This window comes from Microchirus variegatus, assembly GCF_963457635.1.
Source record: "Microchirus variegatus genome assembly, chromosome: 7".
NCBI lineage: Eukaryota > Metazoa > Chordata > Actinopteri > Pleuronectiformes > Soleidae > Microchirus > Microchirus variegatus.
In genome coordinates this window covers 21,639,939-21,768,761 of record NC_139808.1, presented here as the reverse complement: position 1 = coordinate 21,768,761, position 128,823 = coordinate 21,639,939, and the positions used below count along the sequence as shown (strand labels likewise).

At 40.7% G+C, this 128,823-nt stretch overlaps 8 protein-coding genes across 10 annotated transcripts in view; 4 read left to right on the top strand and 4 right to left on the bottom strand.

The window, feature by feature from the left end:
• endou (endonuclease, polyU-specific) overlaps positions 1-1,710 on the top strand; it is a gene marked incomplete at both ends in the record, with an annotated part of 5,840 nt that extends 4,130 nt beyond the window's left edge. The window contains 4 exons of the mRNA XM_083891970.1: positions 990-1,103; positions 1,177-1,283; positions 1,360-1,502; positions 1,590-1,710. Coding sequence (XP_083748096.1) covers positions 990-1,103; positions 1,177-1,283; positions 1,360-1,502; positions 1,590-1,710 — 485 coding nt within the window. The remainder of the gene's footprint in view (positions 1-989; positions 1,104-1,176; positions 1,284-1,359; positions 1,503-1,589) is intronic.
• A 5,576-nt stretch (positions 1,711-7,286) lies between these two features.
• LOC310929482 (neurogenic differentiation factor 1-like) lies at positions 7,287-8,291 on the top strand (the record flags this gene model as incomplete). Its single annotated transcript, XM_083892253.1, has 1 exon — positions 7,287-8,291. One exon carries the CDS (start codon positions 7,287-7,289, stop codon positions 8,289-8,291), a length of 1,005 nt encoding a protein of 334 aa, XP_083748379.1.
• An 11,383-nt stretch (positions 8,292-19,674) lies between these two features.
• LOC310929649 (zinc finger protein 385A-like) lies at positions 19,675-61,462 on the top strand (the record flags this gene model as incomplete). The annotated part of the gene is made up of 8 exons (XM_083892466.1): positions 19,675-19,764; positions 33,460-33,605; positions 38,904-39,014; positions 46,519-46,678; positions 58,550-58,867; positions 59,626-59,813; positions 59,915-60,001; positions 61,229-61,462. Exons 1-8 carry the CDS (start codon positions 19,755-19,757, stop codon positions 61,460-61,462), a joined length of 1,254 nt encoding a protein of 417 aa, XP_083748592.1. The 5' UTR covers positions 19,675-19,754.
• A 6,473-nt stretch (positions 61,463-67,935) lies between these two features.
• gpr84 (G protein-coupled receptor 84) lies at positions 67,936-69,120 on the top strand (the record flags this gene model as incomplete). Its single annotated transcript, XM_083891969.1, is given in 4 exon segments — positions 67,936-68,190; positions 68,194-68,350; positions 68,353-68,906; positions 68,908-69,120. Coding segments are annotated over 4 exon segments (1,179 nt in total).
• A 233-nt stretch (positions 69,121-69,353) lies between these two features.
• Positions 69,354-82,782, bottom strand: stat2 (signal transducer and activator of transcription 2). Of its 2 annotated transcripts, XM_083892833.1 has the most exons (24): positions 82,693-82,782; positions 82,332-82,469; positions 77,942-78,086; positions 77,458-77,553; positions 77,084-77,176; positions 76,898-76,976; positions 76,675-76,745; positions 76,429-76,580; positions 76,012-76,170; positions 75,832-75,921; positions 75,633-75,692; positions 75,522-75,542; positions 75,337-75,430; positions 74,866-74,913; positions 74,675-74,758; positions 74,465-74,563; positions 74,238-74,373; positions 73,795-73,847; positions 73,465-73,550; positions 73,224-73,360; positions 72,926-73,114; positions 72,752-72,806; positions 72,261-72,352; positions 69,354-70,414 (listed from the first exon to the last, which is right to left on the bottom strand). In XM_083892833.1, the coding sequence occupies exons 2-24, from the start codon at positions 82,460-82,462 to the stop codon at positions 70,224-70,226; spliced, it is 2,361 nt and encodes a 786-aa protein (XP_083748959.1). In that variant the 5' UTR covers positions 82,463-82,469; positions 82,693-82,782; the 3' UTR covers positions 69,354-70,223. The 2 variants fall into 2 exon arrangements, with proteins under 2 accessions (XP_083748959.1, XP_083748960.1); XM_083892834.1 differs by lacking the exon at positions 72,261-72,352 and having other exon boundaries at positions 70,230-70,414.
• A 9,984-nt stretch (positions 82,783-92,766) lies between these two features.
• Positions 92,767-93,981, bottom strand: apof (apolipoprotein F; the record flags this gene model as incomplete). The annotated part of the gene is made up of 1 exon (XM_083891968.1): positions 92,767-93,981. One exon carries the CDS (start codon positions 93,979-93,981, stop codon positions 92,767-92,769), a length of 1,215 nt encoding a protein of 404 aa, XP_083748094.1.
• Positions 93,982-113,542: 19,561 nt separating this feature from the next.
• c1galt1lb (core 1 synthase, glycoprotein-N-acetylgalactosamine 3-beta-galactosyltransferase 1, like b) lies at positions 113,543-116,446 on the bottom strand. Its single transcript, XM_083892720.1, has 4 exons — positions 116,357-116,446; positions 115,954-116,217; positions 115,110-115,774; positions 113,543-113,942 (listed from the first exon to the last, which is right to left on the bottom strand). The coding sequence occupies exons 2-4, from the start codon at positions 116,168-116,170 to the stop codon at positions 113,643-113,645; spliced, it is 1,182 nt and encodes a 393-aa protein (XP_083748846.1). The 5' UTR covers positions 116,171-116,217; positions 116,357-116,446; the 3' UTR covers positions 113,543-113,642.
• Positions 116,447-119,038: 2,592 nt separating this feature from the next.
• os9 (OS9 endoplasmic reticulum lectin) overlaps positions 119,039-128,823 on the bottom strand; it is an 11,243-nt gene continuing 1,458 nt past the window's right edge. The window contains exons 5-15 of one of the 2 annotated variants that reach the window (XM_083892535.1): positions 126,720-126,818; positions 126,348-126,549; positions 125,981-126,136; positions 125,765-125,880; positions 123,938-123,992; positions 123,450-123,532; positions 123,179-123,376; positions 122,856-123,057; positions 121,918-122,085; positions 121,360-121,469; positions 119,039-120,547 (exon numbers count right to left, since the gene is read on the bottom strand). In XM_083892535.1, coding sequence (XP_083748661.1) covers positions 120,410-120,547; positions 121,360-121,469; positions 121,918-122,085; positions 122,856-123,057; positions 123,179-123,376; positions 123,450-123,532; positions 123,938-123,992; positions 125,765-125,880; positions 125,981-126,136; positions 126,348-126,549; positions 126,720-126,818 — 1,527 coding nt within the window. In that variant the 3' untranslated portion in view covers positions 119,039-120,409. The remainder of the gene's footprint in view (positions 120,548-121,359; positions 121,470-121,917; positions 122,086-122,855; positions 123,058-123,178; positions 123,377-123,449; positions 123,533-123,937; positions 123,993-125,764; positions 125,881-125,980; positions 126,137-126,347; positions 126,550-126,719; positions 126,819-128,823) is intronic. The other variant, XM_083892536.1, reaches the window with a different exon arrangement.

Genomic DNA, 128,823 nt, shown 5'->3' with positions numbered 1-128,823 from the left:
ACTGCCAGAAGGCAGGATGGCAAGCAGGATGTCTCCCAGTGGAGGTGGGATATAGAATGAGGAGAGCCATCCGCAGTTCCACCGAAGCGGCAGAGAGGGCCTCAAGATGACTATGGTTGAATAGAGGGGGGGTTCATTGAGTCATGATAGCTAGGCTGCTGTCCAGACACAGGCTGGGTTCTGATCAGTCAAAGTCGGGTCATCTGGAGGCGGGTGTATGATGTTGAAAGTCCCAAAACACCCGATAATTCTAGGCACATCATTGAAAATGTGTCCAGAAGCAACTGTAGATGTTCCAGATGTTGTGGCCCCCTTCAGACAAAAGATCACCCCACACACAAACCTCCACCATGTCACCAATAATTTTAAGTATAGACGTAGTCTTCCTGTTTCCACATATAGCCAACCGGGAAATAAAAATATATGAAATAGCCACTAGGGGGCATCTTCACTTGTTGCGAAAAGCACTCTCTGAATGGATGTCATTTTTAACATTAGTTAACATTTTCGTAAGGAGTTAATGTTCTCACTCGTCAATCCAGTATCTTCTTCAATAGTATACAATATGGGTTTGTTAAAGCACACCACGTATGAATGGACACCAGTGTGATGGACACCAGTGTAATGGACAGTTGGTGTCATCCAATAGGAGCCCGGTTGCAGGTGACATCTGTTTGCAAAACCTCAACATGGTGTTGGCAAAATGGCAAATCTTGGGGCTTCAAAACAGTAGTTCAGTAGGAGTTCATATTCCTATGGATGACGTCATGGATGAGTGCCACTTGGTTTAAAGTCAGATATAATAAAAATACTATATATTGATTGTTTACCTTTATGGGGGATAAATATGAATAAAGATGTACAGATAAATGTGGTACTAACGAAACCTTTTAAAAATGTGTGGCCGCCACAGTTTGCATACATCTGCTCTATTATGTTGTAAGTCAACAACGGACTATAAAGTGATCCCAATTATTCTTAATTTTAAGGTGTCTATGCATCAGAGGAAGAGTTCCTTCACGATCTGGAGATGATGTGGTTCGGTCTGTATTCCCGCAACAACAACAAAATGGATTCCAGTGGCTTTGAACACATCTTTGCAGGTTTGGACAGAGCAGATGTCTTTGAAAATAAATGTACATATGTTTTCATCAAGAAGAAAATTCTGTGTGGTAGGAGAGATCAAGGGGGGGAAGGTGTCCGGCTTTCACAACTGGATCCAGTTTTATCTTCTTGAAAAAAGAGGAGAGCTAAACTACTACAGCCACAGCTTCAATGGGCCTGTAAGCATCTACAGTGTGATATTATGTTGTGATATCTGAAGCACTTTATTCACGTTCTTCCATTTGTATCACTCAGTGGACAAACTACCCTGATGTGATGGGGATGCAGTTCAAATGGGATGGCTACTATAAGCAGGTTGGCTCTGCAGTGATGGGCTGCAGCCCTGAGTTTGACTTTGCACTGTACAGTCTGTGTTACATCACTCGCCCTGGAAAACAGTGAGTAAATCCAAATGTCCCACAGTGTTCCCCAGATGGTGAATGTTCCCCTCATTTATTTATTTTTCTATTGTCCATCATTCCCAGGTGTCGTCTTAGCCTGGGAGGAAAGGAGCTCATAATCCAAACCTATACCTGGGACAACAGCTTCTATGGTGATGGGAAGAAGTTCATCGGTTCTGCTTTTCCTGCAACTCCCAGGAGCTGAGACTGTAAAACAGTACGCAACTTAAAGAGTCATCCAAAAGACTTATAATATAAATGTTTTTAAAAACAATATTCCCTAGAGGAAACAATCTCAGAGAGAGGTGTTGAATAAATAAATATTAGCAAAATTTTTCAGTTTCAAATTTTTTGTTCTTCTGAAAGCTGTTCTTCTGAAACATGCCTGCTCAACTGCATAAATAAAACAGTGAACCAGACAGTCGATTCATCTGAGGTGAAACATTTCTGGGCAGCCTGACAGAGCATGAGAATGTTCTCTCCCAGGGGCACAATCGAAACGGTGCCTAATGGGCCAGAAAAAGAAAATAGCCGTTTACACGCTCTGAGCAACCACAATACTGACACCAACCCTTCAGTAGTGAGAGCAAGTGTGCATCTGACACAATTGTTTATTGTCTTGTTTAAATGCACAACAAAAAGACAACAAAATGCAGTCTTTTGCTGTATTAACTATAGAAACAAAAAGACATTAACAGATCCAGTTCTGGTTGACCTGCTTTGAACAGTAGCCACCAGTTAAACCTGTTCTTATCAGCTGTCCATAAAGCTGCATGTGTAACTCCCCATGTGGGGTTAAGTGTGTGTGTGTGTGTGTGTGTGTGTGTGTGTGTGTGTGTGTGTGTGTGTGTGTGTGTTTATGTGTGTTTGTGTGTGTGTGTCCAGCTGGGATGGGGGTTGATTTTACTCTTTCACTCATCTAGGGTGACTAACAGGATAAATTCTGGTCTGCCGACAGAACAGGGACACACACTCGCAGCCCTGTTTAAAGAAAGTATTACAGGAGATGGATCTGCCACTGATCCCATTGTCCACCAGTCTGTGTGCATTCATGCAAAACAAGAGCACAAGACCAGTCGGTTTAAAGGGAAATGCAATTCATCTGATTTTGGCCTCACATGCAGTCCTAAGTGTTGCAGTAACGTGACAATAAAGTTAGATCAGGGAAGAATTTGTCTTGCTGTGTTGTCAGACAAACGGTGCATTTTCAGAGCTGGTGACTCTGGAAATTAGAAGAGTAAATCTTCTCTCTTTTCATACCGACCTCTTTTTAAAGCCCCAAAGGAATCAAATTAAATCACAGTGGGGCAAATAAAAGAAAAAAAGATCCAATTGTTTCTTTTGTCGCTCACACAACTTCATAATCGAATTATAGCTGGCCACCCGCCAGCATGTCCTCGCATCTCCCCTAAATGGGCTTCTCCAGGCAGATCTCACAAGCCACCTGACTTTTGTTTTGTAATTATATTATCCCGCTCTCTTTTTTGGCGTGTTGTGGCTAATGGCTGCGCAGGCTAGCCCAGCTGCACATGCAGAAACAAAGCTGCTTATGGGGCCAGACAATAGACCCGTGGAAAAGGGACGCCTGAAGGTGGTCAGCCAATGAGCACGCACAACAGGGGGCCAGCAGAGGGTTTAGGGTAAGGTTAAGGGGGTTTAGGGGTTCAGGCAGAGAGGGGGGTGCCTGTTTTACTCAGTGCTGTGGTCCATCAATGAGATGGTTACCAGAGGGACACATGGTCAGCATCACCCCTGTCTCCCCAGGGTCGGTGCTGGGCTGGAGGGAGGTTCATGCTTGGCTTAGGTGCCGGCCATTTCTAAAGTTGATGGGGAACCATGAAACACAGGCCAACATTCATTCTCTGGCGTTTTTTTGTATAAAAACACCAGAGGACCAAACACTCTGATGACAGCATTGTCATTGGTGTTACAATGGTATCAATTCTGAAGTGGATACAGACATATGCAGTCTGGGGCTGTTGGACTGACCTTGTTGGACAATTACTGCAGTGAAAATACGTCCAAGGCTCATGAAGAAAATGTCATTTGATTGCTGTAGTTTACATGCATGTGAAAACACTCACAAACACTGACACACACAAACACACATATATATATATACACACACACAACATGCCCCTCATGCTGTGGCGTTGGCATCTCTCTGAGGACTTCCAACATGACAGATGGAAAAAGCATTTTTTTACCCCACTTTCACACACAGAAACACTGGGGAATCAGGAGAAGGTCATACTCGTGTGTGTACTGAAGTGAAGTTTTATCTGCCCTTGTTTTTTAAACTCCATTCCCATCTCACAAACATACCTCGAATGGGTGAGGGAAGAACTCTCCGCTGAGCATTGTGAAGATGCTGAGTGAGCTGAGCGGCCAGTGGAGAATAAATGAGCATCTGAGCCACAGAGTGTTAAAATAAGAGATGTGTTTAAAAGAAGACCATCTGCAGGACAGACTCATCATGTGTGGCCAGCACTGAGGGACCTGGGGACATTATAGCATACATACTGTACAGTTTTGCTTGAGCACCGCTTGTGGACCAAGAAGAACGAACGACGAGTAAGTGGGTCAAATAAGAATGATAAAGGTGCAAAAGAAGACCAGATTAGTCAGGATCAAACTGTTCCTGGGATCAAACCAATACCTTCAACACGTACATAAAAAGCTAAATAAAAAGCTAATTTTAGTGCCATTCAAAGTGCCATTATGAAGTTTGTTGTCTGTGTGTTTGCATATGCAATAGGAACACAAGGCATCAGCTATCGTATTCCCCTGATAATTCCACTCTGGGGAAGTGAGAGGCCCGGCTCTACTATTCCCATTTCAGGCTGCAGGTGTGGAATAGGACAGGCAGAAAACTTGGTGGGGGGGAGGGGTAATGTTGGGAATGAACCGGGGATAATGAACACATACAGTGGGTGGATTACGTCGAGTTAAATCTAAATCCTAATTCAGATACTGTATATTCTCTCGCTGCTCTTCAGAGTTTGGTATTTTAAGTACCACCCAGAGATAGCAAGCGAATCTCTCCCTGCAAACCTTCAAATGTGTCCTAAGCTCCTGTTGTGTGGCAAATTTGAGTTTGAAGCAGACATGAGACTTAATGGTGTAGATATAGGTGCTCAGTGCTGACTCCACTCTACAGCCTCTCTACTCAGCTTAACCACGCCGATGCTCACACCAGCTCCTCAGATTTGTTCATGTACCAAAGTTAAGCATAATGTTAACCCACCATTATCCTGCAGCCATGTGGACTTTGCAGGTTTATTCACATCTCTTTATTTACGTCAATGCAGGTTTATTTCTTTTTTTCAATTTGTAGCTTTTATATGTACTGTAAAAAAAATCAACCATCAAATGAATAATGAATAATATAATATAATATATAATAAGAAATTGTATTGTACGTATAATTGGATTTTAGTACTCGCCACAAGCCTCTGCATTGGCCTCTGTTGGTCATATTGGCAAGTGCAAGTACAAACAAACATCGGCCACTAAAAACATCACTCCTTAACTTCACTCCTACTCTGTGGGGTGAAGTGAAAATAGGATAAACTGGCCACATTTCATGGTACCCATACAGTAATCTGCAGAATGTTCCTATTTCCATACTATACATTACCTACAGCATACAAATAACTTTTGTGGGTATGATTTGTAGAATGTGCAGAAATGTGTAGAAAGTTTATTATAATAATAATAATAATAATAATAATAAAAAATAAAAATAAAAAAAATGGTAAGATTAGGGAATACATATTCACCATGAACTAGGTGCTTACTAACATAAACTAGCATACTAGCCCATTATTAGTACTCTTTAAGCACATATTAACACCTTATTCTATATTACCTTATTCTATCTCTATTAAGACATGAATTGAGATTTTTCCTACATGAGGTGTTAATACCTGCTTAATATTTACTAATAAAGGGCTAGTATATGCATGTTGGTAAGCACTACTGTACCTGTGTTCCCTGATCTAAACTTTTTGGGAACACATAGATTAGTTCTATTTTATTGTTATTTCCCTGAAGCATACAAAAATGTAGATTAGTGTTGACCAGACCTCAAAATGACCATGTCCTTAAATGCTTTGTGCACAACCCGAAATTAGTAATCGAGGAGCAAATATAGTCGAAAACATTCACATTTATGAAGCGGAAATCATGTTGTTGTTGTTGTTTTTTATGTTTGAATCCCCACTAATTGATATAACTGAACACCTCACGTGACTAAACTTGAACCTCTGGTCAGACATGATTCCCCAGGATGAAATGAACATGCAGCGTGTCACCTCAGTGTGGATCATGGATGAGTGGATCTATGGATGGATGGAGCGACCACCTGCTCGCATGCAACTTGAAGCTGTCACATACAGTTAGGCTCAGCCGTCAGAGCGCGTATCCCCTCCACTCCGCGCAAACGTGCCGCGGATTTGGCGAGCAACAAAGAGTCACACACACACACACACACACACACACACACACACACACACACACACACACACACACGCACGCACGCACGCACGCACGCACGCACGCACACACGCACACACACACGCACACACACACACACACACACGCACACACACAAGAGCCGGCCACGCGCGAGCTCCAGCGCGTCAGCAGACGCGTGGAGGAGGAGGAGCTTCTTTATTTTCGAGATTAAAGCCTGGAGTCCCCACAGAGTCCTGCACTGACTCCAAACTTCCTGTGTTGTGTGTGATGGACAGAGAGACCAGACAGTGATCAACAGAGGAAACATCATCATAACCATCATCATCATCAACAACAACAATATCCAACGAGCTTCTTAAGAAAGAAGAACTTCAACTCTGGTAAAGTTTACTGTGATTTTATACAAGTGATATTCATGCAGCTTTTACGCAGATGTGATTTATTTAATCTCCTTTTTTTATCCAGCTCCTTGAACCTTAGATTTATCTCTGCGGGTTTGTTTTCCAGTTTAAAAAAAGTCATCAGGAAATCGATATATTTAATGGAAACGAGGAACAAAAACATATCTTCATCATCCGACATTTAGTAAATGTCTGCTCAGGTACGAAATTTGTGGTGAGACATTAACATTTCGGTCTTTTCAAAAGTCTCTTTTAATACAATCGCTCGCTCGCGCTCTGTCAGTGATCGTGGGGGAAGTCGATCTTTCGTTTAATCCCATGGTCGTCGCTTCATCCGTGGAGCAAATCCTGTGATGCCCCAGATTGAAGTCCTATCAGTGACTTTATCCCGCAGAGGGGCATTACCATTTCACAAGGTGAACGGGGTTACTCAGAAAGAAAGAAAGAAAGAAGGAAAGAAAGAAAGAAGGATCAGTGAGTCAGGAGTGAGCTGTCTGGTGCTGAAATGGGTTCTTGATCTATCTATCTATCTATCTATCTATCTATCTATCTATCTATCTATCTATCTATCTATCTATCTATCTATCTATCTATCTATCTAACTATCTATCTATCTATCTATCTATCTATTAAAATAAATGTAATGATGATATTGATTACATCATATCCAATGAGAAATATTCTCTGTATTAGACATAGTTTTATACAATTCTAACCTAATATACTTTACTTCTTCACCTTTATTATCTCAAATCCCCCATAAGTTATAACACACAGGGTTCATGGGATTAACTGAAGTTTTAAATGAATACATGTTTATAGATGTATAGTTGAAAAAGGTAATTTTGGAGATTGTGCAGCACAGTGTGTTTGACACGTGTGTTCCTCCTCTTACAGTACCATGATGATTAAACCATTCATGAGACAAGGTGAGGGAGACGAGATGGTCAGCCCTCTGCAGTGGACAGATGAAGACATGAGCTCACCTGGTGGAGACGCCCCCGCCTCCTCACATCTCTGCAGAGCAACTGGAACAAATGAACTGGTCAGGGAGATGGGCAGTGAAGATGCTGAGGAGGAGGATGAAGAGGAGGAAGAGGAGGAAGGACGGGAGGATGAAAACAAGTCCAAACGACGAGGGCCTAAGAAAAAGCGCATTACCAAAGCACGACAGGAGCGTTTCCGAGCGAGGCGCGTGAAAGCTAACGCCAGGGAGCGCTCACGTATGCACGGCCTGAACGACGCCCTGGAGAACCTGCGCAGCATCATGCCATGTCAGTCCAAAACCCAGAAACTGTCCAAGATTGAGACGTTACGACTGGCCCGCAACTACATCTGTGCTCTGTCTGAGGCGCTGGAGGGAGGCTTGTCCACAGAGAGCAGGGTTTTCATGGAGACACTGTGTAAGGGACTCTCACAGCCCACCAGCAACATGGTGGCTGGCTGCCTGCAGCTGGGCCCTCCTCCCAGTGTTGGGATGAGGCCTGAGGACAGACAAAACGCTCAAGCACCATCTACTCCGCTTGGCGGCGTGGTGAGCTACTCCTCTCAAGGCTTGCCAAGTCCACCATATGGCACCTTTGACTCTCCTCACCTGCTTCACCTGAGGACGATTAAGGGAGGAGGGTTTGAGAACCACTCGCCACACGAATACAACAGTGGCGGTGTGGGGACGCCACCATATGACGGGCCCCCAACACCGCCGATGAGCATCAGCAGCAACCTGGGGCCCAAACAGGAGCTTTCACCACGTTACCCACCGCAACACCACTACTCCCCTTCTCCTGTGGACCAGGGCGTGTATCAGACTCAGAGCAGCTTTGATGGACACTCAGAGGGGTCGTATGACTCTTACCATCCACCACACATGCCCCCACAACATATAACCTCCATCTACAGAGACTGAAGTTGATCAGCAGTCGTCTCTTGGACTTAAAGACTAAAGCACTGATGTTTCTCAATAGAATACGATTTTCTGAAAAGTGATAACCAAAAAGTCTTCGAACATGGCCATTTTGACTAGATGTCCAGTTACTGTAATATCAGCACTTCTGAATTAGCTCTGGCTACGTCAGATATTCTACATAAATTAAAGTATTTTTTTATGTATTCCTTTATTTAACACCGTATATATGGACTATGTTTGTCTGTTTGTTTCATTTGTATAAATGTGTGGTCAAAGCCTCTTCTTTCTTTGTTACTTAGATGAATGGTTTGTTTGCTGTCGTGTTTTGTTATTATTTGTGTCCAGTTTTCTTAGCGAGGTCTTCTTATCTCAGTCGGGTGTAGCTTACAATGTGATAGACAGAGATATAGGTGAAGTAAAAAATGTTCTCAGGTTGTCTAATTTTCTATAGGTTTCGCATAGGATGTGATTTTTTTTATCATTATGATTTATCAGTTTCTTTGAAGAAAAGTTGATGTTAATAAAAAAAATAAAATAAATCTATCTGTCCATGGATTTTGTGTTTAATAGATAGATAGATAGATAGATAGATAGATAGATAGATAGATAGATAGATAGATAGATAGATAGATAGATAGATAGATAGATAGATAGATAGATACTGTTTACTTGCAACATTGGCTTATTTCTCCCTTGATCTCTGGGATTTAGCTTCACTAATCTGTGTCCAGTCTTTTAATGAAAGGGAGGATGTGCGAGTCAGGATCCTAAGATAAAGATTTATGATTAACATGGCTGCCAGGCCGACTTCAATGACACTGGGACTGCATAATCCCTGGTCTGGTATCTGCTCAGGCCATACTCACCAGTAACACATGGAATACATGCATGGCTGTCTGTTGACCTTTCAAAGAAACACATACATGTTCTGTATTGTCCCTAAAAAAGGTGTTAAACTTTCAGAGACGCTTGAGCTTCCCCCTTTTTTTGATTCAATAACAATAGTGAAGCAAATAAAAAAAAGAAATAGACAGCAAAGATATCTTTGGATATCTATAACCCTAACCCATGAAACCATTATCCGAACAACATATTTTTAAACAATGTGGGAGGAGCCATTTCAAGCTGATATTGAGCGAGAGGTCACCAGCATACAGACAACATACAGACACAAAACAACCATTTGTATAATACAGAAGATAAATGTATAGTAACAAATGTGCCACTTGTATATCAGTGGCTGTGGTTCAGTGATGACTGTGCTGGCAGTGTGTGAGTATAGGATTGATCGATCTGTGATGGAAAAAGTGCTGCTGCATATAGATGCACTGTATGAATGTGTGAGTGAATGGGTGTGAATTGGTGAATAGCAAAACTGGAGTGCAAAGCGCTTTGAGGGGTCATCAAGACTGAAAAAAGTGCTATAAATACAAGCCCTCTACCATTTACTTATTGTGATTCATGGTTCATGTTGGTCTGTGTGAAGGCCACCCACTGAGAGGTCAGTGTGCAGGGGTCACAAGGTCACACTGGGTCATGGCTCATTGGTGGGAATGGTCCAAGAGTCATGGTCACCAATGGCATTCTCGTTTTGTTGGTTAAGTTTACAAATCTGTACATTTCTGCACGGCCTCTCTTATCTGAGCGTTGGGTAAGTATAATGTTAGAGGTTGTATTATGGATAAAATGCTCATAATCCTGAAAAACATGCAGATGAATCCAGCATCTAGCGCTTGACCTGCAATGAGAAGTATATACAGCTTTGTTTTCAGTGGGATTAGCATAAGCTGATGTGTGTTTGCGGTGCATTTTCACTGCAAACTTCAAGCAACAGGATGAATAACACAAACAGGACACGTCCCTGCTCTTTAAAGACACTGATTATCCCCAGATCAGATCAGGCCTCAGAGAGTCGTGTTTGGGGGAGGGGGGGGGGAGACTTGGGGGGAGACTTGGGGGGGGACTTTTACACCCAATATAAAGAAGAGGCTGCATTTGCCCTTACCCTCTTTGACCCCTGACCCCTCTGATATCTGGATGAGCCTATGATGACAGCAGAGCTGCTATATATCTCATGTGCTGCTGTCTTAGCCAGCTCACTTATTATCATAGACTTTTAATCTCAGGTTTTTAGTCATTTCAATTCAAAACATAATTTATAATTTAATTCAATATTAACTTGAATTTAAAGCTGTACTGGGTAGCTTTTAAACATGAAAAATATGTGGGCCACACAGTGGAACGTGGGGCGAGCACTGTTGCCTCACGGCAAGAAGTTTGCTAGTTTGTGTCCCAATCCGGGCCTTACAGTGTGGAGTTTACATGTTCTGCCGTTGGCTTCTTGACTTTGACGTTGATGAAAAGATGAGCGACAGAAAAATGTGCAGTATGTGCTGTATGAATGGGTGAATAGCAAAAACTGTAGTGTAAAGCAGCTTTGAGTGGTCATCAAGGGTGAATTCCAATTCCTTGCTTAACCCTCAATCTTAACGCTCAATCTCAAAAATGCGCTCCCTCTACTGCAAGTGCTGTCCCGATTCTCAGAAAAATTAAGTTGAGGGCCAAGTTTAAGGGCTGTATCGCCCTCAATATTGAGATTTCCGAGACCACCCTCGGGAGCAAGGGCTACCCAGAATGCATCGCTTGATTTCACATAACAAAGATGCCGCCGAAAGCACGAGTACGTTACAAATTAAGTATTTTCTTTGTTAATAGAGATATAAAAATTATGAAAACCATTGTATTGTCTTAGTTTAGGCCCATATTATGGATTACTGACGTCATTGTTGCGTAACATTTATTTTTATTTTACGATCTTTTGTCAATAGCCGGCCAGTGCGCACACGCGATCGTTTGATAAGCCGTGGTGTGTGGTAACTGTCAGCTGAATATGTCCGTGGTTGTGGTATTTGTATGAGTATCATCTTATAACTAACTGACAACCTAATAACTTGACTGAAAAACGGATCATAATAAATAATCGTGACCTAAATGTGTTCTTCTTCTTCTTCTTTTTTGGAGTTGACAGACTGGACGCAGCTTTCGCGTTATAACCCTTAACACTTGGTTTTGAGGGCCAGTTAAAAAATCATTTAAGGGTTGAGCTTGAGGGTTAAGATTGAGGGTTAAAATTGAGGGTTAAGATAGGAATTGGAATTGGCCTGAAAAGCACAAAATAAATACACACATGTCCTAAAACATGCAAAGGTTAATTGAAGTGAGTGAGTGAGTGAGTGAGTGAGTGAGTGAGTGAGTGAGTGAGTGAGTGCCTCTGTGTTGACCCTGTGATGGACTGGCGACCTGTGGTAGAACTGTGGACAATGAATGAGTGAATGTAAGTTACAATCAAATTATTGTCAAATGGGTGAACACGATGCTGATTAAGTCTATAAGCTCTGCACGACTCTCTCTATGTCGCTCAGTATAGCGAGAGTTTAGATCACACGTCTCCTGGGACATTGACGTTTATGTCAAGACAGACACGCGGCAACATTGCCCTTGTGAAGTGAGTTTGACTGAAAAACACAATGAATGTACCTGTAACATTTCAGAAGTGAGTTCTAATACTACTCAACAGTTTAATGGGATTAATGCCTCTAGTCTGTCCTGTGCTGCTGCTGTACACACACAAGCGCTCTCTCAGTAAGGTTTGATCGTATTGCCTAACAGAGTCTAACTTCAGATGAAGGACACAACAATAAATGTTACATTGTTTCTGTTCATGGAGACCAAACAGGCAGAATAATAACAATATCATAGGTTATGCACTGCAGCTTTAAATATTGTGTCACTAAGTCTTTTAGTCACTGAACAGCGAGTGAGGCGAATGTGTAAAAAACATAACGTTTGTCTACTTGCACAGATATAATTCAATATGTGGATAATTTCTTACTAGGAATCACTATTTGAAATAGTCCAATTGACTGGATCTAATTTTTTTTTTATCATACTATTATCTGCAAGTGTGTGTATTAGTTATCATTGGGACATTGATAGGTTTATACGTGTGTGTGTGTGTGTGTGTTTTAAGAGTGCACGTTGTGTTATTTGGGATAAAACATTATTAAGCAGCTGATGGGAGCTCAGTGTCTGAACGGTTGCATTAACTCACTAATCCCGAGGGAAGAGGGGCAGTGAGGGCAGCAGCTCTCCGTCTGTGACACAAAAGCCTGCAGGTATTTGTGCTACACACTGCACTGTCAGACATTAAAAAAAACAAAAAAAAAACTATATAAATAAATAAAAATAAATAGAAAAATGTGAAATTTAAGTAAAGTAAGTAAGTATTAGTCCTATTAAATAAAAAAAGAAAAAAACCCCTAAAAGAAGTGATTTAGCTTTGTCAGCAACTAAATCTGCAAATAAGGAGAATACAATTGTACTGCCACCAAGTGGTTCAAGTGGTGAAATAAAATCTGTCTTTGGATGTAGGACAAGCATTTGACCACTAGGTGTCACCATAATACAACCTGCTGCAGATGTGTTGGTCTGACCATGGTTCTCCCTATATTGCTTGACAGTGCTGCAGATTGACCTTCAGTCATGTCTGTGAACAGTGAAAATCGAATATTGGTTTCTAATGTTGCATATGCATATAGAGAGTGTCAACACTTGAGTGAGTTGTCATCTACAAAGCATTGCATGCCAGCAGAGTGAGTGAAGAGTGGGAATAGAATTAACCTATTTACATGAAAACCGGTTAATGGAGAGTGTTTTGATGTGAATAATCAGGCTAATGAAGGTACCTGGGGACTCTGCTCTATCAGGAATCTGCATGCTGTCCTCTCTATCTCGCAGGCAATCGCATCAAACTCTGTAATTATTTAGCGTGAAAGTACATGAAAAGGGATTAATTAGGGGAAATCTGACTGATTAAATCTTCAAGAGAAGCGCTGGAATTAAAAGGTGTACAGGAAAAAGGATGAAGTTGGTGGGAAAAAGTAAGAACAACAAGGCTCCTCTCAGCAATGCTGGCTACACTGAGAACAGAATGGAGCCACAACAAACTATGTGTCTGATGAATCTAACTGAGGCAAATGATACATTTTGCATCCCCTCACTCATTTGTATAAGCTCCACAAGAACAGGAATGCATTGAATGATTATCTTTGGGCACAAAGTTTGCCAGGGATCAAATCTGTGAAACTGTGTGACAAAGCAACACCAAGAAACACCTGAAGGAACATCAGGACTGTTGTAAGACAAAAAGAATAATAAGGAAAAAGAGGGAGAAATGTATTCTATAGGTGATAGTAAAATGGATCCTTTACTTAAACAGAATAGGTTACAGTGGGGTCAGGATTGAACTATGAGATCAACTAAAATGTGTGGATAACAAATTCATTGACTGCCACTGAATTTTCTTAAGAAACCATTGGATTAAAAAAAACAAAGATCTAGAGTAAGCAATTGTGTATACATTTGCTTCATTTACATGAATTAATCAATTTTAAGGGAGACGCAAAGAAGTAAGTGTGTGTGACCACAGGATGCCCCATTACTTATGTTCTATTTTATGTTTTATTTGCATAGAGAAAATAAGCCGACACGTCTCAGTGGCCAGCAATGGCTTACAGTAATGTGCTGCTTGAGTGATTCTGCTCCACATGTCCAGATCAAAGGAGACGCACATAAACACATATGAACTGCAAATAGATCAGTCAGAGACTGTAATAATGTAATGGTGGGAAGACTTGTAAAAAAAAAAGTATATATTTAGAGAGAGAATGAGGGGATTGACCCTGAGACGGACGAGGGAAGAACTGTGAATGTGTGTGTGTGTATACTTACTAGACCTTTTCTGGCATAAACACTGACCTTGTCAGGACCAGTAGTATTCATGGAGATGAAAACCTAGTCCTATTGTGGCAGAACCTCATTTTGTTAGGTTATTCGGGTTAGACATTTAATAGTTATGGTTATGGTAATGTTTTGTTTAGTTTGTCCAAATGAATGGAAGTCAACGCAGTGTCCTAATAAAAATAGCCACACAAACCTGTGTGTGTGTTTGTAACTGTATCCTCCGGTGAAATATGCTTACTACTCAACTTTGGCGTCCTTCCCCACTGTCCCCAAACCTGACCCTTACATGGCACATTGCCAGAGGGTGTTAATGTGTATACGTGTCCATTTTATGCAAATGAAATGAAAGGGAAGGTTAAATTTAGTTTACACAGACATCTCCTGCTCAGGAATGTCAGAATGGGAGCGTGCTAAGCCGGACAGGACAGTGTCTCTGTTTTCACTGCTCACGTTTAACACTTGGTTTACTTTCGCATTTACAAAAGAGCTCTTCACACACCAGATGTCCGTAAACTGCTCATAACGTTGATGGACTACACTTAACCCTGCATTTGCACTCCATATTCCCAAAGTGACTTGTGGTGCAGGGGGTGTAGAGCCGAGGCTTTTGAGTGCATCAGAATAAGACCATGCGTCAGTCTCACCTCAGCCCTCTCCTCCAGCTCCTTCACCTAATACCGTCCTACCTCGCTGAAACAACACGTGCAAGCACATACGTGATATCTGATCTGAATGTACACCTTAAATGGCAGCAGTGAGGAATCGACCTGCAAGCATACGACATTCCCTCAGTATCACGTTTGTAAATGTTGTGTCACTATGTTTATTTCATAGCCATTCACATTTATCATCATCATCATCACAGTTAAACCAAGCACGTCTCCTGACCAGGAGGTAAACTGATGCACGGCATTTTTAAAGAAGGGTGCAACAGGATAACCCGACAAAGACATTGGGGAGCACAGTGACCAAACACACTTGGGAGGCAAAGACAAATTGAACACAGGTGACAACAGGGCAGGAAAAAATACAATTGAAATAAATAAAATGGAATCTATGACACAAGAAAAACAGAAACTAAATCCCAAGGTTAAGAAGACTGAAGGAACAACACAACAACAAACTGAATAAACGTCAGAACAAAAAGCGCCTGCAGTAAACCAGGAGTCATGACAGGTCTTGGTGTCCATGAATAGAGGACAACTGTTCCTGACAAGGTCACTGTTTATGTCACAAAATGTGCTACAAATGCAACAAATACAACACACACACACACACACACACACACACACACACACACACACACACACACACACACACACACACACACACACACACACACACACACACACACACACACACACACACACACACACACACACACACACACACACTGAGCCCCTCCCTCTTCTTACAATCTCCCCCCGCCTAAATCTCCCTCCTTCCACAGTTGTCGTCACATATTAGGTTCCCCCCTCCCAAGAAGCAGAATTAGCCCCTGGAATCTCGTGCACTTGTTTCCTTTGCTCTCATTAAAGAGTTGGCAGCATGAAGGGGAAACAGAGGGGAACCACAGAGGTGTCAAAGGGAATCTGAAAAGAGCAGGTCAAAGGGAGAGACAGTGATTGTGAGGAAGATGAAGAAGCAGAAAGTCAAGACACCTGCTGTGTGACGCAGCTACACTTGTGTCTGTCTGCACAGAGCATTTCGTGCTCCATCCTTCAGCTGACTGGTCTGAAGTCTGCACTCGCGTTGCTTGAAACAAATTCATCTGAAGAGGACTTGTATCTGTGTTGCTGTGTGCCGGCTGACCCGCTGCTCTCTGGAGTCTCTACTGGACAGAGGATCTGGATCACCTCGAGCTTTGAGAAGAACAGAGGTGACCAATGTGGGGCTCAGGTAAGATCGTAACAGACTGCTGAACAAAGTAACGCCGCCCACCACTGTGAGCGTTCTCCCTTTGATCACTTGAACATGCACAGAGAAGCTGGATCAGCCTGGATCTTCTCATTATTGCAATATTCAGAGCAGAAGAGTGAGTGATCGTCTCACATGAGGCTTTGAAGTTTTCTCTCTTTGATCAAAGGTAGTCTCTGCAAACATCAGCCCACAGTGTCGGACAAGATCCCTGGATTTAGACCTTGTCTGACCCTCAACCTAATGACATATATCAGGGGAACAGGGGAAAATAGAGAAAGAAAGATATACTTGGCTTCAAGAAATGAGGCTCTGTCAGACATTTCAGCACAGAGAAAGAGTGCACATCCACAAAACAAAATTCAACATTTTGAAAATGATTTTGCTACAGGACTTCTGGTTGGTTGAGTTCACTGTCATTAACAGGAGCTGTTGTTTTATTGTGAAGGTTTCTATTGCGTAACAAAGCTTGCATGCAAATTAATCCAAGGCTCGTCGTCGCCTCTAACATTCTGAACCCTCATCAGGTCATTTTTTGTGAAATTGTGAAATAACAGAACAAGAAACAAGCAATTCAGCCTCCACTCAACACCTGTCCCAACCCTCCGAGGTGCAGCTCATAACTCGTCTGCCTTTGGCCTGCACTGCTCTCACTTTAACACACTGTTTGTCAATACATTATATTGATTTACAACCAAAACACAGCCGGCTGCATCTCAGTTAGTAAGTTTGTGCCTCGGCTTCAGTCCACATCATCTCTGAACAACTGAAGTCATAAAACACAAACGACAGACATGATATACGCTGAGCAAAACATTAAGACGTCATATACTGTATACTGTATATCACAGCTGGTGCATGTAGTGTTTAGCACACAAGGGCCTTTCTGCATAAGTTTGCATGTTCTCCCCGTGTGTGCTAGGGTTTTCTCTGGTTTCCTCTCACAGTCCAAAGCAATATGTGAATGTGAGAGTGAAAGGTTGTTTGTCTCTATATGTGGTCCTGTGATGGACTGGCGAATTGTCCAGGGTTTACCCCACTGAGACAGCTCCCCTCGCGTCCCTCCTGCGGAGGAATTCATGTTGGTGAAAGAAAATGGATTGATGAATATATATGTGTATATAAATTATGCAGGTAAGAGAAGAGGTGAGATATGCAGGTGATTCTACACTATACATCGACAGCATTCACAATCAGTGAGCTGAACATGGCTTTGAGTGCAGAACTAGAATCTGTTTTTAGATGGATCAGAAGTAATAACCTGGTCCTACTTTCATCAAAGACATTATGTGTATCCATATTGGGTTAATTGGTCAAGTATGTGAGACCAAGCTGAATGAGAGAACAGATATAATGACTGTTAAGATGCCACTGAAAAAACCTTTAAAAGGTTCTCTGGATCAAAATCTAAAAGTGTATACAAAGCCTTAACATTTGGGTGTAGAATTTACTTTTTTCGAATAATCTTATTCCAAAAAACTGGAGAAGCAACTCTGCATGTCAAAAATCTCTGTTGTTTGTTGTTTACTGTCCTAAAGTTGTTTCAGATCACAGTCAAAGCGACAGCAAGACTCTTAACCCATATGAACCTCCACTGCCCCTTTTTGACCGCACTCTAGTATAAAACCACACTCTCAACTTCAGATTCCAGTCTATTCCAACTTAAAAATGTACTTAAAATACTTAATAATACTGAACGTTGTGTTACAAACTGAAGATTGTGCAGCATTCTTGTTTCAGAGACTTGCATCTGCTCTGTCACCTGTTTGTTGGCTGCGACAATGTTTAGAAAAACTCAACACTGGTTGGTGGTAAAACACATAATTGAGCTTATCCCCTCAAAGCCACAAATACTCTGTGTGAACCTGGGAATAGAACCCACCCTTCAGCGCTCTTTCTCTGAGAACCAGCGGAGACAGACACACACACACACATGCAGGATGGTATGTGTCACCTGAGTCCAAAGGTCCAGTTTCAGTTTTCCATGGTGACATCCATTAAAGTCATGCTGTGTCTGTCCTCCACCCTCAGACAGCCACATTAGCACCTGGCCCATTGACCACAACAATACACCTTGCTGCATTATTCAGCCCAACTCTACTAATGAGGAAACCTTATCTCTCTCCATCTCACTCTCACACACGCAAGCAAGCACGCACGCAAGCAAGCACGCAAGCACGCAAGCACGCACGCATGCACGCAAGCACGCACGCACGCACAGCTTTTCTTCTTAGCACTTTGCATCGACTTCCATTCATTTCAGCCTATACTTGCTTTATCCCTAACCTTAAAGTTAAAGCCGAACCTTCAACTTAATCAGAACTTAAATCTTAACCAGCTCCTCAGAAATGAGTTTCTGCCTCATTAGGACCAGGTTTTGGTCTCCATGAGAACTACTGGTCCTGACAGGTGTAGTGTTCATGCCAGAAAAGGTCACAAAAAATCACTTTCAATTGGTCAGGTGACATCATAGCCTGTTTTTTTTTTGGCAAAAAAAAGCATGATCCTCTAAAATGTTATCTTTACAGATGTGTATGTGCAGTAAGCTCAGTTCTTTTTTTGAGGTCATTCAGCTGCCTGTGGATATCCGTCAGCATCCACCTTCATCCTGCTGCTTCACCTAGTCTTCCACGCTGTCTCACCTTACACTTTCATCCCCAAGTCAGCCGACGTTAACCTCAATCTCCCTTTCCCCTCCCTCCAATGCTTCATCGAGTCTCTCAACCTGTCAGCCTCCATCTCTGTCCGTCTGCTTTCCTGTTCACACGGTTGTCTGGGAGGGCAACTACAGAGCTAACTCCGTCAGTGTTTCTTCTAAGTACACCACAGATCTTTGGGAAAACAGCCTGAAGGACAGGAAGAGAGAGAAAGACGACCAGAGGGGATTCACAGCCTCTGTGGGTTTTTTTTTTTTGCAAGGGCAAACATTAATGTACTCAGGTCATGTTTCAGATGCCGTCACTGTGGAGCGTGATGCAGAGAATTAAGTGAGAAAGAAAAGAAAGAAAGAGAGAGAGAGGGGGGGGAGAAAAAAAAAGGTTGTCAATAGTAAGCAGCAGAGGAGGGGGGTGACGGAGAGAAGTGGGGGGTAGAATTGACAGCAGCATTATCACCCTGCCTCCTGATTCAAATACCCCAAGAAAAACCTAAGCACTCTCTGCTCTCATTGGCCGAGCCTTCAACCAATCATGGCTTTGGACTGCAAGGTGCCTTTAAGTTATACCCAACCCCAAAATATGAGAGAGAGAGAGAGAGCGAGAGAGAGATGGTGGTGGTGGTGCAGAGATTCTTCCAGTGAGGGAAGCCTCTATCTCAGCTGTATCCTCTGGTGTTGCTCCTGCTGGAGTGAATACATAAGAGTGGATAAATCTCAGGCGTCCTTGCAGTAAACGGAGTGTTTGTTGTGTTGCAGTGCGTGCTGTTGCTGCTGCTGTTACTGCTGCTGTTACTGCTGCTGCTGCTGTACTCCTCCTCCTCCTCCTCCTCCTCCTCTCCACCTGGCTTAACAAGAGCCGCGTGTCTAGCTCTGAAGGACAAGAAGCATCTCATGTGCATGAGGCGAGCAGAGCAGAGCAGGAGAACAGGCACAGCACAGATGAATTGCAAAGTGATGGATGTCTTTTCCACGTTTGCTCTGAGTTTTAAGTTTTGAGGTTTGAGTCACCCGCAGTAGCTGATCAAAGAAGAAAAAGGAGTCCAGGAAGGAGATAACGTGCGGAGAAGTTGACAGTGGAAGGATACAGGATGATCTTGGGTAAGACAGTGCTGAAAAGCTTTCTGTCTTTTTGCAGTCAATTATTTTTCTTTTCTTTTTTTTTCTTTTTACAGTTAGGAAACATTCTCCTGTCAAGGTGATCATTCAAACTTTTAGCCGTGTGTGCTGCTTATCTCAGACGATCTGTTAACGCTGATATATAGTTCTTAATCAAAGGGTCGTCTTCTTTTGAAAATCTGTGGGGTTTTTTTGTTTTGTTTTTACTCTAGAGATTACAGAATGTACACTTTCATTTTTCGTGCATTTATTTATCCCTCCAGTCATTGCATTTTTCATATTATTCACAATATTAATACATAAGACAGTAAATACACAATGTCTAACACACATACACTTGCAGACACACAAGGACAGCAGCAATTTTAGTTCTCTTGAAAATGCGTTTTCTTCATTATTACTCACAAAGTGTGCCATAATTACACGGCACGCTTTGTAAATTTATAAGATATTAAGATAAGATAGAATGTCATTTCTAATGTTCCAACCTGACCCTAATTACTTTAAGACTGCTTACAATACAGTAAAATATGCATAAAACAATGCCTAAACAATGCATTTTTTGCAACAAAAATTAACACAGGGCACAGTTTAAAACAAATCTAAATGCAAATTCAGTTTTAACTGTGTTCAGTCAAAATGATTTTGTGCAATCAGCCAAAGCACAGGCCCCACAGTGCTGCTGAATTATTATTATGATTTATTTTTTTGGCTACAGACACACAGACTTTTTCATTTTCTCCTTTTCAATTTCAACGTTTCATTGTGCGAGTTTACAGATTATAACGCTAACCTCTATTGTGACAGAAAATGTGATTCACTACATGACCTTGTTCAGTGTTCACATGTGTGCTGACTCAGTATTTGACTATTTTTGTTTGCTTGCTCTTACCCCTCGCTTGAGAATTCATGTGATCTAATTGTAAGCTTGGGCTCGTGGTAATCCCTATCCTGGTGCAGAAGCTTTAACCCTGTGTACATTAGACACTGAAAACGCTGACATATGATCACCACAACTTGGGCTGATGGGGTTTTATACACTATATTGGTTTCCCTTCACTGAGACGGAGATGTAGCCCCAGAGACAGAAATAGTGTCCATGGAAGGTGATAACAGACCGTGTTGAGCAAATCGCTGGAAACTTTCCTCTCCTCTCTCTTTTCCTGCAGTGCATGACCAACAAAACCCTTTCTCTTCAGCCACAGCTGCAGCCACCGCCATCTAAACACTGTATTTTTTGGTCTTTTTGTCTAGAGGAAGAATTATAAATACGGCAACACAATCAGTGGTGGAGCATGAAAGAAATGTGCTAAAGCTGGCTCCTCTCCCTCAATGCAGAGCAGAGAGGAATGCAGTTTAGTAACTCGTGTGCGATTTTTATGATGAATATTTCAGACCCAGAGGTTTGAGGTCTTTATTTATTTAAAATCGAGCTGAGGCTTCCTCCAGCCTGATGCAAAGATCTCTCTCAGCACGAAGAAAAGTTAATGGCTTGCATCGTTGTTCAGTCAACCAGTAAAAAGTATATATAACATATATATATGTGTGTGTGTGTGTGTGCGTGCACATCAAAACACAAGGAAACCCCTCTTAATAATGAAGGACACAGAACCAGTTTGTTGTGACTTTCAAACCAAATGTGTAAAGAAGTGACATTTAAAAAGGAGGAATATCTAAATGACTGTATATTTTATAGTCTGTCCTCAAAAGGGGGGAAAAAACAACCTTGTTGTTGTTTAAATGCCAAAAAAAGAAGCTGTCACGGACATGATGGATTGATTTTAATCTCTCAAAAGTAATGGAAAATGTGGAGTGACCTTGAAAAGAGCAGAGGAGAAATTCTGGGATGATGTTTGAGCGAGCAAAGCATTTGTGACTTTAACAAATGACGCTGTTTTCTATTTAAGTACGACAATCATCGAAATTCTTCCCCTTTACACTAAGATCAGACCACATGATGTGAAGCTTGATGAGCCTGAGCTGACTGACGCGTATGTGATGCAGGGGGAAAATAAAAAACTGTGTCGTGGGTGAGACCGTTGACTTGTTTTTGGCAACCAGTATAGCAAGTGGGGCTCCTCGTGATGTCAAAACAAAAACAACAGTCAGCGTCCAACAACCAGCAAGGGCACAAACCACTTATTCAATCACAACAACAACACTCATGATAAAGGGTGATTAGTTCTGGTGAAGTTGAATTATTACTAATTAGTTTGCATGTCAAACAAGTTGCGAGAGATGCTAATCTACAGTTGGTGAGTGTAGGACTAGAGCAATAGTTACATCACAGTAAACACAAATGCTAAAGACCGTCTTGTTTTAGTAGTTATCTATTACTTATATATTTATAGATAACTTGATGAAATTAGATATTTCTGTGGACAAAAATATCTGTACCACATTTCTATGCTAAACTGCAGTAGAGACAACACTGCTTATGGAAAATCGCAGGTTAACAAAGGGATTATGACACACAAGGAGTCTGCTGCGTTGACCAAACTATAAAGATAGCACATGATATTGTGAAGTGTGACTGAAAAGACAGACTTCTATCACCCAATAATATATGTATTTTTGCAGTGAATCTCTGCTGTGATGATACTGTGATACTGTGAAGTTAAATCTCATAGTCGTTCTTGACAAATACACATTTGCTTTTCAGTTTGCACAACTCCTACACTCTTAGAAATACAAGTGCTAAGTAGAACCATATAAGGTTCTTCAGCTTCTCCTCATAGGAGAACCCTTTTTGGCTCCAGGTGGAACCTTTATAAAAAGGTTATAATCCTTTTGGAGGGTTCCACCAAGAACCCTTTTAAAACCCTTTATTCAGGAAAGGGGTTTTAAAAGGTTCTCTGAATCAAAATCTAAGAGTGTATACAAAGCCTTAACATTTGGGTGTAGAATTTACTTTTTTCGAATAATCTTATTCCAAAAAACTGGAGAAGCAACTCTGCATGTCAAAAATCTCTGTTTGTTGTTTACTGTCCTAAAGTTGTTTCAGACCACAGTCAAAGCGACAGCATGACTCTTAACCCATATAAACCATCACTGCCCCTTTATGACCGCACTATAGCATAAAACCACACTCTCAACTTCAGATTCCAGTCTATTCCAAAAATATAGCCTATCATTTCTGCCTAAGTGGAAAACATTATATGCTACATGCAGTACAGCTGAATAAATTCCCTTTTTGTTGACTTCTTTCCTTATTCTTTGACGTGGCGTGCTCTCTGCTGTATGAAAAGGTACAGAGATGCACCTGGCTTCCTATGTCTGATGCCATTGTTGTGGAAGTGTGTACTCCCGCTTTTGCCTTTGATTTTGTGTGTTTGCTTGCCTGCTTGTGTACTTTCCTGACTCGGGTTTCACTTCCTGCTGTTCTTCCAGATCCCTGCAGGTGTGTAAATTGATTTACGGACATATTAATAAAGTGGGACAGGGCTGGCTTTTATGTCCACATGGTGGATCTCTTGATGGCCCTCATCCTTGTGCTGTAGAGCTCTCTGTTTGCCTCCAACTGTGTGCATGACATGTTACATCGTGACCACATGTCCCTAAAGAGCTGGAGCATCAGAACAAGCAGATGTTCATATGTCTCTTTATGAGAGAAAAAGCCTATTAGTATCCAGCGTGTTTACATTAGTATAACCAGCCAGAACTCACAGTGCTATTAAAATTCATCTTTTATTTGGCTTTAAGGTCAATTTCAGTGTACTTTAATTTGGTCACTGATCGTCATAATATTTTCTATCATAACTATTAGGTATAATTAATTTTTAAATACAGCCTCAAGCAAATTAAGCATCACTGAAAATGAAGAGCTAAATCTCTACAGATTCAACGAGCAGTGCAGTTCAAATCTGCACGGTCATGTTTTTTTGGCCCGAACCTGTCTGATGGGATACCTAGCACAGTGGTCCTGCACCTAGTGGGTGGAGCTAGACACGATGGAGTCTGCTGATTGGTTAACAAAGAATTAGCAATAAAACAGGGTGACAACAGGAATGGAATGGAGGAAAACATGAATATATCCTGCATTATGACAGAGAGGCTATTTGTTTCATTTTTTTTAAACAAATAATATCATTATACAGCAGTGACGTGTCACGTTCTTCTTCTTCACTGAATTCATTGACTGACCACCAAACTGATGCATCCCCGGCCCAGAAGAAGCTTCACCTCCCATGGTGAAGATTTATGATTTGACTGGTGTCAGTTTTTGAAAATGGATATGAACAAATATCACCTTCAATCAAGAACATAATATGACCAGCTGTCAATCAGTCAGTGTCTACTAATCTATGTCAGACTTGAGCATTTATTTTCCTCACAAAGGAACAAAATTTACAATGTTCTAATGAAGACCTGGAACTACTGATTGATACCATTAACTCTAGGCGCCTAGAAAAATAGGCGCTCTGGTGATGAATTGCTCCTTCCATCCTTCTTAGGCTTCACTTTTCAAACTGGAAGGCTAGTCCAGTTTTAAACACAGACTGGCCAAGATCAACTTAATTAAAATGTATGAACATACAAACATAAAAAGCCACTGTGACACATTTTGTATGAGCTGAGTTCACTTCATTAATCCACAAAGGTGTGAGCAAAAACAGAGACATAAGATACACTAGTACTCCTAATGAAGCTTATCTACTGTGAAAATCTGCCCAATATCTGCCTGAGCAAAAACCTGAGTCCAACCACAGGTAAACACACAAAGAGCAGAGAAATCCACTTTCACCAGATATACTGCAGACAGACAAAATGTGTGTTTAATGTTCCATATAACAAATCCTCTTGTGTCAGGATTTGTGAGAATGCTAAAAAACAAGATATGACATGCTGACAGCCCGTGAGGGGAGCAGCAAAATCACCAAAGTTTGCTCAGGCATGAGTGATGTTTCCCATCTGACAGCTAAAGGTTAACCTGCAGGTTAACATGGCTCTTTACCTCCTCTGGTCACCTTGGACTCACCTCAAAACATGCGGCTCCCTCCCCCTCCTCTGGTGGTTTCCTACACCTCATCTCCCCTCCTTGTCCAGACCTCTTTTCCTCACTCAACTGACTCCATTCACTTAGCCCTAGTGCTATTATTTCTTCCCAAGCTGCTCTTTTCTTATCCTCTAACCAGACACTACAAAAAGATGGACGTGTTTGTTTGTTTTTTCATGGGGAATCAGGAGATAAAAAGTACAAACAAAGCAGTCATTAAATAATAATTATTTTAATGAGAGCAGTGCAAAAATCTCTTAGGAAGAACAAAAGTCTTCAATAATTACAAATACTGCATAAAATCAGAGAGTGAAGCTGCAGAAGGACTGGCTGATCTCAAGAGCACTGCAAACACACACACACACACACACACAGGTTTGCACAGCTATTCTTCTTAGGACACTGCGATGACCTCCATTTATTTGGACAGCCTGAACAAAGCCTGACCCCTAACCTTGACTATAACCAGTTAATGCCTAACCTTAACCTAACCACAATTCAAAACTTAACCAGCTCCTCAGAATATTAGGTTCTGCCTCATACTGTCGACATGAGGACTACTGGTCCTGACAAGGTCAGTGTTCATGCCAGAAAAGGTCCTCAAGGGGAACAAATACAAGTGCACACACACACACACACACACACACACACACACACACACACACACACACACACCCCCGCCCCCCCCCCCCCCCCCCCCCCCCCACACACACACACACACACACACACACACACACACACACACACACACACACACACGATTGAAGGAGGACTTCTGAGAGATGGGAGACGGCATTTAAGCCTGCATGGTCACTGAGGCGCAGAGCATCTATCATTAAAACAAAGTGTAGACTGAAATCAACTGTGTTCTCCTTCATCACTTCTCAGCTCTCTCCTCTTCACTATATCCTCTCCTCTGTGTCCAGATCCCACACAGTCCAACAGAACATTAAGCAGCATTGAGCCTTTAAGTTGCTCCTTTCAGAGCATTATAAATTCACATCACAAAGGTTTGCGTATGTGTGCGCGCATTGTGTGTGTGTGTATATATTGTCTGTCCCCCCGCTTGAAATAGCTGCCTGTGACTTGAGGGTAAGCTGAGCTGCAGTAAATTGGATTTCATGCTCAGTCCTTCACAGTAGCAGTATGCGACAGTTAGACACAGCTACCTTCCCCCTACAATTACGACAAAGTTAGTGCGGTTCCTTAGAGGTTAGACCCTCAGACGCAGTTGCGGTGCGTGCAAGTCACACAGGAGAGAACTTGGAGCAAATGATTTTCGTACAGTGTCAAGGAAAAACATTGGGAATTCCTGCCACACAACAAACAAACAAACAAACAAGAGGAGTGACAGATCAATTTGACTAATGATGATGAAGCCGTTGCTTGTTTAAACTGCCTGGTAACACTTTACATGACAATAAGTAACACAATTATAATAATGTAATGATAGGGAGGTCATTTATGGAAATGTAAATCTGTGGGAATAATTAGCTAATATTACATTAATACCATGTACCAAGTAATATCCAGGTCATAGCTGGATATATTGCATGCCAAAGTTTGTGAATCAAAATTAATCTATATAGAGTAACTATTACTATTACTTATGATTTATAGAGAAATAACATGGTATTATGAAGACATCCCTATTACACCTTATTTTAACTGGACTATAAAGTTTGACCAATTGACTTGAAGGTCCCATCAAAATCAAATTTTAATAATTTAAATCCTTATATTTGGAACTCTGGAGGCCCTATTAGCCGGTAAAAAGTGAAAAAAGATGACTTACTCATGTTTTTGTGGTCCTCCTCAGTCTAAGTACAGGTGATAAAATGCGTGATGTTGACTTCCGCGCTCATTGGGACGTCACAATGCGCTAAATTCCTGGAACTGTTGTGTCGCGGAGCTCCACTTTGTCCGTAAAACACGCAAGAGTGCTGACAAGGGCAACAGAATCCGAAAACCGGAAGTCCGAAAAAAAATTCTAGTTCGAGTTCGCTGATGCTATGGCTAGCGCAAGTCAATGATACATGTTAGCATGGCATTAAAAACACTCATACCGACTCCACAGTGCACCCGAGGCAAATCGATTGTAACGGCAGACTATCGATGTACATATCTGTGTTGATAGAATAATATTTGAAACAAAACTAACGCATCGCATGGATTTTTGAGGGACTACTTTCTCAGCACTATACTTCCGGCAGCGGAATTAGTCCGCCGCTGCCGGAAGTATGATGCGCTGCTGCTGAAACATAAATCCTTCAAATTGCAAGGTTGGTTTTATTTCAAACATTCTATCAACACAGATATGTACATCGATAGTCTGCCGTTACAATCAATTTGCCTCGGGTGCACTGTGGATTCGGTATGAGTGTTTTTAATGCCATGCTAACTTGTATCATTGACTTGCGCTAGCCATAGCATCAGCAAACTCGGCAACTAGAAGAACAGAATTAAATTTCTTGAAAACGTCTCCAGACGTCTCCATCACACCGGCTGAGTTGGAAAATAGGTATTATGTCCAAAATTCCGAACTATCACTTTAAGTTTTATTTTACTTTTTTACTGAACAGGGCTGTTTTGGCAGGGTGATTGAACTGCTGTGGTGCTTCATCCATATGCTATTTTGACCAAAGCATGTCACAGACATCATTTAGATGCAGATGTGAGGGGGCTGGCAGGCAGCGTGTGCCAAGTGTAGAGCCGAGCGGACTGCATCTAAAGGTGTCTGTATTCATTATTTCTTCTCAATGTATTTCTCTTTTTTGTTTGTTGTTGTTGATGATGTGGTGTTTCTGACCCCATCAGATTCCTTCTGTTCAACGGCATGTCACCCAGTCTCCTGTCCCCATCCCTCCTGCTCCCATCACACAGTACAAAGATGGAGGCAGGAGAAGAATAGTGAGCGGCTCCAGCGGCGTCACTGACATTGACATTACCTCTGTGATCATTGAGCCTAAATTGGCTAAATGAATTGCCAATTTGAGAGGCTTTAGTCACCGCATAGCGGTGTGTGCCTGTGTGTGCATGCACTGGAGATTGTGAAATCTACTGTGACGATAAGATTCTGTCCCTGGTCTCTCCTCCTGTCTCTTCATTTTTGTACAACTACCTCTCTCTCACACACACAATCTACACAAAAATTCAATAAGCCATTACACAGACATTGATCTTTTTCTCACCCAAACATTTGCATTAGAAAAAAAAGGCAGTTAGATGAAGGGGCTGGGTGAGACCGCGCTGTCTGTTCGTTTTCGAGGAGAGAGGGCGCAATGGACAGTGAGGCCTGGATTTATAGAGTTTGGCAGTGCTTTAACACTTTAACGCTCCTGAGAATGTGTCCAATCAATGCACTCCCTCCCAGTGCGTTCCCTTATCTGATGTCATTGTAAATCACTCAGGAGGAGGGTAGGTCAGGGGATCCTGCCGCTGCGCTCACACTGTATCGGGCTGCTGTGGGATGGTGCAGAATATGACACTGAAAACACTGTGTGCCGAATTTTAATACATGACAGAGGACTCGCTTTGACCTTTCCATTGTAATGTGGCGTATAATGAGCTGCAGTTTTAACAAAAGTGTGTCAGGAATATGCATCATTAACCAGAGATGAAACAATAATGATTCTTCTCATCTCTCTTATTCTTGTGAGACATTATTGCTCCACTATTTTACAGTTAACCTTATGCTTGAACAAATGTAGTGTAAAGGCCAAAACTAACAATGAATCAGTCCTTTCAACAGTATTGCATATAATCCTCTCATCTCTACTATTAAAAACACATCAGAAAAGACACGGACGTTGCCAGTGGCCACATCCAAAAAACACCAATTATTCCTGTTAGATTAATGCTTTGTAAAAACAACCATTTCCAGCTGTTTTAGTGAATGATGCAGGCATTTGGAGGATGTAGTTGCACCTCGCAGCAAGTTTGCAAATTCAACTATGGAAACCTTCAGAAAACATAAAATGCCTTCTCCTGAGTGAATGTTTGTCCATCCTGGGTTCCTGTAGGAACATGACCGTATAACTGGGGAGATTGTGATGTCTCATGTAGATATAAAGGGCTCATCATGCAAAAATACATGAAAACAGAAAATCTAAATATTAAATAAAATATTACAGCAGCTATAAGCCCCGCATCCACAAACCCCAGTGTCATTTTAGGCCCCGTTCACACGAGGACAACAAAATATTTTATCGGAAGTGCCTTTCGATTTAGACAGTGACGGCGTTTTGGGGCCTTAAAAACATCTGAAACCACCCTCCAGAGTGGAAAACTTGAATACATGCACCAGTACAGGGAAATAAACATGTCGGATTATATTACAAAATTCTTCTTATTACCAGTGGTAGCCATGTTTTGGTTTTCTCAGTGCAGATAAGAGAAGAAGGAAGATTCTACACATGCGCTCAGAAATGGCGGTGTTGTGTGATAGTGTATCACAGCACCACCTAGCTGCCTGGCATGAATACCCAATCAAATTCCACACACTTTTGCATGACGTTATGCACGCAGATTTCCTCCCGAAAAGGCGCACCTCAACGCGGGATAAACCGTGAAGACGCAACGCCGCTTCTGTTCAGACGGTCATCATGTAAATGTAGCCTTAGTTTAGTGTATTAAGATCCATTTTAAAGCATCTATTCTTCCTGGGTTCCACCAACAATCATACAATATATTCATATTTTACATCACATTTTGATCACAGAGAAGACTAAACATACACATTTTCTTGAGTGATATGTTATGCAGCTCTGTCTGTACATTATCATTCGTTTGAAAGAGTTTGTGCTTTAGGTGATATATGTACAGTCCTGCTCACCATTATTGGCACCCATGAAGTTTAAGTACATAATGTGGAATATCTCCTGAAAAAAATGAATCAAGTGAAACAACTTTTTTTCGATAGAGAATTTGTGTTTTATACAAAAGAGCAAATGATGAATGAAACAACAATTTAAAACAATAAACAATGGGGGGAAAAATAGGAAAACTTAAAGCTTGCTGTGTCACTGATATTGGCACCCTTTGCTGTAAATGAGTATGGAAACACATTATGACTCACCTGTGATAAATTGTCTGTGCTGTCCATGTGACATGAATTAGCTAATGGATGATGACTTCTGTGTTTTAAAAAGCCACCTGTTATTCCCAGTTCCTTTGTCACAATGGTGAAGACAAAGGAGCTGTCTGACATCAGAAGGGCTATTAGCAAACACAAGGCCTCCAAAGGGTATAAGGCCATCTACAAAGACCTTGGTGTCCCTGTTTCAACAGTGCGTAATTTTATTAAGAAGTTTGCTAAGCATGGTACTGTCAAGAACCTACCTGGACGTGGGGGGAAGAGAAAAATTGATGAGAAAAGTCTTCAAAGGTTTGTGCGAATGGTGGAAAAAACACCACTTCAAACATCCAAAGACCTGAAGGCCAACCTGGAACAGTCTGGGGTCATAGTTTCAACAAGTACCATACGCCGCACACTAAACCGAACAGGGCTTTATGGGCGAAGGCCAAGGAAGCTGAGCAAAAGACATAAAAGGGAACGGCTGATCTTTGCCAAAGAGTACCTGGACAAACCGCAATCCTTCTGGGAAAATGTTCTGTGGACAGATGAAACAAAAATAGAGCTTTTTGGCAATGCACATTGACAGTTTGTTTACAGACGGCACAATGAAGCCTACAAGGAAAAGAACACCCTACCAACAGTTAAGCATTGTGGAGGATCCATAATGCTGTGGGGCTGCTTTGCTGCATCTGGTACTGGAGACCTTGACTGTATCACAGGAATCATGAAATCAGAGAATTATCAAGCGATTTTAGAGCAAAATGTCCTATCCAGTGTAAGAAAACTTGGTTTGAGTCGAAGATCATGGGTCCTCCAGCAAGACAAAGACCCAAAGCACACATCCAAAAGCACACAGGAATGGTTGAAAAGGAAAAAATGGACTGTTTTAAAAAGGCCAGCAATGAGTCCTGATCTTAATCCGATTGAAAATCTTTGGGGTGAGCTGAAATCTGCTATTGGGAAAAAGAACCCTGCAAACATTCAAGAACTTGAACAGATTGCAAAGGAAGAGTGGGAGAAAATACCAGTTGAGAAGTGCAAGAACCTTATAGATGGCTACAAGAAACATTTGGAGGCTGTCATCACTGCCAAAGGGTGTCCAACCAAATATTAAAGAGGGGTGCCGTTATTGCTGCACATTATGTTTTTTCTGTTTCTTCTTTGAAATTACAATATGTAAGTTGAAAAAACTAATTTCTTTGTTAAATTACTTTGGACCTCCAATTAAAAGATCTTGGTGATATAAATGTGTTACATTTCCATTTATTTCTGAAGATATTGTACAGGTTATGCAAAAAATGAAGGGGTGCCAATAATGGTGAGCAGGACTGTATATATATATATATGACATTTCTGACAGAAGTACAGTCATCTGTTCTAACTGCACTCATTTGTTCTATGATCACAACATAATGCATGTGTGGCTCTGTTTTGCACAATATGCGCATTTTTTTTCATGGGGGCAGGTCAGCATGTGTGAGTGGGGGGGGGGGGGGGGGGGGCACAGCAAAATGAAGTGTGGGCACGGGTGACTGCAGGGGGGCCCCGGCCCACCATGGGGGGGCCCAGTTTTACCAACGGAGCAATCTGACTTATTACTATTGTTGTTATTATTTATTTATTTTATAACATTCCCAAATGTATTTTTATCTCTCTTGTGTGCATTCCCTCGTGATGTCCGGTGTTGAGTGTTCACTAGGTGTGAACCACGGTGTGTTGTTACCACAGTGGGTTTATTTTTTCTCCCCCCCTCTCTGTGCAGACCTGGCTGTGGTTGGTTTAGAGAGGTGATAATGGCTGTGGGATTCGTCTGAAGGACATTTAACCAGTGTGACCTCCAATTTTAAACGCTTTTTTTTTTTTCGCCTTCTCACTCTAAACTCTACACACACACACATTAATTAAATCCATTAATACCCTATGCATATAAGTTCTAAGACAAGTTAGAGTTTTTGTTCCTGCACATTTGATTCATGAACAGATCTATGTAAAAGTCAAAACGCATCGTGTTGCTCCTGACAGATATTGTACCTGCTATGCAATAAATAAACCACATAAATATATAACAGACAAGAGCTATAGTGGAGCTTCAGCTGCCTCCGCCGTCCAAGGACTGAGACCGTCTGAAGAGAAATGCAAAGAGAGACTTTCCCCTCCATCTATTTCTGTTCCTGACAACACATTCTTTACGTCTCCCTGCTGTCAGTGAATGAAGCCTCCGCCGCTGGAACCAAAATAGCCTTTTCTTCCCTCGTTTTAACAAACGACCAATTCTTCTTTTCACATGCAACAGAAACAACAACAAAATTGTTAAGTAAAGTGGAAGCAATAAAGGAAAGATTATACAGAATCTCTACGTAGTCAGATCGGGCCTGAAGCTCCCTGCTCGGTTTTTTTTTACGCTAAAGAGAACAACTTTGGGAAGCAGAAGTGGAATGGAGAGGGCGAAACTGAAAGAGGATGAGGAGAGGGAGGAACAAAGCAGTGAGGAGGACGTACATGAGTGATACAGAGGCAGGCCGACAAAATAAAGCACCATGAAATGGGGATGTAAGATGAGGCTTGGTGAGACAGAGAGAGAGAGAGAGAGAGAGAGAGAGAGGGTAAAAAACGATATCTGCAGCAAACCAGCTGTAAGGCTTAAGGAGCTTAGCTCTCCTGCCCATCACACAAGACTCCGCAAGTGCAGGCATTCACTGCTGCTGAGCTACTACTGAGGGAAGAGTCAGCAAGAGAAGCAGTGAGAGGAGGTGCGTAGGTGGATGGTGGAGCTCTACATGGGAAAATGGCGCAGCCGGGAGAAAAAACCCTGAGTATTTAATGTGTATGTTATACAGTAGTGAGAACATGTTATGAGAACCTGTCCTGATACGATGCTCTGACATTTAAACGTGCCTATACAAATCAAATATGAAACTGCACAGTGAATAGTGTGTTGCCTGCACGGACTCATTTAAAAAGACAACATTTTGATCACAGTAAGAGCTTTGACATGTCAGAGTCATAATCTTTTAGTGACGCTTCTTTGCAGCAAGGATGTGTGCGTTATTTTTCATCATCTGAAATGAATATGGTTTCTTTGCTCCAACAAATTTAATCATTAAAACTGAGTCATTTTGACATTTTCCATTTCTGGTAATTTGGTAAAAAAAAGATCGACATATTACAGATTAAACATGTACTCGATTAATCATGAAAATAATCACACCAGATTAATCAATTATGAAAAGAATCGTTAGATGCACCCCTAAATACTCAAATAGACTTGGAACACGCAGCATGTCAAACCTTGCAACAGATCGGTATCAGCACACACCTTGAGAATAGAAACGTTGGAATATGAGAAACGTTTCATTCTCTTCATTACTCTTGGTAAGACAGTAAATAAGCCGATTTCCCAAAAGGTCAAACTATTCCTTTAAGATAATGTTTCACTTGAGTCGTGGTATATATGTTTTAATATCACCCCTTTTGCAAAGAGATTTTGTTTTCAGTTACTGCCTCAATGAGGGCAACACTTGTGTGAGTGTATATCATTTATGAGGCTTTATGATTAAATCTTCATCAGTGTTTAATAATGTTCCTGTTTGTGTATCTTCCACAGGAAGTGTAAACCGACCGGGGCCGGTCCCTGCCTTCCTCAGGAGCCCGCCTGTCCTACCACCCCCACTGGATATGAAGACCTTCCTCCAGTTCCCCATGGAATCACCTCATCCAGCCAACATTGGCCTTTTCCATAACCTAACCACAGTGAGTGCTCACAGACTCTCCTGTACACAAGCCCATGAAAAAGGTGAACACTTGTGTGTCCATACACACAAGTGTTCACCTTTTTTTGCTCTTAAACAGAAGGCTGTATTCATGTGGGTGAAGAGCTGTGATAAGTGCGGTGGATATATACCGAGTAAACCAAAATGATAAGGTGACTGGCTGTTTACTTTTTCATACAGCTGAGTGAGTTTCAGGATAATTGAGAAAATGCCCGGGCAAGTGTTTTACTGCAATAAAATGAGTTACAGCTAATCAATTGTATAAGAAGCACAGGCTGTATTCTCCACAGTCAGCATTTTCTGTGGCTCCTTTTCATTTCTAGATTGGGTTTCATGTGAAGGTCAGCATGGTGACAAACAGACACACACACACGCACGCACGCACGCATGCACACACACACACACACACACACACACACACACACACACACACACACACACACACACACACACACACACACACACACACACACACACACACACATTACCATTCAGCTGATCTGCATGCACTCAGGCAGAATGACCCCTCCGCAAGTTTATACTTCATCCTGCTTTGTCAAGGATATTGAGTATGCACCACCGATACACTTACATTCAAATAATCACGTGTATGCACAGTAACATTTAAACAAGTCTGCCAGTGATGGATGACTAAGTCGGTGCTCAGCCTGCTCATCCAGAGGACACAGAGACAGACACCGTCTGACAGAAACACTCAATTATCTGTGGCAGCTGTGGCTTAATGTTGACTGAGTAGTGTTGATTGTTAATGTAAAGAGCTAATCAGCTAGGTTTTGTTTTTCTTTACAAACTGCGAGTCAGTCACCGAGTAGCATGACAGCAGACCTATTTAAAGGTCCAGTGTGCACCATTAAGGAGAGTTTACCGACAGGAGAGGGCAGGGATGTTACTGAGTTTGGGTATTGTTCAAGTTTCTTGGGGTGCCGGGGTGCCATATGTTGGATAATAACAAAATTAACTAGATAGGTTTTGTAGCATTTTGTAGCACTTTTATTTACGGCACAACCTAATGAACGTGTTCCAAGTTTCGTTCATGTACGTTAAATCCGATAGGAGATGACCTACTAGCACTTATTTGGAGTATAATATAAAGGCCCATTCCCTGATGTGCTGGGGTAAAGGCCCTGGGAGACTTCCAAAGTATGGGTGCGTGTGGACAGCGCGTGCCTAAAATGAATCTCCGCGGAGTATAAGCCCCACTCACCAAGCAGAAAAAACATTTTGACAACAGAAGTAGAACAAGGATAGTCTTCCGAGCCTCGACCTGGCGACCCTGGAACACCCTGACTCTACTGCCTAACAGGCCTTTCAGCTGTGAACCACTACAACAAGACATCCGAGGGAGCTGTAGCATTGTCCTCTTCTTCTTGCGACGTGCGAGTATACCAAGGTCCTTAAGGGAGGGGGTGAGAGGAGGAGTCCTACGTTTGTTGCAATCACTCTCATCATTTAAATCTGAAATAAAGTGTCATCTTAAAAATAAAATAAAATAAAAAAGCAATGGAGGAGAATGGGAACAGAACTGCAGGATCATGTACCTGATTAAAATCTCCCATCAATGCACTCAAATGCAAACACACACACAGGTAGTCACGTCTTCACCCTCACACGTTGGCACAGAAACACATGTACAGACGTAAACAGCTTTTGGTGGTTTCCTTTTTCGGGTTTCCACATGAAAAACACTCAACAAGGGAGATAGGAGTGGGGGAAAAAAAGGGAGACTTAAGTCTATAAATATTTCTAACAATTGAGTCAAGCAGGGTTTAAGTTTTCAGAGCAATTACACTATTCCCCCTGGTGCCTGGAGCCTGAGAGTGTAAACAGTCTCTCATTTGGCTGCAGACGTTCACAGTCTGAGCAGGGGATGAGAGGCTGAGTAAAACCACAGTGTACTTCTGGCTGCCTAATGAGGGCAACACCCAGCGCTGTGGTTGTTCCACTCTGCCAGTGGGTCAGAGAGCTCACACAAGTTCATTCTTGTCGTCTCATAATCGGGGAACAAACATGTCATTATATGGCTACGTGGTATAATTCGGTGCTTGATAAGAGAACAACAAGCTGGGTTCGATATTTTTGTAAACCAACATGGTTTTTGCAATTTGAATTGTTTTATTTCTTGAAATAAATGTATTGTTTTATTCATGTATTCATTGTCTTCTGCACATGAGGGTCACAGGGGGGCTGGAGCCAATCCCAGCTGACAGAGGGCGAAAGACAGGGCTTCTTATTGAGTCAGCATTTATTATTTCTTCCTAATATTCTTCATATTCTTTTTATGTTATGTTGTTATATACAGAATAAATGAATAAACTGAACAGGAATCTCTGCTCTTCTTCATCGGTCCTGTTTATATTTAACTGGGAAACACTTAACATTACAGTTCATTAACAACATGGTAATAGTCGAGTAGCAATTCTGTAATGGGTTAATATTCTGGTAATACTATCTCATCCTACATGTCTAATTTAATTTCCAAGTCATAGTTTGTATTAATAAGAGCACTGGTGTAATAAGGGGATAATGTTACAGTAACTAACACCTGATAAAAATAACTGACAGTAGAACTGGAGGCCAAGGTAATGGCATTTCTTAAGTTTCACATGTTATTCATATTCATGTTAGATCTCTGGATGAAAGCATAATATGTACATAGTGTTGATAGAACAGGTCAAGCATACAAAGGGAAACAAACAAGTACACAAATACACCATGAGAGAACAAAACAAAGCAAGCCACAGACACAAAAAAACAAAAAGAAAAGAAAACACGATCATTCATACACATGGAGAATGCAGCTATAATCACTGATTTCCAGGTAACACTTTAAATATAACATGAACACTATGACCTTGAAGCAAAGATTATGTGTAGGGCATTTAGGGGGAGGAGTTTCAAGGCTGAAGCTCAGTGATGATCTGGGCCCATATTTATCAAGCGTCTTAGAATTACTCCTAAGAACCCTGCTAAGAGTAGACTTATGAGTAAAAAAATTATTCGCTGAAATTTGCACTTAAAAGTTAGTTATCAAGCGTCTTACTCACACTTTCAATGAAGTTTAGGACTGAATCTTAAGTGTTACTCTCAGAGCTGAATTATGACAGTACTATGTGCAGTATATGGAATTTTAGGTTACGTCACTTCCGTGTCCATAGAAATTACCAATCACGGAAGGAAATCCCTTGTCTAAGAATAAAGAAATATCGAGATTCTCGAGCACTCGCATGTGCCAGACTATGCTTGTCATTGATTTATTAATGACCACTACCTATCAACGGGTTGCATTGTGATGTCAGAAAACCTATCTGCGGTCCACAAGGACCAAGGCTGAACCACCACAAGACATAACAACCTGGAACTAATAGTGCACCAGTTTGTAAGACGCACCACTACCAGAGGCAACACATTCCTCACCAAGAATTAAAAAGAATGGTGAGTGACAAAACAACAAATTAAATATTTGTTATAGGATGTGTCGGAATGGTTTTGAATTGTGGATTTGGTCCATGATTTGCTTTTATTTTAGCCATTTTGCTGTAGTTTTGGTGGTTATGATTATTTCTTTCCGTGTGTGTAGTTAGTAACACTTTAGATTTAACCTGCATTTGTCTCATTAAAGACAGTCGTGATCACTGACAGTATAATTAATATCAGGTTTTGATTAATTAATGAGTGAAGTTGCTGTTGAGTTGTAGGCTGTTATTACCTAAAAACTTATAGGCGTTACGGTAGCTATGCTGTTCAATCCAGGCTGTGGTGTTGGGTTGTAGATTTTTCTTTTTTCTTCTTCAGTCTTTTGCGTTAGGGTTGCATAATTGACATTAAAATCCTCGTGTGTAGACTGTGTTTGTGAAAGAGATCGTGTCCGTGTGAGTGCGTGCGTTCATTGCGGCCGCTGCTGTTAATTGATCTAATGTGTTTTACTCTGAGACGAATGTGCGCGTGTCAAAATAGCAACAATCATGCAAGCACGATGATGAGAACCCACCAGCAAAAACATAAATTGGCGCCCCTGTCGTTTGATCAGCTGCTCGTCATCTAACAAAGCCAGGACATCCTTCTCACCTCAGTGCCATCATCCCCTGCTGCTTACTCCTAACCACTTAAGACACCTCTGGAGGTCTCTTAAATATCTGGAAAAGTAGGAGTTATTCTTAGACTTAAGAAAGTTGATGAATAGCTTTTATTCTTAAGTTTGAGAGTAGGACTAAATTTCACAAATTCTCAGGACTTAAGTGTAAAACTGCACTCTAAGACACTTGATAAATACGGCCCTAGGTCTTCACAGTAGCAGCTCCCAAAATGTGGAATGGTTTGTTGCTTCAGAGCACGACAGGCCAGATCAATTTCTGTTTTTTTAAATTATTACCAAGCTATTACTTTGTGAATAACATGGATTTACAGTAATATTATGTCATCATTACCTCAATATGACAAAGTAGGGCTTGGATTGTAATAGAATAACACTATCATAAAGGTTTTATTATATCAATATAACACACATAACTGGAATGAATGTGTTGCCTCAGATTTGTGTTTTTTTTGTGTTTTTTTTTCAATTTCAAAGTTTAAAACCTCAACATTTCATTCTCTGATATTCCTGGTGATAATTTCGAGTGATGGGAGACTTATATTATATTAATATTATTATATTGCAAAAAGAAATAAGATGGCAGTCTTATAACATTGCCTTACTATTACAGGATGTATTACTATAACTAACACTTCAGTTAATCAGGAAGCTTGTTTGAATTGAACAAAAAAACATTTAATCTTTTATCAAAAGTACTGCACCAACAATAATTCTATTGTTTTATGCAACTCCGGGTTGTTGTTTTTTTTAGTTTCAAAAAGAGGAGTTTCTGTTGGAACCAAACATACAACATACAGTACAAATGTGTGGAAACAAGGAGTCTGTAATTAGGTCCTTCTAGCACCAGCATGATTTGAAGCGTTTGAACAGCACCCAAGAACTCAGGCACAGACAGCAGGACCAGCTGCTGCTGAGAAAAACACACACCCTCCTGTCCACATCAATCACCGCTGCCTTTTCAATTCACTCTTTCCCACTCTTTATTTAATCTCCCAGATTCCTCCCTCTTCACTGGCTCCCCCTCACCTTCACCTTCACCTGCACCTTCTTTTTTTATATTCTCGCCCACATTATGAAGCCAAATCTTTCAGGACACTGCAGTTAGGACAAACACTGAAACACTGCCTGAATCTTTGATGAGAGCTGTGCGTTGTCTCTCCTCAGATGGACCCCATCCAGAAGGCTGTGATGACGCACACCTTTGGGCCACCGATGGTCAAGACAAAACGGCCAGTCATCTCCTGCAATGTCTGTCAAATACGCTTCAACTCAGAGGTAGGAAATGCTTAAAAGGCTTAAAAGTGGGTTTTTCCTTTTCAAAGGCAATAGCCGAAGTGTTTGATAATCACCCAAACAGCAATAGTACAAAACTATCAGAGTATAACAAATTGGAAATTTGCTTTTGTGAGGTTTACACTTATTTAACCCGTTTTGCGTTTTCCATCCGGAGCTGTATCAACCAAATTCAACTTGTACATGCAGGTCTACACAGCCCACAAGACACATTAATCACAATTATTACTGTACAATTAGCAGATCTACGGTGTTGTGTTTCCTCAGTGTGTAAGTATAGTCTGTACATAATAATGGACGTACAGTCCTCCAGTTGTGAAACCTCAAGATTCACAATTTGACCAGCGATATTACAGCTTTTGTAGCTGCAACCAGAACCAGGCACTAACTGGTACTAATGATACCAGCTGTCAATCACACTGGTGTCCACTCATATGTGTTGTGAATTGTTATATTCCTCTAAATGGGAACTCCATTTTAAAAAACTGACATCATGTGCTATTGAACATGACCCGAAACTAGCAATTAAGGGCATTAACTCCTCAGGAACAGTGTTTATAAATCAAGCATGGAATGGCCTTCCATTCAACTTCTTGCAGCCAGTGGTTTTGCACTCTGGTGGCTCACTGCTCTGTTCATCCTACTCCCTCAGTAGGGCAAAAGGCAGGGTCACACACTAGAAAGGTCATCAGTCCAACACATCATACCAGTATGAAAAAGACTTCTAATAGTAGTAAAAGTACAGGCAAGGTTTTAACATCACTATACATGCCATAAATAATGTTTAACTGTACAGCTATTCAAATGAGAATATAATGAACACTTGAGGTCATAGTCATGTGGTGATAGACTTTTCAAATGGTGAATCCAAAAGTGTTCTATTCTTGAATGTAAAACCTTCCTACCTCTCTTGCAGGGAGAGACACATTTTCACTATCAATATACATGAGAGAGGAACTCCGATGTTTAAATGCAACAAGGTCTGCTGCTGCTGGATAGTTGTTCTTATTTTTGCATTGAATTGTTCTTCTGTGCTCTACAATTCGTGTTAAAAACACTTAGAGGTATATTTCCATGGCACCATTATTTTTATTGAAAACTTTGGTCGTTATACTCCACTAACTGAAAAACTGAACCTTGAACGTTTGACTGGCATAGCAACAGGGGCAGGGATTTATAAGCAGTCAGGGGTTGTTTAAAGAAAGTCTGGAGATGGGCCTTTTTAAACAGCGATATTTCGAGAGGTCCAGAGTCACATACTATTAATCTGCACATACTAAATCACGACCTAAAATGTTAGTCAGCTGGAACTAAAGTTAGTTGGTGATTGACTGTACAGCTGGAACAGGTGAAAATATGGTTCACAGATTCTCAGCTCCAATTATAGACTCTCCAGAGAGCAGAGTGTGGAGGGAGGAGGAGGAGGAGAGAAATCTTGCTTGTATACAAACAACTAAGAGTGTCGATGTGGCACTCTTGTATCAGTCGCTTGACAAAATGTCAAGAGTGACAGAAAGGAGCTGGACAGTTGGACTCTGTGCAGGGATTGGAAAACATATTCCTGGTGTTGACAACAAGCCTTTTGCAAGTGTTGAAGTCCCCTCTGATCAGTGTTGTTTTTGACAACCATCTTAGATTTAGTCTTAGTCTTAGTCTTTTGGCCGAAAATGCTTATTAGTTTTAGTCACATTTTAGTCACTTATATATGTGATAGTTTTAGTCCAGTTTTAGTCGATGAAAACTCAAAAGGGTTTTAGTCTAGTTTTTAGTCGACGAAAACTCAAAAAGGATTTAGTCTAGTTTTAGTCGAAAAAAGAAGTATAGTCTTTTAACAAATTTATTTAGGTCAATAAGTATTGGAGATTGTTGTTGGGCAGTGTCGCACATAAGTTGTGAAAATAGCAGCAGACCTATAAGTTCAACACACTGCAACACACTGTGAGCTTGCAGATTGGCTATTATAACACAAAGAGATGACCACACCGTCACTGAATGTAAACATGGCTAAACATGCTGCTAAAGAAACACACACATAATGAATTGACATTAGCGTAACAAAAGCTAACTTTAGCCACTACTACTAACTACTGTGTCCAGTTATTGTCATGTCCTGCTTTCTTTCTGCCGCTAAATAATCCATCTGTTTGTTGTTTGCTAACACGTTAGCATAAAGATCGCTAGCTTAAAATGCTAACGAGTCCACTTACATAAGTGTCGGGTTAGAAGAAGTACAGTCGCAGTTCAGTCCCTCTGTGGGATTCCTTATCCATCATCATTCAACGGTGAACACACACACATACACACATACACACATACACACACACACACTGCAGAAGCAGTAGCGGGCCGAAAAAAACGAAATGTCATGCGTTTCAAACGTCTGACAGACCACCCACTAACAGTTTTGTCAATTCTCGTCAACAAAAACTCACACAAGTCTTGTCATGTTTTCGTCATCAAAGAGTCATGTTTTCTCGTCACTGTCTCTTTATCGTCATGAAAAAAAGTGGCGTCAACGAAAAGATTTTGTCATCGTCATCGTTGACGAATACAACACTGCCTCTGATGAGATTATATCAGAGGGTTATGAGACGTGTAAGGGTGTAGCAGCAGGAACAAGTCCAACTAACACAAGCTTGTCCTTAGAGCTGCCTTAAAGCTGATCGAGCACATTTCCTGGACCTCAGCTGAGGTTTGAGTGTTCCCATTAAAGAGGGCACCATGTTAACCCAGGTTGGAAAACAAATAATAATGTGGATCCAAAACCCAGCTACTGGATGACATGATTGACGGGTTACGCGTGCAGGACTTGGCCTTGTATAGTGTTTGTGTTTGGAAGTGTGCAGAGTTTGGAGTTGCACACTTCCACAAGATGATCCAACACATGTCAGGAAAATGTGTGACTTCCCAAATCATCTCCAGGAGTTAGCTGTAGGCTACTGTGTTTGAGTTAGGTCTGAAGATGTTTCAGCTTGTGTTAGTTGGAGTTCTTCCTGCTGTTACACCCTGACATGTCTCATAACCCTCTAATAAAATATAATCGGAGCGCTTCTTGCAATATTCAAAAGGCTTCTTCGACACCGTCTCATCCTCTTGTCTATCGTCAAACCTTGCTCAAGCAAGTCCAGTTGCCTTTTTTTGCTACACACTAAAAAATCAAAGTATGAGATGCTGTCTCTCCAGTTTTACCCTATCAGAGTACAAGCACTGTACCTTTCTCAGTGTGTACAGGTACATTTTTGTCACTATGGTTGCAGAAATGTTTCAAACAAACAAGCAGGTACAAATTTTAAAGGTACAGTGCTTGTACTCTGATAGGGTACAACTGGAGGGATAAAGCATTTGTACCTTTTCAGGTACAGTCTCGTACTTTGATTTCTTAGTGTGTAACTCCTGAAGATGACTATGAGCTGGATGAATAAGAACCTACATAGAAACCTCACAAATCACTCCATAGCCTTGTGTTTATGACCTGTCACTGTAGCCACCAACGTAAATATGTGTAGAAATCAAATAAAAGTCAGATTCACTTATTTGGCTTAAGATGTAAATGTATCCCAGTGATGAAGCTCTAAATGCAGTGGTGTGTAAAGAACATTGGGAGTCATCAAGGACACTTAATTATATCCTCACTGCTCGGACCTTCATTTTTCACATGGTCTACACGAGTGTACATGTATTTACATTCATATCTACAGACCATGAATGTGCATATTTTTTAAAAGTGTCTCTCTGCCTCTCTGTCGTTGGAACGGGGTGTTAAAGACAGAGCCACCTGTTCGTCCAACTCGCGGCTTTACTTGTGACTCCGGGGCGTGCATCTGCTCTGCTGCAGCTCTACACCACTGTCCACAGTAACCTGAGAGACTGGGAGCCAAAAGCATGCAGGACATTCTTTAATAATGAAGGAATACTCTGCTTACAGTACAGCGCTTGGCTTACTCACACCAAGTCTCAGCTGTGCTGTAGTTTAAAGGCAGACAAACATGCATTCTTTTTCATCAGGCTCTCGCCACGTCCAAATCCACCAAACTCTACAAATAATGCCAATATTTTACTTTATATTAATGTTCACAAGTGTGCTGGCAGCTGCTGTTAAATAGGAACTCTCTGTGAAATACACCGATTGACTGATAGAGGCCATTCAGAAGCAGGTGCTCCTCACTGCTGCCACACTGTAGAGCCACATGTTGTAATTACAACATTGCAATTCCTTTCAGGCCACAGAGGACAGATTAGCTTGCCAGTGTTCAGCTCGACTCTGCTGCAAGGCTGACGTCACACCATGCTGCAATAGCCACCGTCACTACTGCAGTACCATATCCAACACCATATCGGACACCTCTCTCTCTCTCTCTCTCTCTCTCTTTTTTCCTTCTGATCAATCCCCCTCTTCTTCCACTTCTCAGACCAACACCATATCAGGTTTCATTCAGATCTTCTGTCTTGGCAGCTGAGTGTCCTCACATTTTCCTTGTCTGTTTTCATGCTTCTGTTTCTCCCTCTTCTGTATCATATGTCCCATGCCCCCCCTTCTCTCTCGACCACTCCAGCTTCTTCGCACCCCCTCTTCCTGATGCTGCCTGTTCCGTCGTATACTGTGGATGTGGCTGTCACACCAGCTCACTCTGCTTTCTGAGCCTTTGTCACTTCGTAGATAAAACATCAAAACACCTACTGGTTATAGACAAAGCGCATTTCAGGGACATTTGCTTGCTCTCATTTTCTCCCCCTTAAATCCCATCTCTGCTTCTTCGTTCATCTTAATCCTCCTTTTCACAGTCTCTGTCACAGCTTCTCTGAGTTCATTTCACCTACTATGTCAAAAATCATCTGTATTTCTATCATTATTCATCTTTCCTCTTCACATCCATGATAAGGTGCCTTGACCTCATTTACAGCCCATTGCCGCTGCTGCCTCCAAGACTGTCAAGCTTTTTAAGCTTGAACTGATGGAAGACGTCCATCGATTTCTTCAGACCTGACACTCAAGGTCACAGGGAGTAAAAGTATCAAAGCAACGCAAAAAAAGAGAGAGTTAGAGAAAGTGAGAGGGAAATTAGAAGGACAGCAGTATAAAGCAATGAGTGGACTGCAGTGACAAGAACGGACATAGAGTAGTTCATACTTTCGAGATCTCTGCTGTCATTTCTTCATTCATTTCCACATCTCCATGTCTAATTGCAGGACTTAGGGAGGCAGCTACCAGCGGAGTTGGGTTACACAGGCGATGCTGTATCTGCCTTTCTGTCATCACCAATCAGGATGAGAGCTATATGGGTGACTGTGATTGGCAGCCAATATCTTAGGCTTACAGAGGCATCCCTGACACGTCCCTGTGGTCCCTTTGCCTCCATGCAGGGCTGCACAGCCTTGTTATTGACATAAGGAAGACTAGTCTCATCTCAACAGGTCTCTGCATGTGCTTACACATGTTAATGCATTCACACGCATTCGGGAGAGTTTTGGGAACTATATATACACATCACACTTTACTTTGATTTCATCTGATGCTGACAAGCACATTATAGAGTATATTTGGGTACTGATATCACAGACCAGTACTCACAATTTAGTTCAGAAGGAGTAAGGGCATGGAGGTTGGAGTAGCACATACAGTATTGTCACATGCAGACTTAAATGGGATATTATGACCTACTTTATATTTTAAAAACATGTTTATGGCTTTAAGAATTTCTTATATTGTAATTTCTGCATGAGTTTGCTCTTTTAGTTTCTTGTGTCAGGGAGCTGCTTTTATGTGGAACCAAGGATATATTTTGCACATCATTACGATTATAGAGGAGACTGAGGTAATCAGTTGAATGAGTTATGCGTGTCCACAAGTGTGTGAGCATTTGGCAATGCTCAGTCAATGAGCTCACTCAATAGTCTGACTATCAAAGGCCCAGCGCAAGACATCATAGTGCTGCTGCCTTTTAATAACCATCACAATCCTTATAGTCCGAGTAAAGTGATGCAACAACTGGCTTTACTTTGCAGTGGCGTTGCATTTCATGTGTCATCATTTATTAAAAACGAAAATGCAACCCAAGGCACAACACAGAGAGCAATGACTTCACTGAAATGTCCCTGCATCTCATATTTCCTATTCCTGAATTTGAATGATCATTTTAAGGACAAGCAGGCAAACACACACACTCATGGATACAATCTCTTCTTGATTTGCTCAATTTTCTTTTTTCTTTAGAAGCGGACTATCAACTGTCACTGGTTGCCAACAGCCCTCCAGCCCATTTTAGATAATCCCACCACTCATTAGTCATCATCAGCGCAGCAGGCCAGTTCAGTGATTACACCAGTAGTGAAGGAGGACGAGAATATTCTAGAGGCTACTCTTCCCTGACAACCCCCTGCAGTGCGGCAGATCTGCGAACACTCAATGCCAAAATAGATTTTCAAAAATATCAGGGTTTGTTTTGTTTTACATATTTTAATGCCCGGAAGTCCACCTGTTTATAAACATCCCAACGGGTCCCTCAGACATTCAGTTTCTACGGCAGTATTCAGATCCCATGAGACGACACGGTACAACCAGGTTGCAGAAAGAAAACTGAGCTGATATGATTAAAAAAATTAAATGCTATGCTACGTTTAAAATTGAGGTAATTCGACAGTAGTAGATTTTACCCTGCACTTCCTAAGAACAAACATCCATCCATCTTCTCCTACTGTATCCTCGACATGAGGGTCACCAGGGTCACTGGTGCCAATCCCAGCTGACATAGACAGGTTATACCCTGGAAGAGGTCGCCAGTCCATCACAGGGCCACACAAAGACAACTACACACTCTAACATCTACACATACTAGTGTCCAATTTGCCTAATCCTCAAATCTACATGGGGGTTTTTTTGGACTGTGGGAGGAAACTAGAGAACCCAGAGAAAACCCACACACACAAGGAGAACATGCAAACTCCATCTTCTTGCTGATAAGGCAAGAGTAAGGCCAAAGATGAAAAAAAAATAGTTGTCATTCCTCAAACAGAACAATGTTTTATAAATGATGGCATTGATAAAGTTTTTCCCCAAAAAATATTACGTAATTAGTTAATTAGTGCATCTATTACCACCAGGTGGCAGCAGCAGAAAATGTTTGTTACGTGGACTGCAGTGGAAATTTACAATGGTCCTTGAATGCATCAACAACAAGCATTTGATTAGTAGAAATCTGCACCTTCAAACTCAAGCCGTGGATTAGCTGTGAGGATCTGTCCAACAGTTGTCTAATTATCAAGGGAAATCATGTATACAGTTGTCAAAAGTGATTTTTAAATGAACAAATCCTTTTTGCTGGGCATGATACCAGCCAACCATGCTGTGGAGGCTGTACAGTCATCAGCGACCTTCAGATCCAGGGTCCACTGATGCTGATAAGTTGTAAAAAAAAAAGTCCTATCTGAGGTGATTTATGAGCCAACCTCATGTACAGTACATCTCTGATGAGTGTTGTTCTTTTGCCAGAGCCAGGCAGAGGCCCACTATAAGGGGAACCGCCACGCACGAAGGGTGAAAGGGATCGAGACATCCAAGACGGGTCGTCTCCAAGATGGGGACAAACAGCTCCCTCCTCCCACTGCCTCCCCCTCTCCCCCAGGCCCTGAGCCCGATTCCAAAAAGCATGGTGAGCATCAACTGAGATATGTCTCACTCAACTATTCTACTTAGGTCACTGCATTGACCTCCTTCCTCCATTATAGATTTAAAACAAGAGGAGCTATAAAGACACGATAGAGAGATATACTAATATACCTTATGTCAAAATTTGATTGATGACCCCCATCCCTAACTGTTAGCCCCCCCTCACCCCTCTCTGTTTCCCCCTCACCCCTCCCCTCTCTGTTTCCCCCTCCTCACCCCTCCCCTCCCCTAAGCAACTGTGACGTCACCCCCTGCCCGCTAACCATGCCCCCACCCAATCCAAAACATGATGTCCAAATTTAATGGATGACCCCCTCCCTCTCTGTTAGCCAGCACTGACAACTTTTCTTTAGGCCCCATGCTTAAATACAGCTGCATTTTGGAGTTGGGAAGTGAAGAGACGATCAAAAAACAAAACACATGGCTCAAAATGTTTTGCATACTCCAGCCCGCATCAGCGAGACACCGATTAGCTTTAGCCATGCGTCCGGTATCACAAAGGCCCCAAAGAAGCACATAGCATTTCTGCGACACGTCCAGTCTCCGTCGGCTACATTGTCGCGTCAAGAATCGTCGCTGGAAGCCTACGGACAATCAGGCGTAATGGGGCTATGACTTCAAGTATGAAACGGGGGAACTCTGTTTCTTAGGGATCAAGGTAGAAACCATGGCTGAAGTGTCCACTCTGGACGGACAGAGGTGCAGTGAGACAGTGAACAGCATAAGCATCAGCCATGCATAGGGCAAAACAACACCCCCAAAGAGGATGTATGGAATGTCGGGTCCAGATGTCGTTATCAATCAAAAAAAGGGCCCCTCTCCTTCCAGCCATCATGTGAAGAAACAACTGCGAAAACCCAAGAAAAACACAATATTAGTGTCTGTAGCCCCACTCACTACTGATCACTCGGCAGACTTACACATTGAAATAACCCAAAGAAAACTATTTAATTATTCTCTAAAATTACTATTCACCTAAACAAATATACATTTTAAAATTGGCTGTATGTTGATAATAACTGATCTAAAGAATCCCATGTCTTGCTTGGCACATGGCAAGACTGGAATGAGCACTTTTAGACTGGCACAAGACAGGGGGAAGGAGAGACAGACATCAAACATCAAGTATTCTACAGATATACACCACCTATACCATTTTTTTTATTTTTTTTGTATTTTCCAGTAAAAGTCAGACTTTTATTCATCAAAAGAGTTGCAAAATGTATATATATATACATATATATGTGTAAATATAGTCAAGACATTGACAAGCTTAGAAATAATGATTTTTATTCAAATTAATAATTTTGTCCTTTGGTCAAAGAACCAGCAAAACTGTTTTCAGCTGTGCTAACATCATTGCACAAGGGTTTTCTAATGAAAAGTCCCATCACTACAACTATGATTTTACCTGTCAATTACAGATGAGTTGCGGTCAATAATATACCAGTGGAGGTAGTCTGACACAATTTCTTTCTTTGCTGTACTTTGCTAACAGTAGACACACATCTCAGACAACCTGCTGTCTGTAACATTGTGCTGTGTCTCATGGTACATTCTCGCAGCGTGTCATCTGAAGCAGTATTCTCGATCTAAAAAACATAAAAAGGAATATAACCACTCAAGTCAATAACTGTATGTACTGTGTTACGACCGACTCAAAGGCCATAACAAAAGTGGGAGATGCACCAACAATTATGTATAAATCAAGAGTAACATGTATCAAATAAATATGCAAACACAAAACAATGAGGTATGTAAGTCAGCATCAGTGGCGCATGGAGGTGTATGACTGTGATGAAGCATGTGTGGTGCATGTTGTCAGTGTAGAACTAAAGAAACAACAAAGCAAACAAAAGCTCATGCTGCTGGTGGTGCAGTCGAGGAGTTGAAGTCAGAGCTTGAACTGAAGGGCTGCTTGCATGAGGAGGTGGAGCTAAGTAAACTGGGAGGCCTGGCCAGATGCTCCCAGTTACCAATCAGTTCTGCCTGAGACCTGCAAGTAGAGGAGCAGAGCAGCAGTACCCCAGTAACAGGCTCTGGGCCTTCACAACCGTATCTTCTTGTCTGTTTTTATTATTCCAATTACAGTCAAACGTTAGGACAGTTTCTCATTTAAGTTTATGGTAAAATGTCCAAGCACGGTGTAATCTTGCATTATTACCAAACAATAAATTAAGCTAATTCTGTGTAAATGATTAAGGAAGGAAAATTAGTTTCAAAACACTGCAGAGACTATGTAGTACTCTGTACCACACTGCAGCCTTATGCTATTCTCACCTCTTGCAAATCTTTCACCATTTATTCATCATTTATTTAATTAACTGTTGCTTTGAATGAATGAAGATAATGTACAAGGTCTTCTTACAGGAAATGGGGTCCTGGACCTCCATGCACAATTGACACCACAATCATCTTTCGTGCCAGGTAGTACTCATCCTCTCTAACAGCTGTGAATGAAGTCATATTGCAAAATCAAAACATATACTGTATTATATACACTATAATGTATTAAGATGAAACTCTTCAAAAAACTTCAAGTTTTTGAAGAATAGTTATAGCAATAGAGTATATGTCATGTGATATATATGGTTATTGATCATTAACCATTAGTATAGCACACATCTAACCCTATGCATACCATTTGCATACAGGGCTGTGTATTTACTGATGGAAAATTCATTTGCACGTTAAAACATCATAACAATGTTTTTCTTTTCTGTGTAATCAACAAATTAAAATTAACTTAGTCACCATCATTTTTTATTTACCTGTAGCAAGTAGTCCTGACTGGATTTGTTTCATGTGGCTCCATATCCTCACTATCAGATATTACTATCTGAAAAAACAAATTAAAATGTCTAACCCAACACAACATTAAGAGCAAGAAACATGGCTGAAAACAGGCTATCACAGTCTGCCTTAATACCTGTCCAGGTTGAACTGTGCTTGAATTCCCAGGAGCATCTCCACACAATACAATTGATTACAATGATTACCTTTATGTATATATGGAGTTTTGAGAAACATTTAGAGATAGGGGAAGATTTATAAATAAGAGAATATTTGTTTATAAATCACATTACATGTATGATATTTTCTACTTCACGTTTTCTTTAGAGCAAATGCTCTCAGCTAATCACATCACACACAACGTAAAGATACATTACTTATTTTGTAAAAATTAGTACTTGCATCTTCAGGTTTGCATTTGGGTGTACTTTGGTTTTGTGGTTCAAACACCTGAGAGGAAAACCATTCAATTATCAACAATTTTAACCAGCTTCCATCATTGTTCCCTTACCACATACAGCATTATATCAATGATGAAAGATGGTGAGTCTTTCTGTAATGTTAACTTACAAGTAATCAAAACAAACCTTGGTTCTTCTAAAATACTCACCAGAACATGGATTTAATGCTTTAATGCTCAAATATATGCAATGAATAAATAAATACAAAAGGAATATATATATATATATATATCCAACACATTATAAATATTATGTATGCTAGAGTAGATTATGTAAATATGTAAAAAATATTGAATTATGAACTCCACAAACCTCCTTTAAAGTGTGTTTCCGTCATCCATGTCCTTGTTAAATGTTGTCATTTTCTGGACAGCGTGTTTCAGCAGATCAGGTGCTGCTACTTCTGGGTCTGTAAATAATGGGAGTGTTTTCCCTCTTACAGGTTTTACCTCAGTTCCATGTGGCAGTGGCACCATCAATTCTATGTTTATATAGTAAAACAACAGAAAGGTGTTATTATTCTCACACACATATAGCATTGCAAAACGGCTAAGGCAACTTACCTGGGCGTTTTCTCTTTTCTTGTTTATGTCTTTCTTTCGGCCCACAGTTAAAAGACTGTCGTTCTTTGGACTTGGTGCTTCTGTACTCCATGAACTGCTTATATGATGGGCATGGTTGTTCTGCTGGAATGAACAGAGTTCAGGTAGAAAGTTAGCAGCAGCAGCTCAAACAATCACCAATAACAAGGAGTGCATATTAACGAAACACACTGCCATTCTGTTATGGCTGGAATTAGATTGACTGTGTAGCGAAATAGACTGAAACGGTAACTGCACCTTTATTCACTGCACGTCTGACAATGGCTCCAGATAGCTAGCGCTAGGTTACACTTACTTTGTTTAGCATTTTCCGGCTGTTTAGATGTCCCCTGTGCGCTTGGTCCTTCTGTCTGGTTCGTGTCCTTTTAAAAACTCCAGAGACCGTCCACACGAAATGCAAAACCTCTGTAACAGACTCAAATGGTTTCCACAAAAACGGGGAAAACATCATGAACCTCCATACAAACCACACAACACTACTCACTCGGTACAGTTTTCTTCGGTACATTCCCTTTTCCGTTAGGATTTTGTCTTTGTAAAAGTGTTTCAGAGTTTGTACATTTGTTTCAGCATTTTTAAATTTGTTTCAGAGTTTTGTAAAAGTGTTTCAGAGTTTGTAAATTTGTTTCAGAGTTTGTAAAATTGTTTCAGCGTTTGTAATTTTGTTTCAGAGTTTGTAAAAAATGTTTCAGCATTTGTAAATTTGTTTCAGCATTTGAAAATTTGTTTCAGTCTGTAAAAATGTTTCAGCATTTGTACATTTGTTTCAGAGTTTGTAAAAGTGTTTCAGAGTTTGTTAATTTGTTACAGAGTTTGTTAATTTGTTTCAGCATTTGTACTTTTGTTTCAGAGTTTGTAAAAGTGTTTCAGAGTTTGTTAATTTGTTTCAGCATTTGTAAATTTGTTTCAGTCTGTAAAAATGTTTCAGCATTTGAACATTTGTTTCAGAGTTTGTAAAAGTGTTAAAGAGTTTGTTAATTTGTTACAGCATTTGTACTATTGTTTCAGCATTTGTACTTTTGTTTCAGAGTTTGTAAAAGTGTTTCAGAGTTTGTTAATTTGTTTCAGCATTTGTACTTTTGTTTCAGAGTTTGTTAATTTGTTTCAGCATTTGTAAATTTGTTCCAGAGTTTGTTAATTTGTTTCAGCATTTGTAAATTTGTTTCAGAGTTTGTAAAATTGATTCAGAGTTTGTTAATTTGTTTCAGCATTTTTAAATTTGTTTAAGAGTTTGTAAAATTGATTCAGAGTTTGTACATTTGTTTCAGCATTTTTAAATTTGTTTAAGAGTTTTGTAAAAGTGTTTCAGAGTTTGTTAATTTGTTACAGCATTTGTAAATTTGTTTCAGAGTTTGTAAAATTGATTCAGAGTTTGTACTTTTGTTTCAGCATTTGTACTTTTGTTTCAGAGTTTGTTAAAGTGTTTCAGAGTTTGTTAATTTGTTTCAGCATTTGTAAATTTGTTTCAGAGTTTGTAAAATTGATTCAGAGTTTGTACTTTTGTTTCAGCATTTGTACTTTTGTTTAAGAGTTTTGTAAAAGTGTTTCAGAGTTTGTTAATTTGTTACAGCATTTGTACTTTTGTTTCAGCATTTGTACTTTTGTTTCAGAGTTTGTTAAAGTGTTTCAGAGTTTGTTAATTTGTTTCAGCATTTGTAAATTTGTTTCAGAGTTTGTAAAATTGATTCAGAGTTTGTACATTTGTTTCAGCATTTTTAAATTTGTTTAAGAGTTTTGTAAAAGTGTTTCAGAGTTTGTTAATTTTTTTCAGCATTTGTAAATTTGTTTCAGTTTGTAAAAATGTTTCAGCATTTGTACATTTGTTTCGGAGTTTGTAAAAGTGTTTCAGAGTTTGTAAATTTGTTACAATTTGTTAATTTTTTTCAGCGTTTGTAAAATTGTTTCAGAGTTTGTAAAAGGGTTTCAGAGTTTGTAAATTTGTTTCAGAGTTTGCAATTTTGTTTCAGCATTTGTAAATTTGTTTCAGAGTTTGTAAAAGTGTTTCAGAGTTTGTTAATTTGTTTCAGAATTTGTAAATTTGTTACAGAGTTTGTAAAAGTGTTTCCCGAGTTTGTAAATTTGTTTCAGCATTTGTAAATTTGTTTTTGCACTTGGCAGCCACAGTACATTTCTATTCAACAGTCTGAACAGAGAAAACAGAAGCTTAAGAAGATTTTCCGATCTCAGTGAGGAAAGATCAGAGATCCTTTGGACGACATGGTATAGTATGACGTTGTAGTCAAATTTCGGACGATGTATGACAATGTTTTTCAAATTTTAGACCAAAATATGTTTTTCAAAACATTGTCATACATCGTCCGAAATTTGACAACGTCATACTATACCATGTGGTATTTACAAATGCTGAAACAAATTTACAAACTCGGAAACACTTTTACAAACTCTGTAACAAATTTACAAATGCTGAAACAAATTAACAAACTCTGAAACACTTTTACAAACTCTGAAACAAATTTACAAATGCTGAAACAAAATTGCAAACTCTGAAACAAATTTACAAACTCTGAAACCCTTTTACAAACTCTGAAATACTTTTATAAACTCCGAAACAAATGTACAAATGCTGAAACATTTTTACAAACTGAAACAAATTTACAAATGCTGAAACAAATTAACAAACTCTGAAACAAAGGTACAAACTCTGAAACACTTTTACAAAACTCTGAAACAAATTTAAAAATGCTGAAAAAAATGTACAAACTCTGAAACACTTTTACAAATTCTGAAACAAATTTAAAAATGCTGAAACAAATGTACAAACTCTGAAACAAATGTACAAATGCTGAAACAAATTAACAAACTCTGAAACAAATGTACAAACTCTGAAACACTTTTACAAACTCTGAAACAAATGTACAAATGCTGAAACATTTTTACAGACTGAAACAAATGTACAAATGCTTAAACAAATTAACAAACTCTGAAACACTTTTACAAACTCTGAAACAAAAGTACAAATGCTGAAACAAATTAACAAACTCTGTAACAAATTAACAAACTCTGAAACAAATGTACAAATGCTGAAACATTTTTACAGACTGAAACAAATTTACAAATGCTGAAACAAATTAACAAACTCTGAAACACTTTTACAAACTCTGAAACAAATTTACAAATGCTGAAACAAATTAACAAACTCTGAATAACTTTTACAAACTCTGAAACAAAAGTACAAATGCTGAAACATTTTTACAAACTCTGTAACAAATTAACAAACTCTGAAACACTTTTACAAACTCTGAAACAAATGTACAAATGCTGAAACATTTTTACAGACTGAAACAAATTTACAAATGCTGAAACAAATTTACAAATGCTGAAACATTTTTACAAATGCTGAAACATTTTTACAAACTCTGAAACAAAATTACAAACGCTGAAACAATTTTACAAACTCTGAAACAATTTTACAAACTCTGAAACACTTTTACAAAACTCTGAAACAAATTTAAAAATGCTGAAACAAATGTACAAACACTTTTACAAAGACAAAATCCTAACGGAAAAGGGAATGTACCGAAGAAAACTGTACCGAGTGAGTAGTGTTGTGTGGTTTGTATGGAGGTTCATGATGTTTTCCCCGTTTTTGTGGAAACCATTTGAGTCTGTTACAGAGGTTTTGCATTTCGTGTGGACGGTCTCTGGAGTTTTTAAAAGGACACGAACCAGACAGAAGGACCAAGCGCACAGGGGACATCTAAACAGCCGGAAAATGCTAAACAAAGTAAGTGTAACCTAGCGCTAGCTATCTGGAGCCATTGTCAGACGTGCAGTGAATAAAGGTGCAGTTACCGTTTCAGTCTATTTCGCTACACAGTCAATCTAATTCCAGCCATAACAGAATGGCAGTGTGTTTCGTTAATATGCACTCCTTGTTATTGGTGATTGTTTGAGCTGCTGCTGCTAACTTTCTACCTGAACTCTGTTCATTCCAGCAGAACAACCATGCCCATCATATAAGCAGTTCATGGAGTACAGAAGCACCAAGTCCAAAGAACGACAGTCTTTTAACTGTGGGCCGAAAGAAAGACATAAACAAGAAAAGAGAAAACGCCCAGGTAAGTTGCCTTAGCCGTTTTGCAATGCTATATGTGTGTGAGAATAATAACACCTTTCTGTTGTTTTACTATATAAACATAGAATTGATGGTGCCACTGCCACATGGAACTGAGGTAAAACCTGTAAGAGGGAAAACACTCCCATTATTTACAGACCCAGAAGTAGCAGCACCTGATCTGCTGAAACACGCTGTCCAGAAAATGACAACATTTAACAAGGACATGGATGACGGAAACACACTTTAAAGGAGGTTTGTGGAGTTCATAATTCAATATTTTTTACATATTTACATAATCTACTCTAGCATACATAATATTTATAATGTGTTGGATATATATATATATATATATTCCTTTTGTATTTATTTATTCATTGCATATATTTGAGCATTAAAGCATTAAATCCATGTTCTGGTGAGTATTTTAGAAGAACCAAGGTTTGTTTTGATTACTTGTAAGTTAACATTACAGAAAGACTCACCATCTTTCATCATTGATATAATGCTGTATGTGGTAAGGGAACAATGATGGAAGCTGGTTAAAATTGTTGATAATTGAATGGTTTTCCTCTCAGGTGTTTGAACCACAAAACCAAAGTACACCCAAATGCAAACCTGAAGATGCAAGTACTAATTTTTACAAAATAAGTAATGTATCTTTACGTTGTGTGTGATGTGATTAGCTGAGAGCATTTGCTCTAAAGAAAACGTGAAGTAGAAAATATCATACATGTAATGTGATTTATAAACAAATATTCTCTTATTTATAAATCTTCCCCTATCTCTAAATGTTTCTCAAAACTCCATATATACATAAAGGTAATCATTGTAATCAATTGTATTGTGTGGAGATGCTCCTGGGAATTCAAGCACAGTTCAACCTGGACAGGTATTAAGGCAGACTGTGATAGCCTGTTTTCAGCCATGTTTCTTGCTCTTAATGTTGTGTTGGGTTAGACATTTTAATTTGTTTTTTCAGATAGTAATATCTGATAGTGAGGATATGGAGCCACATGAAACAAATCCAGTCAGGACTACTTGCTACAGGTAAATAAAAAATGATGGTGACTAAGTTAATTTTAATTTGTTGATTACACAGAAAAGAAAAACATTGTTATGATGTTTTAACGTGCAAATGAATTTTCCATCAGTAAATACACAGCCCTGTATGCAAATGGTATGCATAGGGTTAGATGTGTGCTATACTAATGGTTAATGATCAATAACCATATATATCACATGACATATACTCTATTGCTATAACTATTCTTCAAAAACTTGAAGTTTTTTGAAGAGTTTCATCTTAATACATTATAGTGTATATAATACAGTATATGTTTTGATTTTGCAATATGACTTCATTCACAGCTGTTAGAGAGGATGAGTACTACCTGGCACGAAAGATGATTGTGGTGTCAATTGTGCATGGAGGTCCAGGACCCCATTTCCTGTAAGAAGACCTTGTACATTATCTTCATTCATTCAAAGCAACAGTTAATTAAATAAATGATGAATAAATGGTGAAAGATTTGCAAGAGGTGAGAATAGCATAAGGCTGCAGTGTGGTACAGAGTACTACATAGTCTCTGCAGTGTTTTGAAACTAATTTTCCTTCCTTAATCATTTACACAGAATTAGCTTAATTTATTGTTTGGTAATAATGCAAGATTACACCGTGCTTGGACATTTTACCATAAACTTAAATGAGAAACTGTCCTAACGTTTGACTGTAATTGGAATAATAAAAACAGACAAGAAGATACGGTTGTGAAGGCCCAGAGCCTGTTACTGGGGTACTGCTGCTCTGCTCCTCTACTTGCAGGTCTCAGGCAGAACTGATTGGTAACTGGGAGCATCTGGCCAGGCCTCCCAGTTTACTTAGCTCCACCTCCTCATGCAAGCAGCCCTTCAGTTCAAGCTCTGACTTCAACTCCTCGACTGCACCACCAGCAGCATGAGCTTTTGTTTGCTTTGTTGTTTCTTTAGTTCTACACTGACAACATGCACCACACATGCTTCATCACAGTCATACACCTCCATGCGCCACTGATGCTGACTTACATACCTCATTGTTTTGTGTTTGCATATTTATTTGATACATGTTACTCTTGATTTATACATAATTGTTGGTGCATCTCCCACTTTTGTTATGGCCTTTGAGTCGGTCGTAACACAGTCCATACAGTTATTGACTTGAGTGGTTATATTCCTTTTTATGTTTTTTAGATCGAGAATACTGCTTCAGATGACACGCTGCGAGAATGTACCATGAGACACAGCACAATGTTACAGACAGCAGGTTGTCTGAGATGTGTGTCTACTGTTAGCAAAGTACAGCAAAGAAAGAAATTGTGTCAGACTACCTCCACTGGTATATTATTGACCGCAACTCATCTGTAATTGACAGGTAAAATCATAGTTGTAGTGATGGGACTTTTCATTAGAAAACCCTTGTGCAATGATGTTAGCACAGCTGAAAACAGTTTTGCTGGTTCTTTGACCAAAGGACAAAATTATTAATTTGAATAAAAATCATTATTTCTAAGCTTGTCAATGTCTTGACTATATTTACACATATATATGTATATATATATACATTTTGCAACTCTTTTGATGAATAAAAGTCTGACTTTTACTGGAAAATACAAAAAAAATAAAAAAAATGGTATAGGTGGTGTATATCTGTAGAATACTTGATGTTTGATGTCTGTCTCTCCTTCCCCCTGTCTTGTGCCAGTCTAAAAGTGCTCATTCCAGTCGTGCCATGTGCCAAGCAAGACATGGGATTCTTTAGATCAGTTATGATCAACATACAGCCAATTTTAAAATGTATATTTGTTTAGGTGAATAGTAATTTTAGAGAATAATTAATAGTTTTCTTTGGGTAATTTCAATGTGTAAGTCTGCCGAGTGATCAGTAGTAAGTGGGGCTACAGACACTAATATATGTGTTTTTCTTGAGTATGCAAAACATTTTGAGCCATGTGTTTTGTTTTTTGATCGTCTCTTCACTTCCCAACTCCAAAATGCAGCTGTATTTAAGCATGGGGCCTAAAGAAAAGTTGTCAGTTTGGACATAATGTTTTGGATTGGGTGGGGGCATGGTTAGTGGGCAGGGGGTGACGTCACAGTTTCTTAGGGGAGGGGAGGGGTGAGGAGGGGGAAACAGAGAGGGGAGGGGTGAGGGCGGCTAACAGTTAGGGATGGGGGTCATCAATCAAATTTTGACATAAGGTATATTAGTATCTCTCTCTCACAGTAAAAATTTACCAGGATGAGAACAAGATATCCAGACTGTTGATCAGTGTTTCCTGAATCTTAAAGTTGAAAATGTCTTCATATGTTTGGTTTTGTCCACAAACCCCTGATATTAAGTTGAGCAAAGACAGAAAACATTGACATTCAAGAGGCTGAAATCACAGAAGTGGTTTTATTTGAAAGGAAAAAAAAGAGAGAAAACATTTGAGGTGATGAGTCTTCATCAAAATAGTGGGCAATAAATTTAGTAATCAATTTGTAATTAAAAGGCTAATCCAGGGAGCTTCTTAAGTATGCAGGCATTAATGCCAAATCTAACCATGTTTCCATTTGTTTAATTATGGAAAAAGTGTCCCTGACTGAGATAATAATTGTTGCAGAGCTAACAGACAAAATATAAATATTAAATTACAGTCTTTGTGATTAGCTAATTGTGTTTTGGTTTTTTTCTTCAGACTTAAATCGATAATTGTTCAGTCCTAGTTTGACCTTAGAGAGGCCAAAGGTGTTGGAATATCAGAGTCATTGTTTTCACATTTCACTATCATGATCAACAAGGTCAAAGGGGTTAATGTATGATGAATTCTCTCTGATTATATAGATTTTATTAATCAATAAAAGAAATTGAATCAACTAATCAATCATCTTTGTGCTGTTCACAGATGTCACCCAATCCTGTCCCAACTCTGAGGCATCTTTGACCGCTAACCCCCTCCCAACACCCACACTGAGCTCAACAGACGCAGAGTTTACACTCCTGCCTTCTGTCAGCTTGCCTTCGCCATCCTCTCCCTCCTCCAGTGCGGCCCTCAGTTCCCCACCTGCAGATCCAGTGGTGGCTGCTCCTCCTGACGCCCTGTCCCCAGTGCCCAGCTCGTCTTCAGCAGAGTCAGAGGAAGAGAAAGCCAAGAAGCTTCTTTACTGCGCCCTATGCAAAGTAGCTGTTAATTCGCTCTCACAACTTGAGGCCCATAACAAAGGTACCATTAAAAAACGCTTTGTCAGAGACTGTATTTTTAAGTACATCACACCGCACAGTACACACTTCCTTGAAAGGAATAAACCTGTTCAAGCAACAGCATTGTGGTTTTAGATTAAAGGGGATATATTTGAGATTACTCAAGCATTAATCATTTTTCTAATGCCAATGAATGAACACATCATAAATGAGACGTCCTCCAGATGATACAAATGCCTGTAGACTGACTTACATAAATCCAGTTGGGTTGGATTTTCTGTAAAGAAAAACTAAAAGATGTTGACGTTGTGCTTCAGGGTTGAACAGTCAGTAACAGTGGGCTGACTTGTGTGTAGTGAGTGAGTTGTATGTTTGTGTAGAAATGGAGTGAATTGCTACAACCAACGACCCGTTACCAGCACAACATAGACTCCAACAGAAACCCAGCAAACACATAGAAAGCAAAAGAAAGCTTTTATCAAATACAGCCTGTTGTTGCTCTCAGAAACATCTATTGATTACTGAGCGGGTGAGGGTCCCAAGCCCATGAGCAATGCAGCAATGAGTAACAGAATTACTTTGCTAGCAGCAACCACAGAATTCATTCAACACAGAATTGTAGATGACTCCTCACGCACTCGCTTAAAAGATGAGGTATAAAGTTCATTGTTGACCTTGGAAATAGCAGTTGCAAAAATTAGCTCACCACTAAATCAGTTTAGTCATCTTCAATATTACGATTGCTGCTATTGCTTAGGTCTTTCTATTCACCGTGTCCAGGTACCAAGCACAAAACCATTCTGGAGGCACGGAGTGGACTGGGACCTATTAAAGCATACCCACGCTTGGGTCCTAAACCCAGCCCAGAGCAGGGAGGGGAGCTGTCCTCTGACCCTGACGCTCAGGAACGCACCTTCCACTGTGAGATCTGCAATGTTCGAGTCAACTCTGAGCTGCAGCTCAAACAGGTGAGGAAACCCATGCACACAAAGACCCAGAGGGCTGTGAGAAAATGTTTTCTCAGCAAACTCAATATCCCATATCTATCCTTTTTCATTTCGTGCTGCAGCATATATCCAGCCGAAGGCATCGCGATGGAGTTGCAGGGAAACCCAATCCCCTTCTGAGTCGGCACAAGAAGCGCACAGACTATATGGTAGGAACTGCCTTTGGCTCACATTTATATTTGTCACTTTCCTCCCATAAAAACCAGACTACCTAAAAGTTGACGTGGTCTTTCGGTTGCAAATCAAACTCACTTTGCAGCCTCAATCCGTGTCAGCTTTTGAAACTGGACGTTCACAGATGTTCACTGCCACCAGGCACTGAACGATAAAAGCTTTCCACTCATACATCCTGTGTGTTATTGTCTATTTTCCTCTAAATGGGAACACAATTTGCTAAATTAATAAATCTGTAAGAAAAATGTTGACGATATTATGACTTCCATGCCATTCAAATTAAGTTATATTTAAGTTATAGCAGAGTCACCCCCTAGTGGCAAACTGCTACTACTGTCCTACTTCCTATAGGCTACACATGATACATGTGCAGGGTCAGTTATTTCTCTGATTGGGATGTCACGTGGAGTCTACCCTGGTGGGGAACTGCTACTTCCGTTCTTCATTTTCCAAGCTGTAATGTTACAGTATGTCTATTTTTACATACAGTCTATGATTAAAAACTAGGGAGCAGCTCAGGCCACATTCGTCCCAACCAGAATAGTAACCGAGACTGACCCTGTATCATATGCACCCATCATGAATCATAAGCTAAGAAAAACAACTTCTTGATATATAAAACTTTTGAATATAAACAAATGTTCGTTACATTCAAACCATTGTCAAATGAGTTCACACAACGCTGATACAGTCTATCAGATCCACAGCACATTTCCTCTGTATTTCTTAGTGGTGTTTAGATCTTGTGTTTCTCGCACTGCACACAGCAGGTGATTTGGTTTATGTCAATACAGACGGAGGCAACAAACAGCAACAATGAGCTCAGTAATTTTACTAAATAAATGCTTCTTCCCTCTGCATTGCAAATGCTTCCTCAGTCAGGTCTGATAGTATTGCTTAACGGGGCCTGTTTTCAGATGGAGGATGCAGCATACAAATAATGTTACATCTTTTCTGTGCCCAACAACTAAACAGAGGGAGACTAATGACATCAACAATCACCAACAGTTAAGCACTGTAGCTTTAAACAGCCACATGTTGCATTGTCACAGAAACAAACACCTGGACTGACAATTTTTTATTTATTTTTTTAATTCGAAAACCACTAACACAAACAACACTGATGTTTAAGGAAAACTCTTGTATGAATTACCAGCTTAAGATCGCATTTACACATTTACTTCCTTGATTTTTTTTTAAAGGAGCTTCCAAAAACTCTCGGGGCCGGACTTTTACCAAATCCCCTGGCCGTTGCTGCGGCGATGGCGGCCGCAGCATCCTCGAATCAGCTGGCGCTACGTCCTCATGGCCCGACCTCCCACCCACACCATCACCCTCACCACCACCTCCTACAGGGAACAACCCTCAGCCTGCTGAGGCCTGCCCCAGGCCCCATCCGCACCACGCACGGGCCAATCCTCTTCACTCCTTACTGATGAGAGAATAATGAGAAAACAGGAAGAAGCACACTGTGAAGTGGAGCCCTGCATCCATGTGCCATCACGAGTCAAATCAGCTGCTGTGGCCCGATGAACATAATTACGACTCTTCATGGTGCATAGCTGCAGTCAGACCACTGATAGATAGATAGATAGATAGATACTTTATTCATCGCACAGAGAAATTCACATCACTGCTGTTATGTTAACAAAGAGAAATAACAGACTGATCGCAGACATTTCAAAGAGGCTGTGCGTTCCCATCACCCCACCTCTTGCTTCATTACTTAAGTGTCTGTCAATCGTCAGACTGACGCTTCACATAGCTTGAAGAGGAACTTTCTGTCGAGCATGGGATTCTTTGAGCATCCACCAATCAGCAGCTGATTGAGCGTCCTCATCTACCACACCATTCTCTGTGTCTGACTCAAAACCCTACCTCTCTTGTTTGTAAATGTTCATCTCTGCAAGGATTCCTTACATAGCCAAAGCATCAATGTGATCAAAAACATGTGCTGGGTTAGATATAGTAGTTACCTCTAATGTTAGCCGGTATCATACTGTAGTTGTCACAGTGGAGAGTTTCACTGTACAGTTCTGTGTTGTGGCCTATAGAAAGGTCAGTTGTTTCTGCAGTTACTGACAAATGTTTGTGCTCAATTCAGCAGCTGCAGCACCACCGTGTTCTGGAGTTACTGTTGTGGGATACACACAGGAATGGAAAGAGGAAAGACAAAAAAGTAAAAAAATAATAAGAATGCCCATGTCTTAATATACTGTGCTGATCTACATATCACCAACATTAACGGTTTGGAGAAAGCAAAAGTAGCTGTTATTAGATATTTGTTCTCACAGTCTCTGTAAAATGTAAGATTTGACAAAAAAACGTTCTAACGTCTGCTCACTGGCCACTTATGTAGGTGCAACTGTTCAAAGGCTTGTTAATGCAAATATGTAATCAATCAATCACATGCTACAAGGTGATTTGATCGTCTTTAAACGTAGCATGTTTGAAAATAAATAAAAAATATTGAATGGCAGTTGATACCAGAGGTCACAAGAGACCTTGCATTTTTATTTTGAAGATGAGCATGAACGTAGAGCTGTAACTTACAATTATTTCCATAATAAATTAATCGAGTACTTGTTCAAATTAATTAAATTCAAATTAACTTTATTTATATAGCACCTTTCATACATATAAATATGTAGCACAAAGTGCTTTATGTTAAAAGAAAAGAAAATGAAAAACGTTTTCAAAAACATTCAAACGATGATGTCTAGTTTTGTCCACAAACCAACATTATTCCGTTTTAATGATTTCTTTGTTATATGGAGCAAAGAAACCAGAAAATATTCAAATTTTTAGAGCTTGTTTTAATAATTTAAAAAAATCACTGAATCTCAAAAAAGTTGATTAATTTAGTAATTGATTGATGGAACCGCAGCCCTACATTTATCTGGGGTTTTTTACTACTGAAAAGTGAATTTTGGCCGTTGGTTCATTCATTCATTATTTTAGTAAACACTTGCTTCTTCCACAAAGTGGCAGAATGTTGTGTTTTCCTCCTCTTGTCCACTGATCCTGCCTCTACTGCTCTTTCTCCAGGGGTAGAGACGCTTCTGTCAGGCGACATCTAAACGTTTCCATTGCACTCATTTGCTTCTACCTTTCATTGATAAACCAACTTTTCCATCTCTCTCTCACACATGAAAAAAAAAAAAAACTTTGATGCAATACTTCACGACTCTTTCAAATTTCCTTTGTTTCCATTTGGGCGTTTTTTTTATGAACAAATCAAAAATATGCATAAACACCGGTTGACACTCAATAACCAAATTAGGCAGGAGACCAGCTCTAAAAAGCACAACATGGAACCTGAAAGCAGCATCAGACCACACCGTCCACTTTATCAAGTCTCCTCCGTATCCAATCAAAGTGGCCAGTGAGTGGAGTTTCTCTGGTGAAAGTCAAAATGCAACTGTCTTATAAAGAACTAAAGTAGGTGACAATTCTATGTGTATATGGCTTAGATAGCGTTAAAAATAATGTTCTAGCAGTGGTTTTGTTTTTGTTCATATGAACCGGACTGCGTGAAACACAAAGGTTTAATTGTTATGATGGAATAGTTTCTAACACTGTGAGAACAGCATTGTGATTTATGACAGTCATTTGCATTTTGTGCACATTTATTTATAAAGAACACATCTTCGCACCAAAAAGAGTGTGGAAGCAGTGGGATGAAAGACACCAGCATTACGTCACAGAGGACTATGAAAAGGACCACACACATACTTCTTTGCAAAAAAAACCCCAACTATATGAATAATAATGAATAATAATAAACAATACAAAAAACACCCTCTTTGATAGGGTGGTATGTTCTGTAGTGGGATGAAAAAGTGTTTAGTTTGTCTTCTCTGCCTTGTGTACTTCAACCCTCCGTGACCCGACTATCCCAGTGAAGACTGTCATCACGGCGTGTGGCACACTAGAGGGAAGCTTTAGGAAGTGGAAACTGTCGCAATACTTCAAGCACTCCTGCTAACTTTTCATGTTAAATGCAATAAAAAGAAAAATGTATTCATTGTTACTTACAAGATGTGTACTGAAACTGTAAATGTAGATTATTCAAAAATGAGGAAAGGGAATATGTTGGGGCTTCCTGACGGAAAACATTAAACTTTATTGTCGTAAGCAACTTTGTTGGATGCGTTTATTTTATCACACCACAGGGTCCGGATCAGATCGCGACCAAGTTATTGTTAATCCAATAACAGTCGTCTCAAAGTGAATTAAGAACAGCTGCAGCATGATCAGCTCAGACAATGAAACATTGCAGAACAGATGCATCTTCACAGTAAAGCCAGCATTTTTTTTTTTACCTGCACTGACCTCAGAGACACCAGACAGGGACTATACAACATGTCAAAGGCTACCACTCATTGACTAGAAGCACCCAAATGAGTTGATGTGTCTTATCGATAGAAGCAGAAAGTAAGGGGGAGGAGGAAGAATCCTTAAGAATGCAGTAATGCAACATTATGGATGAGAACCACACAGTTACAGTCCTGTCACAGTCCTTCAGTCATCGGCTAAAGCTACGAGGATGTGCTGTAACCATCACTGTTACTGAGGGGAACATGATGACTACTCTGCACTTTACCTTAAACCCATGACAGAGAACTTCCTTCAATATGTCATCACCTTAGCCTCAGCTAATCTCCTGTACTGCTTCATACTGCAGCCCATCTCTGTTGACAGAGCTGGTGCAGCATCTTCAGCCTGCTCCTCTTCCTCTCCAACTCTGTCTTCACTATAACCAAGGCCTGGCCGGCTTAGGCCCACATTGGCCTGTTCTGTTTGTTTGCTCTACAGGTGTGAACTTACAGCTTCCATCGTACCAGGGTCATTTTTCTAACAAAGTTGTGGGCTGTGTCGGTGCATTTTACCTGCTCATTAGTGGACATGCTCTGCTTTGCTGCACCTGTCCAGGAAGAAACATCTCTTTTCAGGGAAAAAGGTCAGGTGGCAGTGGTGCACAGTACAGAGGCAGGATCCAACATGTGTATCTGTGAGAAGAGGTAAATATGGCACAAAATAAGGATAAGGTCACCTTCAAAAAGTCTCCCCAATCTACCCAAAGCCCAGCCACAGACTTAGGCCGCAGCCATACTGGATGTGTGTGCTGCACCGCTATGCACTGTTTTTGTTCACACAGGGAGTTTTGTCTGCTGCTGAGCGACTGCTGTGTCTTATAAAAGGGTTTGATTGGAAAATGATGAGAAAATATACTTAAATTCTCAAAATTGTAGTCAGCAACCTGTGGCCTATGGGCCAAAACTGGAACAGCTGCATTTATATCTAAACAGGCAGTTTAATTTAAAAATCTGATATTAGTTTTGACATATTAAAGTAGCTTCTCAGTCATGGGTTTAAGGTAAAGGGCAGAGTAGTCATCGTGTTCCCCTCAGTAACAGTGATGGTTACAGCACATCCTCGTACCTTTAGCCGATGACTGAAGGACTGTGACAGGACTGTAACTGTTTGGTTTCTGCACAAAAAAGATGCACTGAATCAAAGCACAGTTTAATGACACGAGTAACAGCCTTTGGAAAATTCAAGTTACATGCCATTTTTGTACAATAATTAATAGTTTAAATTAGGAGAAAGGGGGTTTGTAGGAAAAAAACAATGTTTTGACCCGGTATTCAGTTGCTTAGAAAAATATTGGACCTAGGCTAAATGTATTTGCCAGCCCCTGCTCTAAATCCTCCTCCATCCTATTAAACTTTTCAGTATGAAGCTGCACAATAAAATGTTGTGGAAATCAAAGCAATGTATTCAGGGAGCTGAACCACAAGAGTGTGTTTACTTTGAAAACCGGTACATATGCAAGGGTAAAGGTAAAAGCAGTGTGGCTGCTCTAATCAGTTTATCTCATCTGAATGGAAAAAAAGATGTTCTGCGACACAGACTCTCTGCTACTCACTCATTCATGGAATTCAGCTGCAGCCAACACTGTAGTAGCTTAATCCCACCCTGCAGCCTCAGAAGATAAGGAAATGAATCAAGTCCCATTCATGTTGTTCAACATAGCTGACAAACACAACAGGTGCTGCATCAAGCCTATGATGGTCTATGTTGTAATGAAGCAACAATCAACAGGCCCACTGTCACCAGCGTCTTGAGAGGGAAGTCAGCTTTGAGCTCCTAAAACTTGCAGAAAATCATTACATGAGTTCTGATATGAAAACCAAATGAGGGCCCAAGTCCTGCAGTTTGCATTGACACATCCACCACCATGCTAATCCCTGCTAAATGTAAACAGCAACACTCATCTGCTGCTACTCTACATGAACTCAGGTGGTCCCGTGTGCCAATATCTACACTGTACAGTCAACAACACTTTAAATGTTTACAGTCATGTCTTTAGTTGGTTTTGTTGTTAAATTGTACACACATTACATTTGCAGCTCTATCAAACATAAGTGTCCACAGCAGGGACAACAAGCAAAGCACACATGACAGTTTTACATGAGAGAGGTGCATAAATACACTGTTTATTTACTTGTTGTGATGTCATGATAGAAGATTTACACTGTTTTGTTATTGTTCCATAAAAAAAGGTGAATTGTGCCTCAACATGAGTCCAACAATTTTAGAAATCAAGCATGACATGATCTGCATCTAAAGTGGCTGTGTGGACTTTATTTCCCCAGCTGTCATCATTCCCTCGTTTGTTGTGATATCTCTTACGGTGTGTCTACTGATGGGTTCCTTTGTGTTCTTTGGCTTAGTTTGAATTTGATCTAGTTGCGTTTGCATGTCTGCAGGGAACGCCTGTCTGTTTACTCTGAATCTGCAGGTCCTGACGACCTCACCTCTGATCACAGACCAGCTGCTAAATCATTCCTAGTTCTTCTTTTGCAGTTTGAGGAACTAAAGAGTGAACATTACTGCCACTAAGTGGTGAGGAAGGGGAAAAGTAAATGAACACAACTCAACAGTCTCTTTTTTGTTGTTGTTTTTTTGCTGATAAGGAGGTGGAACTATATTTTTTTAATATTCTATGGTTCTTTAAAAATATGTTTATGCTTCCTCCTCTGCCATGTTCCCTTCATCACCCCATAATTATCTCTCAATGAGGTGAGGAACTAATACAGAGGCTTCTATCAAGTACAGATCTTGATTGACCAATATATAAACAAATAGACAAAACATATGATTCAGTGTCTGACTCAGTCCACTGCTTCTGTTTTAAGTGTTTTAAATGAAATATTGTATATCACCATCAATAAACTGCACTTATTTCTCATGCAATTTATATAGCAAAATTAGTTTGTATAGTGTATTTCTGTACAATTGCATGATCTCTTTCATGGACCCAAAATCTAACCCCCACCTCATGCCATATGATTGTAGAGAACTAAAGCGACACAGGTAATGCACCACACATTTAATATAAACAGGAAGTGAGCGAGTGAGAGAGTCAGACCACTGCAGAGAATAACAGCTGCTGCAATGATTGAAAAGACTGGCCAACATCTTCAGCTTACAGGTGAGAAAATAGGGATTTTATTTGGCTTTATGTTAAATAAATAAAAAAACAGAGCATTTGTTTGAAATCTCTTCTTTTAAAAAAAAATAAAAAATCATGTGTTGTCACTTGCTCATGCAATGAGTTATAAACTATAAAAAATCTGACTTGTTGCAGATAATACTTTACAAAAAGTGTTGCATTTATTGTTTTTTTAGGACTGATTTTTGATTTCTGGAAAATATACTTAATCAAACATAGCTTTGTGTGCAACAGGAAGTGTGAACTATAAACCCGTAACATCCTCTTTGCAAAGTGGGGTATGAGGCACTGTGAAGTGGCTTTCTCTTTGAACGTTCTAAATAACTTTCCATGTGCACGTTACTGAACAGTTCACCTGTTCTACTCTAATTCCTCTTAGGTGACAGAATGTTGATGAACCACACAAACCAAACAGAGGACGATCTCTTCTCCTGCTACAGTCCTTCAATCGTAGGCTACAGGTACTTTGCTGTGCTGTGGGGATGTGCTGTGACGGTCACTGGTACTTTGGGGAACATGATGACTATCCTGGCCTTCACCTTAGACCCACGACTGAGGACCCACTTTAATGTGCTGATCATCAACCTGGCTGTAGCGGATCTCCTGTACTGCCTCATACTGCAGCCCATGTCTGTTGACTCCTAGCTTCACCTCAGGTGGCGCAGTGGTCAGCTCTGGTGCAGCCTCTTCGGCTTGCTCCTGTTCCTCTCCAACTCTGTGTCCATTATCAGCCTTTGCCTGGTGGCAGGGAGCAGATATCTCCTGGTAGCAAAGCCGATGGTGTTTGATCGTGTGTACTCTGATCTGGTGTAATTTTACTCCTGTTCTCAACATGGGCCCTGGGGCTGGCCAGCTTTGGTCCACTCTGGTCTGTGTTTGTGTTTGTGCCACATGTGTGCACATGCAGCTTCCATCGCACTAGGGGACAACCCTACACCACAGTCCTGCTCTTTTTCTACTTTTTTGTTGGTCTGGGCTGTGTTGGTGCATTTCATGTGCGCACTTACAGACGTGTCCAGTTTTCCTCACAGGCTCTGCGTCACTACAGGAGGAAACCAGGTTTTTCAGGACAAGGGAAGGTTGACAGTGGTGTAGAGAGCGGCACGGTTAACACATGCAGCTGTGAGATGAGCAGCCAGGCAGATACAGCACAGAAGCAGAATGAGGTCACCTCAGAGAGACCCTCACAAATTACCCAGAGCCAAGGCACTGGCCTGAGTTCATCAGCAGCTGACGAGCATCACCCCGATACCACCTTTTCACCAACTTCGTCAACACCTGCAGCATCTGCTGGTCAGTCAGCGACCTCAGGAGATGATGGTGAATATAAGCGTGTAACCTGTATGTGCTTTACTGTGTTTCGTGTGCTGCTTCATCCCCTTCCTGTTGCTCAACATAGTTGACAAACACAACCGTGGCCCACAGGTACTGCACATGTTCTGTGCAAACCTCACCTGGGTCAACAGCTGTATCAACCCCATGCTCTATGCTGTCATGAACCGACAGTTTCGACAAGCCTATCATTTGCTGCTCATGCGGGCCGCTGCGCCCTTCACAGCTCTGAGATCCTGACTTCATTAAATTAAACACAGGCATAGACCTGATATAGGGCCACAAGGTTAGTTAGCACTGTTGCCTTTGCAACACCTCACCCCAGTTCTGGGTCACGGACGCAGTACGAAGGGCCTTTCTGCATTGACTTTAGGGTTAAATAAAGAAAGAAAAGACAGGCACACCTTAAATGGGCATTGTACTTGTCAAAAGAAAGTGACAGGAGAACGGTAGAAGGACCTGACACATGATAATAAAGTAAACAAGGGGTTATTTGATTAAAATGAATTATTAACTGCTCCATTAAAAGGTCCAGTGTGTAACATTTAGGAGGTTTTATTGATAAAAATGTAATATTACAGATAAGTATGTTTGCATAAGTGAATCATTGCTTTAGAATTAAAATCACCTTGCTTTCATAACCTTACAAAAAGCCCTTTATAAGTACATTAGATAAGCTTTGAGCTTTGGATCATGGTTCTTCAGCAGCCAGGACACAGTCTCACCATTGAATGTGACTAACTCTTACATTACTGGCATGTTTTACGTTGTTACTTGCTTGTTCAAGTACTTAATAAATTCTACTTTGCAATATACAACAATTTTTCAAGTCAATAACACAGTACATTTACTGGTCATTTTAATACACAATGTGTTTGAGGAGGAATTAACTAGTTTTACAACAAGCTGTTTTTGCAACATTGAAACCACAAGCAGAATCCAACGCATCAAGTAGTTGCTGTTTGCAAAAAATAAAGGTTTTTTGTTGTTTATATTTTTATTTTTGTTCAATTCCTCATCAATATCTATTGTGTAAGTGATTTTTTGCCTGATACCTGGGACACTAATGGGAGTGAATGAGTCCAACTCATTCAAATATTGTTTTCTGTCTTTAAATAGTCACAGAATCATTAAAAAAAATAAACACTGTAAAAAATAAATTATAAAGGTTAAAGCTATTCACTACAGTATGGTCAAAGGGGCCGTTTGTGTTGTGTTTGAAGCAAACTATTGTGTTAAGGGTCACGAAGCACACTGCAGAGCTGTGATAGATGTTATAATGTAAGTGCAGTTGTTAAGCGGACAGTGAGTGGTACAAGTAAAATACAGATGCTTCCACAGGGTTATGGGTTCAGACAAATCAATTCTTGAAGACTGAACCCCAGTTCATCTTCAAACATAGAGTCTTCCAAGAGGTTTGGGTTGTTGAGATACATCAGTAAATCCTCTGGTGGGGCTGCATCAGACATCTTGGGATCAAATTGATGGGTTTCCTGCACAAGACAGTCCGTGAGTTGAGGTTTGCCGTTTTGTTCTGAGAGGAAAGACAAAGAGAAAAGAAGAAAGGTTGGTGACTGTGCTGCCTTGGTTGTGTAGGTGGTATGGTAGCTTTCACGAGGGGAAATGAAAGTGAAAAAGGGTTAGTTTCCACAACCAAAAAAAGAAACCTTTGTTTGTTTAAGACCACACAAAACAGTAGAATGTGATTTTGATGTTTATATAATAATAATTAAATATTGTATAAATAGTATACAATTGGTTAGATTTTCATGCTCATGATTTATTTTCAGTTTGTTCAAATCATGCAATATTGTTAATAATTCCTACAGTAATACTGTGATGTTATGTAAATGTACATACATGCTTTATCAATTAGTAGAACAAAGTTAGATGATTAGCACAATACAACTCACAAATATGCAACAATCTGATTAGCTTAGCTGTTCCTGTAAGCGACTGTAAGCAGAGTCTGTAAAACGGTGACCAGAACTCATTCATGTTCATGACATAATAAACGAAAAGGCAAATTTGACTTTGATTCACATTACACTTTGCTGTCAGTAGATGCACCAAGCAACAGAAGGGAGAATCTGAAGAGGGCACTGTTGAACCAGATCACATTGACACCTGTTGTATTCAGCAGAGCAGACTGCAGTACATGTGCATGCAGCAGAAGCAGCCAGCAGCCCCATCAAGGTACAAGTTGAACTGTCTCCTAGAGAGTTGTCAACAGACTTAACACCAGAAGGACTTAATCCAATCACAGTATATAAAGATGAACGACTTGTGTTTTCCACTTCCTCACACTGTCCACCGCATACAGGTGCTGCTGCTCTCATCGCCTGACCAGTGGCAGAACATACTGTACGTATCTGTGTGACAAGCTACATCCGTCTTTTGGAAATACTGTGATTTCCAACATTTTGAGCTATGTCAGATGTCAAGATGCAGGGATTTATGACCTATACTGCAGCCAGCGAGCAGGGGGCGTGCAAGATGTTTCGGCTTCACTTTCGGGAAAACTGTCATGTCTAAGTGACACCCGATCGTGAACTTCACCCATGAAAACCTGAAATTAGCAATTGAGAGTGTTAGCTCCGAATGAAAATGTTTACCGATATTAACCCTTAGTGCTCACGTTTACCCATGGTAATTTGCAGAGGGAGTAATACACAACTCCTTATATGGACATCCTGGGGGTCTGTGTCACATATTCAGGCTTTTTTTTCAGTTTTTTTTTTATTTATTTATGTGTTGTTGAGTCAAATTTATCATTAATTTTATATTGCATTTTTAGTAGTGATATAAAGCAGCAATAATTGTACAGAAGTCACAAAATAAGAGTGTCTTTCTTTTCGTTCATAAAAACGACTCGAGTGAACTTTAAACTGTGAAGTATTTCCAAATTTCACAAATTCAATCCAATTGTAAACATTTTTAGTACTTTTTGCTCAGTTGTGTTTAATTAAAATAATTATCATTATCTTAAATCATATTGCCTAGGTTGTGCTGGAAAAAGGGATATAAGACACTCTATGTTGCACATTCTTATAGCCTCTGTATAAACTGTATGTTTAAACATAGTATTTAAAAAAAGCAGCAAGGGTTAAAATTCAAGCGAGAAGCAGGCTCATTGACTTTCATTCAGCGGAAACGCCCCCTGGTGGCTATTTCATATTTTCTCATTTCCTGGTTGTCCTTCACTGCAAACCAGAAGTCTACTTTTTGCGGTTTATGGTGGTGTCGTCCATGTTTACATACAGTCATTAGTGGTAAGAGAGATAGTGTGACACAGATGCTCTGTGATGAAGGGAGAGGAGTAATTTGTTTGACTGATGGTTTTTCAGCTGGATGGAACAGCGAGGGCAGCCATAACTCACCAGCTGCCTCTTCACACAGGCCATTGACTGGCTCCAGGCCTTCGCCCTGTGCCATGTCAGAGGACATGGATGGCCTGGCCTCCAGTGTGTTCCTACATGACCAATCACAAACAGTCATTACAACCAGTTGCTCATGACATACTGTAAAAAGGCCGTGGGTATGCCACCTAACTGAACTGAGCGCATTTTTGATGTAAGAATATAAATTAAACTTTTTAAAAATCCCCTGATTGAAGCAAGAGACTGAATGAATTATGGCCAATGAGCTCAGACCCAAAACACTCGTGCAACACACTCTCGGTCTCATGCAGACAGTCCACCGCTGTGAGGAGACACTGTCCAACAATGAGATGTGTTAGGATTCTATTCATTGTGTGTTCTCGAAAGTTGAAGTTGCACTTTCATTAAGCCTTATATAACATATGTGATAAACTCTCTGGAATCGTATGCTCTGATTAAAAAAAAGAAAAAAAAAGTTAGTTTATACTTACTCCTTTGAAACAAACATTAGTTTGGTTTTGATGTACTTGATGTAAGGACTAGCATCTGGAAGAGAAGGGTTTAGATTAGTGATTTAATCTCAATCTTTTCTCATCAATACTGTCAGTGGATTTAAATGAAACCTGCAAGTGTGCAAAAATGCATCTGCAAACTGAAACACGTACCTCCAGTCTTCTCAGAGTAGTATTTCCCAAAAGCATTGTCTTTAGGGGTGTTAGGGTAAAGATACAGCAGAGGATTTTCTGGGATATTTTCAGCTTCTAAGATCTGGAAATTTCTAATAATTTCATGGAAGGGAATCTGCATTAGGTCAACTCTGGTGAAAGGCTGGACTGTCTTTACGTCTGGCTGACCTGAGGTGGACAGAGAACAATCATTTAGTTAAGTTTGACTCACCAGATGCAACAGAATTGTTTGAACCATTTTTAAGGGAGTTCTAGAATTATAAAAAAATCATCTCACCTTTTTCAGTTGTTTCTACCCAAGAGAAAGTTATTCCTCCAATGACACTTTCACTGAAGCGCAACAGGAAAGTTCCTCTTTGTTTTTTCTTCAGAAGAGACTTCTCTTTGCCTTTGCTCACAAAACCCATGATGAGTCTACAACACATGTACAAATGTGTTTTTTATTTAAACAAGGAAGAATGTGAGAGTGTTCTATCATTTAACCCCAGGATTAATTGATCCATGTGTGACAAACATACCCATCCCTCCACAGGTCTTCAAGGTAGGTTTTCACCATCACCAGGATGCCATCAAACCACAACCAGAAGGTTTCAGGGCTATTATCCTGAACAGACAAGTAGAAAATACAATAATATACACCCACAAAATGTGAAAATAATGATTAAACAAACTGAAGTAAGACAGTGCTGGAGTTAAGGAGGTTGAGTAGATTAACTTTAGTGCTAAACACTCATGGAGTAAATATCAACAGATTCACAGGGTTTGGACGTGAACCAAGATGTGAAAAATAGATCGATATTTTAAATTGAGTGGTTGTGATTAAGGAAAATGCCTTGAACCATACTTACTTTGCTGAATTTCGACCAGGCCACTTTGCAGTTGTCATAGTTCAGCTGCTTTCCTGGAGGGTCAAAAAATCAAATCAAATACACTGAATGATAGATTTAATTTTCGACAAACGCTACAACAAAAGGATGCTGAAAAAACTGTGCAATCCTTTTCATAAACTGACAAATCAAAGTGAACTATGCATAATTCATGCTGGAGTTGTCAGATTGTAGTTTAAGCTTGACACTTGCACACCTACAAATCTGATTAACAAAAGAACTCATTGTTGACCACAATATGCTATAAACAACTATTTTCAGTTGAACTGAGCACAGCAGTGACTCTTCTGATACACATTTTACTACACTATTGTGTATATGTTTGTCTCACACATTAAGCCCCCCCCCCCCATTGATGAAGAAAACACCCACAAAAATAAACAGGAGAGTCGGCCAGAATTTACCAAATAGTTTGAAGGCAATCATTTCCCGCTGAGCGTCATTCAGACCACGTTTAGTGGCAGAGAGAAACTGCCAGCTCAGCATCTCTCCAAACTGTGGCCATGAGGCTGCAGGACTGTTGGCAAAGAACATGATGTCCTGGACAAAGAAAAGCACATGAATATATAGAAAATACACTTCTGACTACTTGATCTACTTGGTGCACACGTTATCGATCGCAACCTCTGACCTTTGTATCCTGACTGAGCATGTTGAACCAGAGGACAGACGCCCAGGCACTCTGCTGCTGGCTAGAGTTGGAGATGATAACAACTGGGAGGGAGGAGGCCTGAGTTTTGTACGATGAAAAAAAATTATTAAAATTGTGATAAAAGATTCTATGTTAGGTTAATGACTTTCCTTTATGAAATAAGCCTGATAACAAAAAAAGAAACTCCACCTGCAGCTCAACTGAGAAGCCTTTAAGCTCAAATGGAGTGTGGAAGTTAATGATGTGCAGCTCCTCTGTGACGGTGAGAGAAATCTGCATCAACACCCACCCAAAGAACAACAAAAAAAATCAGTTTTCCACATCTTTATAAAATCCAACTTTAATGCTGTAAACAAAGATGGAATCCTAAGTCCACTCACATCATTGACTCCTTTGCTGCTACCACCAGACTTCCGCTCCTTGAGAGTCTACAGACAAATAATATTTCACTGATTTAGTCAAAAATACTCAGTTAAAGAGGAACTACCAAAAAAATGACACCTGCTCAATTCGCTATTTATAGTAAGACCTTCGTCCAAGCCCTCTGAGGAAATGAACTTGAGGATGTCACAACAAATAGTTTTTGCTGACATAACATAAACATGCAGGGAAAAGTCAGTTTACAAAATATAAATATTAGCAAAAAACAAATCCTTTTTATATACCAGGAATCCCAGTAAAAAAGCACAGTACATTTCCACTCAACTTGAATTATAGCAATTCAATTTCACTACCATTCAAAAGTATTACCTGCAAGGGGTAATAGTTTGTTTTAGTGCAGGACAAACTATTACCTTGTTTAACATACAGTAATTATTATTACAAATTATTTTTAAATGATAATCTCTCACCAGATGTCTGAAGTCAGCCACCATGCCTCCACTCTGGCTCTCTGTCATGTTCAAGGCCTTGGTTGTGGTTCCCAGGACATTAAAGCGTCGATATCTACACCAATACCAGGTTCATCAAAAACACAATTCATGCCAAACACAGAGTGCCAGGAAATATCCTTTTATTTATAAAGTCAAATACTCACCCTTTGATCTGAGGAGTCTCACTGATTTCAAGTGGAAGAAAAACAGCAGAGTTAAACATCACACTCTTTTGATTTGAGCACAGTCATTTTCTGCGTGTCGTGAAATCTTACCTCTCCATGGATACAGTTACTTTCATGGAGTGGTTCAGCTCAGGAAACTTGATGAGAAGTCTGAAAATATTAATGTAAGTTGTGTTTAAAGCAGCAAAACTTTGAAAATATCAAGGTATTTATTTAACATTAAAATGACAAAAAAATTAGATAAAACAGAATAAGTAAATATAGGAGTTGTCTGGAGTAGCGGACTGACCTGGCTTTGACAGAGAACTGGATATTTGTACGCAGAACAAGGGGGCCTTTACCCTGAGGCATAGATGGCTGAGTCTCAACCACAAAGGAACTTTGAGAAATAGAAAAAAATCAGTGAGTTCAACAGGAAAACCACAGCAGAACAAAACAACATTACAAACTTTGTCTTCGAGAGAGAGACCTTTTGAGTAAATCTCTCAAGAGAGTGTCTGCTCTATTCTGCAATGCAGGTTTCCTGGCCTTCACGGGGTCATCTGCATAGGACACTTTTTCAACAAGCTCCTCCAGTTTACTAAGAAACTCCCGCACCTGGAACAAACACACTGCCACACACGTAAACCTGCGAAAGAAAAGGAGAAGAGCCAAAGAGACACAAGTCACGTTTAAATGTACACACTTCAAGTACATAACGGCAGTAAACAGCAAAGGGTTGGAATATGGCACAAATAAGACAAAAACGTAGACATACTGAACATCATGTAGACACCAGCAGTGTTTTCTTATGTGATTTTATCAAATTAAGATCAAGGTTGTTCTTCCACCCCTGTCATTAATACAACTTTGATTAAATCTGTAGTACAGGTAGACGTGAACATACCACTTCTCCAACTGATCCAGGCAAACATCGTCTGGAGCGCCAATGCAGGCTTTCTGCTGCCTCCTCTGCCATTCAACCAGCTCCTTTTTCACCAATATGTCAATCAGGTCTTCAGCTCTGTCCAGGAGCTTATTCAGGTCTGATAGTGTGCTCTAAAAAAAATAATAATAATAATAATAATAATAATATGTATAATTGGCCCGAGTCAATGACAGCAATGTTTGAATATGACTTCGATAACCATACCTTTCTGCAAACATTCAGTCTGTTGACAAGTGCCTGAAGAACTTGGATTTGAGCTTTCTTCACAGCCTCATCTGCCACAGCCGTATAAGTTTCCACAGCGAGATCAACGTTTCCATTCAAAGAGACCAAAACAAAGGAGAAATGAAACTGTGATTCAGACCACATTATTACTAGTCATCAGTGAACAATATGCAAATATAACCAGATATCGTTTAATGCTTACCTTCCATATTGTGGGTTTGATACTTAAAATCAAACTCATCTTGCTGCTCCTCCAAACATATCATTGTATGTTCCATGCACTATTTTGCAACAAAAAAAGAGAAAGAAAAGAAACAGAATTACTGAACTAACTTCAATCGAAGCACAAGATAACAAGATAAAAACAAAAACACAAAATTATCTGCACCTGTACGTCATTCCTCAGGCCTGCCATTTTACGTTCAAGGTCCTGCTGACTGTTGATCTCCATGATTTCTGGCTCTACTTGCAACAACTGGACCTGAGAGTGGGGAGTGAGAGGATCAGGTACAGAGTCAATGTCTTTCACATGAGAAGTTTGAGACAAGTGGCAGTTAAAAAAAAAACACTGTGTGCACTGGAAAATCTTTGCCTTTCTTAGCCCACACACTGAATAATGGATATTGTTTTCTGTACATGAGGTTGGTTACATGTGGTGTTATTATATTATGCTGTTTGCACTATAAATGCAATCCTTCTTTGGAAACAGGGAGTGTGTCATGTGTGAGATGTGACAATACAAAAGGAAATGTTGATGCAAACCTGTTCTGCCAGCTCAGCACTCTGCAGGATTTCTTTTTCCTTTTCCAAAAACCAGAGGATTGTTCTCGCGAGCTCACATGGGTCTTCAAGGTATCTCTGTCAGAGAAATAAATGCAAAGCATATATTGCCCTTAATTCTCCTTTCTGGTGTGAGGTTCAGTGTATTATACATGTGTATTCTATTTTGACAGGTTTAATAGCATTTTCAAATCCATGGACATAGGGTTAGCTAAGGCTACTGATTACCTAAGACTACTGAATTACTAATTCAGTTATAGCCTTGGGTGATCTATTGAACAGAAAAAAAGCTAAGCTTTGAAGCTGAGATTTCTTAAAGGAATATATATCTGAAACTCACTTCTTTGCATCCTGAATCACTCAACATTCAAAATAGTTATTGAACCGAGGTGGAAACCAGTCAACCAATGACTCAAAGGTGGTTTTGTTATTGCAGACGGACCCCATACATCTTATTCAGACAAACCTGAAAGTTCTGTTTATAGCGTCTAATGTTGTGCTGCATTAGAAATGACTCCTCCTGTACAAAGCGGCTGTGCTGGATGTCCAGATTCTCCAGCAGGACCTGTAACAGCACCACAGCCAGGTCATGTTCCCGCGCTGCTCGCACCCTGGAGCACAAAACAAAAACAAGATACAAGCTGTCAGTAAGAGTTTGCAGTGATTGATTATATACCTTCTGTCCAGATGGCATTTTCTGGCCATTTGAGTGAAGTGCCATAAAGAGACAACAGTGAATTCAATAAGCACTTGATATGACCCCACGTTTCCACTAGCTCGACTTGGCACAGCACCACACGGTTATTTTGCTTTTCCGTTAGCGATAGCACCTGGTACCTGCTCAGGCAAGGTTCCAAGCGAGGGTAGCTGATACTATGCGCGATGTCGTCATACTGCCAGCCACTGAGTGGTCAGAGTGCCGTCAGAGAGGCAAAAGAGGCAAAAGAATCAAAGCGAATGCTGAAGACTTAACAATCCTGAAAGTGTGGGTTAATCTCTAAAAATTAAGAAAAGGATATGTCTAAAATCTCAATATTCTGGTGTATTTAGCGGCAGCACTGGTAATATTGAGTGGCGAGTCACATCACAAACCGTGCCACAGTATTTCAGTTCAGTGACTGTGTCAGATGGAGTCTGTGCGCCGGTCATGGAGGAAGTACTGAACTAATCTTTTTTAATTAACTGATTCTAATGATTCAGTGCATCGAAAATAATTGCTACGTTACGGCAGTTAAATGCAGCCGAGCTGTAATGACTCTGCCCACGTTGAGCAGAAAGGAAACACAACCAAACCGTGTAGAGGCGAGGCAAGCCGAGGGGGTTTAATATAGTGTAATAAGGGGCTTTACGCCCATGGTATGAAGACGACCATATCTGAGAACATAACAAATCAAACCTTGAAGCAGTTGGACTTCAGCAACAGACGATTTACACTATGGACACTATGTTAGGTAAAAAATAATCCCTAAAGAAGTGGCAGATGAGTGTTTAACATTGTCAGTTACTTTTTGTATGACTCACTCCTTTTCCAAGGTCAAATTCAAGCACTTTGAGCCACAGCTGCCCTGCATTGGTTATAGTCGAAATCATTTTTTTATGTTTCTGTAATGGTTAATACACCAGTATGTCGAAGCTCTTCAACCAAAGTTATATTTGTAATAGGGCTGTCAAAATTAACACGTTAACGCAGGATGATTAATTTGTGGATTTAACGCGTTATTTTTTTTTTACCCGAGCCGATATGGGGGCTCCCGACACTCGGAGCCTAAATGCATCAGTGACCAGCTGCATCACCGTCTCCATTAAACAACAATGACATCGCAGTAGGAAACCTCCCTAAAGGGGCCCCACGTCTCCTCACGTTAACCTGTGTAAAGCTGAAGGAAAATGAAGAGGTGTTATCAATCAGGAAGTTAGAAGAGGAAGAAAAAAAGAGGATGAAGAAAAGAGAAAGAAAGACACACAGTTGTAAGTGGCGCTACTGGCGCAGATAATGATATAATCATAACATTAACAGTCACTGTCTAACTAACGGGGACACAGACAGCAGCTAACATTAGCGTCAGAATGCTAGCTGACGCTAACGCTAACTAGTAGAAGCAGTGCTTCAAGGTGCTGATGAGGATTTTCCTGCTGTGGGTTTAGTAAGAAAACTATTTAACTTCTATACTTTATATTTTCTTTATAATGCGAGTTATTTACAGTGCAATGTATAGGTTTTTTAAAGTTATTTACAGCATTTTATTTTTTCTATTTATTTATATTGTCTTATAATGTGTTTTTTTTTTTACAATGTAATGTTTATTTTTTACGAAGTTTGTATAGGTTTTTATAAGTTATTTATAGTATTTTATTGTTCTTTACATTTATATTTTCACATACTTTATGTATCTCTCCATTCCTACAACAATATAAAGAGAAAATTAGATTTTTTTTGGCATATTTACAAATTTTTCTATTTTGTAACTTCTGGGAGAAAAAGGCAGCTAGTCTAAGCTTTTATTTATGCATGTTATTTTTTGTACAGTAAGTAAGTTTTTATTTGTTTTGAATTAATAAATAAGTAAGTTAATTAAGTTTCCCTTTGTGTGATCACATTGTCTCATACAAACTGTATTGTTTTGATGCCATAATTTGCCTTAACACACTATGCATTGTATCAATTTTTGAATCGAGAATCTTATGAATCGAATCGTGACCCTAAACATTTGAATCAAATTGAATTGTGAGCCACCCAAATATTCACATTCTTAATGGTTAGACATGCATTTTCAAATGTACTCTTTGACAAAAAATCTGGGGAAGAAGAGTAAAGCACATTATTATTTGTTGATAAAAATGTAAAATTCTAGTCATTTACTTGCATTCCTAAATAGAAAAATTAGTTTTAGTGGTTGTATGTTTCACAGAGAAGCCCAGTGAGACGACTCTAAACCAGTTTTTGAAAGATATTTGAAGAATATTTATATCTTCTCATTTTTATGACAGCACTGTACATACAGTTGAGGCCAAAATTATTAGCCTCCCAGGAATTATGGTACATTTTCCTAAAATTCTTCAGTGTTTGCAGCATTGATAAAACTTGATATAATCAAACATTCACCAGTGCTATTTAGTAGCTTTTGGTACATTTTGGATATAAAAGAAATTTTTAGGCTTGCTTTGTATCAAATATAGTGAAAAATGGGGTGGACAAAAATATTAGCCCCCATGTGTATTTTTGTTTTCAAAACACATCTAATTAACCAATCAGGTTTCAAACCACACCTATGCAGTCAATTGGCTTCCGGACAACACCTAAGCATTCAATCAGCATAAAAGGACTCCAAGGAACAGGGCACCTGTGCACATTGAGAGGGATTACTTATACTCATCATGCCAAAGACAAAGGAAATCAGTCTTGAGCTCAGAAAGAAGATTGTGGAGGCTCATGAGAAGGGGGAAGGTTATACTGCCATTTCAAGTGTTTCACAGTGTCTAGAACCGCTTTACGTTGCATCATTGCCAAGTACACGGAGACAATTCAGGAAAACACAAACCTGGGCGTGGTCGTAAAACGCAAGATTTCAAGAACTCTGAATAGGAAAATCGTCAGAGATGTCGGCAAGAACCCCCGGACATCTGCCAATATGATTGTTGTTGACCTGGCCTCTTCTGGAGATGATGTTTCAAGGAACACAGTTGTGAGGGCTCTTCATCGTGGTGGGCTTCACGGCCATCGTCCGAGAAGAACCCCTTTACTCAAAGAGCAGCACATCACAGCAAGACTGAAGTTTGTCCGTGAACATTTGAAAGGTAAAGATGAGTTTTGGAAGTCTGTGCTTTGGTCTGATGAGACTAAACCGGAACTGTTTGGGCATATGGATGTGGCGTATGTTTTGCAAAGAAAGGTAGAGGCCTTCAACACAAAGAACACAGCTTCCACAGTAAAACATGGTGGTGGGAACATAATGCTGTGGGGCTGTATTGCAGCCTCGAGCACAGGGAGCCATGTTCAGGTCCATGACATCATGAAAAAAGAAAATGATGTTGAAATTTTGAGGAATAATACGCAGAAATCTGCTCGTAGTCTATCCTTAGATCGTCGCTGGGTCTTCCAACAAGATAATGACCCGAAGCACACATCGAAATTGGTCCAACAGTTCCTGAAGGATACCAAAACCAAGGTCCTGGAGTGGCCCGCACAGAGCCCAGACCTCAATTCTATTGAGAATCTGTGGTGGGTGCTCAAGATGAATATTGATGCTTGAAAACCACGCACTTTGGACCAGCTGGAATGGAAGAATGGGCCAAAATCCCTCAGGAGGCCTGTGCCAACCTAGTGAAGAACTAATCTTAGAGGTTGTTGTCAGTTGTGACTGAGGGGTACACTATTGACTATTAATGGGCAGGGGGCTAATCATTTTGGACGTCTCATTTTTGCCCTTTCTTGTTTCAATTCAGTGTATCAATAAAATATTCTAATCAAACTTAGTGGACATTTTGTCTTTGTTATTTTGGAAACAAATGCAATACAAATACTTGTTAATGGTCATTTCCAGAGAGAAATCAAGCGTTTTGTTTCATTTCACAAGGGGGGCTAATAATTTTGTCTTCAACTGTACATACTAAAGAGTATTATTCTTTTTTAATGAAAGTAAATGAAAACTATACAAACACTACTATCAGGTTTTATAATAGTCAAAGTCACACAAGCAAGCAAGGTCCAGAGGGAGCTTGCGAAATGTACAGTCATTACTTCAATCATTTTGCAAGAGCTTTATCCAAATTTCAAGCACTTTCAATGGCTTCAAGCACAAATACAGACCCTGAAGACCTATAACTATGACTAGAGGATTATACACATGCTGCCTCACCACTCCTGCTTCTCCATCCACACGGACAGGTAGTGCCGAACATCCATAGGTAAAGCATCCCGTTCATAGAGCTCGTCCAGCTGTTGTCGGTAAGCAGCAGGCAGCTGCCTCACTCTGTCCCACTGAGCCATCCTGAGTCTGATCACAGAAACACAGACAGAAATATAATATGAGCTTATATTACCACAACTGTTGGGTGTGTGTGTGTGATGGGTTTATACAAGTCAACCGCTGAGGGAGTAAAGTGCAGACTGTAAGTGCTCACCATTGCTTCATATCACAATCTGCTTTTGCGTTGACAACTCGGCAGAGACTGAACATTATGCTTAATAAAGTCAAATTGGCGTTCACATGTACTCACCTCACTGTATGCTGTCAGGCCTCGGCTAACGTCTCATTCACAACAGCGACATTACGAACACACAACAGTGTCGTGACAATATAAACGAGAATGGCGGAAAAACAAAACAGAGAAGCGAGAACAGGCGTGTTTATGTTATTTCCTTGGTCGACGTTGCATCCAGCTCTGTTTTATTGGGCATTTTATGTCCCGCCCAAATCGCTCGCTGCCAGCTCAGCGCAGATGCCATTTTGGCTATACGCAAGGCAGACGCTACTCGCCTAAGGAGCCGAAATGTCTGTGCAGCGAGATACAGTTTCCTCGTCAGCGCTGTGCTCACAGCTGATTGGTCACATGGGACTCAGAGGAACGCACGCTGTTGGTTCATTGCTCACGTCAATCTTCACTGGAGGGGCGGGGTTAGCAAAAACGAAACCTACGGCGCTGAGAGACAGACATTTCCCAAGAAATGACGCTGTGAAAGTGATAAAGCCTCTGGACTGTCACTGCAGTGCACACGGATAAACCACAGTGCCGCACCGGAGTGGTTCACTCTGTAGTGACGGGGACATGTCGTCAAAAGCCTGTGTATATATTATACAATACATGGCATAGGCTATTAATGTACGAATAACAACTGAAATTGTTTTCAAAGAGTATATTACATTTATAACGGTTAACAGTTAATGGTCCTTCCTTTCATTTGTATTATTTTTTTTATTATTAAGATTAGGGTTAAAAAATAAATAAATCCTTTTTACAAGAGGGTCCTAAAGCCTAGAATTCCTGTAACTTGGTTATGGACATAAGTAAGAAATTACAGTACAACATTTGCAGAATCATGAAATATCAAAAATATTAATTAAATATTCATAAAATACTTATACATAAATACAAGATGGAATAATATACATAGCAAAAAAGAAGGAAAATTACAACTTTCTGCCAAATTGCATTGTTACAAATTACACTTTTGATTTAAAACTGACTGACCTGGTTCAGAACCAGATAACATATGTTCAACAAATGATATAGAATATGTTTAGTCAGTGGGCAGTAGTGATGGGAATTCCGGCTCTTTTTAGAGAACCGACTCTTTCGGCTCGGCTCACTAAAAAGTTTTTGGCTCTTTCGGCTCCCAAGCGGCTCTTCAGGTTGTTTTATTGCTTTCATTAATTTATCAACAACAACATAAAATTATGCACAAAATTTAAATTACTAAGTAAAAAAACGTGCTTTTTATTCATATATATGTTATATATGATATATGTGTTTATTATATAAATATGCTTTTATTCATACACTCCACATAAAATGTAAAAAACAACTATTTACAATTCAACTTTTAACTATTTCAATTTTCAACTTTTTCCTTTTAAACAAATTTAAAGTGAAACAACACAAAACACTGCAAACCACAACATAATAAAATGTAGATTAAAATATGCAAAACAAAAAGAAAAAAAATGAACACCCAGATCTTTAATTAAGGTCGAGGTTGGCATTAAGAAATACCAAGTGCCTCAGCTGTGCAGGTTGTTTGTGGAGCCGGCTCTGTAGGATATTCTTTTCTTGCAGACTCTACACTCTGTCACTGTGTTGTCAACAAAATTGAAATGGTTCCAGATTTTGCTTCTTTTCCTGGTGTCACTCATTTTCTTACTATGGTAAAGGTATCTACTATACCTTTTCTAATGTGTCGATGTTGTCTCTTCTTTCTCTCTCCTGCTCTGTTCGTGTGTTACTGCTGCGAGTGTAACTACCGCCCCTCCCCCCGCTGCTCAGCGCAAACACAAGGCACACACGCATATTGACCAATCACGTGCGGTGCAAAGAGAAAAAAAAGTGAGAGAGAGAGAGAGAGAGAGAGAGAGAGAGAGAGAGAGAGAGAGAGAGAGAGAGTGAGTGACAACAAAAAAAACACGGCTCCCAAGAAAGAGCCGGCTCCCGTCGTTCACTTCAAAGAGCCGGCTCTAAGAGCCGGCTCTTTGAAGTTTCATTCGCGACCGTTTCATTCGCGACCGACCCATCACTAGTGGGCAGTTATCCGTGGGCCCTATAAACCCCAGATTTTCATGATGAATCAATGGTTCCATGGATTAAAATGTACTGTTGTGTCACCAGTATGGTGTGACAGCATATTTCACGATGAAACCACATCATGAGATCTTCACAAGAGTAATGCAGATTCAGCCCACATCATTTATTTTTTTAAGTGTGTTTCAGGCATTGCTTTCTAAATTGATTGCATTTAGATGGTGGTTTCTGTTTGTGTGCTGCTGTAAAAGAAAACAAATGAAACGATTAAAATTATCCGGCACTTTTGCAGGGGAGAAATGACTGAGGCTGAGTCAGGATGCATGTGACAGAGAATCTGAGAAGCTCTTGTTACACGAGTGACCTTCACTTCTACTGATATCTTAGTAGAGATGCTCCCAGTACTCCCTTCCTTTGACTCTGAACAATGTAAAAAAAAGTATTTCTTTTTCCCAATCGTCTGGTGCAATAATATATCTGCACTGATTTAGCAAATAAAACTCTAAACTCTAAAATAAAACAACAATTAAAGCCTCTCGCAGCCACCGCCCTGCCATCAGATGGCGATATGCCCTTAACTCATGCGTTGTTTTCTGGGTCTCTTATGTCACGTGTCAAGTTTTGAGCCAACTGGTCAATGTATTGCGAAGGTATAGGGCACTTCCTGTTTCGTGGCAAATGGTCGAAATTGGCCAAAATTCCGATGGTTGCTGTGGCCGCGCCATTTTGAATCTGCAAGAGCGTTTGATAACTTTCTGTCTTTGGTGTGTACAGTACAAACTGACATGTTGTGGGTTTTTTTCAAATGTTTGTATGATTATTGTGCTTTTGTGTGTGTGTGCTTGAGCACAGGGTGCGTGTGACGCGTCAGTGCAGTAGTAGTGCGTAGAAGTGCTTGTAGTTAGTGCATGTTGCATGTTGCATGTTGCATGTTGCATGTTGCATGTTGCTCCTGCTTGCTACTCTCTGCTTTCAGCTACTGCCACCGGCTAGCCCTCCTAATGGGGGTGAAAAGAGGAGCAGAGTGCGTAAGCCTCTTCCTGCCGGTACACAGCCTCTCCACCACCAAGACTCCTGCAGTGCCTCCTCGTGGCCACACACGGATACTGGGTTTCCGCAAGGTCCCAGGCCAATTCTGCAGGGGATCTCGGAGCATCAGTGGGCCCCAGAGGCACGACGTGCAGGCCCACCGGTGTGTGGACACGCCCTGGCGTCTGCCAACCACTATCCCAGCTAAGGGTCAAAATGCATGGGCAGATGGGGCTCATAGCCTTGAATGGCAACCTGTCTAGGAGAAGGTCACTCTGAACTAAAACCGGGACTGCGAGGAGTTGCGCCCCACAGTTCGCTATCAGCAAAGTAAAGCCAACCATGGAGAGTAAAGTCATCCCAAATCCTATACTTCCAGCGGCGGGAGTCCGCAGGAACATCGCGGCGGTCGGTGGTGCTGGTCATCCTTCGAGAGGACACCATGACGACAGGAACTCAAACCCTAGGATTGTCCCAGGGAGGGTCCTGTCCGATCACAGCCGTCCAATGTACTCATGCATTGTCGGAGGCCATTCATAATGGGAACCTTCAATGCATGCACAGCGAGAGAAGAAGCGAGGTTGATAGAATTAGCAAACTGTGCTGAGGAACGGGAGGGTGGAGATCCTGGGGATCCAGGAACACAGGAGAGTGCACACTGACGACTGGATCGTGTACCGCAGAGTGGAGAGATGCATGTTCATCTCTGCATCAGCGTGGCGAAACGAGGCCCAGGCCGCAATGCTGGGTTCTCGGGCGCATAAGGCTCTCCGTCTGGTTTACCACCACACCGACAGGATCCTGATCGCAGAGTTTTCGGGCAATCCAGTAACAACAGTGATAGACATGTACTCGCCCACCAACGTGGCACCACCTAAGGACGTGGAGGAGTTCTTTGAGGACCTTGTAACAGCGGTCCGAGACGTCCCAGCCCACAACTTCCTGGCAATCCTAGGGGACTTCAACGCAAGGCTTGGACCAGAGGACACACCCTTCCCTTACCACGACTCTACCAACCGCAATGGCGCCTACCTCACTGCCTTACTCACGGAACACGAGCTACTGGCAGCAAATACCATCTTCCGGAAGAGGACAGGAAAGAGGTGGACCTTCCGAGACAGAGCCACAGGTACGCTGAGACAGTTGGATTACATCCTAGTGAGGAAGAAGTGGAGGAACTCCATTATGAATACAGAACCATACTACACATTCAGTTCTGTGGGCTCAGACCACTGTGTGGTCTCGATGAAGGTGCGTCTGAGCCTCAGGGTCCCCAAACCAAGTCCCAGGATCCGTTTTGACTGGAAAGCTTTCTCTAGCGACCCTGGCCTCCAAACCAGGTATAAGGAGGAGGTGAGGAAGCGATTCCAGCAGCTGGATAAGGGAGCGGAGCCCAGTAGTGAATACAGGCGTTTCGTTGCTGCCAACGAGGAGGCGACCAAACTGTGTGTGCCCATGATGGAGAGAGTCAGAACCTCCCCGCGATCCAAACACCCAGAGGTGGTAGCGGCACGGGGGAAGATGGAGGAAGCCCGCCTCAACTTTGAGCAGGGGCCAACCGTGGAGAGACGTAGGGAGCTGAACGAGGCCAAACAGCTTCTCTTCAACACCTACGACGCCATCAAAGGGGAGGAGCTGATGGAGAGAGTGCAGAGGGTGCAGGCGGCGCAAGGTGAACAGCAATATGGGGAGGCCTGGAGGGTCATCAATGAAATGACGGGTCGGAAGAGGACTAAGGAGGGACAGGTGGAGGGACACAGCCCCGAGGAGAGGGTGACGACCTGGACCACCCACTTCCAAAGGCTGCTGGGAGCAACAGCAGATGCAGCTGAGGAAGAAGAGGTACCATCAGTCCTCCAAAACCTGAACATTAATTATGGTCCCTTCACGCTCGGTGAGCTCGCCAGAGCAAAAACCACGGTGAGAGTGGGGAAAAGCGCTGGTCCAGATGGCATACCCCCAGAGGTCCTGAAGAACTGTGATCTCGACGATATCATATTAGAGTTCTGTAACCTTGCTCTGCTGCACAATCGGCTGCCTGACATATGGTCTTTATCAAACATCGTCCCAGTGCCCAAATCCGGAGACCTCTCAAAGCCGGACAACTACCGAGGCATCAGCCTGACATGCATCACTCAAGCAATCAACCCTCACCTGAGGGAGAATAAGAGCGGCTTTCGAGAGGGGCGAACTACAACAGCCCAGATCTTGGCACTTAGGAGAATGATTGAGGAGGTGAAGAAGGACAACCTGACTGCAGTCCTATGCTTTATAGACTTCAAAAAGGAATTTGACTCGATCCACCGAGGCATGATGATGAAGATCCTGAAGGCATACGGTATTCCTCCCAACCTACTCCGAGCAATAGAGACCATGTACACAGGAACAAGGGCCAGGGTGGTGACCCCAGATGGCAACAGCGAGGAATTTGACATCCTGGCTGGGGTTATGCAAGGAGACACGCTGGCCCCCTTCCTCTTCACCATGGTCCTTGATTATGTGCTCAGGAAGGCAATCAGTGGGCGAGAGGAGGAACTTGGCTTTACGCTAACACCAAGGAGGTCGCGACGACATCCTGCAGTGGTCCTAACAGACCTCGACTGCTCTCCGACAACATGGAACAAGCACAAGAACTACTGAACAGGGTAGAGCTGGAGTCCGCCAAGGTTGGCCTTAGGCTAAACGCCAAGAAAACCGAGGTCATCACCTACAATGTTCCACCAGAACACCAACCTCTAACTACAGCAGGAGGCACTGTGCTGAAAGGAGTTGAGGACTTCAAGTACCTGGGCTCATGGGTCAACTCAACTGAGCAAGATCTGAAAGTGAGGAAGGCACTTGCATGGAGGTTCCTGAATGGCATGTCCAGTGTATGGAACTCCAATCTCCCCCATCAAATCAAACTCAGCTTCTTCTACACGACAGTTGAGTCTGTTCTCCTCTATGGCAGCGAATGCTGGACCCTGAATCCAACCCTGGAGAAGTCCCTGGATGGGTGCTATACCAGAATGTTGCGTGCAGTGCTTAACATCAACAAGTGTGCGCATGTAACAAACAGAAGCCTGTACGAAGGGTGAGCGAGAAGATTGCTGCAAGGAGAATGAGACTCGCAGGACATTGCCAAAGGCACCAGGAGCTGCCAGCCAGCAAATTGGTGCTGTGGGAACCAACGCACGGGCATCGGTCAAGAGGACTTACCACAATAACATACGTGGACATACTCAAGAAGGATGCAGGAGCTCAGAATACCAAGGCACTGGCCAAATGTATGTAGAATAGGGATGACTGGAGGCAACGATGGAGGGCTCGTCTGAGGACGACCTAGAGAGAGTGCTCAGACGAGTTTGTTCATTTACGAAGATGAATGCTAAATTCAAAATGGCCGACTTCCTGTTGCGCTGCGGCCATGGTCAAAATAGACTTTTTTGTTCTTGGGCTGTGACATGTTTCCACCAAGTGTGGGGGTTTGCCCTGTCACTGCTGTGCCATTTTGCAGCACTTTAACATGCTCCTTGTTTTCTAAAATGTTTTGCCAGTTCAGATTTTTGTGCTAATTTCCATCCATTTTCACCAATGTTTAGTAACTCAAAAATGATTTGGCCCTAATTAAAGTCTGATATGATCCATAAACCATTAATATCATGAGTGCTGCATGTCTACACACTGCGGTGATCATGACACGTGAGAATATTTGTTAGACAGTTGGAGCATTGTGTTTTTGATATGGCTGGGCTTCACCACAACTATGTTATTAACAGCTTATTCAATATATCCACGAGAAACGCGCGCAGATATTATGGAATCGGTCTCGCGCGTCCGTTAACGCGATAACTGGAAAGGCGTTTGAGATTAAATTTTTTTTTTTTTTTATGGGTCACATACCCCCTGTAGATGATCCCTATTGATTTTGAGCTGTCTACCATTATTATTAATTAGTTAATTAACTAATTAATTAATTATATAAAAACCATATTTTCGCCTGTATCTTCCAAAGTATTGCAGGTATTGGCTTCAAATTTTGCATGGGCATCACATACCACCTGTAGACGATCCCTATCTTTGTAGCTTTATTATTAATTAGCAAATTTATTTATTTATTATGCTAAAAACACATTTTCGGCTTTATCTTCCAGACTGATGGAGATATTGCCTTCTATTTTGTACAATGATTCATGTAACAACTATCTACAAGTACAATCATTATTACTTTGGCTGTGATTGGTAATAGTTACATAATAAGTTAACTGGTTAACTTATTAGTGAACACAGAAAAAATAGTTAAGGCATTTGTTCTTTATTATTGAGCTCATTTGGACACATTGAGGATATCATGGGTTTATTTAGCACTTATTCATAATATTTATTACATTATAATATACATTTATTAATTATCATATAAAAAATAGTTAAGCCTCCATTTCTTTATTAATGCACTGAATGGAAAGTTTGAACATATTGTATGCTTTTTCATGACATTTGGACACTTTGAAGATATGGCAGGTGTGGTTAGCATTTTAATATTCATAATATTTAACAAGGTATAATAGGTTAACTAGTTTTATTAAAAACTAGAGAGAAATTCAGGTATTCTGTGTTCAATATCAAGTTTATATGGATACTTTGAACATGTATAAAGTGTAGTCAGCATTATATCATAATATTTAACAGTTATTTTGTTGAATTTATTAAAAATTAATTAAAACAGTTAGTGGCAGGTGCGAGTGCGTATACTTTGGGTATATTGGAAAGTTGAGGATTGGACAAGTTCGCGGATATACCCCTTGCTGTCGGCCCCCGACAGCGTAGGCTAGTTTACATCTTCAATGAGCTATAAACAGTTTAGCTAACAGAGGAATCTAATTTCAAGACAAGGACAGAATTACCTTCAGGAATTCTCACCATTATTTTCACCACTCACATGTTTACAGTTTGTCCAATAGATGGCGGCAGGAGGCAGATTAATGATCGGCAAATGTTTTGTTTTTTGCTGCAGGATCACCGTTTTCACCAGATTAAGTTGTTGGTTCCTGAAGGTAACATAATGAATCAAGGTAAGACAAATAAAAAGTGTGCAAAATCATTTTAAGCATCAATATAAACTGACAACTTTAACCCAAATGTGTGTGTCTGTTGATGTTCAACTTTGGATTTCTCTCCAGAGTTGTTTGAATGTTTAATTTAAAAAAAATAAAAATAATAATAATAATAATATGCAGAGAAAGAACACCAAGATCATATGAATAAACATGTCTTCTCCTCCTGTTTTGATGTTTGTGATCATTGCATAGCTGAGACTCACACACATCATCTAGATTTACCTTTTATTTGTGTAATGAGAAAAGGGAAGGGTTACACAAGACTTTCTTCTTCCTGCTTCTTTTCAATCATGGAGTGTGCAGGGAAAAAATCTGACACTCATTTGTGATTTGTTTTGCATTGCATGATGGGAATGATGGGCTGTAGAAAAGAAACTACACATGGATAGTAGTGTTGAGGTTCGAGGGTTTAGTTTCCTGAGTCTGTTGTTTAATATGATCCATCTTTACCAATCCGACAATGGTACACACAGATATTTTTCCAAAAGCAACGATTTAAAGCTTATGGGGTTAGATTATTGACTGATTGCAATAGTTTGTCATTTTTGCGTAATATAATCCACTTCATTTTACTTTGTAGATTAGTTTATTTTCCTTCTCCCAAAAAAAAACAGATTAAGAGAAAATCACTGAAATTTTCCTCAATAAAGAATAATGTGGTGAAATTTGAATTTGTGAGCATCTTTTGAGATGCTGATATTCTACTGATTAGTAATACATTTACCTTGACTTCATTATATTCTAGATTAGTGTTTTTTAAAGTCTTTTTTTAATAGAGACCCTCTTTTTAAACTTGACAATTGTCACCCAGTGAACAGTATACACTGAACTCCAATTGAACAAATTTGAACGTATATGTTTCTGACAATTTCAATTTAATATTATTTCATATTTGTTATTTAATATATAATATATCTTAAAATTGCGGTGCATAACCTCTAAATATTGTGCCACTGTTTGGTTTGTGTGACAAGGGGCAGCCCATGGCCAAGTGGAAAGGGAACTTGTCTTTTAACTGGAGGGTTGCCGGGTACCCAACCCCCATTGCTCCCCCAGGCGCTGCTCAGTGGCTGCCTGCTGCTCCAAATTCTAGAAAGGTTTCTAGTCGAACAAGAAACCTTGGGTTAAATACAGAGAAGGAATTTCCCCTGTGGGACTGACTGAGGAAGCGTCTGTGAGCATACAGCAACAGTGTTGCTTTAAATTGCTGAACATGCAGGTTTTTGGAACAGAGGAATTCACTTCTGAAACATCGGCCTGGGGTGTTTCTTGGTGTTTTCAGTTCAACCTGTTTGCAGCTGTTTAACTTGATCAGCACAATGTTGCTGTTGTCTCCGCCTATCTTGACATCAAACCAATCACTTTCTGTTTGCAGCATTGGAATGTCACTGGGCAACACAAGGACTATACTGAGAAACGCAGGCCTCCTTTAGACCTGGCCTAACACCTGACCACTTGTAAGTATAGGTGTAAATACAACAGAGGACGGATTGTTTGCATTAGATCTGATGGAAGAAGACAACTTCCGTCCATGATTCTAAAAATAGAGGATTCCATACTATCTGATCAATATCCGATCACAGAAAACGCTAAATGCCATGTGTTAAAGGGGTCACAGGGTGTTAAAGGGGTCACAGGGTGCGGAGCTGATAGGCTTAATCAGCACAGTGTGAACTAATTTGACAATGTTTTGAAGCTAACATTTCTATATATTCAAATGTTATGCACTACAGCTTTTAGTCGGAAAGGATGGAAAAAAAATCAGAAAATATCTGCCGTGATGCATCTGTGGATCTCTGGGAATTAAATTTTTAATAAATCTAGTAAACTAATTTCAACCATGTCAACTAAATGGATCCTTGTCATTACTATTTTTTTTAGTTTTACTATGAACTACTTAAAACATCACAAGCTGATTAATTGATCATTCAGTCTACTGGCCCTCCTCCCAGCTGAACTGGTTCACCATTATGTCGTCTTCCTGTTTCATGGAGTTGAGGAGATACCTGACCCCTGCTTTCACACTGGTCTTCACCCCTGCACCCAGAGCATAACCTGCCACACCTGCAGTCCCACCTGTGGCAACCATGAGAGCATCTGTGCCCAGGTCGACAGCACTCAGGAGGGCTCTCTCTTTGGCTGTTTCAGAGCAGTTGACGGTGGCATAATACACTGCTGTGCCCAGGTTGTAGAGGGTGCTGACTGCAGGGATCCACTCTACCACATTGTACACACGCTGCTCATTTTCGTTTATACAGCTCCTCTCGGGGCTGCGCTTTAATCGCTGACCTGAAGCAGCAGGGATTGAACTAAACTCCTCTGCACTACATTGATGGATCCAACATTCAGAGCCTGGGGAGTCAGACAGCAGGATACGGCTGCCTTCCCTCAGCACTGCCTGGTACATGATGCCCGGACTGAGTGGCCCACTATTGGTCACGCCTGCACACAGGACTCCCAGTCTCTCACAGCTGTTCACTGCCTCCTCCAGTCCACCTGTGCTTCCCTCCACAGTTGTCCCCAGCAGCATTGTTCCATTGACCCTGGTCCAACCGTCACAGTGACTTTCCTGCTCGGTGGTGTCCTCGCCGGCTGTCACCAGCCGCTGGATGTTGAACATCACAGCTTCTATGTGGTGCCCTGCTCGATCCCTCTCTGAAAATGATGTTGCTGATAAAGATGCTGACTTACTCAGGCCCCTTTCTATTATAAGACTCTGCACCTCCATCAGGAGCTCCTCCGTATCCGTCACTCCCAGTAAGTCGTACAGCTTCAGCACCAGGGTATGTGCCTCCTTTGGGCATCCTGCCACCACCAACACTGGCACTAGAGAGAGGCCCAGCAGCTCTTGGGGGAACAAAGAGGACATAGGGTCCTCCACAGTACTGGCAGACAGAAGCTCCTCACAGCTGATGTTCCTGTGAATGTGGAGATGATCTTGAATCTGTCCCTGAAGCTTTGCCCTGAGGACTGATATCACATGTTGGGCAGACTGGACTCTCTTCTCTTCATCCACAACCACTGATACAGGGCCATGTTTTTTGGCAGTGGAGAGGCTGAGTTGAGAGCCAAGGAACGCCTGAGGATCCTGTTTGTCAGATTCCTCCACATCTCCATTGACATCAGTGTTCAAAACCAGACGATTCATCTGAGTGAGAGGAGGTGGGGCCCTGCACAAACCTTGTTCATTCAGTAGGAGCTGGATCACAATCATCCATTTTAACTTCGTGAACATCATTCCACCTTTGCTGGAGGTCTTTTTCAAAGCCAACACTAGAGTACAAAGAAACACACGCACACATTGCAAAATAAGTAATTGCATGTTACTTAAAACACAGCTCTTGTAATCTTCTAATCTCTTGTAATCTTGTAATAATTTACTGATTGTTGTCAATTTCTCCTGTAAACACTCAGAAAACACAAAATCATTTGTTTCAGAACATGTTGTAGTGACCTAATCATTAATAAATGTGAAACAGCTTCAAAATTAAAAAATATATTTTCAGCTTTCATAGAAGTATGTCTTGTGCACTTGAGGGAAGACCCCTGCTTTACTGAGACCACCATATTACATAATATGTAATATGGGTTAGGGTTAGGGTTAACCCTTAACCCTTAACCCTAACCCAAAAACCCAAATGGACAAACCAGCCATAGTCCATCCATCCATTTTCTACAGCTTTATTCTCCACGAGGGTTACAGGGGTGCTGAGTCAATCTCAGCTGACATAGTGCGATAGGCGGGTTACACCAGGACAGATCGCCAGTACCAGTGAGTCCTCAATTTGATACAATTTGCGGTCTTACCATTAGATGTCACTAATTTTCACACATCAAACCTGGTACAGGTACCTTCAGATCTCGACCAACAATATTCATAAACTATAGATGGAAAAAAAAAAGTGCAGCACTAATCCAATCCATTTAATGGAGAGAGGTAAAAAAAAAGAATTATTATTTTTATTTTATTTTTTTAACTCTGCAGGAAAGAGCAATGCAGCCCAGTGTGGAAAATTAGAAATGCTGTTCTATCTAGGTGTTTACATAATTGTATCTTGGGACAGCTATTTGTCATCACCTACCTTATAATAATCCGATGTTGAGTCCCTGAGCCCAGGGTGTCGAAGTGCAACCAAGATGTCTTTAGAATATAGTACAATTCTACGCCCCCCCCCACACACACACACACACACACACTTCTTGCACTAAAAACATGTATTGCGATCTTCTTTCTCTTTGCCTCCAATGAGAATCTCCTTTTTGAAATGACATCCCACAGCCCTCCCTCCGTCCTCTGTCTCATCTGCCTTTCAGCTGCCTCCTCGTGTTGGCCTCTCAGCTCAACAGAGAGATCAGGGCTTGAATATTGATTCACGTGGGGAAAGTCCATGTGTTCTCAAGCAGATTTGTTTGTCTGCCCTGCTACCCAAAGCACCCCCACATTCATCTATCTCTCTCTCACACACACACACAGCCTAACCAAAGCGTTATTCCTTAACTTGCACAACCTCAATTCAAATCTTAGCTCTAAACTTAACCAGGTCTCCATGAGGGCGACTGTTCCAAACAAAGCTGGTGTTGATGACAGGAAAATAATCTTTAAGAGGTAACAAAAACAAGTACACATGCACATAACCCTCACATATATGGGCAAAGTACGGCCCGGGGGGCGGATTTGGGCCACAAACCAGCTTTATCCGGCCCGTAACATCCTCACGGGTTATTTCAAGTGACAAATCAGCATTGTGATATTAGCAGCTGTGATGACAACTAGGGATGCAATAGTATTCTGTATTTTACCAAACCATTTGGTACACCCTGTTCGGTTCAATACGCAACGGCAAACAACAGTATTTCGGTACGTTTCAGTCCGTCAAAATGTATTAAAGGGCCCATATTGTGCAAAATCAACTTTTTAATCATTTTAGTACTTATATTTGGGACTCAGGGGGCCATACCAGTCCCCAAAATGTGAAAAAACAAGACTCAGTCATGTTTTAGTGGTTCCACTTAGTGTAAGTATAGGCGATAATACATGCAATGTTTAAACCTCTCGTGGAATTACAACATAGCGAGCATTTCACCGTGAATGTTGGCACCCCGCCAGGCAGAGTACTTCAGAGCTCCACCGTAGCTCCTCCTTGTCCCTGTGAAATATGAGAGTGCAGGCGAGGGAGGAAGAGTGGCTGCACAGCAGAGCACAGTGTTTTACACAAACTTCCAGCCTCAGAGGATTTGTGTGTCCAGTGGATATATTTTATTTATGAAAAAAATGTTCACAAGCTTCACAAGCCATTTGTTGTTGATCGTGTGTGTAAATTCCTATGCTAGAAAAACACCTTGAACGCACCAGTTACGTGCCTGCAGTTAGCGAGTGACGTGTGGATCAATAATATGAAGAGCACGCGTTTGAAAGCACTGCAGAAGATGTAGATGTTGTCCTACATTTCTTCTCAATCAAAGGCTGCCTTTCTGTCGTGTTTCCACGTTCTCTCCTCATTATTGATCCACACACGTCACATTCAGCTGCAGTAACACTGGTGCATTCAAGGTGTTTTTCTAGCATAGGAATTTACTTACACGCCGCACCGCGTGGCGCATTAAAAGTTTTTCTTCAATTCTAATGTTTTTATGATCGCGAGAAGCCAAAATCGTGGTCACTCTATGCATTACGGTGAAACGCAGTAACAACGGATAAACTGACATTACTATGGGGTATATGGAGCGGGGGTTGGGACGACGGTGCATGACAATAGGTGATAAGTGGCGACAGTATGGCTGTGGATAGTAAAGCCCAATTTATACTTCTGCGTAAAGTGCTCTGCGTAGGCTACGTAGAGACTCTGCGTCGACGCAGAGACTGTCGAAGAGCCTCTGCGTCGTCTCCGTCTGCACAAAATATTTTTTAAGTGTCCGTCACTCCGTCAAGGGACAACGGAGACGGCAAGAGCTGCGATTGGTCCTCAGGACAGGCCGAGCTAAGCTGCTCTGTGCCGGCTCTCAGTGCGCTCCGGGCGTCCTGACAGAGGCGGAGCTGATCCCCGCCGATAACACCGCTGCCGAACTATAAATACGTCATATCTTAACACACACAGCACATGTTTAGACCCTAAATGGCCAATTTCTCGCCTCAAATTATCTTAAAACTGCGTTCCGTCACACAGAAAAGTGAGAAACGGCCACTGTTTCAACAACAACAGTCTTTCTCTCTCTTTCTTTCTCGGACGCCATTGCTCACTGTAGCCAGAAGCACAACAACCTTGCGCAGCGACCCCTACTGATCGGGCGGGAAATGGCAGCGAGTGTCCGTCACCACGACGCAGAAGTATAAATGCTCGAGGCGTCTCCGTGGTGACGCAGACGGATAACGCATACGCAGTCGGAGAAGTATAATGTGGCCTTAAGTTAGAACGACACTCCCCTGGAAGCAGCGGATGTGTGTTTACCTGGGTCTCATTCACATGTAAATGACTAGGCACAAAACCGAGCATTCTGAAAAGGGCTGTTTTGGCAGGGTTATTGAACTGCTATTGTGCTTCATCCTTATGATATTTTGACTAAAGCATGACACAGACATGTTCATTAGGGCATAAGGAGTTTAACTTGGGGTAATAGGGTATAATATGGGTTCTTTAAAGTACACAATGCTGCGTGATTAGATCACTCAGGAGCAGAGACATGACTCAGCGCTGCTCTGCTCACGCCGCCTTCAGCGGAAAAAAGGAAGTTTGAAGCGGCACCATCTTCATTTAAGTCCGCTGTGTGAGATCATTTAGGATTCAGCGTAGACTACGATGAGAATGAGAGAATGAATGTCAACAAACAAACCACGGTGTGCATCTGTTATGCAGCGCAATGAAGTTGGTTTGAAATTGGATATTGGACAGACACTCGCTCGACAGCGCCACCCAGAGCAAGCGTCACCACCCGTCTCTTTGACTTGGAGCAGCATGGTGTATTTGTAGTTGCAGTTTCTGTGAGTGGGTTAAAATGTTGTTTATTTTTATTGGATAGCACTAAACTTTATTTATTTTTAATTTGTGTGTAATCATGTTTGCTGTTTCATCTGATCCGATTTTATTATATCTGTGCTTTTAATTATTTTTAAAATGCAATATTGCCTTTGCTAGTCTAAGTATTTTATATTAAGATATCGAAACCGTACCGATACCGTGACCCCAAAACCGTAATGCATACCAAACTGTGGAGAAACTGTACCGAATTACAACACACAATGTGGCGCACAGTGAAACACTGCTTGTTTCCAATTGACACAGCTGTTATTGTTATAACCAGCGCTCACATCAAATGAACTCACAATCATCAGTGTGCCCATGGGTGTGTTGGTCTTAAATTGCATTGAAAACAATGCATTGTTAACAATGCACATAAATTGAGGCAGCACTGACAGAACTGTGCCATCTAGCCGGCACATTGCCGTCATATATAAAATGTATTCACTGGACATGCATATCCTTTGAGGCTGGACGTTTGTGTAGAACTCTGTGCTGCACTGTGCAGCCAAGAATAGAACACTTCCAACTTCTGCTCTTCTGGATACTATTGCCCTCGCATGCACTCTCGCATTTTTTTAGAGATAAAGCGAGACAACAATTTCAGGAATGTCTCATTGTAAAGTCCCAATGAGTACGGAAGTCAACATCACGTGTTTTATCTCCTGTACTTAGACTGAGGAGGACCACAAAAACATGACTGAGTTATCTTTTTCACACTTGTCTACTCATAGGGCCACCAGAGTCCCAAACATAAGTATTAAAATGATTAAAAAATTTGATTTTGCATAATACTTCTCCTTTAAAGTTTCTCATCCTCACCCTCCTTATCACTTATATGTGGGTTAAATGTCAGTGCAGTTCCTTATCTGTGCAGTGTAATGGGAGTGGCAACATGGAGGAGGTCAGACAGATATGGCGAGGCAAGGTTGTTACTGGCCTTGAATGTTAACAGGAGGACTTTGAGGCGGTTAATGTTACGTAGATGAAGGACTGTGAGATTTTACTGCACTCTAAGATTAAAAACAAAACAAAAGTGGCACTGGTAAATAACACAACTGTGATTCATGCAATTTTTAGTGTTACATTTATATCAATAATAGTCAAGCACCGGCTACACTGAGGTACAGCTGGGAGGAGCAACCATGAAACCGGTTAAGATTCCAGAATGTTTCAGCTGAATAACATAAACACCTCCCCTTATAAACAATACAGATCACAACAGCACCACAAACACCACAGTAGAAAATGATTCTGTATCTAACTGAACAGTTTTTCCTGCTTATTACAGGAATGGATATTTTAGTCAGCTGTATGTTGAAATTCATTTGTGTCATGCATGGGTCTGGAACAACCCTGAATGACATATAGGTGAATGTGCTTACATGGCACAGATCAGTGCTGCAGGTTCACACTTGGTAAATTGCCAGGGGATTAATAAGCAACTCCTTATGGACATCCTGGTGTGTGTATTTAAACGTCACAACTTTTTATTTGTCGAGGAGTCAAAGTTCTGATTATATATATACACCTTGTGACCTATAAACCTTCTTACCATGTACATTTCTCGATGTTTGCTATTGCTGTAAAGGCTCAAAATGTGTTTGCTACTCACTAGCAAACACATTTGTTTTTGCTGGTGTTGGGCCTAGCCATTGTCATCTGTTGAGGCCTACTGGGAAGCCATAAAGCCTGGTGAAAAGTTTGGGGTCATTGGGGTCATTGAGAACAAAGAGGAGAGGCCTCTTGTTTACCTTTTGGCTTTGTTTGTTTACTTCCTGTTTCCCATGCTGTCATCAACTGCTAAAGTGACACACCCCCTTTACACACACACACACTCACACACACACTTCTGCACTCATATCCATGCCCCTTTTCTTGCACATTTGAACACCTTTATCAGTAGTTATTTAGATTAGAGGATTGATGTTTGTTGTTGTTGTAATTGATCACTTTAATACTTTAATAAATGTTAAACCTTTATTTTAAAAGTACTGTTTCTGTCTTAAAAGGTGACAGAGTGGTCCTGTTGCACATAAATCAAAAAAGAATAAATAAAAAAAAGAATCACAGTCAACGTAGGTATATATAATATACAGCAGTACGCACGGAAATAAAATAAGTACAACTAATTATGGTGAGCAAATGTTGAAAGTGATAAACAGTGATAAGGTGACTAAATGGCTAAATTATACAGCCTGATGGCCACAGGAAGAAAAGACTTCCTCTGGCGTTCTGTGTTACACCGGGGGAGAATAACAGATAGGGTAAAGTTAGGAAGGAGCTGAGGGGGAGGGGTGTCAGCAGGGCTGGAGTTTTGGAGGTGAATGGTTGTAGAGGAGCTGGGGGAGGGGTAGTCCAGAGCCCTTTCATCAAATCTGTTGAAGAACAGATTCAGCTCGTTGGCTCGTTCAGTACCACCTCCTATTGCCTGGCTACCAGATGGTTTGTAGCAAGTGATGCTCCTCATACCGCTCCACACATCCTTTACATTGTTCTGCTGGAGTTTGTGCTCCAGCTTCCTCCTGTAGCTGTCTTTGCCCTGTTGAATCCTCTCCTTAAGCTCCCTCTGGACCTGCCTCATCTGCTCTCTGTCCCCATCTCTGAAGGCCCTCTTCTTCTCATTCAGCAGGACCTTGATGTCTCTGGTGACCCACGGCTTGTTGTTGGGGAAACAGCATACAGTCACTTTAGGAACAATGCTGTCCACACAGAAATTGATGTACCCCGTTATGCAGTCCGTGAGATCATCAAGGTCCTCTCCATGTGAATCACAGAGCAACTCCCAGTCTGTTAGTTCGAAGCAGCCCTGTAAAGCTTCATCAGTCTCCTGTGACCATCTCCTCACAGTCCTGGTGGTCACAGGAAGCCGCTGGACTTGGGGCTTATACCGGGGCTGCAGGTGGATGAGGTTGTGGTCCGATCTTCCAAGAGGAGGAAGGGCAGTGGAGCTGTAAGCCTCCTTAACATTGGCATACAGCAGGTCAAGTGTCTTGTTTTCCCTGGTGGGACAGTCCACAAACTGCTTGAAAGTGGGCAGTGTGGCAGCCAGAGTGATGTGGTTAAAGTCCCCAGATATTGCAATGAATGCATCTGGGTGCCGTGTCTGAAGATCCGGGGCGACGGTGTGTATGACGTCACTCGCGCGCGCCGCGTTAGCGGTCGGAGGAATGTAAACAACCAGGACGATAGCGTGTGAGAACTCCCTCGGCAGATGGTATGGCCGCAGACTCACGGCAAGCAGTTCAATGTCCGGGCTGCACACACGCTCCTTCACAGTAACGTGACCAGGATGACACCACTTGTTGTTAATAAGAATAGCAAGTCCCCCACCTTTCCTCTTGCCACTCTCCCGGTGACTCCTGTCCGCCCGAACAGTCTGAAAGCAGTCCACAGTTGCATTCGAGTCCGGGATGTCCTCGTGGAGCCACGTCTCCGTGAAACACAGCACACTGCTCTCACGATACACCCGCTGAGTCCTCACCAGGCCCGCCAGCTAGTCCATCTTATTAGCCAGCGACCTCACGTTCCCCATGGTGATGGAAGGGAGAGATGGATTGTATCTCCTCTTCTTTTCCCGATGTTTACGTCCAGCCTTACATCCCCTGTACTTTCTCCCCAGTTCTTTGGGGATTTCAGGCCTCTCCCGCATTAGCGCCGATGGAGTTAGCGACAACAGCTGGTCTCGGGTGTAAACAATAGACCCGCCGCATTGCTGCGACAAGACGGAGATGCGGTCGGGAAAAATTGTCCTAAGAATGAGACACACGGACAAAAAACATGGAAAAAAGTTCACAAACATGGTTGGCTAGGGTTAGCACAACAACTTACTGGGAAAAACATCAATAAAAATAAAATAAGAAAAAATAGCTAAAAGTGCGGAAAAAAGAGAGAGCAACTGTTGCTGGCTGCCACTCGACACAGCGCCGGAAGTAATTGTGAGCTGAGCAGCATTTCATGAACATATCATGAAGATATGAGCCGGTCGAGCCACCTGGTCGTCCTCCTTACAACCCGAATCCGGGAGATCTCAGAAACACCTAGGGAAAACCCTGAGGTATTCCACCAACTGAATTTCCCTCTCCCTCGGGATCTACCTTTCCCTCCTCCTCTGGCCCTCACGGCCAGAGAACCTGAAACCCACAGGGACTTTGGAAGAGACAAACCAGCACCACCCCGGGAGCCACCTGCCAGGAGACTGTCGGCCCCTGTCAAGGGGGGCTCAGACCTGGACGCCATACGAGAATCTTCCTTAACCTCTCCAGGTAAAGAAAATACGCCATACGCCCCAGGAGGACACCAACCGCATGCTTCTGAACGGGGGACAACCCGCCTTGTCCAGAGTTTGTCCCCAACTCAACGAGTTGGAGACCACTTCCTGGACGAAAGGGGTTACGGTGGACCGAGCCCTGCAGAAGCTGGAGGCGGCCGCCACCAGCTCCCAGGGTACCGTCAGGATCCTCAGGGGGCAGAGAGGGCGCGGCAACAACGCCTGGAGGAGCTGAGTGATTATGGCTACTCAGATGAAGGTGATGACCTTGAAACACACAGGCCTTGAAACACACAGGCCCTGACGGCTGCGTACGAGCCAATTAGAGTCTCTTGCGCATGACCTTGAACGTTTTGATCCAAATGTGAAGCACGCAAACGTGAATGACTACCTCAGGGAGGGCCCTGCTGGAGGAATATGCCCCATACTTAGATGAAACGTCGGCTGCGTTGAGCGCCATGACGATCACCCAAAAGAACAGCGAGTCCCCCCAAGAGTACTACCAGCGGCTAAGGACCATATATTTCCAGGGTCGCAATGCCCCTGGACTGGAGGTTGTTCATGCACAACCTGCAGGAAAGCATCCGCTTGATGACAGGGTCCTGCAATGTGATACATTGCAGGACCCTGCAGATGACAACGTCCGAGGTAAGAAGATACGCGCAGCTTGTGTGGGAGACCCGGACGCGCCCGAGTAAACACATAGACGAGTTGAAGGTCGTTAAGTGACAGTTTCTCTGTCATTCTCCTCCTTGAGAGGAGTGGTGCCCCGTTTTTAAGAAAATTAATAACACCATTAATTATTAAAATAATTAATCATTTGTATTAATATTTTCTCACCAATTACTAAGTTGAATCACAACACTGGGTTGGCTGCAAAACCCAGGTTGTTTTTGGGTGGTTGGCTGTTCTTCCAATGTCATGGACATGGCTTCACAGCTTGTGTTTGTTGGCTCCACTGAAAGCAAATGCACATGGCCATGCCATTTATTTGTACCTATTTCACATATACAAACTCCTTGTTAATCCTCTAAGAATAATATCTATCCAACATGAGCAACTTAAGTTTTTGTGCACTGAAGAGAAGAGTTGAACATAAGGGCTCCATTTATCTCGTTTTATCCACTTACTTATTTTGTGGAGGAGACAGAGACACTGGTCATTGAATCAGAGTTTGTAGGAGTGTCTTTGGTTCTCGGCTCCAACTCATGATCCAATCAGAGAGTGGACAGGGCAGCTGTGCCTGCTGGCAGAGTGTTTGCAGTTTCCAAGGCGCATCAGATAAGCAAATTACACATCCAATTTCTCCTGGGACAGACGTGCACACCCTCTGTGGAGTATGAATATGTTTCAATTATATGAGAGCATGTACACATTTCAGCAGTGTTGAACAGTCATGTGTGATGCAGTAGACTTATTACTTTACCCAGTAAAAGGTAGTGTAAGGGATAACAATTTACAAAACTGTTAAATAATATTACGATTAAGTTCTGCTGATTTACCTCTTAGCTATAGATCACAGTTTGTTTGTCGTTCCTTTGGAGGCTGATGTGTGCGCATGTGTACGTGTGTGACAGGCCACAATCAAAGGAAGATGCAGGAAACAGTAAAGTTGAGAGAGGGTCCACTTCTTTTGCTTTAAGAAGCTGCCATGTTGACAGTTCTGCAGGTTCTGTTTCAATAAAGTGGATTCAGTTGCAAAACAAATTGTATCTACTAAAGTTATACAGTTATATATCCTACTGGGCTATATAACAAGCTATTAGCACTGTAAGGAAGCTGGAAATTTAACATGAAGTACAGTACACAGACACTCCTTATGGTCTGTTCAATAAAAGGGCACACCAAAATGTGGACTTTGGTCACTTGTCAATATGCCACAGATGTCACAAATCATGAGGGAGCTTTAATTGGATTACAAACGTTTTTTTCTGGGTTCTCCGGCTTCCTCCCACAGTCCAAAAACATGCAGATTTGGGGATTATGTGAATAGGTCACTCTAAATTGACCGTAGGTGTGAGTGTGATTAAATGGTTGTTTGTCTCTATATGTGACCCTGCGATGGACTGGCGAACTGTCCAGGGCAGGGGTCACCAACGTGGTGCCCGCGGGCACCTGGTAGCCCACAGGCAGCCAATACGGTGCCCGCGGGCTCACTTCACTTCACCTCACTTGCATGTATCCGTATGATCGCTCAGTAAAATATCTTTGATATTGTTTATAAAAACTGGTAATCGTTAGGAGTAAGCACTGGAATTAATGTGTATGCAGTTGAATGCATAATATTAATCATTTAAATGGTAAACAAAAAAATAAAATGTTAATGTGGTAGCCCTCCATATTATTCTTTACCCTTCAGGTAGCTCTCTGTCTCAAAAAGGTTGGTGACCCCTGGTCCAGGGTGTACCCCGCCTATTGCCCAATGTCAGCTGAGATAGGCACAGTGACCGGTAGAGGAGTGGAGTTACTAGTTTAACTACATTTCTCATTGACGTGGTCGTAATGTCACCGATTTCTACATGAAATAGCTTTTCAGTAGTCGCTCACAGTAAACCAGTTATTATGAGAAATACAAGGTGTGGGCGAGTGGTTGAAATGTGTGTGTCTCACGCCCAATGCATGAGACTTGGGAGCCCTGTGATCTGTATTGTATTACAAAGAGAGGTGTGCACATTATTCACCCTAAGCTAGGTTATAAATAAGGTGAGCAAAATAATATCTGAAAGGCATGGAAGACAGTAACATTCTGGAGTCTTAACCGGTTTCATGGTTGCTCCTCCCAGCTAAGCAAAATAGTAAACCTCTGAGTGGATGGAACTGTTTTTAATCTTATAATAATAATAATCTTCTTAACTAATCTTCTTATTCCATCCTTACTAATTAAAGTTGTAAGCTATTTATTGTACTTTACTTTTACTTTAGTCCATTTACCCCATCATATAAACAAACATAATATCCTATGCACAATCTCTGTCTACAATGTGATTGTCTAGTCCAAACTGTACATATTCTATAAATTGTTGATTATGTACACTATACATCCTATTCTATTTAACGTTTTTGTATTATATAGTCAAAGTGTTAAAATCTTTTTATATTGTAGTCTTGTTAATGCATGGTTATTATTTATTATCCTTGTACTGTCCTGCTGCTGTAATGCTGTTCGGGACAAATAGAGGACTCTCTTATCTTATCAGCTTTAATAGATACATATTGTTTGAAAGTAACATCTGCTGTCCAGCTTCACTGTTGGCTGTGGTCATCCTGCTCCTTTTGCCTGTAAGGTCTTGGGGTATAGAAGACACCTATACATCACAGTCAGAGGTACAGTGTTTAAAGAAAAGAGAGTTAGAACCACTTTCCTACACCTGATCATACATCTCATTTTTCAGACCAGGCCAAATGTTAGTAAAGACGCTGAGTGGAAGAGGTTCAATGACATCGACTATGACAGCTTTGTGAGTGTAATGCTGTTCAAACAAACAGTGAGTTGGGTGAGTTTCTTAAAGGCAGAAATATTCTTTTGTTGTGAAGAACACGGCATAAAATATTTGGTGATGGGATAAAGTAATGGGAACAGGAAAGTAACATATAAGTTTATACTTCTGCCTACTCCTTTTCAAACGTGTGTAAATGCTGGTTTGAAATAAACGATCTGTCTATGACTGATTTTTACAGCTGGAAGAAATGTCCCATTGTCGCGAAAAAGTGAGGCCCCCAAGATAATTCTGTGACAGATCACTGGTATGTATTGAATCTTTTGTTAAACTGTCTCTGCCCATGTCATGACACGTGGACCATATCCTTGCTGATCTGCTGTCGGGGAGAATAAGTGACTGAAAGCAGCTCATACAGTATGTTACACTTACAAAGTGTTTGAACAGTTTGAAATACTTTAAACATAAACTAATCCTAACCACAAGTCAAATCTTAGCCTTAAACTTGGAACAGTTGGTCAAAAATTAGGTTCTGCCTCATCAGCACCAGGTTTTGGTCTCCATGAGGACAAGTGGTCCTGACAGAAAGAGTGCACACACACACACACACACACACACACACACACACACACACACACACACACACACACACACACACATAAAGAGAGAGAGAGGTATTTAAGTTATTAAGTATTAAGTAAGGTATTAAGTGACACATAGTTTTGGCCTGTTACCTGATAGCTTTAAAGCCTCCTCGCCTGGTCCGTGGTGTTATTCTGATGGCCTGACAGGCCCGGTTGGGTTGTTGTCAGCAAGCAAGTCATTATCATGTGGTCTATAGTCATTATTCTGTCGGTATAATTATGAAGTAATTCAGTGTTTCCCAATCCTGGAAACTGCAGTTGCAGTTGTGCATGTTTTACCCTGCTCCAACACACCTGATTCAAATTAAAGGGTCGTTATCAGGCTTCTGCAGAGCTTAATGGTGAGCTGATCGTTTGATTCAGGTGTGTTGGAGCAGGGAAACATGTAAACCATGGAGGGCAGTGGTGAGGAACTAGTATCATTACCCTGGATTACCACTGGACGCGGAACGGCCGCGGAACGGCCGCGGAACGGCAGCGACGCGGTCGCTGTTGCAAATCGCTTCCATTCTAATCAATGAGAGCATTCCCACTATCGATAGGAATCAGTTCTATTTTTTCCGTTGCCGCTGCTGAACCTCGTAAATTTCAACGAAGCAGATCGCACCAGACAGGAAAAGCGACACAGAATCAAAGTAAAACATTTCCGCCCCCCTTTCAAAATAAAACACAATACGCAGGTAATATCGCCTGTCACAACTTCACATCAACATTACGTCGTCACCGCTGCTGCCAGGTAAACAGTCAATTAATCAGAGCGTCTCAGAGAGTCATAATGTACGACGAGAGACTGATTGTTGAAGTGGAGAAACATAAAATCATTTATGACACCAGATCAACAGTTCTTCCACGTCGGAGAATGAAAAGAAGCTGTGTTGTTGTTGTTTACTTTATACACACAGTCTATCGCTGGATCTCGCGAACTCGCGTCCGTTCGAGATTATCGCGCGATCTTCCGTGAATACCGCCGGCTCCCAAGGCTCCGCGCCGCTGCCGTAACGCGCCCGGGGATTGACGCTGGGGAGAGGACGAAGCAGAACCGCGCCGCTGCCGTTCCGCGGCCGTTCCGCGTCCAGTGGAAATCCAGGGTTATAGTTAAAGGGGACATATTATACGCTATTTCTCCACATAGTTCCTTGGTGTCGTAAAGAACATGTCTGTGACATGCTTTGGTCAAATAGCATAAGGATGAAGCACCACAGCTAGGGCTGTAACGATACACAAACTCATGATTCGATTCGTATCACGATTTTTGACCCACGATTCGATACATTCCACATTTTTTTTTATTTAAACAACATTTACTTATATAACTTGATGTAACATTAAAAACAAATATTTTGGAACACTGTGAACAGATTTGAACATAAATAAATAAATAACCAAAGATTTCTCTCTTTTCTGTTACAAAACAATACTGTTGAAAAATTATGGAGGACCATACCTGACATATCAATAAATAAATAAATACAGGAATAAATAAATGCATGAATAAATAAATGCATAAATAAATAAATACAGGAATAAATAAATAAATGCACCAATAAATGCATAAATAAATAAATACACAAATAAATGCATAAATAAATAAATACACAAATAAATAAATAAATAAATATAGAAATGCATAAATAAATAAATGCTTTATATTTATTTCTACATTTCTGTTCACCTACATTTATTTATTTCTACATTTCTGTGTCCATATGTTAATGAGGTAGGAGGTTCTAACCTCAGTCAGACAGCATGATTGGTTACAATCGTGCTCGATTCGGGTCTACTACTTCTGCCTTGTGGCGCTGATTCCTGGACAGAAATATTGTTAGCAAGCAGCTGGCCACTCAACTGCTCAATTTCTGGTTTAGTGATGGCATTTTTCGATAATTAGCGAACGATTTAGAGAACCACGCAACAACCAACGATTATGTTCAGTTCCGTCTGGATCGAATAATGAATGACTTGGCTCAGCTCACCGCCAATCTGCCAGTAGCCTCCCCAGGGACGGCGCTACACCGGGGCTAGGGGGTGCTATAGCCCCGTCAAAAATCTGTGTAGCCCCAGTTAAGCCCCTCAAGCATTTTATTTTATATTTTATAAAATATATAATATATAAATGTAAAAAAAAAAATCGACATCGAGGCCATGGCACTGACTGCAGCTTATTTGCAACATTACAGGTAGCAGGACTCGGGATGGGAATCGTTTGCTTTTGTCTGGCTCTCCGATTTGACCAATCATGCTGTCTGACTGAGGTTAGGACCTCCTACCTCATTAACATATGTACACAGTAAACAAATAAACACAAATAAATAAATAAATGAATGTAGGTGAACAGAAATGTAAAAATAAAATGTAGGTGAACAGAAATGTGGAAATAAATATAAAGCATTTATTTATTTATTTATGCATTTCTATATTTATTTATTTATTTATTTTTGCATTTATTTATTTATTTATTCCTGTATTTATTTATTTATTTATGCATTTATTTATTCCTGTATTTATTTAATTATTGATATGTCAGGTATGGTCCTCCATAAAAAAACAAAAGTAAAGTAAATGATCAATCAGACTGGGATTTGTCCCCAAAGCATGCTGGGAAGTGTAGTTCTTCATGAGAAGCAGTTTTGTTCCAGTGGAAATAACTTGTTTTGATAAACAGCAAAGGTAAGACAACATTTCTGCTTGTATTTCTTGAAAGTCAGTTGTTGTTTTGGTCTTATTTTGGGGCTGGATCCGTGAATCTTGTTCCTAGAGTGATAAAAATGGTACCGTTGGAATCTGTGAATTCTCCGCTGTTTACATAATCACACTGACGCTCCCGTCTTTTTATGTGACCGGGGAACATAGGACCCTTTCTCTAACCCTAATCCTAACCCTACCCTTTTTCAAAAAAGGGTCCTATGTTCCCCTGTCACATACAAAGTGGACCTTTTTTGGGAAAAACAGGGAACATAGGACCCGGGGAACATAGGTACGACCCCCTTTTAAACATGTGCGCTGTAATGTTTTTTTCACCTCCTGCTGGTTTGAGCCATCTGTGTTTTAACTGTGTTTGGTGAACATAAGAATGGTTTATATGAGCTTTTAGCTGAGTTTCTGAGCTTTCTGTGGGTATGCAGCATGTCTGTGTTTGTTAAAGTTAGACATGGTTTTATGACGCTTTTGTCGCTGCGTCTGACGCTGCCCCTGGTACTGAGGACATCAGTAATGAAAAGATTAACAAGTTCATGTTAATTGAACTGTAATTAATTAATCACAATTAACGCAATAATTTGACACCACTAATAAAAATAATAGTTCTTTGAAAAGTTTGGTCTAGTAGTATCTCTTATTTAAAAAAAAAAATATATATATATTTTAAAGTAAAACGAAACTTATGGGACAGGAAATTACATCAGCCACAGATGCTACTGGGAGCTAACAGCAGTTAGCATTTGGAAAAGTAATCATTTGCAGGCTCTAGCAGACACATTGTCATCATATATAACATGTATACACTGGAAGTTTGTGTAGAACTCTGTGCTGCACTGTGGAGCCAAGAATAGAACTTTACACGGACTTCCGGCTTTGCCCTCGCCAGCACTCTCTCCTGTTTTATGGACAACAATTCCAGGAATTTAGCGTCTTGTGACGTCCCAATGAGTGCGGAAGTCAACATTGCGTGTTTTATCTCGCAGTGAGTGACTCGAGTGACTCATATTTTTTCACACTTTGCCGACTGATAGGGCCTCCAGAGTCCTAAATGTAAGGATTTAAATTATTAAAAAGTTGATTTTGCATAATATGGCCCCTTTAATGGTAATTTACTGTGTGCTGACACATTTGAACCAGTTTTGTTTTTCTTTACAGCAGGAAGAAAGCAGAAGCTGGCATATTTATCCGAGGAGGCAGAGGTAAGAAACCTTAAACCTCTTTACTATGTATTATTTACTGCCACGTCTTTTGACCAATCCTTTTTCTTTCAACTCAACAGGTTGTGATCGAGACATCAGACGGCCGTATTTGTCAAACTGCTTTGCCCTTTCACTGTTGTAAACAAGTCTCACAAGTTTCACAAAGTAAACAAGTCAAGATTACAATAAAATATTGTATTTATTATTGTGATCAGCCTTCACAGAAAACAACCCTGTACACTGGCCATGTGTGCTCAAATACTCAACAGTCAAGTACTGACTCAAATCAGATGTCAGCACAAACACAGTTCAAATATAAATACACAATTGCACACCTTTCCCTTTAATAAAATTTCAAAGTTACAGAAGATTGTCATGGACGAGATTTGTTGTATGGCTGTTACCAAGATTGAAGAATAATCATCAATCATCATTTCCCACCAAAAATGAGTTGTTTTCCAACTCGAAAATTTAAAAAGAAAACTGACTTGGCTGAAGTAAGCTCATACACTTGTAACAATGAAGGAGATTAAAAGGTTAAAGTGGTTAAAAAGTAAAACAGCACTTTGACGTCACTCGATTCCTTTTATTGTATGTGGTAATTACGGTATCAGCGTTAACATTGATTTCAGTTCAACTACAAAGTAGAAAAGAAACTGGTATTACTTTTAAATATATGCAACATACCGACTACATAATAGATGGTCGGACCTGCTCGGGACATGCACGACACTGCTGAAAACACATTTTTTTTACATGAAAGAATGTAACAAATGTTGGTCAGTAATGAACAAGTAATCCAAAGGCCATATTCATTACATTGGAAGGATTCAAATCAACTCCATCTCAAAGTATCAGTCTCATTGTGGTTAACGTCACAGTGCAAAGTCATGTGTTGAGCTGTTGGCTCACACGATCTCAGTTTACAAGGCACAAACTGTGGGAAGAAGTAGGATGTGAAAGGTGGACACATGGGGTGGTCTCAGGAGGAACCAAGATCCAGGTGCCGTGGAATTGTAGGGAAGAAAGGAGTGAGACTGACTGACGGGTCTGTCGTCTCCTGTTTGACAACTGCTGGTGTTACTCGAAGTTAATTGAAAATTAATTGATCTATGGAAAAACTCATTTGGATTGGTTTTAAAAGGTCCAGTGTGTGAAAGGTGGGTTTACTCGCAGAAATTAAATAAATTACCTATTAGTATGTTTGTATCAGTGAATAACTGCTTGAAACTAAAACATCATTAGTTACAGAGGACATGATCTTGTGCAGCCATGTTTCTACAGCAGCCTTCACAGACGTGATTTCCACATAGTAAGGTTGGAGCTAATGATGCAAGTGATAGATAAGCCCACATAAGCCCAATGTATCTTCATTCATTCCTCCAACTGAAGTCGTGTCAGCAAGGAAGGATCAGATTAAGGATTTCGATAAGTGAAGATAAACCAGTTATTAACATGAAAAAGACGCATCGACATGCACTGCATTAACTCTAAGACACTGACATATGGCTCATCTGCCTGGTCTCATCTCATGGAGGAATCTTTGGCTCAGTTGTCTCTAGTAAACTTAAAAAGAAAAAAAAGGACTATTCATCTTAAGCATCATGGTTATGAGGCATCTGTATTAGATCTAGAAACAAATTAAATCAAACAACCTTTTCCAATAAAAAATAACGAGTTATTTTTGGTTTATTTTATTTAATTAATAAAGAAGATATGACTATATTCATTTTATGAAAAGCAAATTTTATTCATTATTTTTGATTATCTCAATTAGGGCTGGAAAAAAGTAAAAAGCCTGAACTTTTACATCATTAACAAAGCTAAAAAAAAAGATTTAAACTTAACAAATACTTGATTAATTAAGAAAAGAACGCATACATTCATTTATTAAGAAAACAGGCCAGAGTCGTTCAATAATGTAATGGAAACATTTGACTATTTGAGACATAAAAACAAATAAAATGTGACTAAAAAAATAGTTGCACTGAAACAAATCAAGTGGAAAATATTTTGGATTAAGGCTGAATCATGTTTGGCCATCAGAAGACAAACACAGAAACTAAGTGGGGTGGCATGTTAAACACCAGTAACATTATAGCTTTAGCCCTACGGCCCAACAACGTGTGGACCCTGCACATCTGAATCTGGAAGCAGAGAATCTGGGTTTTATCAACAGACCCATGTAGCTCTCTCTTTGTGAAAAGAAGACGTTTAAAGTGGTCACTCAGGTTAATGTTAAGATAAATGACAAGACAAAGAATTGGTGAAATTAAAACTAACTTGCTCTGGAAAACGTCACAATTGTTGCTATGATTGAGAAGGTGATTTAGCCCAATTTATACTTCTGCGTAAAGTGCTCTGCGTAGGCTACGGAGAGACTCTGCGTCGACGCAGAGACTGTCGAAGAGCCTCTGCGTAGTCTCCGTCTGCACGAAATATTTTTTAAGTGTCCGTCACTCCGTCAAGGGACTACGGAGACGGCAAGAGCTGCGATTGGTCCTCAGGACAGGCTGAGCTAAGCTGCTCAGAGCTAAGCTGTCAGGACGCTCCGGGCGTCCTGACAGAGGCGGAGCTGATCCCCGCCGATAACGCCGCTGCCGAACTATAAATACGTCATATCTTAACACACACAGCACATGTTTAGACTCTAAATGGCCAATTTCTCGCCTCAAATTATCTTAAAACTGCGTTCCGTGACACAGAAAAGTGAGAAACGGCCACTTTTTCAACAACAACAGTCTTTCTTTCTCGGACGCCATTGCTCACTGTAGCCAGAAGCACAACAACCTTGCGCAGCGACCCCTACTGATCGGGCGGGAAATTGCAGCGAGTGTCCGTCACCACGACGCAGAAGTATAAATGCTCGAGGCGTCTCTGTGGTGACGCAGACGGATAACGCATACGCAGTCGGAGAAGTATAATGTGGCCTTTACTTTTCAAATTGTCACAACCAACACAAAGCTCAACTTTTTAAAGAAAACAGCTGTGAAAACCAAACCATCGAATCTATCTTTAAAACAAGTGACTGCAGTCACGCCTCTGAGGTCGTTTTCACACCCAAGTCTGCTAGACTGGGTACGATTGGGGGCTTGCAACATTCAGTCGAGGTCAGAGTTTGATTTCACACTGGACTTTAGTGAAACAATCCGTACCTTTTCAATAACATATTCCCCTCCTCGCCTGAGGCGGCGCCGCATCAAGAATTACTGAAGACGACAAACAATGGACAAGATAATCTCACTCATCAGTTGGTTAATGCAGGACAACTTCTGTTTCTCCACATCAGAACAAAACATGGAGCTGCATCAGCCATTTCTACACATGCGTATGTTTTGGTTGCGTCTACCCACAATGCCCTTCGTTGTAGTCCGCTTCCTGCATTTGGTTCACTTGAAGCGAGGACCAGGGTTCGCTTCTTTGGTGCAGATCAGAGTTCAGTTGTGCATTCACACCTCCCCACACGCTGCTGGAGATAGTCATCAGTCTTAATCAAGATTAATTTTAGGAATAAGGAAAAAAATAAAAAAGTTTCTTTCCCACACAGTCCTACTGTTTGTCCTCCGATAAACCTGCTGCAGGAGGTTGATCTTCATTCTCTTTCTTATCAATACTGGACACATCATCCCCCTCTCCTTCCACTTTCAACTGAGAAGCCAAATGTTTTTGTCCTTCTGTGTCATCAAGGGGAACCGACTTCTCAATAATGTTGACTTTGGGGACCGGGGGCTGGTAACGGTATGAGTATCCAAAGGCACGCAGGTGATAAGTGTAGTACTCCATTAAATACATATGTAAACTATCTATGTAGTGGAAAGACACAGACAAGTCTGAGCAGCAGTTTGGGCCCTGAAAAAGAGGAATACAGGAAAGAGTTAGAGGAGGCAGTAAAGTATCAGGTTTTCAATTTACATGAAACAAACACCACAAGTGTTTGGAATGGATGATCGAATCAAACATCACCAACTAAGAACTGTTGCGTTTTGCATAACGTGCATCTGCGCAATATCATAGACCATGATTTCCGAAAATATACCATGTCAACTAGTGATATCAGCACAAGAAGTTTTATTAGACCAAAACATTGAAATGTGTCATTTCTGATATGTTCATAAACTATAAACGGACAGAGCAACCTAATGCAGCCCTACATTCCACCTTTAACAAATGTACTGCCACTTGCAGATGGCTTTGCATATGCCAGACATACTGTGTGCAGTACAGTAAGCCACTGGGAGCTTTCCGCTCCATCTCAAAAGACAGACAACAGAAATTCTTTGAACAGTGTCTGTGATCTTGAATTGTTACTGTGATCACAACTCCTGCATTTTATGTTTATCTAGTTGCACTTTAATATTTCAATGTTTGTTTTATAAATGTTGCATTTCCTGCTTTTAACTTTTGATGTGTGCATGGCCAGGTCAACCTTGCGAAAAAGATCTTGATCTCAATGGGTCTTTGATCTGGTTAAATAAAGGTTTGATAAATAAAATAAACTTTCTCTTAATACCATGTTTGGTTTGATAAATACACATTCCGAGTATTATCTGAATGTAGCCACACAAAATAATTATCTCAAATGCTCTCAGACAAAGGTGTTTTTTTTCACTTCTGATTCAAATGAAAAGTATTTCTTTCAGGGTGAAATGTTTCGCCAAATGCTACAGAGCACCAACCTGAATAACCAGTCATTAAGTTCCAAAGTGACCAGGATCCTGTTTCTTTAGAACTGATTAACCAGTTTTACAGCAATAGTGTAAAGGAGATGTGCAATACTTTATACTATACTATACTTTAAGTTAAAAACCATGCAACTGTCCTTCTAATCAAACACTAGTAACAGTAACATAGTAACATATTTCACTTTTTATACTTTTTTATACATTGTGAACTGTGATCCATTAACATTCTTCCCTATTGTAAAGTATTACGTGGCCTTAAGTGTTTTGAAATGCACCAATCAATAACATTTATTGTTTTATTAAATGCTGGTCATGTTGAAGTTGCTTCACTTGCCTCTGCGATAGGGTAGTAGCAGTAGCTCCAATACCAGAAGCTCTTGGGGAACTTGGCCGTGAGGTGCTGCTCAGGGACAAAGGGGTGAAATGTTTCCCTGTGGTTAGTGTCTCGAGAGTCTCCTGCCTGCACCCCAACTTTCTCCATGCACTGCCCCATTGCCAGGTCCTCTACAGAGGTAGTGTGAGTGCACAGTTTGCTTTTAAAACCTGCTACAAATCGGCGTAGAGCTTCTTTGCTCAGCACATACCCTGCTCCTCCACTCATGTAGCCCTGCTTGGTATAGGGTTTAAATCTTCTGCCGAAGTAAATTGGCTCGTCCGGTGTGTGGTTCGCAAGAACCAACCGCAAGTTGTCTACAATAACGTAGGTGTCATCATCTGCCTTAAGGAACCAATCTGCCTCATGACCGTGATGCTCATAGACATAATGGAAGGCACGGATTGTTTTCCAGTACAGCTGATCCCGACCTTCTGCTGTATTTAAGCCCACAGCGGGGAAGTCGGGGTCATCCAAAGAGCTCATGAAGACCAAAACATTGCAGTGACGACTCCACGTAGACTTCACATGCTGAGCCTTTAACTCCAGGTTCTGGGGCGCAGTCATCACCCAGCAAAGAATGCGCACATTTTTGTATAGATCATCGGCAAGGCTACTGTCCTCACCTGGTGAAGAGATGTGAACATGTAAAACACATTCATATTCACCACGTAAACAACATTTTCATTTCAATATTCAAACAGCTTGTTTTATTGTTCCAACTATACACAACGCAAATGTGTTATTTACATACACACGTATATATATACACATATATAGAGGAAGTTAAAATTTGTCCACCTACCTGTATGATGAGGGTGCTTCAGGTTGAAAAGTGCAGACCTCTCCTTTTTCCATATCTTTACTTCCTCCTCAGTCTGGTGTTGGTCGTCAGTGTCACCGCCGTAGCCTTGAGGCAATGCCTGACCCTCATACCATATCTGCCGCAAAAGCACTTGCAGCACACAGGTTCCGAACACAAACCCCGCATAGAAGAATAATCTGGACCTGGGCATCTTCATGCGGGATCAGCTGGCGTCTCACCGTCTCTGGTTCAACTTGACAGGCGCTGAATAAGAAAGAGGAAAATATGACCAACAAATATGACTCCCAGGTGTCTCTGTCTGCAAAGGAGGTGTGAGCATTACATTCTGACGGAGAAACGTCAAAGTACAACTCACTCCCTGTTCGAGGTGTGGTTTACTTACTAACGGTGTCACGGACATCACAGCCTCTTCATGAACCACGCGTCGGGTTTGAAATACGAAGCACGAGTCATTTGCAGCGATGTTTGTTAGTCTAAAATGTAACTTAGCCCAGTTAGCCTGATGCTGACATTTGCTGTGGTAAAAACGAGCAAGTCTACTAAAACGTAACCCGCGCGACGTAATGTCAGTCACTGTAGTGACATCACACTGTCGAGGGTGTTGGGCACGGAGCATTAGCGGAGACAGTCCATCATTTCAACGACGCTGCTAATGTTAACTTCAGTGCTAAGTTAGCGAGGGTCTCCTTCCTCTGTCGTGACAAGAAAGCTAACGTGATCTCAATCGACCGGAATAAACGATACGTTCGGTCCGTAGAATGAGTTGTTTGTCCCTTTTTGAAGATGCCAACGTCCACAGTGACACATCGAAATAACACTAAATCCAGGCCGCGGCAAACAAACACAACATCTCAGTCCCTTGTGCAAATGTAGCACTTTGACACAAACGGGTACTTCCGGTGAAGCATTTCACAAAATAAAAGAGCCGCGTTTGCACAAAATGTCTGTGTACATGGTATAGTTTCAAAGGTGCTGACTTTACAGAAACATATTTATTTTAAAATGGTGATTAACGTTTACACTTTTCTTTTGTTCTCAGAAACATTATTTCTTTGTCGAAAGGTTTATGCTGCGTTCCAGAGCCCATCCAAACCAGTTGGACGTGGGACTTATCCTACCACCAACTAGAAAAAGTGCACTGGAATACCTGTCGAAGTGGGACCTCCTACTCGCGAAGTCGGGGCTGAGCGACCTACCCCGACTTCACAAAAATGACGTCGGAGAATAATGGCGGCGCCCATGCAGTCACACGAATAGGCTATAAACTTTACTTTTCTGTGTATAGACTTGTTTTAAACACAGCAATTTTATCACAACTTGTTCTCCATGTTATGGCGTGAAATTATGCAATTGTTGTTATCTGTCAGCATGAAGATATGTAGGGCTACGGTAAAAGTATACTCATGATGTTACATATCGATATGTAACGCTCGCTTGTGTGTGTAAGTAGACTGAATTGCTGACAGTCAAAATGCCTCTTCAAACATACTATTATCTTTACTTCTGTCTAAATTGCTGGAACGCTTTGAAGTAGGAACTAGTACAATTCAGGTAGGATAAGTCCCACATCCCATTTGTTTGGATGGGCTCTGGAACGCAGCATTAGTTCAGGAGTCTTCAATGTTTTTCCTTTTTTTTGTAATTTATTTTTTATTGGCGTTTAGTGTAAAACATTTCCACAGGAGTTATCATAGCCACTGTACGTGGTCACCATTGTTACATCATTCCATCGATTTAGGTAAAGTGTAGGTTGGGCGCCCCAAAAAATCTAAAATATAATCTTCATAACTGGCCAATACCTTCTCTTTAATTAAAAAATCCCCTTATATCTTCGTGTTGTCTAATGTATTAAGCCAATGGTTCTAAATATAACGAATATAATAGCGAAAAGTAAAGGTGACCATGCACAGCCCTGTCTGGTGCCTCTTTATAGGATAAAACTATTTGACAAATATCCATTGACTGTAATGCTGTGCCTGTATAGTTTTAATACTAATCCTGTAAAGCCTGTCTGGTCATTATGTATTAAAGTGAGTAGGAACTCTTCTAATCATCTAATCATAATCGAGGTAAATAATCTGTAATCCACGTTAAGAACATATATTGGTCGATATGACCCACTGTCCTTCTTATCCTTGCCTTCTTTTGGTTTATGACCTACCAGCTGGGTGGTGTTTGCACCTTTTTTAAAGCCCAGTTCAGTGTTGGAAGTATAACAGGTGTTCATTTATCTTTAAAGACCTTGTACCACTCAGCTGTATTATAGCCGTCTGATCCTGGCAATAAATTCAGTGTTTTTCAGTTCCAAGGACCCCCTATTATTTGTATTGTATAAAATGTTTAAGTTTTTATTAAACTGGACCAATTTATAAATTAATCTTGTTATTGTGCATTCAATACTAAGCTATTCAAATAATGCACAGCTTCAAATATTCATGTTTTTATTTTAGTCGTGCAGTAGTCTGTTGGAGAGACCCGACTGGTTGCACTGGGTTCTGAAAACCTGCATCGACCTGCAAATAACCCATGCTTCTGGGAGCCAAGCTGGCTGGAGAGGACAATGAGGACAATGAACAGACAGACAGCGAAGCACCTTCTACATCTGACTCAAACATACAGCCTCACTGTCATAAATCCTTCCTGACAACTGCAGAAAAATTGTATCTGACATCTGTTCTGTGGGACAGAGACGCCTCATTACTCATAACGTGACAAATCCCCTTTACCTTTTTACACTTCATTGCTGCCTTCAAGCTGTAGTAATGCTCTTAGAATTTGACATTATGGTCTTTATTGTACTTCCATGTGTCCAGATACTGAATATATCTAGTGTGATGCACACATATAAATTAGATTCTGCCTCAGGTCTCCACACACACACTCCAATGCCGCAAGTCACTAGACTATAAATACTTATAGAGAGATACAGATAAATACTGTACAGGGAAGGAGATAATGTTGATACTGTGGTGAACACAGTACGTTATCGCCCGGTTTAGGCTGCACATGCTGTGTGGAGAGAAGGGGCAGACAAAACAACTGTTAGTCTGTGTGTGTACGTGTGTATGAGAGAGCGCTGCAGCACAAGCAGATTCAACTCATTCTGTTGCCACACATTGATCAATGTAAATGAAACTCTGGAAACATTGGCATGTAACATACTGTCAGCAAACTGTAGTCGCACATTTTTGGGCCCCATTTCTGATATGGCACCACAGTTCCGTGATGAAATATCTAATTGTGATTTTTTTCTGACACAAGTTGTGACCATCCACAATCCCAGCCAGTTTTGTGCTCTTTAATACCTGTACTTGAACCTATTGATAGTAGTGTCTTTGAGAATAAACACCTGAGTAATGTGTCTGAAAGTATGTTTATGATTAAGATATGCAGTGACATTAACTGACAACATTGCACTGTTACAAATTTGTGCTAATATACAAAACCAATTCAAAAAGAAAAATTCACACAGAAATTATTTACATGCTGAGTTCCAAGTAGCCACAATTATTCACAAATCAGCCCTTAAAGCCACACCTCAAGTGAAAAGTCGATTCAATCATTTGGTGGACTGAATATGATTAACAGTGTAGCTTTCTTTGTTTGCCTTTGCTAAATCAAATAAGAAAAATAAATTAAGTTCTCTTGCAGGGCCGGTTTTTGCTATGGGCAATGTGGGCGACTGCCCAGGGCACAATCATGTGACGGCGCACCACGCACGACACAAGCGCCCTCTAAAAACGAGCACCCTCTACTAAAAAACTCAAAACAAAACTCGCCAGTTTTCTAGACTACCGCTCATTTCAATGTCAAGTTAGTGGAGTGGGCACTGTGTTTCACCCAGGGCCTAAATCTAGCCAGGACCGGCCCTGCTTGTTAGTCACAACCCACAATTGTACTCACACAAAACAGACTCACACAAAAGAATTGTGTGTAAAGTGCCACAGCCTGCCAACAAACAATTGTGGATTCTACAGTGCTGTTTGTTCATTTAAAAAAACAAACATGATACCGACAGTCATGTCAGAAATAAAATAAACTTACTTAAAGTCACTGAAATATATTTAAAAAAAAAGCTACACACTGTGTCACTCAGCTGTTCAAGCTATCTATCAAAACCGAATCCCAAAAAAGGGAAAATGCATAACTTCATATAGCTGCACAACACAATAACAGCCTACATGTTGCAGTTTCATCGTGCAACAAACACATGGTGCCTACTTAAGACACATATTGCCTAGTCAAAACATTGATGTTTTTTTCTGAATGTGCAAACAAGTGAGTTGATTATCTGCCAGGTTTTGTACCAATAATTTAATCAAAAAGACTCCTTTAAAAAAACAAAAAAAGCTGCTGCACTATAGTGTCCCCCTCCCTCCAGGTCTCCACAGGAGTTCATCTTCACAAAAGGTGCACTGAATGTAACTGAACAAGCTCATACGTCCACATCGTCAGAGTCAGAGGCGCTGGATGATTGGGACTCCTCCTGAGACTCTCCCCACACAAACCTATAGTTATTCTCCAACTCTTGTTGCCTCTTTTGCTCCTTGTAAACTTCTTCACTGCCTCCAGTCTGGGAGAAGAGAAAACAGAGTGTTGTCAACCACAACCTTGATCAGCCCAAAATATAAACTATGACTCTATGTACAGATTAATTAAGATCATAACATTTATCCACTTCAGTCTTTGCACAAACAGTATGTTCATTTAGGGCTTATGTTTGCACCATTATCCCTGTACTATGAGTGATAACTCAAATCTGTCAAAATACTATAAACATTTCATATCTATGCTAAAATAATTGAACTTAAATTCAAAATGTAGATTTGTTACATTGGTTAAAAATAAAACAAAACAACTTCTGTTGGGAGCCATGAGCCAGAGAACAACACATTACATTTTGGTGATGATCTGGTAAAAACTGCACAACAAGTTAGTCAGAAAAGTATGTATTTATCTGAACACAAACAAATGAATGAATGAATGAATGAATGAATATGCCTTTGCAGCAAGAAGACCCAGGTTTGCGACCCAGTCAGAACAAGGGGTCTTTTTTGCATGGCGTTAGCATGTTCTCACTGTGTGCGCATGGTTTTTCTCCGGGTTCTCTGGTTTCTTCCCACAGTCCAAAAACATGCAATATAGCGATTAGGTAAATTGGACACTCTAATTGATCATAAGTGTGTTTGTGACAAACAACCATCCACTCTCACAATCACAATCTCACAATGTGTCCCTGTGATGGACCGATGAACTGTCCAGGGTGTACCCCGCCTATCGCCTAGTCCAGCTTGCTATGAAAACTACCAGACCCTATAAACAAGAATCCTAAAGAACTTCATATAAAAATTCTCATTTTTTTCTCATTCTCACAACTCAAATTACCAAGAGATTTATGAGGAGTTCCCTGAAAGACTTGGTATCTTCTTCAGTCAGCCACTGATCACCTGCCTCCTCTGCATTCTTTCGTGTCAAGATCTTCACTTCAATTTTACCTAAACAAAAAAAAAGAAGAAAAACAGAGAGGACGATGTGAATTAAACACATGTACTTCCAAGTTGCTCTAAAATAAGAAAATGCATCAAATGTTGAAACAAATGAGGATGAATATGGTTTTGACAAAATAGTTGATAGTTGAAAGAACACACATGGCTAATAAATCTTTCAATTCTCTTACTGCAGTCAAAGCTTTGCTGTCATCAAGACCTCGAAATATGGTAAAAGAAAAAAAGAGCTCATTTAATAAATCTCTGACCTAATGTCTTGTTTTTAATTTAATCTCCAGTTAATGTATCTGTGTTTAATGGCTTAAAACAAAAATGTGGAAATACAAAAAACATGGATCCGACAGCGACAAGACAAAAAGACAAACTCAGAACTGCAAGATAACACATGAGAGAGAGACAAAGGGCTGTGAGCGTTTCAGGCACTTCCCCTTCATACCTTCAGCCTTCAGTCCTGCTTTCTCTAGCTGTTCTTTAACCACGTCCTTAATGTGCTGCCACTGGGGGTCTCCTTCGCCCATCTCCTGAACTTTGACCTCCCCATCAGGGCTGCTGCCCGTCTTATATTTAGTAATTTTGATCTTAACATGGTCGTCAGCCGCTTGGTCTGGGGTGACGAGACAAAAAGGGACAAACAACACAGTTCACCTCAAAACCCATCAAGCAGGGCCACAGGATGAGGGGAGAATCCAAAACTCTGCCTTAAAGCCCTAAGTCTACAGCATAGATTTTACTCAGCGTAAGTGACTTCAATTAGTTATGTTTTGACTTGAATGATAGCACCATTATCAGTGTAAATCTGTCAAAATAATAACATTTCTAAAAACAGACTGCACTGACACTTAGCTTAAACTCAAACTGTAGATTTGATGAGCTTAAAGAGTAATATGTTGGAAGCCATGATGGGGGATGAGCCAGAGAAAACCCCGTTACATTTGGGTGTTTCTCTGGTTAAACTACCTTAAAATTTCACCAAACATGACATATTTTAGAATTGTCTCTAGTTTAGCTGAAAACTGAATGATATCATAGTATTTACTAATTCATTGTTTCACGACTATTGAAAGTAGACAAATGTGAGGACTGAGCAAGAATCCTGCTCAACCTAATTTAAAAGTCCTCATCACAACCCAAACTACATCAGATTTGACTTATTGAGTGACTCCAAAAGAAAGTTACCAACAGATACACCAAAGGCAGCAGAGAAAAGACCACTAACTAACGAAATAAATATATTTATATTTTTGGCTTTAACCAGAGTCCATGTGTGAGGATGTCTCATAAACATGTACTGTTGTGACGGATGAAATGTGAAGATGATGGGGGTGGTGGACATAGAATCACCAGACAAGGGAAAACAGCCTGTTGCCTGTTTACCTGGCTGCTTTGGAGCCAGGCTGGGGCTTCCCCTGGTAGGATCACTGGTACTTTCAACCCTTGGTATTTGCTGCTCTTGATCCTGTACTTCTTTCTCCTCTAAATGGTCCAGTAGCTTGTCTAGTGTTTTTTCCAGTGTTTGTGTTGCTTGAGAGCGATCAAATTCCCCTTTCAGACCCTCAGTCTCTAGTTCCTGCTGGGCCTACATGATGGAAAAATCAGCAGTCACATCAACACACTACATCATGAGCAAGAGCCATTGAAGTACATTTTCAACCATCCTGTGTGTTAAATGTGCATGTTGTGTGTGTGTGGTCAAACACCTCATTTATTATGTTGTCAAACTCCTTCTGGATTCCCTCCTTTATTTCTTTAATCTTATCAGACGACACAGACAGGTCTGCCATCTCATCCTCAAACTCCTGCAGCAGGCTTTCATCTTCATCTTCCTCGCCAAGCTTCTCTGTCATCCTGTCACGTGCTGGACTCTCTGCTTGACTTCTAGCTTGGTTTTGTGCTTTCTATTAAAATAATGCTACAATGAACTACAATACACTGTACAGAACAACAGCTGCACTCCAAGAAAATACTGACCTTCCTGTTGCTTTCTTTAAGGTGCTGGACAAATTTCATCAGGTCTGCTGGGTCAGTGATGATTTTAAAGTTGAATTTTTCTGCTAAAAGAGATTGAAAGACAGGCTAACAAACGTAGAGCAACAGCACACAAAGTAAATGATTCACTTTATAGTATAATACTCATTTTTGTTATAAAAGTACCACATTCTGAAATAACAAAATTGTCAACCAAAAAAAAGAGCCAGTGAGTGAGTGAGTGCTTGTATTTCTTACCTCTTTAGGACCCTTTCTAGCACAAAACCTGGTCCTAATGAGGCAGAACCTAATTTCAGAGGAACTGGTTATGTTAAGGGCTAAGATTTAAATTGTGGTTAGGTTAAGTTTAGGTATTAAATAGTTATGGTTATGTTTAGGCTGTTCAAATGAATGGAAGACAATGCAGTGTCCGAAGAGGGACAGCGGAAATGTGTGTGTGTGTGTAGGATAAGACCAACAACTGCATTAACCTTCATCGATATCATCTCCATTGTCTCCATTGTCTCCGTTGTCATCATTTGCATACTGTGGAGAAAAAAAACAATAATCATTATTACATGGTGAAATTGCAATGCCAAATGTTTTCTGAAGAGAGCCAGGTAACCTGGATTTAAACATTCACTTTGACCAAATATTTTAACCTCTTCTTCAAGGTTGCCCCCGGGATCGGGGGCAGCGTCAGACGCAGCGACAAAAGCGTCATAAAACCACATCTAAGTTTAACAAACACAGACATGCTGCATACCCACAGAAAGGTCAGAAACTCAGCTAGAAGCTCATATAAATCATTCTTATGTTCACGAAACCCAGTTAAAACACCGATGGATCAAACAGCAGGAGCGGAAAAAAAATTTTTTTTATCACTCTACGACCAAGACTCATGGATCCAGCCCCAAAATAAGAGCAAAACTGACTTTCAAGAAATACAACCAGAAATATTGTCTTACCTTTGCTGTTTATCAAAACAAATTATTTCCACTGGAACAAAACCACTTCTAATGAAGAACTACACTTTCCAGCATGCTTTGGGGACAAATCCCGGTCTGATTGATCATTACAGCGCGACATTAGATCATTCTGATTAGAGAAGGGCGAATGTCCGCCCAAATGTGTCATATGCATTTATGTCCTTTTGACTCGCTAATGAAGTGATCAACGTGCATTTGGAGACCGGGGTCTGATTCTACTGGTTTAGAGGTGTAAAACGAGCTGTCAATCACCCTAATTGACTAAGGTAAACCAGAGCTATGGCGCTGCGTAACTGAAGGTGCTGCAGAGTTCCAAGAGTTGTTATTACGCACCGCACAGGGAGCATCGATTTACGGCAAGTTATTATACGTTTTTTTTTAGATCTGTAGTGACATGTAAATAAAATTAAACTGGTTTTTAATAATTTGGTACCTAAGAAATCTCAAATGGCACAGATGATGCCAAGCTGAGCCAAAAGTGAGAACGCCCAGACATCTCTTTACTAAAACCACTGTAATTTCACTCTGCTTTATTTCAGCAGCATCAGACTTTGCACAGCTCATGCCCACATGTTGTTACATGACCTCCATGTGTTTTTAAGCTCCTACTGCATATTTTAAAGGTGATATTTGCTTTAAAATGCAATATTTTTTTAGGCGAGAGAAAAAAATCCTTCAGTTATGCTGTGTTCCATGTACATTTACCCTGACACAGTGGCATCTACAGTGAAACTTACACCTTTGGTGGAATCTCACAAGTGTTATCTTTATTTTGATACCAAGATAATCCACATAGAGCTTGTAACTGCAGAGATTTACTCTATTTAGTGTGGGCATGTCATTTTCGAGCAGGGACTCCAAAAAGAGGGTCAGGGAAGAAGAGGTTAAAAAACAAATTCAAAGACAATAAAGGAAAACATAGCTTGGAGTTCAAAGTGAACTTGGTTAGTTTAATGAGCTAAAAGAACAAATACATGGACATTTACTCATTTATGATATCATTAATAGAGTGCAGTCAGTCTAACAAGTTGCAGCATTTATATTAGAGCTGCATGATATTAGGAAACAATGTGATAACTGAATATGTGTTGTGTGACTTTAGTGTTTAATGTATTCATGTTTTGAACATAAATGGGTTAGGGTTAGGGTTAGGGCATAAATTTGTTCTGAAATATAATGATGCCACTTGGTAATAAACATATACTATAAAGGCAACAATAGTTTACATTTTTATTTACTTGTGTTTATGTGCTGCAAAGCCAAGAGGAGGATTTCCTCTGACAGGTCAAAGTGATCTAAATTAAATGATCAGAATGTTGATTTCTATACCTGACCGTCTCGTTGAGACGTAGTTGTTTTTGATCTCCCTGGTTTTGTTACTCCCTCCCAGAAATCCGAGTCCTCTGCCTCCTCTGACACAACGTCCTCAGATACATCAGCAGGATCTGTTTCAAAATCAAAGCAGCCATTCATGATAAGATTTTTAATATATACATTTATATATTTTATTAAGCTTATTTCCCCGCGCAGGAAAAAAGAATGCACCTTTTCTTTCTGAAAAGTCTGAGTTATCACTGGATACAGGTGATGTCTCTTCTGCTGTTACTTCCACTTCTCCATCTGCACCTTCATTACCAGCCAGCATCTCATCCAGACTCCTCAGCTCCTCTGAGATCTGCTCTACTTTACGCTTTGTGTCAGCTGGGAACAGGAAAGATATAAGATGACAAGAGAAAGACAGAATGATGGAAAGAATGAAAGAGGGAAAGAAAAAACTGTGTTAAAAATAAGACAGGAAGATTAACTCCTTAACTGATATTGCTATTGAAGTATATTTATCATATCCTGCTTCAATGACCATAGAGATAAGCCAATCTAAATGCTGCATTAACTTTTATTTTTGTCAACTCACAGACTTGGGCCTTGACGTAATCCATGTACTGTTGTGCACTCAGCGCTGGCTGGCACACGATACCCTGCGGCTTGGCGGTGGATGGTGGCCGGAGGAATGGATGCTGACACGTATGACTGGTGTGAATTGTTAACACATAGCGACACGACTGGGGCTCATCCACTCTGACAATGTAGTCACTCGAGCCTTCTTCACACACAAACTGGAAATAATAAAAATAAAACTGACTAAGTGTCTGTGTCTAGGATTCATCACACATCGAAATATGCAAACAAACGTCGTTCACATCCTTGTTTATAGTAGATAAACACATATGACATTGAACAAACAAGAAAAAACATTATACATTTCCTCATAATTTCAGTGTCTCACCCGGACTTCAGTCTCTCTGGGATGTCCATTTAGGTCACACTTCGAGCCATTCACGTATGTCTGACTGTGGTAACGCTTCAGTCTGTGCTGCTTGGAAGCCTTGGAAATACACAAAAAGCAGTGTTGGTGTGACTTATTTTGAAAATTCACTGATTATTTATTGCATCATTCAAAACTACTGGTCACTATGGTGCTTCTTTTGTTAGTGCACAGGTAGTGATCTGATGATTCATGATCATTTTTTTAATTATTGAAAGCCTAATCATTACCACAACAAAACTCTATTTGAAGACAAATATTTGGATTGCATTTCTAGGTTCTTCCTAACAACAACAACAACCTACAACAAGTGATTTTATAAACGCTTGGACATTTCATAGCTAGAGCAAGTTCTTAGTAAGTAAGTGGTTTCTTGGGCACACTGCATGGTGCAAAGAGAAAAAAGGTACTTTAGTAACAATGAGCCAGGTAAAAACTACTTTGTGTTAAACAAAATAACAAAATATGTGTACATTTCCAGTCAATAGCATATCAGCGATAAATGCTGCAAAGATCTACAATGTTTTGTTGTTTTAACTGGTGTCAGTGTTACTGGTGAGTTGACAGGGGCAGGAAATCAACAAATTAACATCAATTTGACAGTACGCAAGAAAAAACACATCCAAACGGACAAAATGCTAACTGCCAAAGGCAAAAATTGATGTGTTTTCCAGCATTTTAATTAATTGTCCAACACCACTGACAAGTAGGCAACTTCAGTAACTTGAACATTGAACAACAAATGTGTTCTTCTCTTATAAATACTGCAATGATGGAATATAAGAATAATAAAGAAGTAGAGAAAAACAAAAGGGGAGATTATCAACAGCAATAGTAATGCAGTATATTGTGTTATGTATTCACCCACCTAAGAAAACAGAAGGACTGGTCAAATAATCTGTCCTACATACTGAGTAATTGGATTTATTCGCTGAAATGTTTAACTACAATCTCCAACAAACTTAGCAGGGATCAGCTCATATTATACAATCATTCAATTCCATCAAGAATGTACAGTGGAGCAAAAAAGTATTTGGTCAGCCACCAAATGTGCAAGTTCTCCCACTTAAAATGATGACAGAGGTAATTTTCATCATAGGTACACTTCAACTGTAAGAGACAGAATGTGAAAAATAAATCCTGGAAATCACATTGTAGGATTTTTAAATAATTTATGTGTAAATTATGGTGGAAAATAAGTACTTGGTCAATAACAAAAGTTCAACTCAATGCTTTGTAATATAACCTTTGTTGGCAATGACAGAGGTCAAACGTTTGATGTAGGTCTTCAGCAGGTTTGCACTCACTGTAGCTGGTATTTTGGCCCATTCCTCCATGCAGATGTCCTCTAGAGCACTGATGTTCTGGGGCTGTAGGTGTGCAACACAGACTTTAAACTCCCTCCACAGATTTTCTATGGGGTTGAGGTATGGAGACTTGGTTGGCCACTCCAGGACTTCGACATGCTTCTTACGGAGCCACTCCTTCATTGCCCGGGCGGTGTGTTTGGGATCGTTGTCATGCTGGAAGACCCATCCATGTTTCATCTTCAATGCTCTCCCTGATGGAAGGAGGTTTTGGCTCAAAATCTCACGATACATGGCCCCATTCATTCTTTCCTTAACACGGATCAGTCGTCCTGTCCACTTTGCAGAAAAACAGCCCCAAAACATGATGTTTCCACCCCCATGCTTCACAGTAGGTATGGTGTTCTTGGGATGCAACTCAGCATTCGTCTTCCTCCAAGTTGAGTTTGTACCAAAAAGTTGTATTTTGGTTTCATCTGACCACATGACATTCTCCCAATCCTCTTGTGGATCATCCATATGCTCTCTGGCAAACTTCAGACGGGCCTGGACATGTACTGGCTTAAGCAGGACATGTCTGGCACTGCAGGGTTTGATTCCCTGTCGGCGTAGTGTGTTACTGATGGTAACCTTTGTTACTTTGGTCCCAGCTCTCTACAGGTCATTCACCAGGTCCCCCGTGTAGTTTTGGGATTTCTGCTCACCATTCTCATGATCATTTTGACCCCACAGGATGAGATCTTGCGTGGTATTGAGTT

Bases quoted from the DNA above. Each gene is read 5' to 3' on its own strand.
- stat2 (XM_083892833.1), bottom strand. From the start codon at position 82,462: ATGGCTCAGTGGGACAGAGTGAGGCAGCTGCCTGCTGCTTACCGACAA. The intron at 76,171-76,428 runs GTATGTTCACGT...TTTCTTTCGCAG, and splicing joins CTGGATCAGTTGGAGAAGTG to GTTTACGTGTGTGGCAGTGT. The intron at 75,922-76,011 runs GTCTCTCTCTCG...TATTTCTCAAAG, and splicing joins TTGAGAGATTTACTCAAAAG to TTCCTTTGTGGTTGAGACTC.
- c1galt1lb (XM_083892720.1), bottom strand. From the start codon at position 116,170: ATGAAGATGCCCAGGTCCAGATTATTCTTCTATGCGGGGTTTGTGTTC. The intron at 115,775-115,953 runs GTAGGTGGACAA...TCTCTTCACCAG, and splicing joins GAAGCACCCTCATCATACAG to GTGAGGACAGTAGCCTTGCC. The intron at 113,943-115,109 runs GCAAGTGAAGCA...CCTCTTTTTCAG, and splicing joins GCTACTACCCTATCGCAGAG to GGCCCAAACTGCTGCTCAGA.